Below are 119,545 nucleotides of genomic sequence, written 5' to 3' on the forward strand. Positions count from 1 at the left end.
CAAATGACTAAAAAAAACCCAGAGCAACTTTGAGTTTAACATTTTCGTTGGTTTGCGTCTTTTTTTTTTTTTTTTTGAAGGTCTTCAAAGAAACGTGCTCGTTTTTAAAATGTAAGGAGTAGAAAGTAGAGATATTTGTTGGAAAAAGTAAGGAGTAAAGGTAAAAAGTTGCCAAAACTTGTAATTTTTTTTGAGTATAATTCTAAACCAGTCATTTTACTTGCACTGTACTTAAGTACGTTTGAGAGGAAGTAAAGTAATAAGTTATATTTCTACACCCTGCAATCGTTACTGAGTAAATTAATATATATATTTTTTAAATTATCAACGGACATTGTGAAACTACAAAAAATGGAATGACCAGACAACAATCAAATGCATCACATCATAACCGACCAACCAGATTAAATGTAACGCACCATGTCAAAACAACATTGAATGGAGGTTATTTTCTTAGTTTTAGAGTTAATAAATATTTTGAATTGAATTAATTGGTGTTATTTTATCTAACAAATAATTGTACATTTTGTCTAACTTTTTATTTCATACAGATGCCTTTGTGGAAAATACATTTTACTTGTACTTATGTAATTTATGTATGACTTACTAGTACTTGTATTTAAGTACAATTTCAATCAAGTAACAGTATTTCTACTTGAGTAGGATATGTCAGTACTCTTTACACCTCTGCTGTTAAATTATATAATTATAAGATATCAACAGAGGTGTAATAAGTAATATTAATAATAATGATTTAAAAAAAAAAGAAGTATAGCTAAGTTTCCAGAACAGGTGGAGGAGGTGTGTGTGGATCGGGAGGTCTGGGCGTCTCTGCTGAGACTGCTGCCTCCGCGACCCGGCCCTGGATAAAAGCGGAAGAAGATGGATGGATGGATAGATAAGTTTATGAACTCTAAAACAGTGCCATGCCAAATGTGCCATGTGGGTAACAACATAATAGGTTGAAACCACAACCTGAACCAAAGAAAGTGACTGGGCGTTGATGAGATATGGCACAACTAAGAAAATATGGATTATGTTCAATGTGCCTTCATAAAAGTTTATTAAGAGCCCATGAAACGGAAATAAAAATAAAAAAAAAAATCATGTAAAATAATCATTTACTAATGGTTGGGTGTAGAAATAATACTGATTTAGAACTCAAAAAGGTACAAGGACCCATAAAAGCTACTCAATTACAGTACTACTTGAAATCCATTACTTTCATTCATTCATCTCTGGACATCCATTCTTCATCCATTTATTTATCTAATATTTATGGATGTTATTTTAAATTTTCTCATGGTTTTACTTTTTTAATTGTTTGTTAGACAATTCCATAATTTGACCTGTGAGACTGACAGGCACATCCTTTTTAATGTAGTTAATGATGTATCTCTTAGTTTATGTTCACCTTTCCTTTCTGAGGATAGTTTATTTTATGTTGTCACTTTTATACATGTTTCCCCATACCTCACAGTAGGTCCAATAAGGTTAAATCAGTGCACGATATATATAGTATACAGTGCTTTCTTCTCTTTCTCTCGATCTTCTTTTTTAAATATTGTTTTTCTACCTTGGAGTAAGTGTTAGATATTTACACTGCTGCAGATAGCAAAAAATCATTAATATAATATAATTAAGTGTTATCCCCAAATCACTTAAATTATTTTATGCATTTGGAAAACAAACCAGAAACATAGGCAATTGATTACACTTCCTGACAAAAAAAAAAAAAAAATGGTCTTTTCTTAATACATTAGTACATGAACTACATGATTTACCAAAAAAACAAACAAATGGTTAAAACCAATTAAAGATAGAAAGTATTCTAACTGGGAAATTTCTTTAAAAATAGTGTTCAGCTAAAATAGGTCAATCGAATTTATTGAGATCGTCTGTGTGTTTAGATAAATCAATTTAAATTATAAATACAGTTTGGGGAAAAATAACAACAATCAATATTGATGATGACGATTGGGTTTTGCTATTTAGATTTTCCAGTACCAGGGGTCATCCTTGCAGTTGAAGTTTTACCCTACGTTTTACCACCTTCTAATTCTGTATTTATATTCACTATTTGTGCTTTGGTCCTTCATATTTTCATAATTGTTTGCACTATGTACAATATTCTCAACTGTTTTTACTTTTACCATTTTAGACCTGTTGATTTCGTCACTATTTCTTTACTTATTTCTGCATGATTATAGCCACTGTTATTATTCTAAGCCACTGTTTTTGTAACTGCTGAATCACCTATTCTTGGCTTCTGTATTGCCCCAAATTGAAGTAACAGATAAAGACAGTTTAACAAAACTACTTAGTGGTTTATAGTTGAATATGAGTGTATTTTGCTCTTTTAAAAAAATTTTTTATAGATATTTATAGATAGCAGGGCAAATGTAAAAAGTAAAAACACTATATAATGAGTTCATTATTGTTTATAATTATAATAATTGTGTGTTTAAAGAAAAGTGTTATGAGTGGGCTTGTCTGCAGACTTACTAAGTTATTTACGACATGACACGCTATAGAAACCTTGTTATTTAGGCTACTTTTTGAATAAACGCTGTATTTAAAGATGAAACTTCCTTGCAGTTGTTAACACGATGGCGCCTACACAATAGGAGCTACTCTCTGAGTAATGTTACTCCCACAGGTTTGGGAATCAATGTGAGTCATTTGCATGATTATGTTTCTCTAACTAAGATGTTAATGACACTTTGGGATGAAATCAAGTTAAACAAGAGTTGGTTTAAAGTTGACGTTTTTGTTTAGGGATTAAATTGGACACTACTCTGAATAATTTGTTAATCCTTGTTTCTTTGTTGCCTTTATTGATGGTTAGCGCATGAAATTTTGCCTGTAAAGTCATTAGTGCTTTGTTATTTTTGTGCATTTTAAGAAGAAGAGGACAATACAGTACTTCATTTGCTGCTTTTATGAGTAACTATAGTCACAGGTGTTTTGCAAATTTTGAATGCGTAATTCAGTGGTTTAAACTTTTTTTTTGTTTTTTAATTCAGTAGCAACTCCTAAAACAATTCTTATAAAAGTGTTTGATTCAGCTCTAGCTATAACTGCTGTTGTCTCATGTTATTTTGTCTAAGTTTGCGTTTTATGCATTCATAAATTATGAACTGCTGTTCTGAGTAAAGTCTTTTTTTTGTTTCAGTCAGTGTTGTGTAAATGTTATCCAACAATAAAAAAATAAAATATAATAAAATAAAAGGACAGAATAGGAAATATTGACCATTATTTAGGTTTCAAATCTTTAATCTGCCAATGTAAGCGTTTAATTCTAGTGCAATTCTGTTTTAGTTCTTATAAAATTGTGTTATACTGAGATAAGAACTGGATGCTGTCCTTGTTATAAAATGTTATAAAGAATAACATAATAGCATAAAGAATAATGTTGAATCTGTTCTGGGACCTACAGAGATCCTTGGAGCCAAATGTAACAGACGACGTTGTTCTAAAGACATCTGATGATCTCACGACAACAGTAGCTTCTGGTTCCTATAGAAAGCACATTTTGACCAATTGCTTCCCCATTGTTACAGCGGGCCCCAGGACCAATTTCTGTTCCACCACAACAGAGTGTTGCATTTTTGCCTGAAGTAAAACTGAAAATGATCTAACAGTTTTGTCAGTGAATGTCAGTGAAACAAGAGCCGCTCTTTTAGTCGTGAGAGAGTCATTTTTTGTTTTCATTTTTCAAGTCGACTTTTTTGCTCTCAGTTCTTTGACCTCACCAGAGGACAGTCCAATAAGCATATTCAGGCAGTTTCTATTTAAATGGTATATTGATTTCACCTATAGGCCTATATGCATATGGGGCGCCAATTGTGAAGTTGCACATACAAAAATAAACAGCAACGTTTCGCAACATTCTGCAAAAAACGACATTTAAAAAGCCTATTTGATTTTTTTTTAATATTACTTTTATCCAGATTTACATATTTCAATGTTAAATCAAAATCTAAATGTTAAATCTAACTCTCATGAGTTAAACTAAATATTTAGCTAATATGCAAATTCACTGGAAGTAGCAACATAAAATAGACCCGAAGAGAATTATCAGCAGTCAATTCAGACAGAGCGATTGCACTCCACATTTAGATATAACATTTAATATTTAGATTTAACATTTAGCATTTAGATTTAAACGTAACATTTAGATAAAACATTTTGATTTGATATTTAACATCTAGCATTTAGATTTAAATGTCACATTTAGATATAACATTTAAATTTCAATTTCATATTTAACATTGAATTTCGAATTACATTTCAATTTAAGATTGACGTATTTTTACGAGAAAGATACATTTCACAAATTTCTCAAATATTGCTGTAAATCTGGTCAAAAGTCACATTTGAAAAAAATCACATACTTTTTTAAAAATGTGATTTGTTGCTAAATGTTGCATAAAAGTTGCTGTTTATTTCAACATGCGTAACTTTAAAATTGGCACCCCATATATGCATGTATTAGTCGCCAAGCACTTTACACTTTTGGTCAAATTCACATTCAAACATCAATGGTGACAGAGTTGCCATCGATGCAGAAGTGTGTAAATGTAAGCTCTGTGCTTTAATTTGCTCTTTTCTTCCACAACCCAGAATACAATCTTTGAATTGCAGAGACTAATATTTCTCAGTGCTACTTTAATACCGGAACAGAAAAGATTAATTCTCAGATTCAAGTAGAATATTTTATGAACTCGAAAAGGTAGTGGAGGGTGAACTGATGCAACATAAAGTCCTTGATAGAGGAGAGCTCACAGAGTGAAACTACTTACTTTGAAACAGCTATAGATGCAATCTGGCTCCATGCTTGACTAAGCATGACACAGACTAACAATAGGTCACATGACACCAAGCCTAAATACACAGCGGGCTAATCATGTAGAGACACCAGAGGTGTGGAGGGAGTAAACACAGCAAAGGTCCAAGAAGAACTAATCAGGCAGAAGAATAAGAATAAGGACAACAAATATTTATTAGAACAAGTATCACACGCTAAAAAGCTGACCTCAGGGCTGCTCTCTTTGCATTTCAAGATTTTAAGGAATATGATGTTCTTTAACACAATCTATGATGAGTTGTTGATTTATTGAACCGGTTTGTTCTGAATCTGAAAGTGAATCATTGAAGAGATGCACTGTAGTGGCAATGCGTTGTTCTTCTGTGGCACCACTGGAGGGCGCACTTTCAGACTCTGCAATAAATTCTTTTTTCCCTTCTAATCCTTGTTATTTTTTATTAAACTCATTTTAAAATTGTTCAAGTCTCATTGTAACTGTTAAGTAAAAATAGGGAACACTGTCTCTCAAATGAAACACCTTGTGACCCAGTCCTCTGTTCCTCTGAGCTAGTGGAGGTTGCAGGTTCTGATCTTGAATTACTGACATATCTAGCTTTTCTCTCTTAAAGGAGCATAGGGCAGGATCAAGAAATGAGAGTCCTTAGTGACACGACGGACGTTAGGGTGATCAGCCAATCCGGCTCGGGAGCATAAACTCTTCATAGCAGTACAGCTGATGCTGTGACGCAGTTATTTATTTCGTTCGTTTCACCTTTCACGTGAATGTTTACTGCCTCTGTATGCCTCTGCAGAACCAAACAGTAGTTTGGTCCACCACGCTTGTCTCTCCAAGCTGTCGAGAACGCACATTCAGCTTCATTTGACGTCAGGTCTGTAGGACAAGGTGGGAAATTCAGACCCCAAATTGTAGTACATTTAATGCATCACAGAGTCTGTTTAAGGCAATAGAGAGATATGTGCATGGGCTCATTTGTTTTGGTTTTTCAACTGTTTCATCACCATTAGCATTAAAAAAAGACTTAACGTTAATGTTTTTTTTTTTTTGTCTTTCATAAAACCTGCCCCATATTTCTTTAAAGAAATAAATACTTTTTGTTATTCTGGGTGAAATTGTCCTTCCATCCTGAGAGTAGTCAATACATTATGGATTAAGAAAGAAGACATAAAGAAATCCTGCAAAAACTGCCATCCGGTCCGAATGGAAAGACCCAATCAGATGCTTTTTTGCCCCGCCCCCCTGTCCCCTTGTGTCCCTCTCCTGTATGTACACTCATCATGTGACATAGATGTTGGAAATATCAAACACAAACATCTGAAGCGCCTGAACAGTGATGCAGAGGTTGGCTGTCTTTCTGTTGGATGAGTGATTATTTTTGAGGCGATTCATTATTTTTATATGAAGATGGACGTTCAAGCCTGTGGGGGCGTGGCTTTGGACGGAGCCCTGACAGGAGGAGGAGGAGGAGGGGTGGAGCTTAGAGGAGCTAAATTCATGCTAGCTTTCTGATTGCACACTGCGCGCACCTGTAGCAGGAGGATTATCTTTTTAAATGTACAGTGCACAGACGTTCTCCCTGTTGGTCCGATACTCTATACTTTTAACTTTTACACTTTTATTGTTAGTTTTTAAAAGCTCAGAGAAAATGCCTGCTCAAATACTCTTGTTTGCAAACTTTGCTGCCACTCGTCGTATTCGGTGAGTAGAACAGTACAATAGTTTTAAACCTGGTTAGAGTCATTAGTTTGGTGCTTTGTGGCTAAATTGCTGGTCAAATAATTTTACTGAAAAAGTTTGCAGAACTAAGCACTACTAGATTATATATTGTTAAATCAAGCATTCTTGTTTTTAATCCTATCCTAATTTTTGTCTAAAAATTTCCTCAAAAGATGTTAAACCAGCCTTAGCGTGTTAGGGTTTAGCTGTGGGTTCAACTTCCGAAATTAATTTGCAGTATCTTTAAAAAAAAAAAAACTGTAAACAAAAGCTGAGCTTTGTTGTTTTTTTTAAAAAAAAAATATGTTGGTCATTTGTAGCTGTCAGACAAACGTATTAATGTGTAGAAGGGGTAAAAGTAGGATATCATTTATATTATTATTTTTTTTTTACTTGAAATTGTTAGTTCATATTTCAGACCACATGGGGGCAGCAGTTTGTCTAATTCCAGAGACATTATCAAGGAACTGCATTACTACAGGGTCTGCTACTGTAAAAATATTTATAAAAAAATCATTTTGATTTTCTGTTCTTTGAAACATTTTTTTTTAGGTACTCGAGTCCCTCTTTGGTGCATCCTGACATTTGATCACCACATGTTTTCACAACTCTTCTTAATGTTTTTAAAAGGAGCAAAAAAGGGAATATATGTGGAAAACATAATTTGTCGATAATCAAATGAGCTTTGTATTGATAGTATTTTGGTAATTTTTTATATGTGGAATTTTCCTGTGTTGTCCTTGCTCCAGTTCATTTTGTGAGAAATGCTACAGGCAGTATTGCCCATTAGCTACGGACAGAAATGCTTATTGCATTTAATCAACTATAAGCTAATTATTACTGTTCCCAAAGAATCAAAGATCCTTTATGTTTTTTTGCTGCCTGTTTATCCCCATGTTACCCTGCAGACTTCACCTGCTTGTGCATTGCTTTCAGCATCTGCACTGCATTGATTTTCCCTCTCAATGTGCCACTGGCCAACATTCTGCTGTGATCATTTGAACCCAGACTACTCGAATGTGCACTCACACTTCTTCCACGTTCCCACTCCTCACTCGTGTTGTGATTTTTGTTCGTAAGCATTGAAAATGACACCACTTGACCTCGAAATGTGATAGGTCTTTTTCAGGAACGGTTTTCCTCGAAACGCGTCTGGTGGTATCAATGAAGCCCACACGCATATACCACATGCAGCCTGCTTCGCCTTTAAAAAACATATTGATTTCTCTCTTTTGCAGGGAGCTTAATGCGATCGATCGCCCAGGCCCTTTCAAGATCAGCAGCAGTATAAGCATCTCTTTCCCTAACACACATGCTGCCTCTTTCCCCTCAGGTAATGATTGTCCTTGGGCTCGGGAATAGTTTATCTGTATCACAAGAAGCAGTCCCTCTACCTTTTTATAAGATGGGCGAGTCTAGAGGGTATATTTTCCTTCTTTTTTTTTTAGCAGAGGATATTGAATGCTGCACACACCTCCAATGACCTTCGTCAGCTCCCCACATCCTCCACCACCATGCTTCTCTTTCTCTTCCACCTGTCAGTGGGTCAATAACGCCTTAGATTTGTAATGCATTACACTATAGTGCACTCTGTCTAAATGAAAAAGTTGGCCTTTATAGGCTGTGCACTTTTGCGAGCAAATCATACCAACAAGTTGGAGACTTCCTCCATGTGAAGAAAATACTTCTGTCTGTTTGAAACAGACTTCAAAGGATCTGATGCATTCTTCCATGCTATCAGAAGGGGAGTGGATGTTTATTGTGGGTGTGCAAAAATATTATTAGATAGTGTGGAGTTTGATTTCACACGAATGTGGGGGAAAAAACAACTAAGCAGCTTCAAAATATAATAGTCAGGAAGAAGAAGAATAGTCACAATATTTAGCACTTTTGACCTTGACAGTTGTATTTACAGTTAATTTTAAAGACAACATTAACATCATATAATGTTGTTTCAAATGATACACATTGCACTGTTATAACACTATTGAGTGTTGTTATCCAACATTTGCATGTTCACTTATAGTCCTTATTACTGTCGGGAAAGTATGTACTGTAGATAGGGTAACAAGTCCCAGGGTAGGTGAAGATAGGGTGTGTTGTGTAGTGTGTTATCAGGGTTGGATGTAGGATTAAAAAAATAATTATAATAATAATCATTTAAACACTTAATTTTGCACAGTTTGTGACTGACATGATAAGGCAAACCAAACAATTTCTCATAGATGTTATTTTGAATTGAATTTGAATTATTTTTTGGCAGTCTAAGCAAAAACTAAAAAAAAGTACAGAAAAAAACACCAACACTCAATAGTCCAATTCTTCAGCCGAAATGGTGTAGGTTGAAGCAAAGCTTATACACACCTACCCCATCACAACAAAACAAAACAAAACAAGGTTCTCTACATAATATCAGGAAAAATATTATATTATATTACTATTTTCACATATACTGTATATTCTGCACATGTTTTATATATACAGTTTATACATTCACATATATACATACATACACGCATATGCATAAATAAACATGAATATATATGACATGTACATAATATTAATATTATACTATTTCATATTTACATTACAAATTTCATCAATTAAATTTAGAGTGGCAATATATAAACTAACAAAAACCTTTTGTAATGTGTACATGTGTTTGACGATGACATGGCAAGCTAGAGGTCAGCATGAGTATCCCAAATCAGTCACACAATATGGTTTAATCCGGGTAGCAACAATGACATGTACCGTATATTTACAGTAAGTTAAATGCATTTTGTTGATTTAAATGAAACTATCCAGAAATGTCCATCACCAATGTAAAACATTAATATCACAAAACATGCCTGATATTATAGTATAGGGCACATTTGTCAAACTCATGGCCCGTGGGCCAAATCTGGCCCTTTGGAGCATCCAATATGGCCCGCAGGAGAAAGTAATAATGAGACAGAGAGAATGAATCGTGTAAATGAAATTCAACACTTCCGGTGCTTATATTCCGTGATTACAGTCATTTTGAGTGTTAAACTGTTGAAAAAAATCAATCCTTCAATTTTCCTCAAGTTATTACATAACATTTTCCTCAATTAGATAGAAATTGGTCACAAAATTTAGAAAATTTAAAGTGAAGACCCTGTTGGGACTGATATCTATCACTTATTGCTTGGATATTGTCTATTTCTTACATATTTTATATTTTATGTAAAAGTAGAAGTGTAAACTGGGGCACAATCATGTTGAAATTACAAATTTTCCAGCATAAAATGTGTGGCCCTCTTTAGATTAAACTGCTCTGTATTTGGCTTAGTGGCTTAGTGGTTTGCACGTCCGCGTCACTACAAGAAGGTCCTGGGTTCAAGCTGGAACACGTGCTTGCGTGGGTTTCCTCCGGGTACTCCGTCTTCCACCCACAATCCAAAAACATGACTTAGGTTGATCGGAGTCTCTAAATTGCCTATAGGAGTGAATGTGAGTGGTTGTTTGTCTGTGTGTTGCCCTGAGATGGACTGTTGCCCTGTCCAGGGTGTACCCCTGCCTTACGCCTGGAGATAGGCACTAGCAGACCCCCGTGACCCTGAAAAAAGGAACAAGCGGGTCAGAAAATAGATGGATGGATATTATGGTATATTTAATTAAACAACTGACTAAAAATGCTTAGCTTAAATACTATTGTTGTTCAATAAAGGAGAAAATGGTGCATGCAGTAACTACAATTATAGCTTTACAGCACACTAAGTTAGTTCAATAGCGCTGATTCAAATCTACTTGAAAAAAAACTCTGAATCAGGAAGCTCAAACACCTCATAAAACCTTCAACTGCCCAGACTTAAGTTATGGTGGTCTACAAATGACATAATTTGTATGTCATCATAAAGGTGATCTGTTTTGATTTATATTTCCTTTAGGACTCTTTTTCAATAAGAAGAAAGAAAACTTCCTATTGTTTTTCTTTTACAATGTCAAATAGTTTTGTCTTTATGAGAACTCTTGAAGGAGATTTCTAAGATTGGTCATTTTAATTTATAGATGAATGCTGTTGAAGAATAACACGACTTCTTTTATGTGCATATATTTAGAAACCATCCCTCAAGTTGCGGTTTTGTTGGAAGTAGAAGTGTCCCAGCCTCTCTTTTGTTTTTGCAGTCTGACCTTTCCTGTAGGAGTTCAAGTGCTGTTAAAGACATGTTGATATTGTCCATCTTGATGCTTTCTCTGAAGATCACACAGGCTTTCTATCGTTTTGATCTAAGCATTAGATGGAGATCAATCAACAGGAAAGTCATTTCTTACTGGGTGTAATTTAGCTTGTGACTCTTTGATGACCTATATTTCATTCAGTGTCCTCAGTTCACAAGGCTGCAGTCTAAACACTGCATGCATTTTTGGCTCCAACTATCTTTTAAGTGCATTATGAATAAACAATACAATGCAGAACAGGGTAAAGAAGAGTTTAAATGAGAAATAAATCAGTATTTGTTCAAAGGTTTTTTTTAATTTATTTATTGCAAAATACAATTCTGATGCCTAAGATTTAAATGGTAGGCCTATTCCCATTTTTTAACACTCTTTGCACCGTTTTTGATAGATACTGACTGCAGCATCAGAAACTCGCAGCAGTTTCACAGACACTGTGACGCAGGCCTCTAGCAACCACAAATTGGTCTTCATGGAACGGCCGCAAACCAAGCTGTGAGGCCACAACACAAAGGAGACACACACACACGTATTGCCAATTAATACAGGTTTGTTATTTGTATAACCAACAACCTTTCCTTCAGTCAGTAGAAGAGGAGCCGCTAAGCAACAGGGCTTTTCATGGCGCCGATACCTTCAGCTCAGGTGCTCTAAATTCTTGGTGAGCGTCTCCACCCAACACCAATGCCTGCAAAGAGAGAGTCAAGCACAACTGACAGCTTTTGGTTTGTCACATTCTCCCTGGAATTGTTGTGCTTGCAAATTGCTTGTATCATTGCTTAATTTGGATTTAGATTTAACCCCAATAATAGTAGTACAGAATAAAGACACACAATTGGATGATATAGAGTACATTATTATTTCTAATGCACAAACATTTCTGTGGTACAAACCTTTGGGCAATCCAATGATTAATTATTGACTGATTATAAAAGTCTGATGATTGTTAAAGTGAGGCGCACGGTGGCTTAGTGGTTATTGCACTTCCGCCTCACAACAAGAAGGTCCTGGGTTCAAGCCTTGGGTTGGACACTTGGGTCCTTTCTACGGTGGCTGGGAAGTGTCAGGTGAATGCATTTACAGAAACGAACACAAATGCAAACAGGTCACAACACGAATGCAAACCGGCCACAACAGAAGTGTTTCCGACGGACCGGTATTACAGTCGGACGGGTATTATGATATGATAGCCTGATATGAAAAATATGAGTATCCTAATCAACTTTCACTTACTTTCATACGCGTTTCGATGTCTTCTTGTTCTTAACTTTTCTGGTGGGTTAAAAACATCTGCCAGAAACGTGTCCGTCTGTAATACCGGTCCGTTGGAAACCCGGTGGCCGGGAAGTGTCAGGTGAATGCATTAAAAGAAATGAACACAAATGCAAAAAGGTCACAACACGAATGCAAAATGGCCACAACGGAAGTGTTTCCGACGGACCGGTATTACAGACGAACACATTTCTGGCGGATGTTTTTAACCCACCAGAACAGAGAAGAACAAGAAGAAGACATCGATAGCATATGAAAGTAAGTGAAAGTTGATTAGGATACTTTTATATTTTCCATATCAGGCTATCATATCATAATACCCATCCGACTGTAATACCGGTCTGTCGGAAACACTTCCGTTGTGGCCGGTTTGCATTCGTGTTGTGACCTGTTTGCATTTGTGTTCGTTTCTGTAAATGCATTCACCTGACACTTCCCAGCCACCGTACCTTTCTGTGTGGAGTTTGTACGTTCTCCGTATCAAATTAGTGGTAGTCCTTTTTCGAGTGGTAGGTGGATGGTTTTGGGGGTATTCTTGTAGGTGCAAAAAAAATTTCAGTAATATGTGTAAGTTCAAAGTTTTTATTTTTTTATTTTTATTTCAGGCTTTTTAAATCATTCTTTCTAATGATTTATTAAAAAACTTTAAAAAGTGTGGAATACAGTGAAAGAGACTTAAACAGCTGGACAAATAACGAACAAAAAAGACATCTCAAAATACCTTAAGCTATAGTTACTACTGCACATTTATTGGCAATAAATGTGTCTTGCATATGAGCCAGCTCAGCCAGCTTCAAACTTCTCTAGGAGTGAAAAAAAAAAGAGTTAATTTGAAAAAAATCAGCATAACATGTAGCATTTAGGGTAGGTTTTCTACACAAGGTGGTGCAATGGTTAGCAGTAGGCTCAAGGGTTTAAGCCAGTGATGGTCAACTCTATCACAGCAGTGACCATAAACATGATTGTGTCTGATCCGAGGGGCACATAATCAATATTCATGTCTGCATTTAGAATGACCAATCGGAGCATTAATACAGAGAGAAAAAAAATAGGTTTTTATGATCCGTTAGTTTGGAGTCATTGTGCCTTTTTGTGGTCATTTTCTGTATTTTCCTGTCATTTTCTGTATATTTGGATTTTTTTGGTATTTTTGTGTACTTTGTGCATTTGTTTACAAATTTTTGAATTACAATTTTTGAGGAATTGCTTGGGGGATGCATAAAATATTAGACTTAGGGCCTTATGTGGTCCCTGGTCCACTAGTTGTCCATGTCTGGTTTAGGCCATCACTGTGGGATGTTGAGCAAGTCCCTTAACTCTGACTGTTTCCAGGTTGTCATTGCAAATGAGAATGTGTTCTCAATGACTCATCTGGTTAAATAAAGGTAAAATAAGAGAGATTAGTATGAGTGCAGTTCTTATATTTAACTAAATGTGGAACATTTAAACATGAGCAGGTTATTATTGTGAGTTATTTGGTCTTCACAGGACAAGCTTAAGCAAATGTTTCCAGAATAGCTATTGTCACCTGTTGTCCCAACAATTTATGCTGTTAATGTGCGCGGACTTCCCACTCTATCATATATCTATACATACACCAAGATAGGAGTGAAGAGATAGTGAGGCACCAAATGGTATAATAGTCTATTTTGTGACTGCACAAACGAGTTGTCTTGTTATGAAACATTTCACCTGTGTCAGTAGTTGCCATGGAGATTTTGTGCAGATATGCAAGGCTCTGCTTAATGGTCTGACCTCAACCTTGCACTTTTTCAATTGTGCGCATTCACGATGTTACAGTAGAAGGTATGCCGATGCATTTGTAAGTCCACTTTTTTCAAAGCTGTTCATTTCCATACATATTCTCTCAACAATAAAACCACTCCCCTCACACACAGTATTCCTCTGTAATAGAGACAAGCTGAGATTTCATGTATTTCTGGAACACGTTTTAAAGTTTTCTACGGGGTTTGAAGCATCATTTGTAAGCCCTTACCCTCCCCCATCTGTATTTCTTTTTCTTTTTTTCCCCCTCTTTTCTTTGCCCTTCTTTTCCCTCTGTCGTGCTCTCTTTCTCTCTCCTACAAGCTGTGTCTCTTCCCTCCCTTCCTGTGAGCTGGGGGGCCAGCAGAGGGGATGTACACGGAGAAAGAAAAGCACTCTCTCTCTCTGAGTTCAAGTGCTCAGGCTTAAAGACACAGCTGTCTTGAACAAAGGAGTGTATTACAAGAGGGAAACTGTGGCACAAAGGCTGATTAATAACCTAGTCACAATGCAACCATGCACACCGGAACACAATCAGTATCAAGATTAGTTCACCAAAAAAAAAAGGAAAAATTTGGGGGGAAATGCAAACTCAGAAAAAAAAAAAATCATGTCTCCTCCCCTTCTCCTCTCCCCACATCTACTCCTCCTCTTCCCTCCCACCGACCTTCCTATTTTTCAATCTCTGTCCCTCCCTCTCTCTTCTCCTTCATTCCTATCCTGCATGCAGACAACTAACGCTTCTACAAACTAATGCTACTCGTGGTTGTTTCTTGCCCAGGTACAGCAGTGGAACCATTGCAGCACTTGCTGTCCTGACCATGAACTGAACAACAGCAGCAGTAACAGCAGTGGATCAGCCAGCCTCTCACTTCACTGCCTGTCACTTTTATCGGCTGCCTCTTTTTCTCCTTCTCTCCATTCAAAATCTTGAGCATAGAGCGATGGTTAGAAGAGATGTCTGGGGAAACAGGAGATGAGAGAACAGTGGATGAAATGTGGCGAGGTTGAAGTGACGAGGGGATGCAAAAGCTGTGAGTCGAGATGACAAGCCTGAACTCTAGAGTGGAGATGAGGGCAGAGAGAAGAGAATGAAGTTGGAATCAGAAAGGCAATGCAGGAAACGGTGAGAAAAAAAATGCCTTGTGGATTCAATTGCATTGAAATAGTATTTTTAAATGAATGTATTGACCAGTTCACAATGTTTTTGACTGTCTTTCTAAAGTGATTTCTGGTTTTGTGCTTGCTTGTAGACCTAAAGTCCATTTCTTTCCTCCAACTCCCATTGAAACGTTTTACTTGTTCCGAGAACTGCCTTTCGTCTCTTACATTTGACCGATTCATTATTGTGTGTGTTCTTTCAAGATGATCCTGCCTGAAATCTGTGTTATTGGTATTAGATTGCTTTGGGTGAAGATCATTGCCTTTACGTTTGTTTAACTACTATCTTTGGCTTTCATTCTCCTTTGATTTAGCTGTCGCGAAACTTTAGCATTACTAAAATCTATTTGCATATCTTCTAAGATCAACTGACACCAAACTTAAGTGGATATCGTTGTGCACTGCGCTCATTCCAGCTCAGCACATCCTCACTATCCTGTCTACGCACGGCCTGGCCTTCACAGATTATTACTGACCATTATCCTCTGCATGTTCAAACTGTTTGATCTACATTATCGTCTTCACCCGTTTTATCAACCCACCCACCAATTACAGTGTAGACCTGAGAGTCCCTGGTTTCAAACTGCCTCTTTGCCAGTATTCATCATTTTAAGACAGAAATGCGGTGACGGAGATGAGGATTATGGGAATTTGTTTGCGGTATTTCTGTTCCCAGAGTTGCGTGATGGTTAGCACTGGTGTTCTAAGGGCTTGAGTCGAACGGACTAAAGCGCGAGGAAAAGCAAGAGTGAAATTCATTTTCTTAATAAAAACTGAAAATCAACCATGCGCAGACAACATTATAGAATAAAAGAAGACAAGTCTAGTTTCTTCAGTGAAAAATCTTCTTCAAAGTTACAATTAATTTCTCATTTTTTATAATTAAGTCAAGTCAGCTTTGAAAATTAGATAAAATGTAATAAGACATGAACCCTTTTATTGTATCTTGAGCTCAATAACCAAATACATCTCTTGGTGTTTTTATAAGCCTTGGAAGCTTAATGTGTTGCTTTTGAATGATAAAATATGCCGCGCCACTGATATGTTGGTTCGTCAGTGCTGTTGTTCAATAGACGCTAGTCTGTTTTGCTTTTTAAAAATTATCAAATCACATATATTTACCTTTTCTCTCAAATTTCAGCATTATAATAATATTTAATCACATTTTGACTTGTTTTTATTTTTATGTTAATACCTTTCTTTTGTATTAATCAATTGTACTCTATTTTATGGAATGCTTATTTTGAATTATAGTTGCATTATACGTCTCAATGTTAACTTAAGGTGTTACTTTTTTAATGTAAATAACTGTTTAGATTTTCAAAATGTATTATGGTATTTTTAGCTTACATAAAAAAACTTGCATAAAAAATGGATAATAAACACAGTTGTCATAAATATCAATAATGTCAGTACACTGTGAACTTCAGAGCTTTACTGTAACAGTTTTACAACAATACTGAGGACTTCTGCAGAAAACAATGGATTGCCATGCCTTTTTGAACAGAGTATATTAGTTATCTATATCCTTTTCTTTTCAAAGCTGCCACTTTTGCACTCAAACACATCAAACACAACTTTTTAACAGAGAGGAAGCCATTTATATGTTTCACTTTACAAAAATAACTTGGCCTTCACTATCAATTATGTAACCCTGGTGAGAAAGAGATGGATAAATGGCCACACACAACAGGCAGTGGCGTCCATTGCAGAGAGAGAGAGAGTGCTGTACCATGTGGCCACAGTAGATGTACTAACACGCTCTCACGGTCTGAGTGAGAGCTATTCCCTCTGGACTCAGTGCTCCAGTTGCATCAGTGTTTGTCTGAGGACATGGGGCTGAAATGGGGCTTTAGTTGAGTGAGCTCCATTTGGATGTCTACAGGACTCTGCTGCTCTATTAGCCCAGTGCTGATTACGTTTCTGTCTGTTGCACAGGAAACTATACACCCATTTGATTCTCTACCTACCCTCATATTGAGCTATGGAGAAGGTTCTATAGGCTATGGTCCTTTCTAATAAATCCATGGGGATATTTCAATGTAAATTCTTAGACAAGACTTGGCGACATTCTGTATTTCTGTCCAGATTGACTAGCTTTTTCCAGAAAACACTACATTTTGGCCTTTATTATTCTTTAGTTATTAACTTGTGTTACCAACATTCATTCATTCGTCTTCTACCAGCTTTATCCTGTATAGCACTGCAGGGGTCTTCTTTTATCTATCCCAGCTCAAATCAAGCACAACCTGGACCTTACGGTACACATTCACTTATCTAAATACTCCTACTGGAATGTTTACGATATCAACTACTCTTACAATAACTCAGATTGGTTACCAGTTAGCATTAGCATGACAGATTATTCCCAGAAGGGCAATTGTTTGTATGAGTGTGCAATGCAAACATGGGTTATGTATATGATCAGTCCAATTCTTTTCTCTAATCCTTGTCAATCAAATACAATATGTAAAGGATTATTTTTGTTTCTGTGTGCAGTAACGTCAAAAATTGTATTTATTTTCTTTCATTTTGGCACGCAACAACATACAAACCAATGTTTCAATTAGATTGCATCCACTTAGCCTTTGTTTTGTGATGGAGGCATTGTGAAATGTATTGTTCAAATAAAAGAGATCAGGCTGTGAACAAGAGGCTAAAGATACAGAGTAGATTAGCCGTCATGGCCCAAATACGGATAATTCTCATTTCTCTTCCCCTCCGTCTTTATTTTAGGCCTCCCTTGCCAGCAATTACTGGATAATATGTTAAAAATGCTCCACACCTTTGGGTGTTACCATGTTCTCACTGGGTGATTTAAAGTTATACTCAACCAAAATGACAAAGATTGCTAAACTGAAAGACAATTTCATTTAAACTTTTCCAGTAGGAATGAAGCTGCATATTCAAAAAATAGCACTTTAAATTTGTGCTTGTGGAATTCGGCACGTTTGACAAACTGTGACCAAGTGATTACTCAAGGAAGTGCACCATTTACGTACTCCAGCTAGTTTTATGAGGTTAAAGGGACCCGATGGTTTCGATGGTAGCGTAGACTTGTCCGCTTTAAGGTGTCATCCCTGTTCAGCTGGAAGGAATGCGTGAATCTGTAGTAAGATGGCTGATAGTGGCATCCAAATACTGTGCCCAATGCTAGTTTCAATGATTTCCCTGCCAGGTAAGTGCAAGATCAGAATTTGTCAACCGTAATGGTCTTCTTAAGAACAAATTCATGTTGTCCAAGGAACTGAATCACATGTAACTAAGCACTAAAACACCAGATTGAAATCTTTTTAATAGGGGCTGGATGATACACTGAATTCACGATGCAATACATGAAAACAGACTTGTGATAACAATAAAATATTTTTGGTAAGGAAAAAAAAATACCTCCAAAAAATTGCAGTCGGAAAAATAACTGTGCATTTATTTGACTTTACATCTGGGACATATGTATGACCTTTTCAACTCTATAAAAATATTTTTTAAAAAAATACAACAAACCATAGCAATCTGATGTGTAGTAGATCATATCTGACCTCCACCCCAAACACATTACATTAATTTGAAGGCTAAAAGGTAATGTAAATTATTTAAAAGACATTTCTGACATGAATTACTAACAAAGTTTCAATCAGTTTTAGACCTATCATTCAAAGTGCATTCATGTGATGAGTTGCACATTTTTACATTTGCTTGCAGATTTCTCTGTTTATTTTCTTCTCTCATTGTTTAAATGAAAGAAAATTAAAGCTGGTGTAGTTTTGTCATCAGTGATGAAGTGTGTGATATTACATGAATTCTGCACAACAGAGTTCAAATGACCACCTGTCACTAGATGCGATGCGGTGTACATTAGTCACATTCTTTGTTCCCCTTCAACTGTAGCGTATAGATGTGCTCCCTTAATCAAGTTAATATCGATGAATGGTTTCCTCATGTACTGGACAGCTGGCTGCCTTGTGTGTTCAGAAGCAGGCCGAGGTGGCGAGGTGGGGGTTAATATTTGCAGGCTGTAGGAATGTGTTTGGAGTCAGCAGCAAGAATTCCTCAGTTCTGTATTAGTAGGTCACAGCATTGGCCCTCTTACCTCCCCTAACAATCTAAATCCCTCCTCTTCCCCTTTGTCTGCCTCCCGTTTCTTCTTCCTCCGTCTCGTCGTCTTTGCCGTGTTTGTGCTGCTGTCTGATGCTTGATTCACGTCTTTTTCTCCTTTGACCTGTCTCAAATTCTAATCCCCACTTTTCCTTCTTCTCTCGGACTCTTTAGATGTCACAAAAGATAATCTTTAGAGCCTCAGGAGTTGGGGGTTAGGTAATAAGGAGGACATAGTGAAACTGGGTGACTATGATAATGTCAGCACAGGACTCTCTCCTGCTTGGCCTTGCTGTCCTCTTTAGTACATCAGTCATGTATGATTTATGGAGTAGGTTTCAGGCTTTGTTGATGTCACTATCCGTTGTCTAGTCACACTTTCTCATGTGTGTATTTCAACACAAGAACAGAAAATTACAACGGTCAGGGTGGTACTAAGGTAAAATATGAACACAGAACCATATTTACTAAATCTAAATGTTTACTATTCCATTGTTTTTGTTATTTTTTGAATATTCTATGCAGAGCAAAGAGGATCCATAATAGTTGAGGGTAACCGAGTCTTGAGTACTCATTTTAAGTCTATTGGTAAAATGGCGATCATAAAGCTCAACAGTTTCCTTCCACTATACAAATATGTTGTTCAGGTTAATCTGAGTTTGTAGAATAGCTATAGGAGTGAATGGTTGTGTGACTCATATTTTAACCCAGTCACACACAGGCCCCCTGCATTGTGTCCCCTGTAGGCTGCGAGATCCTGCCCGCCATGTGACCTTAATCTGGATAAAGTGGGTATAGAACATCAATAGGTGCATAGGGATCCAGGTTTAAGTCCTTATTGTGGTGGGAAATGCATATGGGGTAGAAAAAAGAAGGAAAAAAACCTAGCCTAGTCTATGGCTTAAATTGCAATGACTAGCTGTGGCGCCCCCTGAAAAGGGGATAAGCTGAAAAGATGCTTTAGAAAAGTGTTTCTTAAAGTGGGGCCCAGGGACCCCTGGGGGTCCACAGTTAATAGGGTTGGGGTAAAAATCATCTTAAACGTAAAATTTGAGGTATATCATTAAAATGTTCCCAACTATGTAAACCTAAATGCCTAAAAATCCTAATTAGACATTGCATTACTTGGTAGATCTTGATGGTAATGCTGTTTAAATAGAAGATGTATAAACTACAGCAAATATCTTTTCATCCACTAACCTATTTATGCTAATCCATTACTGTCATCAAGTGATTTAATTGAAGCCTTATTTGTGATTTATGAAGAAATATGTTTTGAATTCAGGAAGTTCATTAGGAAATCCTTTGCATTGTAGCCATATAGTATAAAAAGACGAAAGAAATAAAGATACAGATGCTAATTGATGTTGGAATTGATGTGAAGATTCTGAGGGGATTTATCACTGCTATCAATCAACAACTCTCACACTACCACTTGAAACTAACAAAATGTGTTGATTAGAGAGTGATACAGGCTGGCATGACATGAAGTTTTATTCAACTTAATCTTTGAACCTTTTGTAAAGATGGGTTATCTGCTACACTAGTTAAACATTAATTCTCAATATTTAATAATTCATTAGAATCATCCATAAGTACACTTGAGACGGAAGCGGTTTACTGACACTGGCTTAAAGTGTCACTACATCCCCTCTGGCATCATGTTGATGGTATTCACGAGGCTCCTCATTATACAGTTTACAGTCACAGACATGCTCTGTGCTGGTGTCGAAGGTGTCATCGGTGTCTGCGTCACACACCCATCAGTGTGCCAGCATTCTGGTGCCAGACAGGGAGGAGGAGGAGGAGTGCTGTGTCAAAAGAAGAGAGAGATGAAGGTGTAAAGCAACACGCTGTCTGAGAGGTGAAGACAACTGGGTGAAAAAATAAAAAACGAGACAGAAAGCGTCTGCTGGAGCAAGAGAGGGTTTAGAGGAAAGGACGGGAGGAGGTGAAGAAGTTGAGGGGGAGGAAGGAAAGGGTGTTGTGTGAGTGTTACTAAATAAATGTCAGTTTAGAACCTTCTGGGTATATTTTGTTATTAACTATAAACAGAGTTTTGACAAATTTGCAGAAAAGTGTGTGATGGAGTGAAGTGCTATTGATGTTCATTTCATCAGGAGGATCTCAGTGCTTAAGCATAAAAGGGAACAAGCTTTACACGTCGGTGATTAAAGAGTTCATATTGGAAGTAAAACCTGCTGTTGCCGCCCGTTCTTTGGTCAGTGCAGGGTTGACGAGGTCACATCTGTAAGATGAAAGGGGAGGCTGCGGTCGGTTGCTTCCACAGAGGGATGAAAAGGTCAGGAAGTGGCCCCAGCACAAACACCAGACTCATTGTTCAAGTTCAAGGTAACTCTGAATGGGCTTTTTATCCACGCAGCTCAGCCCTCCGTCCTTCAAGTCGCCGTTTCTGAAAGAGTCTTAACTGGAGGAAAATGTTGCCTTTGACATCACTGGTGACAGCGTCATGTTGCCATCATTGTAAACTACTTTATTTATTAATTTAGTCATTAAATGAGGAAATAGAAAAAACACTGTTTGGTGATGTTTGTGAAATGGTTCATCTGGGAGAAGTCTTTTGAAAGACTGTGTATGTGTTCACTGGTGGCCAGTGCTCAGGTGTGCTCAGTCTGTGCCCCCTCAGACAATGAACAAGGTCACAGCCGGAGGGTCAGATGTCAGGGCACCCCCCCACACCCCGCCTCCTCCTCCACCTTGGGGCAGCTTACCTCCCTCCCTCTCTGTTGTGTCTGTTCGCTCGTCAGCTTCTCATTAACTCCTCACAGGGGATTTCCTGTTTGCCTCCTTCACTTCCCTGTTCCTGTTCAAGACCGACCCGTGTATATGAGCTCTTTCTTTTTTTACAAAACATAAATAATTAAGAACTTCACAAGTATTGTGCCGAATTTGGGAGCAAGCATTCTTAAAGTTATAGCTATAGTTACATGTTGGACTGAGTAGGTTGGTCAGAACACAACTAAACCATCTACCACCAACTTAAACCTGTAGAAAGTCCAGGCCTGTAATCGATAACTTTGTGTGCTTAATGAATACAGTACAACACACGCACATGCACATAATTCAGAGGCTGACTCACTCCCTTTAACAGAAAGTCAATAACAATACAGGAATGATTAATCAGTCCCTCCCTCCCTGCTCACCTCTGTCCGCTCTCTCCTCTGAACCCCATTCACCCTCTAAGCTTCGTATTGATCTGACTGCATTTGCCTCCCATTTATCCGTTAGCATCCCTCCCCCATCACGTATATGCACCAGCAGCACTGCACTGAGCGGTCACAAAGAACCTTTTACTCCAGGAGTGTCTCACCGTGCAACACACACCATCGACATCTAAACCTTGGAAAGGTGCGACCCTTAGATGTGTTGCACAGAGGACTGGAAATGGTTATTGAGAGGCGTGGAGTTTGAATTAGGAGCCTCTATATCATGTGGCAGGTGCATTACGTGTGCATTTGTGTTTGGATGATGCACGGACGTTAAGCAGCGTCCCTTAAGGTTTAACTGACAGCTCGCTTGACCCCCTCCTGCTTTCACTCTCCTCCCCTGCCATTCTGGTTGGTGGCACACAGGTTTCCATGACACCAGACTGTTTTGTCTGCCCTTTGACCTCTTTAAGGGGTTCTGTGGTCAATCAGGCATTACATGTGAGGGGCAAATAGAAGGGAGTAAAGGGAGGGGGTGCTGCATTTCCTCTGTAAAAAAAAAAAAAAAAAAAAAAATTAGGCCCAAAAGGTTCCTCTATACATCCGCTTTGTACAGAGCTGAAAGTGGGGAGCCTCCAAGAGGATTGCAATGAAACAAAGACACATGAGCACACACAGGCATGGCAGTGCTCTGCAAAGGGTAAATGAACTAGGCCGGAGCTCCCAGGAGGTGGGGAGTTATTATGCTCATTGTGCACTCGGCCAGTTAAAGCTGTTTGGCTGCTTCTTTTGAAGTTATATTTATCAAACCGGTGCAGGAGGCTTAGCAATCCAAGCTGGTGCACTGCTTTGTCCACTGTGTGTCTGCGTGCGCGCGTGACCAGACAGATTTCAAACACTAGGTGTTTACACCAGCATACGCCGTCGCAAAACAAATATCTGACAAAACTAGGCATAAAAGCTCATTTCTGCCATTCACTCACAAAACAGAGCAGTGTGAGTCTGAAATACAAGTGTTTAATAGAATTATTCTTTTGTAGCGAACAGCATGGGGTCACAGTTAGGAGACTGATTATGTTGCAATAATATTGACATTTTTGAAAAGCCACACTTAATTTCATACTGTTTATATTCATAGTAACTATTACCCCATGTGTTTTTTTGTAAATGCAGTAAAAATTACACTATTTGGTTCTTCCAGGTAAGCAGTTGGATTTGAAATGACATAGCTTTACACATTTAGACTGAATGGAAATGAAAAATGTTTCCTGCTGTTGCTAAACTTGAACCCATGGCCTCCTGGTTAAACAGTCTTTCTATACACAAGGCAATCTTTACTCCCTCTAACCATGGTGTGCGTGTGTGTGTTTTTTCATTCAGCATCCAGTGTGAGCATGGACATCTGACACACAATCGACAACGACAAGCTCTCAAGGTAACATCCTTACACAATGAACCTACACATCTACCATTGGGGAAAGAGTAGTTTGGAAAATGCTCTTTTACACACATACACACATACCGTAAATCTCATTGTTCATAGTATTAAAATATATATATATATATATATATTTTACCAGTGTTACATTTACCTCTGCAGCTGAATTGAAAATATCTGCAGATAAATTCAGCAAACATTCTCGACGTCAAACAATATATCTCTCAGAATATCAAGGGGGGGAAGGAAATATCTTCAGGTCTATTATAAGTAGAAGGTATACACATGGAAAATACGCTTGAATCCAGTGTAAACATTTAGGCTTTCTGTATTTCTGTTTGTGAGGAAGGAGTGCGTCTGCTTCTGTTCCCCAGCCTTAGGGTGGAGTGTTTTTCACCCACCCTTTTACTCTCACCTCATCACTCCAAGAATTTTTTTTTTTTTTTTAAAAAGGTCTACACTTGCTGCTACATCGCTAAAACATCACGCTCAATTGTTAATCTTTCTTTTAATCAGAATGTGTTGATTAATTTTCACCTCAGAAATCCTACATTGACAAATGTGCCTTTGTTCTATTGTGTTAATGTAGTTCAATATAATAACTCACTTCTCAGTGTTTGCAGATCAACTGGGAGTAATTACTAATTAATTTTGCTTTCACCCAATGATTAATGTAAAGAAAAGACACATTTGTTTCAATTTGTCTTGCACATCTTTAATCATCACACATTTGAGTAATTTTCTTTCTTTATCTTCATAGATTCAAAGTGGTCTCACAAACAAATAATTATCACAAGTGTTTTTAAATTAAAGTGTAGTCCATCCATAAAGGAATGTCCTTGTATTTAAAGTATATCAATGTAAACAGCCAGGGAATAAACACGCTCGGTAAAGCAGATCTCACTAAAGACTTTAATGTTTTTCAAATGTGCATTTTCACTAGGATCTATTCTATGTTGTTGTTCCTCTGTAGCTGTATCCAGAAAACTGATTGGTTAGAATATCATTAAAAAGCTCACACCATCACCGCTAACCAAAGTCTTCAGTGTCAACTCGGATACCGTCTTTCGACAGGAATTTGATTGGAAACTTTTGGTTGGGAGGAGTTGCACAAGACCAGTCACAAACCAATACCAAGGCTTCGTAAATTTACAGCTGTGCCATAGCAACAGTTTGGCTAGTTGCCAGGCTATTGGAGTTGCCAGGCAAAAATGTTACTATGGCAACATTCATTTTGCCATCTTCGTCTAGGAGGTTGGTGTCCACCAAAGCAGATGAAGGGTGGATTTCTTTGAGAAGATCATGTGCTCACAATGTAACGTAAAAAGAAAAAAGACTAAACTAAAACACTACTATGATGTTACCATCGGAGCCGTAACAAGCAGAACGTCGTACGTATTTTACCTTAGAATCTGTAAATTGGCAGCAAAAAATCAGGAGAAAACTTCTTACGATTCTTACAATTTTACATCACTTGCCCAATAAAATAAGTGTATGAGACTGACGAGTGGTATAATAAATCTCTCTTCGTCTTGTATGATGACGAACATTAGGAATTTTGAACGTGACACCACCCTGTTTTAGAAATTCTTCAGACATTTTTCAAAGTGAAATACTTTTTCATAGCTGCGATGCTTGGCGGGTCTGCTTCAAGGGTGAAGGGAGGAAGGCAGAGAGAGAAGGAGAGAGAGAGTGAAGGAAGGCTGAGTCTGGCACTATTGCTCTGCAATTCTGCGTGATGTGACTGTGAAAATATCCCAGACATGGGGTAAAGAAGGAAAAGGCTAGGGGCATGAAAGCAGGCGTGTGAATATGGAGAGAGCAGGAGGGAGGGTATAGGAAGACTGAGGGTGGGTAAAAGGGTAAGAGGCGGGAAACAGAGAAGATCCGCAAGGGGAGAAACTGAGAAAAGGTTGAGTGAGTGCAGGGGGGGGCAGGGATGGTGGGAGGGTGCACTTTGGGACAGCAGAATGAAGGGGGAGCAGCGGGGAATGTCAAATAAGGCCAAATTTAAAAGAAGAGACCAGATTACCTGATAAAAATGTGCCTGGTAGCATTCTAACGTGTTGGCTTTCAGGTTTTAGGATGGTGTTTGTTCCTCCGTGTACATCTGCAGAGTGTCTTTGTTTGAAAGTAGAATCCTCAAATCCTTCATGCATGGCTGAGAATGCACATAGCAAACACTATAGTCCCTTAGCATTGCAGATTTGATTAGATATTTGTTTTTAATGTTTAAACAAGCCCTTTCCTGAAACCATCATGCTTTTTATCTTTTAACTTTTCCTACAGGTATTTTTAGGTTACATCTTTAAAATCTCTTATGAAGCGTATCATCAGACCCTGCTTGTGTGAGTCTGTGCTCAGTGTAAGGCAACACCGCAGCTCGTAGCTGTTGGAATGTAGCATCGTGCCAGCAATGCAGCACTGTAGCCTAAAACCACAATGGTTTCCACTGAGAATATACACGGATCCTAATAATGTTGCCTTAGAAATCTTGTTTTACGCCCCGTGTGTGACGTTCAGGAAATTCACCTAGATTTAGATGTCACCACTGACAGTAGACTTTAGGGGCCTGACTGAATTTTGGCAGATGGCATTTCATTCCCTTGAAAGCCTTCCAGCTATTATAAATGGAATCAGACAGCTGATTTGGGTGAAATGTTGCAGTGTGCAGCTGTATTAAATTATTAGGCTTAATAAATTCTAACAGTAACCAGTTCAACACTGTAATTATTGAAGACTTGTGAATGGGAATAAATGCCCCTCCAGTCAGTTGGTGTAATAAAGTCACAGTTTACCCATCACTACTATACAAAATAAAATATGTTACAGATTTATGTAGCATATTACATTATCACAAGGCTTGATTAAAGCATGGAAAAAGCCTGTTGTTGTTGGCAAAGGTTGTCCTGGTGCAGAGTCTTTTGTTGCACCTTCAGAGCAGAGTGCAGGAAAACAAGGTGATTACAAGACAAGTATTGACCACAAGAGGGCGATAATTTCCCAGAAATAGGAGCAAATATCATGAATGGAAGTAAGAATTTCCTTAAAAAAATAAATAAATTAAACTCATTGTCTTAAAAAAAAGATGTTATGTTTACTTAGATCAGTTAGATTTGATTAACTTTAATTTAATCAAATCTAATTGATCTAAGTCAATTTAAATGATAAGTTAATGAAATCTAATTGATTTAGGTCAACATTTATGCATATATTTTTATTTTATTTTATTTTTTTAAGGCAATGACTGCTTTTAAGGTAAAGTCAACTTATTATCCCCAGCCACAAAGTGCAGAAGGGGATATAGGTTTGAGCTCCGTTCGTCCGTCCAAGTTAAACGGGACAGCTTCTCTCAGAAACTGTTTAAGATAGGATTACCAAATTTGTTGTGTGGCTTCAGGGTATCAATACATTGTTGGAGTTTGAAAATGAGAAGCGCGCAATTATTGTTTACGGAGTTATTGCCCTTGTTCCATTTTTTGGACTTAATTCGAGGTATCTTCAAAGGGGACAGCTTTTCTCAGAAACCGTTTAAGATAGGATTACCAAATTTGGTGTGTGGCTTCAGGGTATCAATACCTTGATGGAGTTTGAAAATGAGAAGTGCGCAAATATTTTTCCCGGAGTTATAGCCCTTGTGCCGTTCTTTTTTTTACTCTGAGGTATCTTCAAAAGGGACAGCTTTTCTCAGAACCTGTTTAAGATAGTTAGTAATTTTATATTCTGATTTGATTTAGGACATTTAGGAAAAGGTTGTGAGTTATAATGACAACCAATATGGCGGGGGATGTTGATGACTGTCTTCTTGTTTTTCTTTGCACTGCAGTACACATATCTGCTGGGCCTAGCTATCAGCATACAGGGTTCAGGTACAACTCTCTCAGATTTAAGTGCATCTTTTTTAAAACCTCTATGGCATTCCTCTGTGCTCCCTACAGTGGAAGCTGTCTAACCTTATATCATCATCCATCTGCAAATATACAGTGCATACTAGTCTCAAGGTTCTCAGTGCTAGTACTTTTTGTAATGCTGTAGTGTGTCACCATTCTGTCAGCCTAAATTAACCATTTTATTATTGCATCACTAAAATGTAACTCTTCTCAGTCTGCTCTATGACAGAACACTGTGCATTAGCCTTATTAAAAGATTTTATATTTCAGTGTTCAGTGTCCAGCTCTGGGGTAAAATATAGACGAAAAGATGCAGAATATTGTAGTTTTTTTCCTCAGAGTACAATGTTTATTTTTAATATACATACTTATGTACGACGGCATATTAGGGCCACATTAAAATAAATAAAAAAAAAGGTTGAGCTCTACAAGATCGAAGTCATAATATTTCAAGAATAAAGTTGTAATTTGAAGAGAATAAAGCCGGAATTTTAAAAACTTGTAATTTCTTGTTGAAGTGAAATAGACCACTTTCAGCCAGTTCCTCCTTCACAAAAGAGGCTATTTGCTCCAAATCAGTCTGGTTCTTTTTGTCAGAACAATTGCAAACGTTTGCAAAGTGGCTTTAAAGTCCTTAAACTAATAACAGTGAGGTGATGATGGGCCAAAAGGCTCAGTTTTTTGCCATGTGTGAAACTTAAAGAGTAGTATAATCTCACTAAATGCAGACAAGATCCTGTTTGTATTTCAGTTTTATTCTTGAAATATTACGACTTTAATCTCAAAATATTACAGCTTCAATCTTGAAATCTTATGACTTAAAACTCTTAAAATTACTTTGTTATAGGATATGATTTTGTTGTCAAAAATTACAGCTTTATTCTCGAAATTTAACAACTTAAATCTTGTAGTGTCCAGATGTGTTTTTTTATTTTTTTTTTTATTTTAATGTGGCCCTAATACGCCGTCATACTGCTAAGAGTTATTGAATGTATAAAGATTGTAATAAATTCAAAGGATACATTTTTTTTTTTAGCAAAACCTTCCAAATGTTTTTCCACAGCTGCCTCGGTGATAAACTCCACCAAAAAATTGCATAACGTTTTTCAAAGCATGGAAGCCCAATGCTTGGAAAACAGTAGAAGAAAACCCATGCAGGTACATATGAAATGCTAACACAAAATCAAAGTTATAATTCTTGTGTTTTGAAATATGTAATAGTATTGCATACACATTAAAGTGATGATGACAGACAGACAGTTTTTGAGTTCCTGCCGTTGAAGACCTGGCCTGGAGAGCATCTCTACATACCGCCTGTGCTCTGCAGCGTGAGGTAGTTGGTTGTATGGTTTCGCATAATAAACAGCACGGAGATAACTGTACAACCTTCTAGCTTTCCCTGCGGAGTCACTCCCCACCCTGTGTCCCGTACCACCAGCGGTGAGGTAAGAGTGTTTTTCTGCCTTTGCCTGAGGAGTTCCTCGTGTTTAATGACACCAATCATTCTTTTCAACCACAGCCGCCGACAGTTATATCAAGGCCTCATCAAGATGCTGTCTTTCCTCTGGGCGCAGTACTCAGAAAATGACTTGCTTAGGGGTCAAGATGTCATTTTATGGCCACCATTTGTTATGGAGGATGCTGCTTGACAGGTTCTTTAGTGATCAGTGAAGTTAGAAGGCATCACTAATAGTCATTTCATTTATTAATTAATTTATTTTGATTACAACATTACATATTAATCAATGTGTCAGCAAACAGCGTCAACATAAATATGCTGGAGTTAGCACAATAGCTAAATTTCATCTGTTGTCCTAAGGCAGGTAAACATGATGTAACATACAGTTGAATAATAACATTGAACATGCAGTTAAAGCTGATATCCAGAGTTTCTGAGAGGACGTCTCAATGTCCTGCCTTAAACAGCTCCACACATCTACCAGAAGCCAGGCCTCTACTTTTCTGTACGCACATCGCAGAACATAACAGGTCGCATCAGGTCTCATCGATATTGGTCTATGGATCAGGTTTGAGCCAAAATCATATTTACCTGTTTGCTGTTGTGATGTGCGGCCTTGTTTCCGTGCACAGTTCCACATTCACTTTGATTGACAGTCTCAAAAACAGGAAGTCAAAGCCTATTGGCTGGGTGCACTCAGCGATCGTTTCCATTTGTATAGGGGTCTATATAGAAGGAGGGACTTATATACATTAATGTATATGAATGACCACCGGCAGTAGATCATAGTAAAAGACTAGTTAACCATTTTTATGCAATTCAAAAGAATCATTCATAAACATAGATTTCTCAGAAACTCCAGGTATCAGTTTTAAGCAGCATCACACAATGAGACAAACATTAAACTGACTGATGACAGAAAACATGATACCATATATACCATTTACAATATAAAAAAACCAGTCAGGAGTTAAATTAGCCCAAGAAAAAAGTACAATATTATCTAAGGGTACATGACTGCTTTGTTTTTAACCAGTTTTTGAGAACTGTTTTGACGGTTGGGTAATTGCCACAGTTTCTGATGTTTTCTGAAAGTGTATTCCATAATTTTGTGCCTGTGATAGACACCTCCATTTGTCTAAATTTAGTCCGGCGCCTTTGTACTACACTGTCTCCTCTAGTTAAGGCTCTGGTCCCCTTTCCAGTTTGTTTTTTTTACAGATAAAATCCATTAAAGGTGGAGGGGGACACCAACTGAGAACTTGAGAACCATTTAGAATTGTGAGATGCTCAAACCTTAGTTTCGAGTATCGGCTTTGAAACTCAATGATGATAGGACAGTGGTTTTAAGAAGCCGTAACAACGTCAGTGACACATTGAATGGTTACTGCTGATAATCTCATCACCATGGCTCCTGAATGTTAGAGGTTTATTAGATACTAAGAGAACATTTTGTTCCAAAGTTGATGCATTGGAAGAATAAGTTTAGGGATGGGTACAATGAGTTTAGGGTCAGGGTTCGTTTGCAAGGTTCATCTGCATTATGGACCATCAGGAGAATAAAATGGCCTGTGTGGTCTAATCGTAAAGACAAACAAACTCACTTAGCCTTAAAATCAAAGTTGAGAGTCTCTTATTTTACACTTCTGTACATTGTATCTTTCATTGTGAATTCCGTACTTTCCATACTTGCGTCAGAACTTCCGACGCAAGTATGAAAAGTACGTAAGAGTTTTGAATTTGATTTATTACATTTCCATGTCTTTCTTTGAGTTTTTTTAAAGCGCTTGCTATCGCAGCTAATGTGTATGTGTGAGAGCACACAGTATTGGGCAGATTGACAAATCAAATGTACAATTCTCTGCTCTCATCTTCCACCAACGGCCCAGGTTTCGTCACATTTCACTGCTGTTTAGACAGACAAGCGATGTCCACACACTGATTATGAGCGAGCAATTCAAAATGACAGAACTCATAATGGGTAAATGTGAATTCTATGACGACTGGCTCATAAATCTCAAATATAAAGATTGGTTGGCAAAGATCCTAAATGGATTTGAAAAACAAGCTTAATGTAGACTTTGTGTGAAGTAATTTGACATCTCTGACCTGATGGAGGCAGCGGTTGTGAGTCATAAGCAGGTAAAAGCATTTTAGTTGTATGAGCTTACATTACCTCGATTTAATCATCTTTAAATTATTTGCTAACATAATAGCATACATATTCAGAATAATGAAAATGAATGATTACTTGTATTTACTCAAATGTCACATATATTTTATAAAATGTTTTTTTCTAGTGACGTCTGGTAATGAGGGAAGTATGTAATTTTGAAATTTCAAACAGGAACTCTGGAATCAGCTGGTGCAGTCACCTTGAGCAGTTTGATCAAGTAGATTATGAACAACATTATTCTGGAGACCATTGACCGTCTGGTAGCACTTTTACTGTTCTGTAGTGAAGTTTCCTTCAAAGGTCAAGGCAGCCTTTTCTTGCACCTGTGCTACTTTAAAGTGACACCAATACCGAAACATCACACTATGCCAGGGGTCAGCAACATGATGCTCGCGGGCCCCAGCTAGCCCGCATGGACCATGTGACCTCTAGTCACCTGTTGACTGTCTAAAATCTGTTTATCAGGCTTCAATCTCACAAATATAAATTCAGATGAAAGATGTAGTCAGAGCCTTAGAGTTGAGGCGATTTAAGAGTTAAATACTATTGCACATGATCTGTTTTTTGTTTGAAAGTAACCATCATTCAATGTTTATTTTCTCTGAAATAATGAGACAAATGTGTTCAAGTATTGCAGATAGGATTTCATGAAAGATGATGCAGATTTGGAATTTAGATTGTGATGTTTTTTCTGAAAAAATAAAAATAAAAAAACATAAAGCGGAATTTTATAAAAACTTACATAATTGTTCATTTCTAACAACATGTTTGGGTTAGTAAAAGAGTAGCTCGTGGCTAATAAGATAGGAATGTGATGATTCCCCATGAAATGTTTCAGAAGTTGTCATTTGAAAATGAAACAATGACATAAATGAAGAAAAATAGAGCGTTGCATCTTGAAACTTTGTATTTCCTACCTTTTTAAGTAGAGGCAAGGTCTTCTTTCATTATCTGTCTGCTTAATTAAAGTGAAATTGGGAATTTGTAGCAGTATTTCTGTGTTTATCAAATTGGTAGCCCTATGGATTATTCAGTAACTTTAAAGTAGCTCACGGATTCAGAAAAGCACTACGCTAACTCATTCCTGTTTGGTTACTTCCCAACCTTCTTCCCTGCTTCACCTCCACTCAGTAATTCTGGCCGCTGGTTCACACAGCAGCCATCTGCAGTGCGTATACACAAGCTGCCTTTTCTCCCCTCCTGTACAGGGGAATAAAGGGCGTATACATCAGGATTTGTGCTGATTCTGCAGTGTCAGTTGCTGTTGCTCTCCCGCCTTGAGAGGCAGCTGCAAGGTGTGTAAGGGCAGGGGTAAATTACAAGAAGCATTACCAGCCCTTCCTGTTTCCCCGTCTGTGTTGTATAGCAAAGATTGTTCACGCCAATCACTCTGGATACTCGCCTCGTCCTTTCGTCTAGCGGGCTTGCTGCTTTTTCTGTATATACAATTGTGTCTGAGCAGATTGGAGCACAAGCACGTTGTCAACCATCCGCCAAAAACATATGCTTCTTAACAAATGACTTTTAGTTTTAATCTTAAACAGCCTGAAGCCGCGTGGCGTTCTTCTCTTGGAGAATTTACAGATAGTGAAATATAACATCAGTCGTTTCAAAGTGCAGTCCGTGTGTACTTTATAGAAACAGGTGTGATGAGCAGGATTGCTGCTGTAAACCAGTGCGTGTTCCATCTCCTGGGATGGAACATGCACTGGAGCATCCTGCGACAGACAAGGCAGACACCATCCCAGACTGATGATGTCATCCTGGTGGAGCAGTCCCAGTTCTTTGTCTTTCAGTGGCACTGCAGAGTGCAGCCGCAGTCCTACACACACACACACACACACACATAACACACACACACACACAATCACATCACATCTGTATGAGCCGTACTGAATTTGTCACTGAGGTTATCGCTGACTGCTCGTGTCCTGGTCCTTGAGCCAAAATGGCGCCCGACTCGACTCTGTGGAGGAAATAGGTGCTGTGATGTAGAGGGCACTCAGAGGAGGGAAGGGACAACCACTCTTGCACTCCTTAATCTGCTCACAATCCCGTCCTGTGTGCAGTAAATGTGGAGCAGTGCTTGTTGTTGTAGAATCACAGAAGATGTGAACATGCAGCAGCTCCCAGTCAGTGTAGATGTGTAGACACATCCTGCATGTTGTCTCTATATTCTAAATCCTCTGTCAAAGCATTACAGTGGGATTGTAACTATAAAGATGACATGTAGACTGAAGAGGATCCAAGCAGGGGAAAAGTCTAGTGTGTGTGTGCGTGCGCCTGCGTGTATGCACGCTTGCGTGTGTTAAAATAGATTTCAAAGCTGTTTGTTGTCAATCAACGCTTTTTTCCCATCTTACATTATTCCGGGCCTCAGTCATCATCACACACTCATATATCTCTGCTGTTTCTTTGTCTGTTTGACCTCATTTGCACTAAATGTGAGACATCTTTGCGGTGCACGTTGTTGTGCAACACGATCAGAACATTTAAAAAATGATGCTTACACATTAAGTGTATTGTTAGTGCTTAATCTGAATGACCAGACAGCCAATCAGTGGGTCTGAATTAGATTTACTCTCATTTCTGGATTTCCCTCGGGGGGCTGGAGGATTGTGTTATCCAACAAACAGGATGGCAGCTCTCTGTCCTCACAGAAAGGAGACATCCACTGCCTTCAGACTTAAAAACGTCACTGATTTAGCAACAAACATGAATATTACACATTTTTTTAAAAATTAAAAAGAGCAGTTGTTTTGTTTGTACATGAGGGTTACTTTTCTCAGAGTTTCACTCTATGTAAGCATCTTCTATTCCTGCATCATTTAGGAATTCCACGGCTGATTCGCCCCTAAAGCTGTATAATCAGGAGACATTTGATATTTGCCTAAGAGTTCTCTGCATGTGGCTTTGTTTAGCATGTTCCAATGTCACTCCAGTTGCAATTCACAGCAATGTTGGCGCAACACTATAAATCCCGTTATCAATTTGATGATGGCGTGATTGCTGTACGCACAGGAGGAGGCGGTAATGTTGGGCTCTCAGGTTCATGAGACTCCTGGGCTTCATATTTTCTCTCCATTCTCCTCCTATTAGAGCGTCTGACCCTCCCCCTCATCCCCACTTTCTGCTAGCCTTTCTGCTAACACACACCCCCCTCCCAATCGACACAACAGACACGCGCGCACGCCCATCACGCACACGTACACATCTCCTCTCTTTCGCTGCACACTCACAAACACACATCCGTGCATGCACCCAGTGCACCCTCATCCACTCTTTCTTTCCATCTTGCACTTTTGCACACATGCTGCTCACAGGCAGGAGCATGTGTGTATATGAGTGTTGAGTGGGGGGGGGGGGGTTACTGGGCGAGTTAGGGACGTGGGGCTTGAAAAAAAAATGTGTGAGGGAAAAGAGGGAGAGAGGATGAGTAGAGAGTGTAAAAGAGGAACAAGAGAGGAGACTTTGAGGCACATTGGAAGCAGAAAGACAGAGACTACTAATGCCTAATGCAGCACGGAGGGTAAACGTGTGTGTGCATGCGTGTGTGTGAGACATATGCACTAGCAGGCAGTTTGGTGTGTACATACTGGTGTGTGCACAACTAAGCTTTTCCTCTTTTTTTCTCTCGTTTTGCAGCCTGATGCTGGTGTGTGTGTGTGTGTGACGGCAGTGCTGCAGAGACAAAAGGTGAAGCCATGTGTGGATGTTGGCGTTGCTCAGGCAGGTAGGTAGAGCGAAGAATAATGAAATCAATACTATTGTCTGTAACCTACCTGCCGCTGGGCTGCCTGTCTGGCAGCGGCAAAAACCATCAATGGTTGAGGGAGCTGAGAGAGGAGGTGCAGCAGCACTCCGGCTGCAAAAACAGAAAAGAAGAGGCTCATCTGAGGTGACTGCTTCATCATTCCTTTCATTCTCACACTAGGATGATTAAATAATGAGTGAATGTCTGTTTTTTTAATGCATGAGGGATTTGAATTTCTAATGTAAAACTTTTTTCTCTGTGAATTTTCACGACTGGTTTTATTTGCATACCATTCAGGTATGTTTTCTACTAACAGGTGCAGCATGAGTTTTTATGATTGCACCTGTTTTTTTTTTTTTTTTTTGTGCAGATTCTCACTCATTTGATTGCTGTTTATCTCTTCTTAAATTCTACTTTTGTCTTTGTCAGCTTTAGTGATAGCCCTCAACATGTAATACATGCGTAATAAAACATTTCATTTGCTTTCTAGGAATTTAACTGTTGCATGCACTATGAGAACAGATGAGTACATTTCCATTTATTTTGTGCGTAATCAGTTTGATTTATTTGTAATTCTCGATAATATCGGCGTTTTAAGCCTTTATCGCAACATTACGCTGCATAATCACTTTACACTTACAATCCATAATCAATTTTGCTAATGAATTAAATCTCTGCTATTTTCTTCTGATCAGCTCAACTTACAAAAGCTATGCAAAAATTAAAAAAAAACTCATCTTTATTGAGAAATATTCAGGTTTGTTAAAAACCTTGTCTAAATTCAACATCTAAAAAAAAAGGCTAAATATTGAATGTTGCCTTTTTATTTAACGCAGCATGGGAAGCAAACATATTAATTTAATTGTGTTTTCATCAGTTGATATGTTGTGATAATGACAAATAAATGTACCCACTTTCTTTCTATGCCTAGATGCAGCCATCCCAAGTCAAACTGTTGTTCCCACTGTCTGCCAGCAGGGGGAGTTGCATTCTTTTTCTTCGAGGTGAATTTCCTTTAATCCCCTAAAATGCAGTCAGATGTGATTGCAGTGTAATGGAGCTTGTAATGTTATTGTTTTGCTTCAATCACAGGTGAAGCCACGTCCTGACTGCCCCTTCTTGTCTCGTTTGTTTTATTGAGCATTAAACGTCTTAAACGGAACGTTAATTACTGCAACACATTTAGGATTGACATATTATATTGTTCCGTAATATAAAGGATTTAATGATGTTATTAGCTCACACATAAGACAAACTACAAGATCTGACCACATGGGAAATAAAGATGTCTTAATAAAATTGTAATTATGGTGAAGGTTTTTATAGTCATTGTTGTAGTAATCACATTGTGTGAAGTACATTTGTTTTGTTATTGTAATGTTCATAACTTGTAAAACCCTGCTCAGCTCACTGAGTTTAGAAAAAAGCTCCTCAACTCTATGGATGACCTGCGACAGCTCAGTGAATTCTGTTAAAAGGCCCATAATGTCCATTTAAAATGGACTGAACCTGTGATTTATTAGTGCAGTAAGAAATCACACGTGAAATCTGTCTGCGGCACTGCAGAACAAAAGACCATTAGATTAAATGTGGACAAAAATGTTCTAATAATGCTGTCATTAGGAGGTAATTAAAGAGCTTTTCTTCTGATCTGCAGTGAACTGGGACTCTGGCTGCAGCAATATAAACGGCAGTTTAGGTTCTTGCGTCGATGCAGCGACTCTGCAGCTATCTGAGAATTTTTTTGTTTTTTTTTTACTTCCTCACTAATGTTTTTTTATTTTATTTTTTTATTTAATATCTCTGTTTTTAAGTCTACACTATCGTATGCCCCTCTGTCCCTGAGACCCTTAACCTGTGAGGTCAAAGCAGGTCACAGGTGAGGTCCTCGGGAACAGGGCTGCATTCAGTTTCACCTCCCCTATCAGATGGACAGCAGTTTGGTGACTTCTCAGATATATCTAACACATGTTTATTCTATATATCATGACCAAATCCTAATTTTCCAACCTAGACGGGAACATACGACTCCTCTCTCTCCTGCTGTAACAGACTCTCAGGGAGCCAACCCTCATTGGCTGGCTTTGTGTTGTTGCCCCTGTTTTGGGGTCGGTGAGAAGTCAGCCGAGGGTTGTGACCCCGTCATAAATGTCACATGGACAGAGCCAAGGCATTATACCCGCAGACGGCGTCAAATTTCTGTACCTAATAGTGCAAGAACTGATGTTTTCATCTTTGTGAGTGAATAAAACTTTAAAAAATGTGTGTTGTACTTCTCAACAAACAAGAATCAACAGCTTTGTCCCGAGTTTTTCAAGCTTTTGTCAAATCATCTCCAACAGGATTCGCTTTTAAAGAAAGGCCTTGTCATGTTCACACTATTTAGAGCATTTTCACTGAGGTGTAAGCAATAGTTTAATGTATCTGATCTGCCCTAAGCAAGCTTTAAAGTCAAACAGTAACTGACTGTTGGGAAAGAACAAATACAGGTCCATGACTGGAAAGGAGGAAACCATTCAGAAAGAGATCCTCATTTCATCTTAAACAGTAATTTACACACAAAGGTTTTGCAAACGTCAACAAATCTAACATGTGTCTAGAATAGAATTTGTTTATTGTTGTTGCACAATTTACAATGAAAATGCACATGCCCCTGACAACAACATTCAGCTACACTTCAAAGATTCAAGCCAAAAAAGACACATATGATATGATTATCTATTTAAATTTACTGTATTTGCAGATATGTAGGATACATCATTTTGAACCAAAAGAGCTTTTAAAGAATACCAAATGAAAAAATATACCACACATATATGTTAAAAATAAAATGATTCAAAAATTGTATGTTCAGTTTCTACCATATGTGGGGAAAAACTACTGGTAATTTGCATTGATTAAATACAAATTTAATTTAATTTTGCAAAACGTTTTTTTTTTAAACTTGGTTAAAAACTGTCTGAACTGTTTTTATTTGAATGAGAAATAAAAGAGGAAAAAAAAACTAGTGCATGAACAGATTTAAAGGTCTTATTGTGGACATGTTTTCATCAAACCCAGTGACTGCTTGTGGCGGCTGGCACTCGTGAAGCACAGTCTTAGCCTAATATTGATTGGCCTGTCTGTGTGGAGACAGATGAATGCATTAGTACCCAGCTCACCCTGCCACTGGAAATATATTAAGTTCATGTATTAGGCACCCTGTCTGGTTGCCATGGAGATACACCAGGAGTGAGGGACCAAGGAGAGAGAGAGAGAGGGAGGAGTGTGTGTATGTGAGGGATGAGAGGGGGAAACAGGATGTGATGAGGCGGGCGACTTGATTTGTAGTCCTGGTCTCTGCCTGTGTTTGTCCTCCTCACACTCTCACTTTTTTTTCTCCTCATTTTGCATTTTTTTTCTCTCTCTTTTTGTCCTTCACCTCTACTTTTAAAACTCTCAGTGCTTCATCAGCAAAATAAGAACAAGAAAAAAGTCTTTCTCTGTCTCGCCACTCAGCAATCTATTGAATTGATCCCTTTTGTTCCACTTTCATTTGGCTTTCACCGAATTCCCTATTTGCAAGGTAGACTGCAGGGTTGGGGTCAATTATATTTTTCAGTTACAAATATGTTTTCAATTACCCATGTTCAATTACAATTACAGTGACCAGCATTTTTTCCCCATTACAATTACATTACAATTATTTTTTTTATTTTCAGAAAGTCAGTTACAATTAAGTTCTCAATTACTACATTTTAATAAATAACCTAATAAAAGTTAACCTTCCTCTTTACTTGTGTTAGCTTTCTGTTAGCATCATTTATGATAACGGCTCATAAATCATCTGTAAAATACACTAAAAACAAATCATATATCATAATCATATAACATCTTATTTCTTTCCAATCTTGTTAGGATTCCTAATCAATAAAATATGTTTTAATATTTTTGGTGGGGGCGTCTGAGCCTTTTTTGTATCAGTAATAGTATATCCCTAGATTTCATTTATTTTTAAACGGTAAAATATGGGGAAGTTTAAAATGAAACATATTTTAATAATTGTTAACTACACGTGTATAACTGTACATAGAACTGTGACACGGTTCCCCAGTTTTACGGTTTTTTAAAATAGAATTTTCAGAGTAACTACAATTACAAAGTCAAATATCTAAACTCAATTACAATTTAATTATGATAACAGATTTTTAAAATTACAATTATAATTAGGTCATAATTGTAATTCGTTATCATATTACTATTATAATCGACCCCAACCCTGGTAGACTGTCATTCATCATGACTCTATTATCCACAATAGCTTTCTTTCTTTCTTTCTTTCTTTCTTTCTACTTTCTTATTTTCACCCTCTAATCTCCAATCCACTTGCACAAACATTGAACTCCCTCCTCATCGCCCCTTGCTGCTGCTGCTGCTGCCACCTCCCTCCTTGGCTCTGCAGTAAAACTGGTGCATTGAAGCAGCAGGAAGTGGAAACACACACAATGGAACTGAGGGCGTCTGAATCTCCACTCAAACATAATCTCACACCCTCTACTTTTAATTTCTTGTGGGGTTTGCAAATAATATTTAAGAAGCAGCTTTCAGTTAGTTTGTTAGTGTTAAGCTCCAACTGCTCACTGAATAACTGCTATTTCCCCATTGGTGGTTGCTAAGCGACCAGATTCAGATATTAACTGTTGATGCAGAAGAGGAGTTAAGCTGCATTTAGGAGGTAATGCTGGAAAATGTTTATGCCTGTTTTGTGGATTCTGGGCCTTAGTTTTCAGCTCAGACCCACTTTAAGCTGCTACCAGTGCTTTGTGGATGTGAAAGACAGCCTTCGCCTGTGCTGGGGTCATGTTTTGACCCAAGAAGGCATTCGGAATGTGGACAGCTGCTTCACAAAGCTGGACAGAATCTTCAACAATAACAACGCTGTGATTGAGGCTGGTAGAGTTGGTATGCACTTTTATGTGATCTTTTACCTGCATGTGTTGCTGATGAATGTATAGGAAACAAATGAAGTGCTTCATGTAGTGCACTCACCAGGGTTGGGGTCAATTGCATTTTTCAGTTACAATTACGTTTTCAATTACATGTGTGACCTGAGGTACTTTAACTTAAAATAATCACTAACCAAAAAAATAACTAAAGCACTAATAAAACCAAAGGACACGGAGATACATTTGTAAATAAAAAGCAGAGACAGTGCTTTTAATATATATACAATTCAAGGTTTATTTAAAGGACCAGGAGTAAGCTTAAAATATTAAAGTATTTATTTCTAAGAAGTAACAGTGTAGGTTAAAATGGCCATATTAAAAATACAATTTAAAAGGTAAAACCTTGCGGCCCCTGTGCCAGAACCAAACAAAATCTGAAAAAAAGGCAGATAAATATTAGAAAAGAACCAAACCAGAATGGCTGGAGAGGAGGAAGCCCCACCCCAAACAAAACAGACAATGCTAATCACAAACACACTAAATAACAAAAATCCCAAGTGCAAAACAGAAAACGGGCCAATTCCTCCTCCCAAGCACACCCAAGGGAAAAAAAGACTAAAAGACCCAGGGACTGCTAAACATAACTGGTGCAGAGTTAAGGATTTCTAAAAAAAAAGATACCAAATGATACAAAAATAAACTCCAATTCAACCAAAAAGAAACCCTAAAAATGAACCCTAAACAAAACAGTAGCAGGCTAAAATCTGCAATTAAAATGGAAACAAACGTTAAAACCCAAATACAACAAATACAAAGTATTAAAACGCTTGTCCCACCTTAAAGTTGCAATAAAAACGGGGGAAATTAGCTGCCACCGGAGTTCTACAGAAGCTCTAAAACCAGAAAGGCAAGTTAAGAACAGAATAAAAATGCTCAAATGAGGGAGAAGTTAAAAGCACACCTGTCACCAGCCAGCAGCAGTCAAGACTGATCGCCAGGTGCAGGGGAGACTTAATTAGGCCACTTCCACCATGAGGCAGGAAGTGGCACTATTGGTGAAGGGGGCTCCCTGCTGTCTGCTACAATCTGTCCCCAGTTTGTCATCACCGTCCCGGTGATGCCATGGCTAGTCCCAGGGCCTAAAATAAGCACTCACCATACTACTGGCACCACTGACCCGGGAGGCAGCAGCCCCACCTGACCTATGAGATGCCGTGACAGGGAGATGGTGCCTGTTCGGGTGCTGACCCGCTGTGGCCCGGGTTGTCCTCCTAGGGCCTTCTGGGAGCTGATGCGGAGGCTGACTTGAAGAACCTCCTGAGGGCTCAGAGACAGGCGGGTTATTAGAATGAAGGGGGGTGCCTGCTTGTAAGGGCTCAGTGGAAGTGGTTGCCTCTCCAAGGGGTGGCCTGGTGACCACATAGAAACTCTCTTCCTCATTCTCCTCCGTCTCGCGCTGGACCTCGGGAGGCTGCGTGTTTGGGCTCTGAGGGCAGAGGTGGTCGGGCACAGGTTTCAACATGGAGCGATGAACAGTTCTTACCCTCTGGGGGTTTCCAATGGGTGCCACAGAGTAGACTGGTCCACCAGAACTTGGGGCTTGCACCACCACATGGATTTCTGGGCTCCACACATCCTGGATCTTCGAGCGGCCCCGTCTGCTGTGGTCGTGGAGGTATACAAACTGCTTCTCTTGTAGATCAGAGGATTTTACCCCAGCGTCATGCCGCTCCTTCCGGCGGGCCGCTGCCGCTTTCAGCCGTTGTTGTGCCCCCTCAAACGCCACCTGTAGTCTCTTCCGGTGCTCCTGAACCCAGTCCTCCACTCTACCCTCACTGGCCTCGGGAACCCGGCCAAGGAGGAAGTCGATGGGAAGATACGGTTCCTGCCCAAACATAAGGAGATGTGGAGACTCACCGGTGGACTGATGGATGGTAGTATTGTAGGCGAATGTGACTTGTGGGAGGTATTTGGACCAGTTCCGTTTCTTCTCGAGGGGCAGAGTTCTTAGCAGGTCGTGGAGCGTCCTGTTAAAGCGTTCACACTGACCATTTCCTTCAGGGTGATAGGGGGTGGTACGTGTCTTTTGGGTGCCATAGAGGTTGCAGAGCTGGCTGATGAGAGCGCTTTCAAAGTTCCTGCCCTGATCTGAATGCAGCCGTGTCGGGACACCGAACTTATAAAACCACTCCTGCACCAAGATGTGAGCCACAGTCGACGCTCGCTGGTCCCTCGTAGCAACAGCCTGTGTAAACTTGGAAAAGACGTCCGTCATTACGAGTACATTTTCTGTACCGTCTTGTGAAGGTTCAAGTAAGGTAAAGTCAATGGCTAACACTTCATTGGGTCTGGACGCCAGCAGATGACCCATGGCCACTTTAGTGCGAGGAACTGAGGCCTTTGCGAGAGTACAGCGCTCACAACTTTGGCCCCAATCCTTAATGTCCCTGTGCATAAGGGGCCAGTAGCATCTCTGCCTTACCAAATCTGTAGTTCTTTCCAGGCCTTGATGGCCATGTCCATGGTGCAGCTGCTGAAGTACCTCCTCTTTTAGACAGGCTGGTAGAAGCAGCTGGTACCGGTCCTCGCCTCCATCAGACCTCTGTGTGTGGCGATACAGTACCCCGTTCCCGGTTCCCCTCCAGCACCTGAGGGGAGAGATTAGCTCTGTCAGCCCGATCCGGGCGTCTCTGGTTACGCCAGAATGTTAAAAACGTCCCTAGTACTGTGTCAGCTTGTTGTAAGGCCATCAACTCCTCTGCTGAATGGGATGGAAAGGCAGAGATGGCGGCTTGGGTTGCCTGGAGGACAGAGTTAAAAGGTACAGGTCTCGGAAGCGTTGGTGGAATGGCTGTACCAGGCAGGTATTGCTCCAGTGTCTCTGACGCTGGCCACCTCGACAGAGCATCAGCATTACCATTTGTTCTGCCTGACCTGTAACGTATGGTGAATTCAAACGACGCTAGTTGGGCTGCCCACCGCTGTTCTGTTGCCCCCAGTTTTGCCGTTTCCAAGTGACTAAGAGGGTTATTGTCTGTCCATACTGTGCATTTTTGGCCAAGGAGGTAGTCACGAAATTTCTCAGTCATTGCCCATTTTAATGCCAGAAACTCTAATTTCATGGAGCTATAATTTGACATGTTTCTCTCCGTTGGTCTGAGGCCTCGACTGGCGTACGCTATTGGCCGCACTTTACCCTCATGCTCTTGTGAGAGCACGGCTCCGAGCCCATCGAAGCTAGCATCAATTTCCAAAATGAATGGCAGGGAAAAGTTTGCATAAGCAAGAACAGGCGCACTCACCAAGGTAGCTTTGAGGTCATTGAAGCTCTTTTCGCATTCACCTGTCCAGCTGGCTGCCAGAAGTTGCTGCTTGGATCGCCCTTGTACTCTCTGCATTTCCGCAATCAGCTGATGGAGAGGGCCTGCCATCTTTGCAAAGCCATTGACGAACCGCCGATAGTAGCTGGCAAAGCCTAAAAAGGATCTCAATTCCGTTGTAGTGGTAGGACGAGGCCAGCCAGCTACTGCGGTAATTTTGTCGGGGTCTGTGGACACTCCATCGGCAGAAATCACATGGCCAAGGTATTTCACTTCCTTTTTGAAGAAGTCACATTTTGACAGCTTTACCTTGAGGCCTTCTCGTTGCAGCCGGCTCAAAACAGCACCCAGACGCTGGAGGTGGTCATCTATAGAGGTGGAATAAACAACAACATCGTCAAGGTATAAAAGCAAAGATTGGCAGTGCTGGGATCCAAACATTCTCTCCATTAGCCTTTGGAAAGTGCTAGGTGCATTGCATAAGCCGAATGGCATCCTGTTGAACTCGAATAAACCAAACGGTGTGCAAAACGCAGTTTTCATTTTGTCGTGCTCGGCCACCGGGACTTGATTATAGCCGCTAGCAAGGTCTATGGTTGAAAACCATTTTGCACCGGACAATGCATCCAGCGACTCCTCAATCCTGGGTAACGGAAAGGCATCTCTGCGTGTTTTGCTGTTGAGCTGTCTGTAGTCAACACAGAGGCGTATGGTGCCATCCTTCTTCTTGACAATCACAATAGGAGAGGCGTAGGGGCTACTACTCTCCCGGATCACCTGACTATCTAGTAGTTGTCGTATGTGGGCCTTAACTGCCTCATACTCTGAGGGGGGTATTCTCCTAAACCTCTGTCTGACGGGTGCATTATCGAGCAATGGGATCTCATGAGTAATGAGGTTTGTACAACCCAAATCACCTTCGCTAGTGGAAAACACGGAGCTGTACTGCCTGAGTAGACTCCTCACCTTGTCCTGCTCATTTGGAGGTAAAACGGACAGATCTAGACCATCTAAAGGGCTAGGCTGGGTACTCTCTGTACCTATCTGAGAGGAAATTGTGGCTCTCACCTGCTCGTTAGGGGACCCCACTATCTCAGTGACACCCTCTGGTAGACTCACAATGTCAGCTGGACTCAACATGCCTATGGGGATGCGTGGGTGGAGCGCAGCATCTGTGGTGCCTACATTTAACACTGGGATGTACGCCGTGCCTTGATGTACCGCGACCATAGCAGAGGCTATGACCACACCTGCTGGAATAGAACGCATACTGGTCAATGGTTCAAAAAGGCCAGACTCTAAGGGACCAAACCTGCCTTGAGGACATATAGTCGGGACAATCTTAACTGTACCTGCAGGAATGCACACCGGTCTCCGACCTCGTACCCTCACCATGCCTATTTTAGGGCTCTCTCCCTCTACCTGGGCTCTCTGACAGTGCTGAAACGCATTAAACCAGGGGGAAGCGGCTCCTGTCACCACAGGGAGTTCGAACAGTGAGGGGCCATGCTGCTGGAAAAGCTCATTGTAACATTCTCTGATTACATTCATGCCCAAAATGCCTGGGACCTTAGGTTGGGGCAAATTGTTGGGAGGATCTCGCACCACTAAAACACAACGACCTGGTACAACCTTGTCGAGTACCTCAACATCTGCCTCCAAATAGCCAATATAAGGTATGTGAAACCCATTAGCTGCGTGGAGCTCAAGCCAATGGCAGGAGTTTAACTTTTCCTTGAAGTTGCAGGCAAAAAAGCTTTCAGTGATGGTTGTTACCATAGATCCTGTGTCAAGGAGACATTCCAATTCCACCCCACCCAGACTCACTGTTACAGTGGGACAAGTTCCTATGAGTTTTGAGACTGTAATGTTGCTTCTAAAGCTAGGGCCAGAGGAGCCAGTGTCATTCCCTTCTGCCATGTGGCTCTGCAACACAGAAGGAATTAGTTTTCCGTCTGCTGACTAGCTGATGTGGCCTGCCCCTGTTGAGGACAGGGGGGCCCCGTGCTCTGGCTATGCTGTGGCTGGCGACAGTTTCGGGCAATGTGACCGGGCCGTTGACATTGTCTACAAATAAGTGGGCCACCTCGATTAAAACTAGGGGGTCTGTTACTTTGTAACTGCAACATATTTTGGGTTAGCAGGTTTATCTGCTCCTGTTGTTTAAACAACAATTCTTTAAGCTCAGCTAGGTCACCCTGAGATGTAACTGGGACACTCCCAGTCCCCCTCGCCTGAGAGCACTGAACGGCACAAAATGATGGTACGGACAGACTGCGCCCCCTTGGGTCTGAAGGTTGGCCCTCTTGCTCCCACCTAATTGCTTCACGTCTCACATCTAAAAGAGTGTAACCAGGGTGTAACCGAACAAGCCTCTTTAATTCCCTACGTAAAGATGGGTCAAGTACATGCTCAACAAATTGGTCTCTTAACAGAACAGCTGAATCCTGAAACACACCTGGAGCACTTTTGGTAACCTTTTCCATTAAACAAAATAGAGCATGTGAATACTCTTGAAGTGTTTCGACTTCCAGCTGTTTTCTAGAAAAGAAATTCTCTTGAAGCGCAACGTATGATTTTGAACACCCATACAGTTCCTGCAAAATTCTCAGAATAGTTTCAGGATTTTCCCGCTCGGCTTCAGGCCTGTACCTAATTTCTTCCTTTGCTTCTCCCTCAATATGATCATAAATAAAATAAGCCTGGTCAAGTGGCGAAAGGTACCTAGCCCGCATACTAGCCCGTACCTCCTCGACCCAGTCATTAATTCCAATGCCCGTACTCCCTCTAAAAGTGGGGCATTTACGCTCCCGAGGAATGTAAAGAATACGTTCACCGGTAGTAGAGTGTCCATGGCCAGAGGTGCGTCGAGTAGGGTTACCAGCAGAGTTCCGAGAGGAAGAACCCTCACCAGGGTCCTCCTGAGCAGCTGCTCGCTCCTGTCGTAAAAGTTCATTGTCCGTTTGTAGTCGTTTCACCAGATCCCTCAATTCCTGAGCTTCAGCGGCATCCATGTCTACTTCAGATGGAGATGAGAGCAGAAGCAGAATCAACCAAGTAGTCACAGGGTAGGTTCAGGTAGATGCCAGGCCACGGTCCAACGCCGGGCCTGCTACTGTTTTGTATTTAGCTACTAAGCCCACGGCCTATGCACTACTGCACCAATAAATTACACAATTAAAAACACATGTCTCTGTTACAAAGTCCTGTCGACAACGCCACGATTGTGACCTGAGGTACTTTAACTTAAAATAATCACTAACCAAAAAAATAACTAAAGCACTAATAAAACCAAAGGACACGGAGATACATTTGTAAATAAAAAGCAGAGACAGTGCTTTTAATATATATACAATTCAAGGTTTATTTAAAGGACCAGGAGTAAGCTTAAAATATTAAAGTATTTATTTCTAAGAAGTAACAGTGTAGGTTAAAATGGCCATATTAAAAATACAATTTAAAAGGTAAAACCTTGCGGCCCCTGTGCCAGAACCAAACAAAATCTGAAAAAAAGGCAGATAAATATTAGAAAAGAACCAAACCAGAATGGCTGGAGAGGAGGAAGCCCCACCCCAAACAAAACAGACAATGCTAATCACAAACACACTAAATAACAAAAATCCCAAGTGCAAAACAGAAAACGGGCCAATTCCTCCTCCCAAGCACACCCAAGGGAAAAAAAGACTAAAAGACCCAGGGACTGCTAAACATAACTGGTGCAGAGTTAAGGATTTCTAAAAAAAAAGATACCAAATGATACAAAAATAAACTCCAATTCAACCAAAAAGAAACCCTAAAAATGAACCCTAAACAAAACAGTAGCAGGCTAAAATCTGCAATTAAAATGGAAACAAACGTTAAAACCCAAATACAACAAATACAAAGTATTAAAACGCTTGTCCCACCTTAAAGTTGCAATAAAAACGGGGGAAATTAGCTGCCACCGGAGTTCTACAGAAGCTCTAAAACCAGAAAGGCAAGTTAAGAACAGAATAAAAATGCTCAAATGAGGGAGAAGTTAAAAGCACACCTGTCACCAGCCAGCAGCAGTCAAGACTGATCGCCAGGTGCAGGGGAGACTTAATTAGGCCACTTCCACCATGAGGCAGGAAGTGGCACTATTGGTGAAGGGGGCTCCCTGCTGTCTGCTACACATGTGACCAGCATTTTTCCTAATTCAAAATAAATAACAATAATTTTGTTATCCTCAGAAAGTTAATTACAATTACCTTCTCAATTACTAAGGTTCAATTACACTTGATCACAATTACTGAGCCTGAAACAAATAACCTAATAAAAGTTAACCGTCCTCTTGTGTTAGCTTTCTGTTAGCATCTCTTATGATAACGGGTCCTAAATCAGCTGTAAAATACACTAAAAACTAATATCTATCATCTATTTTCTTTTCTATCTATTGCTTTCCTTGTTAGACTTCCTAATCAATGCAAATATAGGTTTTTATATTTTTGGTGTGGGTGTCTGAGCCTTTATTGTGTCAGTATACCCTTCAATTTCATTTTTTTAAAAATGATAAAATGTGGAAAAGCTTGATTTGAACTAATTGTTAACTACTTATGTGTAGAACTGTTCATAGAACTGTAACGTGTTTCCCCAAATTTTTTGCATTATATTATAATTGACATTTTTTATAGAATTCTCATGGCAATTACAACTACAAAGAAAATTATCTACACTCAATTACAATTTAATTACGATGACGGCTATAATCATGCCATAATTGTAATTTATTATCAATTACATAATATGCAGGAAAACAAGTCATTTAAAAAAATCTCAAAAAATTCTGAGATTTTGGGACTAATTTCTATTGTGACTAATATCTATTTAATTAAGGGAAACATTATGTAATAATTTGAGGAAAATTGAAGCATTTTTATTTCCCTTTCATGGTCTTTTGGGCACATTGAGCATTATATGTTCTTAGTCGTGCCATTTCTGATCACCGCCCTTTGTTCACGTTGGGTTTTCTACCTATGACGTTGTCACCCATGACACATTTAGCTATACTTAGAGCCTGATAATTATTTTAAACATTTAAACATTATGGTGCCTAAGTTTGCACTTCTACATAATCATAAAATACAAAAAACAGTATGTAAGAAACCAATAATAACCAAGCAATCCCATTCGAATAAGAGAAATATTATGAAATAATTTGATCAAAATTGAAGGATTTTGTGAAAATTTTGAGTTTTTTCAACATTAAACATGACTGCAATCACATGATATAAGCACTGTGAAAACTGTGAAGCCCTGCAAATATTGTTGAGTTCTTTGTCATTTATGCTCCCTCCTGCGGGCTGAACTGGATGCTCCAAAGGGCCGGAATTGGCCCCCGGCCCATGAGTTTGACACGTGATCTATCTGAAAGAAATGTGTGCTATACGTTTGTCTTCCAGGCCGTGGCTACGACAAACAGTTGAAGGAAATTATGGATGCAGAAATCTTGCCTTTGGTGAAGGAGTTTGACAATAAACTGAATAACGGTATCAAAACAGCTGCTAGAAATGAAACGACACCAAACAAACAGTCCAGCAGGATGTGTTGAGAATGGTGTTTGTGTTCCTTCTCCTCCGTCTCTCAGACCACGTGTACGAGCAAAGGTTGCAGACGGCAGCAGACAATTTCATCGCAGCTGCGTCCAAACTGCCTCGAGGTGAGACATGATGCTTCATCTTTTTCATCTCCAGTGAGGCCTCTATCAGGTCATTACGTCTCCCTCTGATCTCTGTGCTCTTCCTGTAATAAGCCGGTTGGGTTTGCTACAGCGTTTCAAACTGTGGATCTGTAAAATAAGCTGTCAGCTTGAGCTGAAACCAGAAGCTGTCACCGACTAAATCAAGACATCTGGCTCGAGTCAAATTTATCTTGAATTTTCTTGTGTTTTTCGCAGTTTCCGGATGCCTCCCTCCATGCGGTTAGTGCATCATTTCTGTCAGCAGGGATTTCTTCTTTCCTTCAGTCGTTGTTCCTGTATAAGTGTCCGTGTTCTGCACCCATCAGGCTTTCAGAGCTCGGGTGCTGAATACAACTGTATAACCTGCCAGTATGACTCCTGTGAGTTCCCTCTTGACTGTCCAGGTAAGAAACACCACACTGGTTAAGCACACTGGATTACAGTCATTCCAATAAGTTCATTTTGTCTTCTTTTTTGAAATGTTCGTTAAGGTTTACATTTTTTTTCTGGAAATTTTATCTCCTGAAATGTTTTGACTGTCAACTGCCAGTCTTCTTCGGAGGTGATATACCTTGATGTGTCCCTACGAGTTCTCTCATAAGCAAGGGTGGACTGGGATAAAAATTCAACATTATCAGTGGACACCACAAATAAGCTGTTATTAGTCAATGATGCTCCACATGTGGCATGTGACATTTATATCTTGATTTTTATCATAATTGCCCCTTGCAAGCCTTACAAGAGGAAACTTTTTGACAATTTTGACACATTTTTCAGACTTTAGCTACATTTTGCCAAAATGTCTCTTTTTTCGTATTTTTTCCCCTTTTTTTGCATATTCTTTTTGACACTTTTATTCAGATTTTTGTCCTTTCCTAATACGTTTTTTCACCGCTTTTCATCCAATGAGCTAACTTTTGCCCAAAAAATACCACTTGTTTCATTTTTCCCTACATTTGGCCTCTTTTTGATCCACATTTTACCATTTTTCACTATTGTTTGCCAGATGTTTCCCTTTTTCACTATTGTTTGCCCATTAAAGCTACCTTTTTCCATTACATACCACCCGGTTTCTCTTTATTTGACCAATTTTTGGCCACTCGATTGTTTTTGAACCATTTTTATCACTATTCACTCTTTTCTTGCCACGTTTTTGCCACGTTTGGACCATTTTTGGCTACCTGTTACCATGTCTGCCTCCACTTGCTCGATTAAAAAAAAACGTAGCAGACCGGACCGGCCCACTTTGGGTCGGCGGCCCACCTGGACAATGCCCGGTATTCCAGATGGCCAGTCCACCCCTGCTCATACGGAAAGCATCAAAGCATTTTCCTGAACAAACATATTTGAATAAACAAAATCTTAACATATACTGGATTACAGTTTCTGTTACATCACCATTTCAGAACAGAGAAGGGAAGAAAAAAAAAAAATACTAATCCAGACTTGACACATCCTTATATAACTATATTTCCTCTCATAAGCATCCACACTTGATCCCTGAAATGCTCTTAGCAGGAAGTCAGAGGAAAGGTTTTATTTCCACACATATCGTCTGCACAGGTAGGCTTTAAGTCCTTGGCTTTTTTTTATGGAAGGTGACAGACGACTCCCACACGATGGTATTCACATCAACCTCTGTACAGCAACGCCACTGTTCAGCATATCATCTCTTATTACTCCACTCCATAAGGACTGGGCTTAAGTATTATCATTAAGGAAGGCTCAGACTGCAAGAGCTGCCCCCCTGTGAACGTTATCTGTGTGTGTTTCAGTGGAAACCATCAATGTAACGGAGGGCAGCAGGAGCCAAATAAGATGCAATGAAACATTCAACATTTCAGAGGATGTTGAGGTGATCTGGAGGTTTGCTGAGGAGGTTGGTTCTCACACACATCTCTGCCTTTGCCTTGGCTCTACATGTTCCGAAAATCGTCCTAGCTTTTTTTCATGTTGAGTTTGTCAGTTTTTATTGAACTGACTGTAGAAACATGTTTCCATATCTGCATTAGTTCTGCAAGTGAAGAACCAGTAATAGAAATCTATTTCTTTATTTAGATTCAGACTCATAGTAATGACTTTTTTTTCTGCCCAAAAGCATCTTTTTAGGCCAGAGGTGAGCAACCTTTACAGCGGGGCTCCAAAAATGTGATTTTATGATCTGAGAGCCACATTATCATATCAACATGATTTAGAATAATGACTGTTCTGAGCATTAATACAGGGAAGAACGATGAGTTGGTGTTGTCATTTCATGTGTTTTTGGCCTATTTGTGTGTTTTGTTGCTGTTTTGTGTATTTCTCTCACATTTTGAGCTTTCTGTTGTTGTGTTGTGTGTTTTTACTTTTGTTTTGTGTGTTTTTGAAGTAATTTAGCGTATTTTTCCTCTCATTTAGTTTTTTTCTTTTTTTTTGTGTGTTATAAGTCCATTTGTCAGGTTGTGTTTAGTTTTGTTATTTAGCTCTTGTGGTTCTCTTTCAGTTATTCTGTGTCTTTGTTTATTGTGTTTGAGTTTGACCTCCTGTGATGTCTGTATGTTTGTGACTGATTAGCTCCCTCATGTTTCCACCCAGGTGTGGCCCGTTCCCAATCAGGCCTCCTCCACTATTTAGCTGAGTGCTTGGACACTGAATGCTTGCTGGATCTTTGTCCTGTGTGTATTGTTGACCCTCCAGGTGTGCTGCTGCTGCGCGTCATCTCCTGCTCCCTGTACCGCCTTGTGTCTTTTTGGATTTTGGTTAGTTTTGGATTAAACATGGCCTGGTTCCAAGAATGATGCGCCTGCATTCTGCCTTTATCTCTCTCAGCTTTTGGGTCCACACCATCAGCTAACCCTGATGCAGTTTGTGTATCTTTATTGTTTTCGAATTTAGTGTTGCTGTTTTTTGGTGTTGTTGCTGTTTTGTGTCTTTTTGGAGTCGTGTTGTGTATAAATGTTGTCTTGTGTATATTTCTGTAAATTTGTATGTTTTTTTTTTTTTTTTTTTTTTTTTTTATGTAATTTTGTGCATTTAATTTAAGAGCCTTCAAACTTAAAACGAGGGCCGCATGTGGCCCCCGGGCTGCCAGTTGCTATGTCTGTTTTAGGCCATGTTTATCCTCTAAACCCAACCATTTCTCTAAATAAATGTTTCTTGTCAACAATAACCAAAGATTTCCACCCAATAGATAAAAACCCAGCAAGTGGATCAGTTTAAAGAAGTGACCGTAGGAGATGACAGGCTCTACTCTATCCCTTCAACCCGCCTCCATCATCAGGGCACATACCAGTGTGAGCTTTATTCAGCGGAGCGCTCCATAGTCAGACTCTACTTCTATTTGTCAGGTAACAAGAAACTTCAGTGTCAGAAAAGAAATGACTGTATTTACAGATTTTATGGTTCTTTGACATCAATGGTTGAAAACTTTCCAAAAGTTGAGGTAAACATATTTAAAACATGTTCCCTGCACGCTGTCAGTACTGTAAATAAATACTACAGACATAAATGCCAGTGTATCTGTGATAACCTGTTGGTTGGGTTTTCTGAAAATGACTGACTTTATCAATAGATCTTTTATTTATTTGCATATTTGACAGACCCTTCTGATTTCAACCTTCAAATACTTGAGGAACAATTCATGCATTAAAACTTATTGGCTTTTCTAATCTTAAATCCGAAACTACCAGATTGTTTATTCTTACCTACAACAATACACAACAAAAACCTGAATTAACACTGGAGTTTATTTGTTTGTCTAATAGGATTACATCAAAAGTACTAGATAGAGTTTGACAAAAATATAACCAAAGATACACTTTATGCCACGAAAGATTCTGTTCTGTTCAATTTGAGGGGATTTGGATCATTCCACTGATTCTGGTTCAGTTTTAAGAAAAAGAAATCCCTTATATAACATTATTAGCAAAAATTCAACTCTGTTATAAAAATATGACTCCGTTATGTCGGGTTGGCTCTTTGCTTTCCCCCAACAGTTTCATGCCGATCGAATCCGGATGGCGCATTTCAACGCCATTTTTCAAAACGTGGGTACCCATACATCTTGACCTACTGTATTATTATTTATACTTGTACTTTATGGCACATGCATTTCTTACAAGCTTTTAAAGTGTGAATTATTGTGGTGCCATGATCAGGATCACTGATCCAGATAACTGCCGATATATCCTCTTTGCCAGAGGATGTTTGGCGCTTAGGGGCGGTTTGTGCTCTCTGAGTATTCTTATCATATTCTTTTTTTTCCCATTTCTTGGGGATTTACTTGTACTTTCCATCATGTTGATAATAAAGTTGTCTCATTGTGAAAGTGGTCATTATTTCACTCGTATGCCAGAATAGGAAATGATAGATAGCCGTTTGCTTGTGTTTTGTTGGCAGACAGTTATCAGTTATAGCCTACTTGTTGTGAATATATTCTTTCCTTTCTTAGATATATTATTTCCCGGACAAAATTGAAAGCTCAATATATCCCATTGTGGTAGAAACATCAGTAGTAATTTGCCAGTATTTTTGTACTCGATGGAAATCCTGACTAAACTGTAGAATAGAGGAGTATGGAGTAGCCTGTCAACATAAACAGGCTTGTTACTACACACTGTTTCTTAGGTGTGTGCAGAGATGAAATTAATGGATTACAAGTATTCACGTTACTGTAATTGAATTTACGGGTACTTGTACTTTTTTGAGTATATTTCTAAATAAGTAAATTTACTTGTATGTATGGTTTTTTTTTTTTTTTTTTTCAAATAAAGTAATTTGTTACGTTTCCACACCCAACCATTACTGAATAAATTGTTATTCTTTTGTGCTAAAATGATCAACGGACGTTGTGAAACTACAAAAAAATGAAATGACCAGACAACAGTCAAATGCATCACATCATAGCCGACCAATCAGATTACACATAATGCACGGCGCCAAAACAGCATTGAATGGGGTTTGTTTTCTTAGTTTTAGAGTTCATAAATGTAGCTATACTTAGAGCCTGATCAATTTTTTATATTTTGAATTTAATTCATTGGTAATATTTTTAAAAAATTGTACATTTTGAAAAATATATTTTTTTTATACAGATGCCTTTGTGGAAAATAAATGAAGTTACAATTGTGCAAGATTTCATCTTCAAAGTTTATACATGAACTGTTTACTGTATGCAAGACAATCGTGGCAAGATTTATTTCCGTCGCTGGATGTAGCCGGTGTAGCAATCCGATAGCAATTTGATCTAAGATTGCCTGGCGGTCGTATACTATTTAGAGTAACTATGCTGCAGGTTCACTGTGAAATTATTAGAACTGAGTTATCTGCCGATATATATTCGTTGCTAACGCGAGCCTCTACAGCCGCAGCCGACCTCCAAACTTCTATAAGATTTAAGGGCTTGGTGAAATCCAGGTAGTTGACGATATCAGGATACATAATAGACGGAAGACTCTGGGTCGTTATTGATCCAAGACGAGGCAGCCGACTAGTATGAATCTGCACCACCAATAAACCATATTTTTTCTAAATACTGCATCGTGCTCTTTCCTGCAGACCAAGTCCTTCCCCATATGCCTTTGCATCTATAATGCATTTTGAGGAGCTTTTCTGTAATTTATCCATCACAGAGTACACCTTTGTGAGCCTCCAACATGTAGTGTCAACATCCGCTTATCTCCAACATGGCCGCACATCCGGGTTACCGCCCAGAAAATGACGGCGGTGAAAACCCTCTACATCAGTACTCTTAACACCTCTCTGTGTGTGTGTGTTTTGTATCTCAGTGACCCCCCGGGTAAAGGTGGGTCGCTCCCAGTTACAGGAGCTCTTTGACCGCTCTCTGTTGCCTAGAGGACGGTTCGTCCCTGAACCTGCTTCTGCTCCCAGCTCCGCCCTCACTTTACTTCTCCTCATCTGTTTGACTGCCTCCCTGCTGCTGTTCCTACTCTCTCTGGGGTAAAACATCATCCCTATCTTTTTTGTTGTCTTTAAGAACGTCATAGCAGCAGAAAAAAGAAAGAAAAAAAACAAAAACAAATGGACACCTGCACTCAGGGTTGGGGTCAATTACATTTTTCAGTTACAATTACATTTTCAATTACTCAATTACGCTTCAACAAAGATTACAGTGACCAGCATTTTTTCTTATTACATTTAGATTACATTTATTTTTCTATCCTCAGAAAGTCAATTATAATTGTGTTCTCAATTACTAAATTTCAATTACAATTCATCACAATTACTGAGCTTGAAATAAATAACCTAATGAAAGTCTGTTAGCATCTCATATGATTACGGTTGCTAAATCAGCTGTAAAATATCTTGAAAAAAAATATCGATCTAATTTCTTTCCTATCTATTGGTGACCTTGTTAGGCTTCCTAATCAATGAAAATATAGGTTTTAATATTTTAGGTGTGGGAATCTTTTCATGGCAATTACAATTACAAAGTCAATTATCTTAACTCAATTAAAATGTAATTACATTCATGACATCAACAGATTTTCAAACTACAATTACAATTCTATTTACGCCATAGTTGTAATTAATTATTAATTACGCAATTACAATTATAATTGACCCCAACTCTGCCTACACTACATCATGTTGATGAGCTCTTATTGTGCCTCCTTTGTGTGTTTTTAGGGCTGTTTACGTGTCAACCCGGACCTGAACTAAGCCATGTGGAGGAAACAGTTCATAATAAAGTTCAGCTGGTGTTAAATGAAGTTAAATAAATATTTCTTAAAGATATGTCTCAAAAGCGTTACGTCATTACACACGGACTTGCAAGTCCTAGTCTGACCGCTAGAGGGCAGTAAGATCACCTTTACAGACACAAAGGACTGTACAGCATTTCTTTCAGAAACGTCTACTTCATTTATCCAGATCTGGCAACCTAAGCTGCCAGGAATCCATTGCTATCCTGCATGTTCTGTTTCTCCTTAACAGGAAATCATGTGTTCCATGTGTGAACTATCACCATATTTGGCACAAAAGTCCAGTTCCATGCCAGATTTGCTCAGCTGTTAAAAACAGGCCAATAACCCAAAAGGTGGCGCTACAGAAAGACTCCAAACCAGAGATGGGCAACTTCTATTGCAACGGGGGCCACGAAAATGTGTTTGTTTGATAAAAGGGCCACATTATCAAAATTTATGTCAGTATTTAGAATAATGACTCATCTGAGAGTTAACACAGGCAATAAAGTGTTTTAATGGTAATTCTGTGTGTTTTTCTGTCATTCTGTGTATGTTTACTGTTGTCTTGCCCATTATGATGCGTCTTGTGCATTTTGGTTGTCCTTTTGTGTTTTTTCCTGTAAAATGTATTTGTTTTTTTGTCATTTTGCCTTTTTTTTTTGAGTATTTTTGTGTGTTTCTGTTGTCATTTTTGCTTGTTTGTTAGTACTGTGGGTTTGCAGAGTAATTTTTTCTGTTTTTCTTACCTTTTTGTGTACGTTTGTCATTTTTGGTAATTTTGTATGCTTCATTGAGTGACTTTGTGCATTTTTGTTGTCGTTTTGTGTTTTCTGGAGTAATTTTGTGTGTTACTGTTGTTTTTTGGTTCATTTTTGTAGTGTTTTTGTGTTTTTTGAGTGTCTTCTGTGTTTTTTTTGTCCTTCATTGTATTTTCCTGCAATTATGTAATTTTCTGTATTTTTTAATGGATTCTTGCTTCGCTTTGTGTATTTTTCTGTCATTTTGTACATTTACTTTGAAGGCCATGAAATTAGACAGAATGCCGCCAGTTACCCATGACTGCTCTAAAGTTTAAAATTGGAAAATTCACAACAAATCATGTCACATTTCCATGTGCTAATTAACAAGTAGATATCGTGTCTTGTGCCAGAAATTGTAAGATTAGAATGCCACCATTTTTTTCATCTTAACTTTCTACTTGTTGCTCAGAATTCCTTAATTTTACTTAAATTTCTCGGCATTGATGCACAGCAGCTATAATGGAATTTTTTAAATGGGCCACTTTTTCATCTATTTATTTATTTATCATGTAGTCTATCATCAGTATCATCCTCAATAAGTTTATTAATAACAGTGGTAGAAAAATTCCTTCATATGGGTCACCCGATTATAAAGTTGCGTACAGCAACTTTTCGCAACATTTAGCAACAAACCATGTTTAAAAAAATGAATGTGATTTTTTGATTTTTTTTTCTGTGTTACTTTTGATCAGATTTACAGCAACATTTGTAAAATTTGTGATATTTACTTTTCTCATAAAAATATAAGGTCAAATGGTGAATCTAAATCTAAAAGTTGGAAATTAAGCATACTCTTTCAGTGCCATTGACGTAATATTATGTAATTTCAAAGTAATACGCTCAGTGCCATTGACGTAATGTTACGTCATTTACGTTTTTTCACAAAGATTAATAGAATACACCCCCCCCCAAAAAAAAGAAACTAGAATACACCCTGGCGGAGGTCCCACATCAATATCTAAGCTGTAGTGTGATGAAGTAACCAACTGGTGCCCTGAAGGTGGCAGCAGCGCACCTTTAGATGAGAGATTAGCCACTGACGCTACCATTTGCTAAGGAGGAAGAAGCAGGGACGAGGGATATTGGACTAGAGTGTGGCAATGGTGAGAGAAAATGATTAAAAAAAGGGGGCAAGCATGACACTAGGCATGTTCGGGATGAGGAGGAAGTTGTGTGTGTGGGGAATGACGGGGGAGAGACTTGGAGGAATGCCAAAATACAGTAAGCAAACCATTCAACCCAGATAGCATAATAATAATTTTGCCATCAAAGCCCGGTCTCAGTGTTGTTTTTGTAGTTTTATAGAAGAAAACCAATGTTGAGGTGTCCCTAAAGCAAAAAACAATTGATTTAAAGTCACTGATAGATTTTTTCAGAAAAAGCCGTTTTTCTCAGCTTTTTGTGACTAACTGGCGATTTGTGTGAAACTTGCCTCTGTTCAACTTTTGGTTGAAATTAGAGACTTTCATTTTTCAGAATCAGGTATCAGAATTGAGATTGTCATAGACGAAAATATCTTTAAAAATCAGTCAAAATGCTCAAAATCGGCTGGCACTGAGGGGGGTAGAAATTCTGAAAATGGCTGGCAGTGAATCAGTCAATATTTACATTTAACATTTAGATTTAAATGTAACATTTATATTTGATATTTAGCTTTTAGATTTAAATGTAACATTTAGATTTAAATGTAACATTTAGATTTAAATGTAACATTTAGATTTAATATTTAATATTTAACATATTTTTACGAGAAAAGTAAATATCACAAATTTTACAAATGTTGCTGTAAATCTGGTCAAAAGTAAACATTTTTAAACTTGGTTTGTTGCTAAATGTTGTGAAAAGTTGCTGTTTATATTAGAATGCAAGACTTTACAATAGAGAAATGCCCTGAGGTTGATTTACTTAAAAAATACTAAAAAGTGAATTGATAAACTTACAAAAAATGGGGGAATTTTTTGTTGTGGAAGTTTTAATCTTTTTGAAACCCCTCTTAAAAGAAGGTTGGGAAATTAAATATGCGTTCATTAGTCATTGATCTATATTTCTTAACATGAGTCAATCTATTGGTATTCACAAATATTTTTCCTGATCTCCGACTTTCGTTTGGTTCCTGGTGAATTTCTATGGATAAATCAGTTCAATCCACCTGCTGTCCCAGAAAGCAAAAGATAAGGCAGATCTAATCAAGTGATGCAATCTTAAAGATAACGAAGAGGTCTTATCGGCGACAGATAAGGCAGAATGTATTCAGAATAATCAGGACACCATCACACAAACAAAGTGAAAGCTGTGGAACATTTTGGCGGGAGAGAGTGGACGTACAGTCATGGAAGAACTAATGACCACCAGTGTGTGAGGGAGACAAATCTGGGTGGGGGGCTCTCACTAGGGGCTGTTTAAGGTTTGTAGTAAATCAATGTTTTGGGAAAGACTCTGAACAAGGTACAAAGAGCACTGGAAAATAGCTTAATTCAAATATTACACTCATTGCGGTGTCAAAATATGTTATGAAATCAATATTATCTCACGCTAGTGTCTTTGAAGTTGAGCGATATAGCGATATGTATTCATGTCATAATCATCAAAGTTCATGAAACACTGAGTTCAGGTCAGACGCTGAATGCCTCGCCCAAAACCTTCTCATGTCTAAAGTCTACCTTTCGATACTGATCGAGACAGAGCAACATGGCGCCGTTAAGCCTTATGTAAGAGATTATCCTCATGTGGCTGTTGTTGACAAGTGGAAAACTTCAGGGATCACCTTCGTTGTTTGACCATTTTTTGTACAGACAAAAAAAAAGCGTTTTTCTGGACGTCAGAAAGGCAGGGCTCGCTGCAGCCTCACACTTCAACTCATCGAGTCACATACTTCAAAATAAAAATGTCATTCAACACACACACACACACACGTACTGAATACACGTGAACACAGGTATTGTAATGACACGGGTAGATTTTAATGCAAATGAAATTGTGACTTATACACGCCAATGAGTGAAAGCAACAAATCATCGGATTATGAAATAGGTAAGAGAAGAGGTGGCTATTTCACTATTCTGTGATTATTTTTTACTTTAAGACTTGAAAATCATATGATTGGAAACATTTATCAAAAGTCATTTGGGTCCTTTCCAGATGTTTTTAAGGATCATTAAAGCCATCACCTGAAAAACCTTTAAATAACAACAACTAGGGCTGTAGTCAACCAAGCAAATGGTTGGTCAACCAAGACTTCTATAGCACACATAGCGATTAGTCGACCAAAAAACAAAAAAAAACTACGGAGAATGAATGAGCAGGTGCAGAGGAGAAAGTAAAAAGAGACAAATATTTTGTTTTGTGCCGATTTGGTTTTAAACACAGACCATTTATGATATGAACCTAATTCAAGCTTTGACCAGAACCCGACAAAGCAAAATGAAACCTACAGGTCTAACGGACATTAGGTATTTATATCAGAGCCCGACCTGAAACCTACAATTAAATGGATGCTTGTGTTTCAAGCCTGTCTTACTGTATTCCCTCTTTGATCTGATCTGCTCTGAGGACAGCACACTGTTGCAGCGCAGCACGCACTCACATAGAGCTGTTAGACATAGAATCATGTTTAGGCATTAAATACATTATATTTGATATTTAATCCTTATCACCTATACAAGTGCATGGCATTTATTTATTTATTTATTTTAACGGTACTGAATCTGATACCATTGCTGGTCGACCACGACGGCATCGACCAATTAGTTGACTAAACGACCAAAGATGGCAGCCCTAAACAACACACAAATATGACGCACCAATATGAATATGATTTAGTCGTATTGCTATCAAATACAGGAACACAATCAAATAGATTTTTTTATTCTGTTAGAATATTTTTAGTACCAAATAAATTAATAAATACATTATTTCAGTATGGTCTTATGCGGTAGTGGCGTAATGCTTGCAGTTGGAGGGTCACTGGTTCAAATCCAACCTGGGCCATCACTGTGGGATGTTGAGCAAGAAAGAAATGGTTAAGCAAAAGGTTTAAGTTAAATGGTTAATTATGGTTATTAATGCAAGTTAAGAAATCAGGACTTTATTATTAAAACAGGAACACAAAAAGCAAAAGAGTTCCAATTTAGAAACACTTGCAAATGGAAGCTGATAAAAATCTCAATTTGTCCATTTTACTCTTCTAATTCAGTGTTTCTCAAATGGGGGTACGTGTACTCCTAGGGGTATGGGATGGCACTACAGGGGGTACACAGAGAGAGAGAGATAGTGTAAAATTAACAAATAAAGTGTTAGTCTTGGTCCCACCCCAGGCGTGAGATGATAAAAACTACAGAAACAAATCTATTCAGGAGCCCCTAAATCAGTGTTTTTCAACCTTTCTGAAATAATAAATTAGATTTTTGAAATGTTTTAATCATCTATTATTCTTTTTTGTTTTTTTTTATCAAAGCAACACACAATCTTAAACAACTGTATTTCTGTACTTTAACTTTGTGAAATATGAATCTAGTTCAACTAAAATACAGTAAAAATAAATCTGAGCACGAACATACAAAAACTAATTCTAGAAAAAAAAAAAGATATGAAAATGAAATTCTTGATATCAAAATGGGGTCACGATCCAAAAAAGGTTCGGAACCACTGCACTAAATACTGTTTCTGTCCACTTATTTATAAAATGAGAGTCTTTAAAAAGTGTGTTATCACTCATTATTCTTTATAGTTGTTTTAAATTTTCTAAGCAAAATGTTATAGTCGGACAAAGGGGGTACTTGGATTCAGAAATAGGAGAAAACTTGGTCTAAAAAACTTTGAGAACCACTGCTATAAAGGTTGCTAGTTTTTTTTTAATTTTGTCAACTCAGCACCTGAAATGCAATCCTGCTATTTAAACCGCACAGATTTTCATTGCTCATGTAAAATTTATCTTCAAAATTTTACGACCAATGACGAGAAGTTGTTCTGATTTGTTAAGCACGTGGACAGCTGTCAGTTTCTCAAAGGTGGAACAGCACGTTAGAAAATGTTACATGTTCACATCCTATGAGTCAGACACACTGCAGCAACACTAATTATTACATACTTGTGAAGGACCTTTTGTTCATTACTGCAGGGTGAAGATGTTAGTTGGTGGTGCCAGGTACATGAGGGAGGCTGGGCACAGCCCGTCCCGTCATAGGCCTCATATGAAAGTCGTTTACCGGATTTCTCCACAGCTCCCGTCATTAGAGAGGAAGAGGCTCATAGGATTCACAAAACATTCACAACGTGTCTTGTATGTCTGTTGGTAATTGTTCAGTTTTTTTGGGATAAATAGTGGACTATTGTTAGTACAGTAGTTATCATCAGAGACAGGCAACTTCAATCAATCACAGTAAGGGCCACAGGGCCACAATATCAACATACACGTCAGCATTATGAATAATGACCAATTTAAGCATTAATACTGGAAAGGACAAAGGGTTTGTGTTTGTGTTGTTTTTATAGGGCTTTACCTTTATGTTATGGTTGAATTCGTGTTGTGTGTTTTTTAGAGTAATTTTCTTGTCTAGATGTCTGTTATTTTTGTATATGTTTTTAGTCACCCTGTGTAATTTTTGGTTAATTTGGTGTATTTATGTTGTGGTTTTTGTATATTTTGTCTGTTATTTTTGTGTATTTTTGATGTCTTTGTGTGTTTTTCTGTATTTTAATAGGTTTTATTGTCATTTGGTGTGTTTTTGTTCGTCGATTTGTCGATTTTGTGTTTTTTGGTTAATTTTGTCGTCATTTATCATATGTTCAATTTTACATGCACTTTGTTTTGTTTTGTTTTGTTTTTTTGTTTTTTTTTAATCCTTTTGTGTGTTTACTTTGGGGGCCACGTCTGAGTTACATGATATCATGTCCAGTTGTGAGGCGTTTTTGGTAATCTGTTGAGAATTTCCACATCATAAAACATAGTTTTTATAGTCAAATAAACGGTGCTCCAGAATTTATTTAACTGTTCCAATATTATTACTTGACTCCTTGAGTTTACAGGGGTTAGGGTTGGAGAACAGACGTACCAGTAGTTTGTACATATTAGATTAAAACAATATGATATCATAGCCATTATTTACAAAACAAAACAATGCTGTTCTCTTCTTGTTAACGTGGATTTTCCCAGTGGTTGACCAGTGCCTTGCATGGCAGCTCAGTCTAATGGGTGTGTGAATTTGAGTGTGAATGGGTGAATGAGCTGATGTTGTAAAGCGCTTTGAGACTACATCAGTGTAGGCATAAAGCGCTATATAAATCAAGTCCATTTTCCATTTACCATTCTAAAAGAAATACTGCTTAACTACCTGATTTTATTTTCAATTCTTTAAAAAAAAAAATCCATACTGCATACTCACCTGCCAGACATGTTAGTTTTATGATTAAATTTTTAAATTTTGCCCTATTGTGATATTCTGTATTATGCCAAATATTATATTACCATAAATTACTGTGCATATATATACACACACACACATACATATATTTATATTTATATATACTGTATATACACACACACAGTATATATGCAGGATAATGCGGCACACAAAAAAAGAAGAAAGTGTCTATTTGTATGGTTGCCGTACGGACAACCCCCGGTGCTATTGGTACGTTTACCGAAGTACACGTACGTAGCGGCTTAGTGTTAGGGTTAGGTTGTAACTACGGTGGCTGGGAAGTGTCAGGTGAATGCATTGACAGAAACGAACACAAATGCAAACAGGTCACAACACGAATGCAAACCGGCCACAACGGAAGTGTTTCCGACGGACCGGTATTACAGACGGACAGTCGGACGGGTATTATGATATGATAGCCTGATGTGAAAAATATAAGAGTATCCTAATCAACTTTCACTTACTTTCATATGCGTTTCGATGTCTTCTTCTTGTTCTTCTCTGTTCTGGTGGGTTAAAAACATCCGCCAGAAACGTGTCCGTCTGTAATACCGGTCCGTCGGAAACACTTCCGTTGTGGCCATTTTGCATTCGTGTTGTGACCTTTTTGCATTTGTGTTCATTTCTTTAAATGCATTCACCTGACACTTCCCGGCCACCGGGTTTCCGCAACAGAAGTGTTTCCGATGGACCGGTATTACAGACGGACACGTTTCTGGCAGATGTTTTTAACCCACCAGAAAAGTTAAGAACAAAAAGAAGACATCTAAACGCATATGAAAGTAAGAGAAAGTTGATTAGGATACTCTTATATTTTTCATATCAGGCTATCATATCATAATACCCGTCCGACTGTAATACTGGTCCGTCGGAAACACTTCCGTTGTAGCCGGTTTGCATTCGTGTTGTGACCTGTTTGCATTTGTTTTTCATTTCTGTAAATGCATTCACCTGACACTTCCCAGCCACCGTATGTAATCCTATATCGCAACCATTTTTAGGGTTAGGGTTAGGAATGTGCGATATTTTATCGTTTATGATTTATCGTCAAAAACATTCTCACCGGTAAGAATATGTCATCCCTCGATATAAATGATAAATTCCCATGTCGGAAATTGGCGAGGGCCACGGGCCATTTGTCCCTCAATTTAGCCAAGAATGCCCCCAAAAAACACGTTCCACAGGCCAAAACTGCCCCGTTTGTTGTCAACAACTCATTATTCTCTGTTTACGGAAGCTCTGTACGGTGTGCACGCACACCTCACACACACACACACACACACAGACGGCGGTGTGTGCGTGAGGTGTTTGTCACGGCTACCAGAAGCTACTATGCTGCGATACAACACGGACCGCAACCTGGTTAGAACCAGATAACCATCCAACAAAGGGAACCAATTCAAGTTCCTCCGTCATGTCCACCCAAAGTTCCACAAACACGGGGACGGAGATGAACCTGTAGCAACGATTATGAACTGGAAACTCAACTAAAGCTAACTATGCTAAACAAACACACCGACACACAGACTGAGCTAAGTGCTAATGCTAACCACTCCATATAAGGAATAATAGACCAAGTAAAAAGAACACGTCTTACTGTCATAAAACCACAGAGAGCCACTGATTTGTTTATGGTCAGATTTAACACTTGTATGGAAGGATAAAAGCTAAACATGTCACACGTTGTGTAAAATAAATATTAGCATAACTAATGTCACTATTCATTCATCCCAGTTTGTGAAACACAATATTTTTAATTATATTTCATCAGCAGTAAAAACACTATTGAACTTATTTGTGCTTTTAATGTGCTTTTTTAATTTATTTTTTAAAATAATTTTATTTCAAGTGAGGAAATAAATGAATTACATACAATAACACTAATAGTGATCCACATGCACAAATATAGTCCATAAAACATCAGCTCACGAGGTTTTTGAGTCAGCAGTTATTTTTAAATGTGTTGATGTATTCAGATTTATTTGTGTTTGTACGGAACCTGTTTACACTAAGTTGTGAATTTTTTATTTATAATTTTCATTTATCGTGATTTTTATCGTTGTCGTGATAAATACTAGAAATTATTGGGATAATTTTTTTTTGTCAATATCGCCCATCCCTAGCTAGGTTTAGGGTTAGGTTTATTCTTAGTCACGTGACCTAAACTGGCAAGTGAGGGACACTGCGTACGGATAGAATGTCGATATATTGATACGGCAACCGTACGGATAGACACTGCCAAAGAAGAATATATTTATCCTGGCTATCTTACTGGTTAATTATGCTGCAGCTCACACACACACAGTTTCTTCCATAATGCGATATAGCAACAAAACCTATTGCAAATGTTTCAAGCATGTACACTGTGGAAAAAAAATGGCTTCCTTGCTGTAAGAAAGGGGGAAAAACAACTAATAAGCCTGTGTAGTACATTTGGATATAAACGTGTCCTCTTTACTTTCCGACTGGAACACACTGAATGTCATGTGGATGATTGCAGACAAAGAAAGCTCCAGCTCTAAAGCAACATAACCTTAGCTCGTTCTTCTCCGTGCATGAATGGTGCCTCAGTGACAGCAAAAACACAATAAGGGAAGCGACTGAGATCCCTCAGCTTTATAAAGCACTTGTGAGGTTTCTAATTATAGTCAGACATGACTCAACTCTCAACTTGTGGATAAACCCACCAGATTGCTTTTGTATTTTCCTCTAGGTTGACTAGTTGTTATGGAAACCATTGACACATTGTGACAAGCCACGAGGCAGGAAACGTAAACTTGGTGTTTAAAAAAGAAAAAAAAAAACTATTTCACGCTTTCTTCCTTCCTTTATTTCAGTTTTTTTGTGGATTTTCTTGGCCTCTTGTTGAGTATTGTACTCCCAGTTCACTCTCCCTGACTAGGGCTACAGAAAGGAGCGGTGTGAAGTTTTTCATCAAGAGCTCCTTCAGGGGATGCTATTGACAGAGCCATCAATCTCTCTTTTGTTCTTGCTGTTTGTGTAGATAAAAAAGTGTAAATTGGTCAGAACTGTTTGATTTGTATGCGGTTATGTACATACTTATGATACTTAGAAGCAAAAATGGCCTTTGTGTGTGCAGTTTGAAATGAAATTCAATGTATACGCAAGCTGTTCCACTGCAAAAGGTTACTTTGGTCCTCTCTGTAACACTTTACTTGAAGTTTTATACATAAGGCTGACATTAAGCTGTCATTATTATGAAATTACACCTGTCAGCATGAATGAGGTGTCATGGAGGCTGTTATTAAGTGTCATTTGTTACCCTAACACCAACCCTTCTTTACCCTAACCCTTAAACCCTATTCAACCGAACCCAAAAATGCCAACATAGTTCCAAAGGTGTCATAATTTAACGAATAACACTTAATGACAGCTTGATGACATCCTTCATGACACCTTATCCATGCTAATGAAAGATAATGACAGCATAATGTCAGCTTTATGTATAAAACTTCAAGTAGTGTTACCGAATAATAAGCTTTTTCCTTTTCCGTCCAGTAAGCTCTATTCTATTAAATTCTATAGGTATTTTATTATTATCATTTTCCTTAATGTACAAGGTTTATGATAACTCTCAAAGATGAGTAAAGACACATCATGATCACCATCATTTGTCATTTTCCTTTATTTCATAATAGTATCCATGAGGCAATGGCAGATTGCACAAAATATAGGAACTGAATTTCATTGGAAAATCGTGACCTCAGTATGACCTTCTCTCAAAAGCCTCAACTGTTGCTTTTCTACCATTGATTTATCCTTTTTCTATCATTATTTCATCCTACAATGAGTAAAAAACTTGGGGAAATGTTGTGGGTCTCTGGTCAGCTGGTTTCATCACTTCAACGTATATGGTCATGTAGCTTCCAGTAAATGATGAAGCTGTGTCTGTATGAGTGAGCAGGCTCAGCCGACCTGCCGCTTGTTGGATGAAAGTCATCTGTAGACATGGGGAACACCCTCAGTTTATGTGTGCATACACTGTGAGCCAGAAATAACCCAGAGATCTAACACTAGTCCTTTGTTACGGAGTTCATTTCTCTTTGTGGATTGTATCATTGTGTTTTTGCAAAGGGAGAAATGCACTGTTATTGCTTATTCTGTGAATCTCAATGAAGCCCATGCTGGGTTAACCAAAAATATTGATGTGACAGTGAATGTAACACAACTTCTTCCCTTTTGTAACACTCTGCTGCTGATGTCAGAGGGGGGCCCAGACAGGGTGGGGGAGGACAGGCTAATTGAAAACAGACATAGGGGGAAGTGATGTTTAGCTTCGTCATACTGTTACTGTGCTCTTAAAATTTTTTCCCTCATACTCCTTTCCCTGACTCATGACAGCTCCAACCATTCAAACATTGACCTACCACATTAACCCACCTGGTAAAAGCCAACATTTTAATCCATATCTAATGAGTAACACTGAAGGAAGGAACCACACACATTTTTACATGTGAGAATCTACATTTTTCTGCCAAACATTGGTGTCTATCGCCATCAGTGTCCCTGACTCACAGTGAGATGTTGGTTTTTTTACCCAATGTCAAAGTTTTTTAAGGCGTCACAGACACTATACAATCTCTGCGTCAGTGGAAAGAAGGAAAACAGATTATGGACTACTGATCTACTGATATGGATTGTTTTCTAACTGATCCCCTAACTTGGAATCCTTTGGTCAATAACCAATGAACAAAACTATAGTTTTTTAACCTATATTTCAACTTTATAATAATAATTATAATATTAAATCATTGTTTAAACCAATGTAATCCAAATTTTTAGATACAAATATAAAAAATATCAATGAATGTATGAAAAAATTAAGAATGAACTAATTAAAGTTATTGGATGGATAATTATCCTACATCCCTAGTATGGATAAAGAGCACATTATTCTGTCTAATCAAACGTTTGACTCCCGTCAACATCGCATCTCAGAGTTCTTGAAATCACTTCAACAAACATAACATTGTGAAAGACAGAAGGTGGGAATATATTATCAGGTATGAAATGAAGTCGGAACACGTGTCCATGTACTTCAAGCATTTTCAGCCAAATAATTTCAAGTTAAAAAGAAACCTTGAGGTGTAATTAAACATATATGTTGGTGTAATATGAGGTCAGATATAGTATTTGTTTTTATCAAATATATACGCCCCTTTGGGAACCCATACTTCTTTTTTTCTTTTTTTTGACCGCCCCCCTTTTACTTTTTGGAAAAAGTCATGTACTGTACACCATTTAATCAAAAAAAAAAGTCTTTAGACAAGTTGTGTGCCGTAAAAGTTTGAAAATCATCATTTAAAGCCATCCTTTGCTATTTCTATTTTTTAGATCCAGTTCCAGATATTCATGTGCAAAGTGCTGTATGGCGACTTTGTGGCGTACACAACCAAGCAGGTGTACATTGTACGCATTCTACCTGACTAAGAGTTGTGGAGAGACATTGTGGTGAAGTCAAGTCAATTGTTCATTCAAAAGGCACAGCTGAAGGACACAAGTTAGTCAGGCACAGCAAACTCTAACAATCATGTCAAGTGGTGTGTCTTTTTGTCCCTCCTTACACCTGACACTCTCTATAGGCAAAGACTGTAAAATTGGGTACTTCCGTCAATTTCTAATGCAGAGAGTTGACTTTCACCGCGTGTAAAGGCAGGTATTGCAAAGATTTGCACAGTAGAAACCAACACTGTCTGCAATGTCAAATCCTCGATCTGCTCGCACCAAATCTCCAGGAAGCAAATTTGTTAATATTGAACAGTTTTACGTAATATGCTTGTCACTCACAGGGCCGCCCCATGCTTTTGAGATGAAGGAAATAACTCCTTGTGGCGTGACCCCGATGAGAAATTCAGCAGTGTTATGGTGTTTGTATTTTGACCATGTCATGACTCTAGCTGACAATGTAGATGGATTGTCGATAAACACTGCAATGCGGTCTATGACAACAGCAACCTTATTCCCAAATGACTGTCTGAATGAAAGCGGCATGGTTTTCTGCAACACTTCCCGAACATTCTGGCCAAACAATAAAGGATGACAATCTGACATCCATAACTGGGAACTAACAAAAATATAACTAGCATGCATAGGGGGGGGGGCAGCAAAAAAAAATTAAATTAAATAATTAAATACGTTTGCTTCACAGATAGGGAATGAAAACAAATGTACAAATCTAACCATTTTTATTATTATTATTATTTTTAATTTCTGTAACATAAGTTTCTAAAGCTGTCTTATGGACCTGCCAAAATAGATCCAAAATACAGCTTGAAATGTTCAGCCCCCACTGTGAATGAGAGTATGAGAGAGTAAAGTTGCTCAAATTAAGCAGTGTTATTATTTATTATGTTCTACATCTACATGATATATCATACAACACTGGATACATGTGCTTTAATATGGGAGATACACTTTAACATGGAGGGAGAGACTTTCTGGCAGTTGTAAATCACTAAGTTAAACAACAGGTAGGAGAGAATAAAAGGATCCATATGGATTAAAAGCATTTAAAAGTCCAACGACGCAGATTATGGCATTTAAAGTCTCTAACAATGTAACTCCACCTTTGCTGATTGTCTATGTGGTCCCGTGACCGATGGATGCTGATTTTTGTCACGGGGAGGCGGGCGAGTAGACACAACAACCGCTCAATCCACCGCTTCATATGCAGTGCACAACCGAGCTCGTGGTTCGCTCGTTCTCTGTTCCAGCCACTTGTTTTCTCGGTGCATCACTACAAACAACAGACTTATGGGTCTACAGATCACCTGCTGTGGCCGCCATGTTGTAAACAAACAAAGCTCTGAGCTGCTACGGGAAGCAGGAGGGTTAAATGTCATCGGCTGCCGGTCCTCTAAAGGTCCTATATCATGCAAATCCATTTTTTTTGAGCTCTTAACCTTGTTACAATGATAATTCCTTATCAAAAACACCCCCAAAGTATTATTGGGATTCCTTCCTGCTCTCTGAGCTACTTCTCTGTCCTTTTCTGAAAAACGAACGGTTCAGAATTCTAGTGACGTCACTAGAATTCTGAACCGTTCCCTCCAGGAAGTGCCTGCAGCTGGTGCCGCCCCTCCACAGTGAACATACACACCCATTCTCTCTGGTGCTAGAGGCATGCGAGCGGCCGAAGAACATCTGTTTGGATAGTCATTGTCCTTTCTTATCCAGTCGGCACAGGGAAAAAAAACAGCTTTTGTTTTTGTACCAAACGTTAATGTCTGGTAACCAAAAACGTGTGTTTGACTGTGAAAGTCCTCAGAATTTGTTCAAACTTCCTAAAGAAGAGTCTACTCGCCAGAAGTGTTCGAAATTTATCTCTGGGAGCATGTGACACACCACAACAGAAGCCTGCTTGGTGAACCTTGGCCAGTTCCAAAGTGGATTGTCCAGTAAATTACATCTTCAAACCGGAGCGATTCCCACAATAAAACCCACTGATGGAGGGACCACAGTTGTAAGTAAAATAAACCTCTTGCGAAATGTTCGCCATACCCACTTCTTTGTCTTTATATTTGAAATACATTCTCTGGAACTGTTTCCAAAGTTTGGTGGGCGTGCCTGTTGCCCATGCTGCCAGGGCTCTAGGACTACGTCAAGAAATGGGAGGCACTCACAAAGGGACAGGCGGCGCTCTGAGAAACCGTGCATCTCAACTTCCGGGTTGAAAGAAAATTAGTAAAAAATTTTAATAAATTAGTATTTTATTTTGCAAAATGTAAAATATTACCCATATGTTGCTGTAGTTGATTTTGGAAGGTCTTAATATAGCATGATATAGGACTTTAAAAACTTTTTAACTTTGTTTCATTTTGTAAACCTTTGAATTTTATATCACCATTTTTTATCATTTCCTAGTGTTTCCGGCACTTAACATAAGTGTATGCTATGTACATTATATTAAGAATTTTATTTTTTTGATTGAAATTGAGAAAACCTAAATGAAAACTTTTGCCTAAAATTTTTCCCAAATGCATTTCTTTTAAGCACTATTGATGTAATTCAAAAAAACAAACAAACATAGAAACAGATGGACAAATGAATAAACAATATACAGTTGAAAATGTTACCTCCTTGGTCATGTTGTTGATGTAATGTTTGTTGATGATTTTAATTTATTTTACTGATTGTTTTAAATGATGTTCTTATAGATTTTAAGCTACTGAATGTTTTCTGTTGCACTTTTTGATAATGTAAAGCACATCGATTTACCTTGTGTATGAAATGCGCTGTACAAAAAAAATTTGCCTTGCCTCGTTTTGCCTTGCCTCCTTAGCGGAAGTAATAAATAATTCCCCTTTCATGTTATTACATACCCGTCAGTAGTAATTGAAATTATCAACTACATATACCGTAGTACACAAATATCAATCTCAACCCTGCTCCACGAATCCAAATCTTATCATGAGTCACCTCAAAGCTTTTATCCTAGTAGAGAACATCATTTGTGGCATATTATGAAAGGTTTAGGTGCTGCAGGTCTTAGGACGAGTGTTTCCACAAAATGTAAACAGCTTTTGTGTATTGTTTATTATTGTTTATTAAAAGGATTAAAAATGAAATATGTATGTAAAATGCTTGCTGCTCTTAAATATTCTTTGGTTAATTCTACCTTTGAAAAATATTTCTACTTGGATGGTTTTTTTTTATCACATAATTTAGGTTTTTAGTTTTGTTTTTTTAAAGATCTAAACTACAATGCTGTTCCTGAATGTAGTGTAATTGGAAAAATTTGACTGTTGGTTATTTCTATCCCTGCTGTGGGTGGGTTCTTGAATGTGAATCTCATTAAAACTTTCGCAGACTCTGGCCTTGCCGTCTTTGTTACTCGCCCTTCTTTCTGTTCTTCCTAGAAGCATTGATGCTGCACTTTAATATGACTCTATTGTCTGAGTTATCAAGGCTGAGTGCATTGACAGCCAGGGGATTCTGTATTGTTTACCCTCATAACCATTAAAGATGATTGGGTTTTCAAGGTTGTTCTTTTTCTTCTTTTCTTTATATTTTTTCATAATTAAAGTATATGTAAAACTAAGTTTATAAACATTTGCTATAATGATATATAGATATATATATTTTTTTTATTTTTATTTTTTTTCATTTTAAACACCTTTAAAAGATTTTTTCTTAAACTTTAATTGAAAGCTTTATCAAAACATTGTGTATAATAGCAGAGGTTTAGTCAAGTAATGTTTGTCATAACTTTTGGACATCTTGGACATCTCTGCTGAATTTCTACTCTGAATCACTAGAATATCCTCTCAGTGTCTTTCGTCCAGATATCTGTTCATTTTTAACATTTGGCAGATTTTTTGAAAATATTCTGAAGAAAATATAAACAAAAACCGTGAATGGAAGGATTGGCTTTGTGGATGCGCTTCAATGAGGCTGTTCTGAGTTGTTGTTGTTGTTGTTGTTGTCATTTTCTCTGTGTTTCCAACACAAACAACGGATGTGGTACAGTGTCATGAGACATATCTTGTTTGGAGAGTATGGAGGCTATATTAAATAATTGCTTATGTTCCTTTAATGGTGTTTTACGATGTTGATTTTGCCAGCCGAAACATATGAAATTGTCATTGGTGTCGACATTGATGGCCTCGATTTGCAACAGATATAGCATAGGTTCCCACCAATTATACACGCAGTTCAACCCAGCTACACAACATTACGCTGGTCAGTGTGTGATTGACTTAATCGTCGTGGCCACTTAATTCTTAGCTTATCAATTTAAATTCGTTTCATGGCTGCGTGTGAAACACAAATGTTTGCCTGATCTGAGTGTTAGTGAGGTTATTAAGAGCCAGGTGCATAGTTTTACAATAAGTTGGATTTAGATATTAAATTGCTCATATTTCATGTTGGCATTGATTAACTGTTTGCGGTTGCTATGCCATGATTAAAGCTATCTGTGTTTGACTATTTGGTTGTCTGATTGCGCTGTTTTTAATGTTACATCTTTCTTTTTTAGTATTTACATTTTACTATCCCAAATCGTAGTTGTTTTTCTTTATTTATTTAATGTACTCAGTTTTAATAGGTGTTTTTTTATTTTTTACATTTGGGATCTGTTGTTATTGAGCTGAGTGTTATTTTGCGTAGTGTTTGGGTTGGAAATTGTTAGTTGGATCTGGCAACCCTGATTCCCACCTGTGTGCCATGGAGGATGCTCTTTTATGGAGCAATGATACAGGTGACTCCAAACAGCAATTATGTCACAGCCTCATTATCTACAGTACAATGTCATAAATGGCTGCCTCTTCCTCATGGGTTGTATTTCAAGGTATGAAATTCATCGGGAAATCATTTTTAAGGGATTTTTTTTAAGCAAGGTTAAAGTTGTAAGCATGACTAGTACAGATTTTAGGTACTAGGTCTAAGATAATGCTATAATCAGGTTATCTTTTAGCGTTGACATATTGGTGTAGTGATTTACCAAAACTAGAACATGTAAAATTTACAACGATGTTCTTTTACATAACAAGGGTGGAGATCCTCTATTTAAGGTCTTTAAAGTACTAAAATGAAAAAGGGTGTGACGTCCCTGGCTTTATCTTTACTGTGTTCTTGACCTTCACATTGAACAAAATGTAATGTGCTTGACACAAAAAGATGGAAAACTATAGTTGTTGAAAAAAAAATTAAAAATTAGGTAAATTACCTTTACGATTTTTCACATTGGTAAAGATGAGCAGTGACACATTGAGTTCATATTCAAAGTTTCATTCCTATTACTTTTTAAGATTGGTTTTGAACTTTGGCTGTGAAAACAACAGCAAGAAATGTAATTTGAGACAGACAAGCATCACTACCGCCGACAGTGAACTGAACCCTCAAATGAAAGAAGTTTCGGTTATAAATGCACATTTCTTTTGAAGCAGAAACACCGCTGTTTACTCTTTGTTTGACTGACACACGCAGACAGTTGACTGGAAACACAGCTGTCATTGAGAATGGATAAGTCTGTGAAAATATCTTTTAAATCTATCACCCTAGATGCACTTTGCACTCAACCGGTGACATTTTTTCCTCCTTTAAATCGCCCCGTGACCCTCGAGATAGCCTTTTCACGACTTTATTATCAGATTGTCTTATCTGCATTTTGTTGCTAAGATTGTCACTGAGGCTGTGGATAAAAGATGTGTTATTGGTTTATCACTAAGGCTTATATAAACAGAATATTTTTATCAACACTGTTTTATAGTACTTTGTGTATGTGTGTGTGCACAAAGCATCATCGAATACAGTGATTCTCAACTGGTGGGTCGGGAAACCAAAAGTGGGTCGCGGACAGCTGGTCAAAAATAAATTAATACTTAATATCTCTCATGTTGGACTTTTCATTTGAAAGAATTTTTTCTTTTGACAGTCATGCTGTGAAATGCATGTTACACAGGAAAATATATAGCTTTATGTTTAAAAAAAGATTACATATGTGTGTTTACAACAGCTATTTAAAAAAAACAAACAAATTTGGTTGGTTGAATAAAAAAAACTGGGTCACGATTTAATGACCGTGGTAAAATGTGGGTCCCAGGGTGAGACCAGTTGAGAACTTTTGATCTAATACATTTATATTGGCTGATTTTTACTGTCATGATTTAGCCCAAGTGTTGCTTTTTATGTAGATCATGTAATCTAAGGACAACTAGTCAAACTAGAAAAATATTTAATTCTTTATTTCCACAAGATTTCTCGGGACATCTTTTCACATTTACAGAAAACTTCCAGCAATAACACAATATTTGTTTTGTTTTTTTCTGAAAAAGGTTTGTTGTCAAAAACCTACCTGGAATACAAAGCATAATAAAGTGCATTTCACAAAGTACACCCACACGTCAAATAGAAATAACAATAACCACAATATTTTATCAAAGAGCCCTTAATGTTTCATGTTCCAAGACCATGTTTTAGTCCTGATTTCTCAATGTCTTCTTTGTTTTATATTTCAAATATAGCAGTCACATAACAAGTGGATACATTTTCAAGTAAGTCTGCAATGCAAAAAAGTGCAAAGGAGGATCCAGTGCGATAACAGTGATGACATCGTGCTGACAAGTACTGCATTAAATGCACAAGGCTCCTTGAGTTTGTAAAAACAAAACAAACATATAATAAATTACGTGAAGTGTTTAAATACAAATTCCCCTGATGTATTTAAAACACATTTTTTTTAAATAACAACTTAAATAGAAACGTCTGTATAAATTATTGTTGTTCTTAGTATTGTGAGATGAAATAAATACTATATTTCACTTACAATAACAATGAATAGTTTTTATTTTTACCTCAATCTACGCTTTCAGGTTATAACTCTGTCTACGTTTCCTACATGCACCACGAAACCACACCCAATACAGGAAAATCATCAGCACCCAATAACACACATATGCCACGGAACCAAAGATAAGAAATCTGATTTCCATTTTCTTATCTGGCGTTGACCAGTCTTTTTGACTTTCCTTGTAGATTCTAAAACCAAGTCCACCTAATAAAACCGCCGCCCACACAGACAGAGGAAGGAGGGGAATGTAGTTACCCACGATTTTACGCCTGCCCGATGTTCCCCAGCTGCTTTTGTTCATTGTGAGAATGGCAAAGTACTTTGCAGGCAGCAGGCTGGTCATGTACAGAGCAGAGTACAGCGACATGAAAACCATCACCATGTTTCTCCGCAGAATGCAGGCGTAGGCTGCTTTCACCAGCCCAATGATTTGAATGCAGCACAAGATCCAGAGGATGTCCCACAGAGTGCCTGTCCAAAAGAGCTGAATGATGGTGGCAGTTACAAAGAAAGGGAAGATTCCAGAGACAATGGACTCATAGGTCATCCACAGATGGTGCTTGTGCCACCACATGGCATTGTACAGCCACTCACGAAAGTAAGATTTAGTCCAGCGGGTCTGCTGGTTGAGCCATCGGAGAAACTGAGCGGGTGTTTCTGTGTAGCATTTGGAGCGAGCCGTATATCTGAAATAAAGGTTTAAAAGCAAAAATAACATTAGACTGAGATGACACTGAAAACACCATATCAGAGTTTGGTAACCCTTTACTTGAAGTCTTATACATAAAGGATAAACCTAACCCCAACCCCTAACCCCTAACCGTAACCTACCTAACCCTAGCCCTACCTAACCCCACTAGATCCCTCTACCTAACCCAAAAAATGTCAACATAGCTCCAATGGTGTCATAATTTAGTGAGCAACACTTAATGACAGCCTTCATGACACCTTATTCATGCTAATGACAGTGTAATGTCAGCCTTATGTATAAAACTTCAAGTAAAGTGTTACCCAAAGTTTTTTTTTTTTTTTTTACAAGATGTTACATACTTTGTAGCAAAGCCCATGCTTAGCATACGGTTAGTGAGGTGCCGGTCATCCCCAAATGTGCAGTGACTTCCCAAAAACATTTGATTGTACCAAGACTCCAAAAACTGCTGAAGGATATCATTCCTGTAAAGACCTTCAACAGACGTTCAAAAAAACCACAAATCAGATGATGTTACAGTGCCTAATCAATGACTCACATCCTCAAAAACATTCCTCACTTACCCAGAGGGCCGCTGATACAGGAAACACAGTTAAAAAAGGACTGGCAGGACCTTTCGATGTTAAAAGCCATCCAGTAACGAAGACTGCTCATGAAGCTGATGTAGGAGTCTTTGAGGTTGAGGATCATCACGTCTCCACCCACAGCACCATACTTTGGGTTACTTTCTAACACCTTGCACAGCTCCACCGTCGCCAACGGGTCCAGCTTAGTATCAGAATCACACACCTAGAGAAGTCGTAAAAAGATTAAGAATAGGTGACACTCCATTTATCTTTTAAAAAAAAAAAAACTTTCAGAGTGAAAGAAAAACATGTAAATACCTGTATATAGTCAACAGATGATCCAAGCGCTTTAAAAGCTGTGTACATCACTTCCCGTTTGCCTCCCCACTTCTGCATGATGCACACACAGTTTTTACTCTGAATCAGGTGCTCTACGTTTTTTCTCTGAGGATCCTCATAGAACACATCATCTGCTTCCCCTTCTGAGGCCATTTCTGCCCCCATCTCTACATCCACCTGAGTCTGTTTGGGGTCCCACGTATGGTAGTTGTTTTTCCACACATAACAGCCAGGGTCCTTGTCTGCAAACACCTCTTTGAACATGTCCATCATGTAAAGGTCATCTTCAGAGTTCCCATCTATCACCATGATGATGCGCAGCAGCTCAGGTGGATATTTGAGTGCCCTGATGGAGTTGAGGCACTCTCTGAGATAGATGGGATCCTCCTGGTATGCAGATATAGTGAAGCCGATGGTTTTTGTGAAGGTGCACGAGTCCGTGCGAGCTTTCATTTGCCGGTGCTCAATGAAAGCAAAGAAACTTTGGATCAATACGTGGAAAGAGAGAAGGAGTCCATAGAAGCCAAATGAGATGATTCCGTACGCTGATGTCACAAGCTGAAATCCTTCAACGTAGGCCCACACCATCACACCCAGAACCAGCAGTGCAAAGAGAAAAGTGAGGACGGCACGGACGATTGAGCCCAGTTTTTTCAACAATGGCTTCAGCTCCATAGTTATCTGACAAACACAGAAAAGTGCTCATTAGTACACTGTATACAAAGAGGCAAGAAAGGTTTCCTACTTTGTTCAACACAAAAATCACTGCTCCAATTTGAATCCTGTACAAACAATAGCCGGTGTCTTATAGAAAAGCGGACATCTCTTTTGTACAAAGTAGATTACCAAAAACACAAAAAAAGGGTGTTGAACTGTATGCAGATACTCAAGTTTAAAGTTAATGGAGTGCCTGTAAAAAAACATAACCCTGAGAATATTTTTTTAAAATGACTGCATGTTAGCGCTTCATTGTGTTTTATTCATGTGTGTCTTATAACATATACTGTATAAACAAGAGCCCAACCAATATGAGGTTGTTAGGGCCAATGCTGATACCAGTATTGGGGGTTTTAAAAAAACTTATATCTAATCTATTTGCCAATAACTGATATAACATTGAAATACACAGGATATATCCTGTACATGAACACAAATTCTTATAATACCCAAAATATGGTTTTTAATAAATTAAAAAAGGAACTTTAATTAGTAACACTGTCAAGGACATCAGGACTGTATAGCTGCTGATAAATAAGAAATTGATTTTCTAGGAATACAATGTAAAAAAGAATATTTAAAATAAAGTTGCTCAAATCGCAAATAATAAACAGAAAAATCAAAAAAGGGAAAATTTAACTGTAAACAATGCATTAGTGCATTTCTCCCAGTTTTGTCATCATTACTACTGATTCGTGTCATTCTAAAATACAGAAAGCACAGTTACAAAAATTGCATGCAGTACATATTACCAGTTACATATTACATATCATAGTATATACTGTATATATATATATATATATATATATATATATATATATATATATATACTCCATCTGATCAACTGCATTTTCCATTGTAAAAGGTATGTAATTTCTGTATGTTTTCAACTTGTTTTAACAATGCTTGTATGGTGACCTTGGGTACCCCGAAAGAGGGTTCTAATAATGAATTATTATTATTATTATTATTATCATATCCCAACTGATTAATCGGCTGGACTATCGATCTCAATTATTCAGGGATAACTAATATCAGCCCCACTAATTTATCAGTAGTAGCTTTTGCCAGCTCTTATTAACAAATCTCTGCTGTTAATTTACTATATCCCTTTTACTGTAATGTCATTATTAAAATCATTTGATTTAATAATAGCCCAATGGTTAATGTTTTCAATACAAAGAACCTATTCTGTTTAATTGATCTAATTTTTCCTCTTTAATTAAACCATTACCAGCTGCTATATGAACACAATGATGGTAAATGGGTGTGAGTGTGATGTCCTACCTGATGTCCAGCTGCTCTTCCTTTCAATCCTCTCTCGGTAACACCTTGTAGAGCCTCAGCTTGGACTCATGGGGGCTGTGTGCAAAAAAGACCATGTGCGCGCCTTTTATACTCCCGAATTCATCAAGTGTGCGCGCCCCCGCTGTCTTTGAGCCGTGCGTCAGGAGTATAGGCGGTGGTCCTATACGTGCGTGTACGTCAGCGCGCACGGCTGCTTGTTTTTAAGCTTTACCATGGAAACCCACAGACCCTCCTCCTCCTATTGCAATGCAGAACATACCAAAGCTTTCATAGTGGAAGGATGATGGATGGAGCAATGGAAGGTGGACACATACAGTAGTCTCCCATCAATATACAATTCAACTGTCCATCATTTCATTTACTGAAAACTATACATGGTTTTTAATCACTTTGTCTGGGGCAGAACACACACACACACACACACACACACACACACACATATATATATATATATATATATATATATATATATATATATATATATATAATTTGTAGATTTATGCATAATCTAAAACATTTTTATTTATTTATTAAAGAAAATTTTAAATAAGTGTCCATCTTTATTATAGCAAATAGAGGTGAGGCTTACGATGTTCTTTTAACACCCCTGTCACAACTGTACCCTCAGTGCTTAATAAATAATCCACATTGATCCCTGCTTCTAACAGTGGATGGTACAATTTGTCACAGTATTTTAAGCTCCTGTAACCATGACAAGTGCCTTCTAATAAGCACTACCACTATTAGAGCTTTTTAAGACATACTGTATATCATTAGTAACTATAAGAAAAAGAACAACAATTTGACCTAGGACAGCAATGATGTATATTATGTCTATGGTCTAAAATAAATTCATACTTGATAAACATTGTAAAAAAAAATTATTAATTTATATATTGCCACACAAAATGTAATTGATGAAATTTGCGTCGTAGATATGAAATGGTGTAATTGTATGTCATGTATATTCATGTGTATGTGTGTACATATGTATATATGTTTGATGTGCATGAATAAACTGTATATATAAAACTTGTGCTGAATATATATTGAATGTATATTTAAAAAAAATAGTGATATAAGTAGTAAAAAAAAATGTGTGTGATATTATCTTGAGAACCTTGTTTTGTTTTGTTGTGATGGTGTAGGTATATGTAAAAGCTTAAATTTGCTTCAACCTACATCCTTTCGGCTGAAGAATTAGACAATTGTTGTTGAGTGTTGTTTGTTCTGTTTTGATTTTCTGCCGACAGCCGATTAAATTTAAAAATTCAAATTCAAACAATAGTAAAATACTTTATTTGAAATATAAGCACCTTTCTTGACATCTATAAGGACACTTTACAAAACAATACGTATCAAAGATAAGTACATTATATAAGACAATTCGATACACTATGTCCCTGAGGTAAAAAAATAATAAATAATGATATTTAAAAAAAAATCTCTATGAATTTTGCTCCTGTTTACATTATATAATTACAAAGTCATTTAGAAAATATTGTAATTTGACATTGTTTTTATTAGTGTCCTTTTTTATATTATTTCATTACTACCATACTGCCAACTGTCAATATTACCCATTCAAAGAAAAGATTATTAATGATATGGAATCCACAAACTGTATTAGTCAGGCTACACACAAGCTGGATGCTGCCCTCTGCTGGTTGAAGTGAACTGGTGCAGTTCCACAACCCAAAAGGGTAAAAAAAATTAAAAATGATCTGCAGTGGCTTGTAGTGAGAAACATAAACTAATCCTGATCCCACGCAGTAAATTAAACTTTAAGACGTTTGTTTGACTGCCAAATATGTGGCTTTAAAGGCTGTGGTTCAATTGACTTGTTCTTTCACCATCCCCAATCTAACCAATGATTACATGCCAGCAGAGGTTCTTTGAAGAAAAATGTTTTGACCACTCATGAGTGTCCACACCCTTAGCCACTGGATCTGGTCTGAGCCATTGACACGCTCCATGTGAGACCCAAATAGAAGTGTCCAGTACAATGATGTCAAGCAAGTAAGGCTTTGTGTTTTAAACGTGGATTAGCTTTCATTACAAAGGTTTTATTGGTAGGGTTTTATTTTAATCAACCGTTTTCAATAAAAACAGCATATAAGACATATTATTTCCCTTATTGATCAGTAACCCAGTTTTCTTTCAATTAGGTTTTTAAATGCAGCAATCAAAATGATCAGTGACTTTCTGTCCATCATAAAAAAATCTAACTGTTTACACTAAAAACATTCTATATAGTGTAATATGACTTTATTGGCATTGCTTAAACATTTACAATAATAATAATTAAAAAAAATGTTTAACCAAACAGTCAAATCTTTACTTCCTGTCTGTTTTCAAATTAAACTGTAGAGGTGATCCACTTGGTGGTGCTGTGCATGGATTCACTGCCTGACATTGTAACTTCCATCCCTGCTGGCCCTGGTATATCTAAGTGAAAACAAGTCCTTTAGGCTCATTAATATGTCTACAATAATCTTTTAAGTCAGTATTACTGTTGCTGTCTGTCTTTTTTGTGTCACTGAGAAATATACCATCACAGCAATTACTCAACACTTCCTGTATCTCTGCTTTTTCTTTGCAAGGCTTAAAAAGTTGTTTGTTTGTTTTTCAGGCATTTTTAAATAAAGAAGTTTAGAAGATGGATGTCAAAGGAGCATAGGGCCGGATTTGTGAAAAAATAAACATTAATTTGAAGTATTTCAATGCTAATGGGTGATGAAGCATTCAAAACCAAAAAGAATGAGCCCACACACATATCCATATTGCCTTTTCACACTCTGGAAGTGCGCATGCGCGACTGCTGGGGGGTTATAGGTCAAGAGGGATATCAATGTAAACATGACGCTGTTTGTGCTATGCGCTCAGATTTTCAGCTGACTTTTTGTACGATAAAGGTAGACCTAATCTATCTGATACTCTAATATACTGCAAGTGCAACACTCAGACTGCAGTCACTCACTTAACCCACTTTCAACGAACAAGTTTGAATGAGTATTTGCGCTTTTATTTGTAATCGAAGAGGGGGGTCGCAAAAAAATGAATAAATGTGTCTGGCATAATCTATGGTTAGCTAAATGTGTGAATACAATTGATAAATATAAATTATATTTTATATTGTTTAATATGATAAATTATAACTAAACATATAATACAGTATGAGTTCTCACTTTGAAAATGAGATACACCATTCATTAAACAGGTCCATATGATTATTTTTTATTAAGCTATTATGTTATTCAAATTTACAAATTTGAAGGAAGTGCACAAGATGGATAGGTCATTTCATTTGCACATTTTCTTTGTGTAGTCTTGCTCCTTTATTCTGCGTGTGTATAATTATCATTATTCGTGTTGTTTTTTAAACACACCGTTCTTTGCTGTTTATACTATACTTGTACTTTATTAAACCTCTTGTTGTTTATTAAAGTATTTTCTGATTCTGATTAAGAGAAACAGCACTCATCAGCCGATTCATGTTTACAAAATGTGACTATAACCTGGCTCACTGTTGAAACGTCAGGCAAAACCAGAATTTTCAGCTCATGTGCAGCATAAGCTCTAGCAGCTAACTCGGTCTTTCTGCCTTGGAGACTGATGCCACGTTCAAGCAAAAAAATAAACCAAATCTCTGTCAGACTCGCTTCCTACACCATCAGCCATGGCGAGTATATCCCTCTTGATCTTTGACCTAATGCAGAAGAACTGAGCCAGAGTGAGAGTTTGAAAAGGCTCATTGCCTTGAACAGACTGTGTGATGCATTTTAGGCCAAATTACCTGCGTAGTGCTGCGGACGTGATGAATAGACGCTGATGCACGTTCTCAATGGCTTGCAGAGGGATCCACTCTGCTGGAAATAATGAAGAAGAAGAAGAAGAAGAAGAAGAAGAAGAAGAAGAAGAAGAAGAAGAAGAAGAAGAAGAAGAAGAAGAAGAAGAAGAAGAAGAAGAAGAAGAAGAAGAAGAAGAAGAAGAAGAAGAAGAAGAAGAAGAAGAAGAAGAAGAAGATGGCTTGGAGTCTGAAAGAAGACAAATGCGATGGATGAAAAAATGCATGCCTCTACAAAACAGTAGTTTGGTCTGAGTCCGACCCGTACCCGAAAGAGCAAAACCAAACCCGACCTGAATCACACAGCCCCACTGCCTGTAAACATCTCATTGTTTTCTATTGGAGTGAAGCATTCAGCCTGCTTTTTAGATCATTTAGCAGCTTTTCAGTCAAAATGACAATGTATAATGCTTTTGGTTGCTATAAAAAAAACCAGGAGAATTTAAAGATGTCGATGTAATCTTCTTTTGTTTACCAAAAGAGGATAAAAACAGTTGTGACCCAAAAAATAATCTGTGACCACAGGGGGCATTCAGATATTTATATCTGAGCCCGAATCATTAAAACCTCATTTTTTTTCTCATACAAATTACATATTTACGTTTGTTTTAGTGGTAAGCCCGCTTTTATTAACAAACAACTGTTAATGTCAAGAAACTCAGTGGATCTATTTATACAATTCATGTATCAAAGCTAATGATAATGTACTTGTACAGAAAAAGGATTGCGGCTTCAAGGCTGTCATCCTCTGCTCCTCAAGCAGGACTCTGCAACGCTGAAGCTGCGCTCACTGCTACTGCTACTGCTATTGCTACTGCTACTGCTACTGCTACTGCTACTGCTACTGCTGCAGCAATCGGAAGAACACTGAGCGCCAAGACACTGTGCGACCAAACCGACCACCTGTTCTAAATAACTGCCCAAACTCGACCCAACCCGTCGGTACCCCCGCTCCGGCGAGGCTGATGACTGAAGTTATCTTAACTTGTCAAGGGTCTTGTTTTTGATCCTGCCCCATATGCTCTTATAATGTGATGCTAGAGGTCTTTGTTATTCTAATGCATAAAAAGATATTCACAATTACTCAAATTCTATAAAAACTAATTTTTGACCTATACCAACCCACCTTAACATTTGAGAATCATGTAGTAAAAGTTAATATTTTTCAATTGTCGCTGGCTCGATTAAAATGAGCGAGCCATGGTTTTTTTATACAGACAGCACATGTCCTCATAACTTTCATTTTGCCTTCATGCAGTGGTCAACCAAGTGCCTGGTGAGTCATTCATCCTGCTCTGCACCACACCCAAAGAACCCAATCCCCAGTAAATTATTTCTAGAACTTTCTCATTGAGTATGCTCATATGTGCACCTGGTGAGGTTGGAGTTGTGGGAACAGAACCAATGTTCTTTTGTCCAAGAGATACATTAACCTCCAGGCTGAATGTAAAAAGGTTTTTTTTTAAAAAAAAAAAAAAAAAAGTAATTCCCTGTCTTGTAGTTATTCTCTATAATCAGTGATTATGGAGGATTGCATGATTGAGCTCCAAGCGTTGCACTTTCAACCCATGCAGTAAATGAGGCAGCATGCTTAGCCCTTTATAATTTACTTTTGGCTGACTGTAAATATCGGGCTTGGTTCTCATCTACAGAAAGATCTCTGAAGCAAACTGTCTGCACATTCATCAGTAAGTCATTCTGAGTCAGAGGCTGGAAATGCAGTGACAGTGTTGGCGGGAGCTTCATGTGACATACTATTAAATCCTCTCACATACATTTTTATAGACATTGATGCTTACCGAAGTTTGGAATTACACTAAAATATATTTCCAAGCCCACCCATGATGCACTTGTGATAAACACTTTTTCAGCTGAATTGTTGTGTTCCAGAGTACAGCTCTTAAAAAAAGAAATGGCTTCTTCTCTTTATTAGCTAGTAAAACACTTTGTTCTGTGTGTTGGAGGATGCAGGGTATTAAAAAAGAAACATGCATGTTGAACCAATAGATTGTCTGTAAGAACATGTACACACAGGACATCATGTTGTTGATTTTATTGACAACATGTCCTTATCTGAAGTTTTAAATGTATTTGTTGCTCAGCCTGATGCCATCGTGTTCTTGATCCAGGAAATGTAGTTACAAACTTTAGTGTAAACCCCAGGCTTCTTCCTCAAAGCACAGCCATGACCCCAAGAAACCACACCTTGGAGCGCTCCGTCACACACCAATGGACCCCCAGAATCTCCCTAAGTGGTAAAGAGTTGTTTCATCATTTAGCTGTTATAGCTATGATAGAAAAATAGTTTTGTGATAAAGTGTTATACCTGACAGGAGTCCTTTCCTCCCTCCAGGTATCCAGCACAGATCATGTTTTCAGTGATTTGGAAAGGATACGCGTTGAAACAGGTGTCCTCGCTCAGAAGAGGGACCTCAAGGCATTGCAGCTTATGTGGATACCTGGCTATAAATGGTATTACAAGGCAACAAAGGGGCAGATACTATAAGAGTTATCTTCTCTTTTGCTCCTTTTCATTCAAAATGTGTTGATTTGTTGTTGATGTGTTGACTGTTTATTCTTTTTTTATTTTATTCCTTTACTTTTGAATGAAATAAATACAGAAATTACAAGAATTACAAATAACCAGAGGTGAAAGTAATGGATTACTTACTTACGTTACTGTAATTTAGTTGTTTTTATGGGCACTTTTTGAGTATCTTTGTAAATCAGTAATTTTATGTGTACTTAAGTACTTTTTAAAATAAGTAAATAAATCATGACATTTCTACACCCAACCGTTACTGATTAAATTATAAATTTTTGTTTTAAAATGATGAACAGACATTGTGAGACAACAATCAAATGCATCACATCATGGTTGACCAATCAGATTAAACGTAATGCACCGCGCCAAAACACTATTGAATGGAGGTTATTTTCTCAGTTACAGAGTTCATACATTTAGCCATTCTTAGAGCAGTGTTTTTCAATCTTGGGGTGGGGTCCTGACCCAGGGCCACATAATAATAATAATACAGTATAACAAACTTCATCAAAAACTAATTCCAGATAAAAAAATACAAAAAAACAAAAAAAAGTCTTGATATTAAAATGGGGCCTCGATCCAAAAAAGATTGGGAACCACTTTTTTTATATTTTCAATTAAATTCACTGGTGTTATTTTTATTGAAAAAAGAGTTGTACATTTTGACAAATAAATTATTTAATCAATTAAGTTCCAATTCCAATCTCTTCCTTTTTAAGTTTATATATGAACTGTTTACTGTAGGCAAGGGAACCATGGCAAGATTTATTACCAAAAAAAAACGTGAAAGTAACTAGTAACTTTTAGTTTGAGTACGATTGAATTGAGCTATTTTTTACTTGTACTTGAGTATTTTATATATGACGTACTTGTACTTGAGTACAATTTCAATCAAGTAACAAAAATTCTACTTGAGTAAGATACACTACCGGTTAAAAGTTTTAGAACAACCTCAAATTTTCAGTTATTTATTGCAATTCAAATGTTGCAAGTCCAATGAATAGCTTGAAATGGTACAAAGGTAAGTACTGAACAGCCAGAGGTTAAAAAAAAGGTTTGGTTACCCAAAACTGAAAATTAATGTACATCAGACTTGAAAGCTGGTACTACTAATTCCTACAGGTGTTCCAACTTTTCTTGGTTACTTACAACCCCTTCTGTCTGCATAAAAGCAATGTTGGAACCAGTGGCGTGCCGTGCATTTCACACCTAAGCCTTCAGTGATGTCCTACACTGAATGAATCCACCTCTTAATACCATCGATATGACGTCATGTCTCTCGAAACCAGACATTTATACAGAAACAAACGAATACATCTACTTTATTTCCGGAACATTTAAAATCAATACATCCGTATTAACAATTAATAGTAGTAAAGTAAAAGTTATATGATCGCTTGGATACTGTCACAACTTAAAAATAAAAGGCAGTTAGTCTACAAAAGTCCACTAAACAGCACATTGTCGCACCCGTAAAGCAGTTTCATTCATTCATTTCCGACAGTGGTGAAATGGTGTAGCCTACTCCTTGAACGTTTGATATAGATTAAAGCGAAACAATTCAGTCCCTTCACTGAAGTCACAGATGCGCCAGGTACCGGCACATTATGGGCTCTGTCGCGACGGAAAAGCGCAGGCTGCGCCCGGCGCGGCACGGCGCGGCACGGCGCAGACCGTCAAGAAAAAAAGAAGAAAAAAAAGCTTTGTACTCACCAAAACGACGATCCCCGCTTATTTGAACACAAAATCCATCCTCCTTTCTTTCCTCAAGAAGACTTCAATGACTGTTGTACAGTTTATCTCTCCATCTCAGTTCCACCAATAAGTCCTTTTCTATTGACATGGAGGCTAGTGCTGAAAGCCGAGTCTCTCTGAACCTGTGAGCCAGGGATACCGCTCGTAGCTGCTGCTTTGAAAGTGGCGCACAAACCCTTTTCCCGGCTGGGACAGGTTTGCTAGCGTGGGGGTTGGACGACCTATCCCCACAATATCAAGTTTTTCTTGAAAGGTCCGTGTTGAAAATGGCGTTGCATGTATATCAGCGACCAGGTCAATCTCTTCTCCTCCTTCAGCCATTGTGGGTTGAAAAAAACACTATTAACGTTTTAGCTCGTTCGAGTCGCTAACGGGACACCAGCTTCCATTTGGTTAACATCACTCTACTTTGCATAGCGCTGCCTCTCACCAGTGCGTATCCAATCAGAGGACGTGAATGTCAGAATGTGTCACGTTCAACGTGAGACCTGCTAGCTGGCCCTGATGTCGCCAACTCGAAATCTGATTGGTTATCACAATCTGTCTGTTTCAGGTCATTTAAGTGTACAGGCACCCCCACTGTTAATTCTGAAGGCCTCGGGAAGATTTCGTGGAGCCTGGCAACACGTGACAGCTCAAATATGATTGGATGAAAGCTATAAGACAAATATACAATCCTGGAAGCAGCGCTACCAAGAGGAAAGCTATGAAATGAAGAGAAAAGACTATGAGGAATAATTTAATACATATTTATGGAAGAAATATATTAAAATTAAATTTATTTTTTGATTATGTTTAGGCCAGCAGAGAAGACCTTGCTGGCCCTGACGGCCCACCACTGGTTGGAACACACTGTGGTACCAGATCCTCATGAGCATCAGGTGAACAGTATTCTTCATGGATTCCATCATTTCTTTTTCAACTCAAATTGCTTATTTGTTCTATGCTTTCATTTCAGAATGAAAGAAGTGTGGTGTTTTAAAACTTTTGACTGGTAGTGTATATCAGTACTCTTTACACCTCTGTTCATAACCAAGAATAGGTATCAATACACATAGTTCAAATTGTTTGTTCTTTGTATTTTTTTGTATGTTCTTCTTAGACTGATTAAAAACTCACAGCCTTCATCGCTGGCACGGAGACTTCCCCATCCAGAAACCTGGCACATGGTCCCGTCACTGGCGCACTTTGATGGAAGTGTCACAGGTCGCACATAGCTGTTCAGATTGGCACGTTGGCTCAGCTTGATCAACATGATGTCGTTGTCCTGTGAGCGAGGATTGTAGCTAGGGTGTCGGATAAACTTGGCTGACATAATGTGCTGTTCAGTCCCCTCAGGCTCCCAAATATCATGCTCCCCCAGTCGAACTTCAAGGTTTGACCTGCAAGTATATAGACTCAGTGTCAAAGAGGGGTCAGTTTCCTTATCGATCCATCATGAAATGTTTATTTCCATGAATGTGAACATGTTTGAGCTATAAAGCCAAATGCATCATAATTCTTTGTCTTTCTTCAGCAGCCCATTTATAGCTGTGATCATGTTTCTTACTTTGGCTTGCAGTGAGCAGCAGAGAGCACCCACTCATCTGACAGAAGGATCCCACCACAGTAGTTATACCCCGTAAACAGTGACACCTGGTAGGGTACCGAGTTTTTCCTGCACTCGTAACCTCCAACGATCTTGTCATCTTGCTCCAGAGCAACTGTAAGATAGAAAGCCGTAGTCATTCATATTTTTAAATTGTAATATGTTGTCTCCATTGTATATTACTACTGTGTGCTATACCTGCTGCTCCAAACAGAGCCAGGAGAAGAAACCCCTTCATGTCTGCAGCCTTGTCTCACCAGCAAGTGAGTGTGCACATTTTCTATTCAGTTTTAGTCCCCTTATCACCCTTTTTTTCAAGGTCTTCTTTCAACACCAAACACATGGTACATTTCCCAAGTGATGTAAGTCTTCAGGTCTTTATGTTTCTGCTATATGGGCTTATCAGGTATAAGCAATATGTTGAAAGGTTATTATTATGGATTTTTGACCAAATGATGCCAAAAAAAACAATGCTGGATAGACAGCAGAACTTGAAACTGAACCAGTGTCACATTTCCTCACCAGACACCTTAAAAAACACAACTCAAGCAAACAAAACCACAAAGAAAAATACTAAATCTATGACAATACAAGGCCCACAGAGCACAACTTAACCCCAGCAAAACCAGTATGATGATGAAAAACCTAATCTTCAATATACTGTAACTCACAGGAACCGGATAATTGGCTTTACTTGCACTCTCATTTGAAAGTAGCAGATTTATTAGCCATTTAATCTCTAACTAAATCATTACTGAGTCATTCTTTTTGAATGACGTGTGGAGCGGCACAAGCCTATTACTGAGTATAGGTGTTTATTTGCACCAGCAGGGAACACTAAAACCTACAATTATACACTTAAGGGTAAAGTATAACACATTCCCTTCCAGCACAGACAAGATTCTCATTTCTCATTAATGTGAGACTCTCACCTTCCCTGCCTCATTTCAATTTGATAGTAATTTGTTGTTCCATCTGATGACAAGCACAGGTGTGTTTGCTCCTCAATATTCTTTGTTACAATTTTCAATATCGTTTCTAAATGAAGAGATGTTGTGTGACATTACCGCAACCTTCATTGACTTTAATTATATATTGCCAAGTTGCTGTTGTCATTGAATAAGTTCAACAATCCTGCAGAGCAACTAAACTATTTGGGAGAAGGTGCAAGTGTTGTCACCAGTTTTACACGTGATTGCCAGCCTTGTGTTGAAATGCACATCTGTACAACAGTAATAAAGATGTGGTCGGAAGAAACAAATTAAAAAAAAAATCTGTTTGAGTCCTTTCTCACGAACATAAAACAACTTACTTTTAAACATTTCTACCAACAGGTTATCTTTCTAATAATTGTTAGCCTTGCCATTGTTTCCAATGGAATGGGAATCATCCAATTATCTACCACTGTTCCACTCGTATCAATCCCATTTGTCAAAACACTTTGGGTCAGACAGAGAGAGTACTGTGTCAAGGTCGTACCCAATGCCATGCTTGTTTTCTGTCAGGAAGATTATTCATATCCCTATAGGTCTGCAGAGGGGGACCAGGCACTGTGGTTCAAAGTAGGGACCAGTATAAGGATGTGGTTGAGGTTATTGAGGTTTTGCTTTTTTTCCCTGGAGTGCGGTGTGCTCACGGAAAAAAACATCAGTCTGGGCCATATGAGCGAGAGCTGTTGGCACAGGTTTTAACTTGAAAAACAAGATTTCTAACCTCTACCAGAGAAAGAGTCCAGGGTTTGATTTCTAGTCATCACCGCAACAAAATCAACAAATATTTGAGGTTTCAGGAGGCAACAGATTACCACTGTTTGGATCTCTATAACACAGATACAGGCAGGATACACTGTCAACACAACCCACATACTACGTAAAAAGAAATTGTGCAAATTTGACAGTTTTCTACTCAACGGGGATAAAAACTAGACGTATCAGAGCAACACTGGTGTCAAAACTTTACTTTCTCACACAAAAGTATAATGCCCACGCATTGCAATAAAACCACTGATAAACATACTTCGTATTTGTGCATTGAAGTCCACAACAAGCTGCTGCGTCAAATAGAAAACCAAAAAACTGCGTGTAGCCCGTAACGCAGTCTGCTAAAACTGAGTTTCCTTTAAACCTCCACTGGTTGTTTTACACACCCAAATTGGTATTTGTGTGGCACACACATAATTGCACGTTTGGTTGGTAAATCAAGAACTCAGCCTGGCTTGAGGCTCTGTAGGCTTCCCTCAAACTATAGCCTTGAGATTTCTATTAATATCCCCCACAGACTTTAGCAAAATGCTCCATTTAGTCACAGAACGGTACAGCAAAACATCCAAAAGCACACATTTGAGCAGATGGATGAAACTGGGGTATCACTTGTCCTAAAAAAAATCATGATCAGATAAAACAAAGTAGACTTGTTGTCTAGACATAAGCAAAAATGAACGTTTAGTTCAGTGTTACAAATGAGGCTGAACTAAGTCTCTGAGTTTTTAGGAAATGAAAAAGCGATCCAAACTCAAAATGAACATTAATTAAGCTTTAGTGATAATGGATTTTTTTTAAGGTGGGGTCAAGAAAAAAAGACTTGTCCACCCACGAACACAAACATGGGCGTTACTTTGAGCACATGCAGAGACTAAAGGCATGAGAAATAGACCCATACAGAGACATACAGTGTTTCTCTCCCTTTCTCCATCTCCTCTTACCCCATTTTTTCTCTTTTCCTCCCCCTCACATCTGGATGCTTGGCGGGACCCAGTTCCTGTGGGTTGTGTGTGTATAATACACAGGGGACACAGTTTTGGGGTTGGGCAGGTTTTAGGTATTCACACTTTTCAGATCTGATCAGACAAGTTTAGGCAATTTAGTGCTGTACTGTGTGACCACCCCATCATCAGGATGCCTTGAAAGTTGCATGGTTTAAAAATAACAAAAAGGTTTTTTGATGGTCCAAATACTTAAAATCTAAAACATTTCATTTTTGTTTGTTTTTTGGTTTTTTTTTTGGTTGCATTTTTTACCTGACATTGCACAATCTTTGCATACAGCAGTACAGCAGTGTGGGTGGAGGGAGCAAAATCACACGGAAAGAAAAACTATGTGGGAGGAATTTTGAGCATGAAATCGAACTGGAACAATGTTATCCCCCACAAAAAGGTAGGGCTGAAGACCGAGGGACCTATAACAGGCTTTCTGTATTTCCGGGCATTACACAGCCTCAGTGATTAATGTTTTTAATATCAATTTTATGTCTGTTCTCTTCCAATTGTAAACTTGTGTGGTAGTAGTTAAAAAAAAAAATCTGTCAGAAGTTTTCTGACTTGAGAACATGCAATTGCAAAGAAAAGTTGTGTTTTTTTTAATGAAAAAACTTTTTTTCAGTAAATTTTTTTTTATGTAAACATGAAAGACAGAACAACTCCATGCATGACTTCATGAGGTTTGGTTGTAGGAATTTTGATGAACATGCAACCTACTCAGGATTTTTTTTTTTTTTAAAAACTCAATGTCAGCAGGAAACTAACAGCAGGCTGAGTTTAACAGAATGAAAAAGCTATTAGGAAAATGGTTTAGATCAACTTTTTGCAACATAATTGACAGATGTTTTAACATTTTGTAGTTTGCTTTATCTGAAAAGACAGTTCCAAGATGTTGTCACTTGCACATCACAAAATACCATAATTGCATTCACTGCCTCCATGAATCCCGTAATCCAAAAAGCAGTTGATTATAGTTGACACGCAGTTTGATTATAAAGGGACTTTCTAAAGCAGAGATGGGAAATTTCTATCAGAGTGGGGCCCACAAAAATGTGATTGTCTGTTTTGAGGGCCAATATTCATGTTAGCATTTAGAACAATGAGCAATCTGAGCATTATTACAGGAAATAACAAAGGGTTTTGTCTTTGTAGTCCTTCTATCTAAGTTTTCTTGGTGTTCTTTGAGTTTTTAGACATTTCCTGTGTTTTTTAATTCATTTTGTTTATTTTCTTGTCAATATGGCAGATTTTTGTGGCCTTTCTGTGTGTTCGAGTCATTGTGCGTGTTTTTGTCATATTTTTTTGTGTTATTGTTGTCTTTCTGTGTATTTTCCTTTTACTTTTTGCATTTTCTGCAATTTTGCTGTCATTTTGTGTCTTTGAAGTTTTTTGTATATGTTGTTTTTGTTGTCATTTTGTGTAAAATTGCTTGTTTGGTGTGTCTTTGTTATCATTTTGTGTATTTTAGTTGACATTTTGTGCATTTTGCTGTTGTTTTCTGTGTTTCTGGAGTTTCGTGTGATATGTTGGGCTTAATATAACATCCAACTTCATTAATAATAATTTTATTTTGGGGGCCGTACAAAATTATACCGATGGGGCCATGTGGCCCCTGGGCCGCCACCTACCTGTGTCTCTTCTGCAGTATTAAAAATCAAACCTAAAAGTGGGAACACATTGGTATGGTCGTTAACATCATAAAGTGGGACAGTCTAACAGAGAGAAAGCCTGGGTTCAATTTGTGGGCAGGGAACCTATGGAGTCAGAGAAAGTGAAGGATGAGGTGTTGAGGAGGATACAATTGCTGGGAAAAAAAGAAGCAAGAGAAGGTCAAAACTCAAATTCCATTTAATAAATCAAAATCAAAACCAACAAAATGCAAAATAAAGAAAATCACAAGGTACCAACCAACAGACTGATTTTAACCAAAGCTAGACCTCACGCCATAGACGATTCCATTAAATGGTTGAGACGATCTGGATTAATACACTGATTCTGGATCAGTTTCAAAAATCGAATAATCCCTATATCACCATAGAAATTTCAATAATATTTAACATTTTTTTTTGTAAAATGCCAATCTTTTTTAGATTTGACTCAGTTATATTGGGTTAGTTCATGAATTACCCCACCAAGTTTCATCTGGATTGGATCCGGATTGTACATTTCACTGTACGTTTTATACAAAATGGAGATGCCCATTTGAACCTACGATATGAGTTTTAATGATGATAAAAATGTCTTTCAAGCCTTTAAAGTGTGAATGATCATGAAACCATGATCAGGATCACTGATCCAGATACCTGCCAATATCTGGCAAAGAGGAGATTGTGTGCTTGGCGGATGTTTGCGCTTTCTAAATGGTAAGTGTACACAATGGCAGTGCAAGCTAATATTGCCAATATCTTTACAAATTGAATCGATGGATTACAGTTTGTTTTTTTAAATCAACCGATCAAACTTACCAATTATAATTACTTAGAATACTTGACAGTTTGATGAGGCTAACTGATACTCAGAAGAACACAGGAATGTACCAGGCAAAGCTTTGAAAGATTAAATTGCCCACATCTAAACCTTTGGTTAGCTTCGGGGTATATGCATACTACTTCTTTGCTTTAGTCCTGCAACCAGGTTCACAGGTACAGTATTTGTTGGTTCCTTGGGCATTACATATCATTTTCACCAGCTGGGATTTACGTTGAACACCAGAGGTATCGAGTATTTATGACCATTTGCAAATTCAAAACATACACTATCTTCCAATTTCCAAGTTTGAGCAGACTCGTAGATTTCTCTAACCACATAATCACGACTGTGTCAGCAGCGGTTTGGCTACGTAAAACCTTTAGCTCTGGCATTTTCCCAAGAAGTGCCTCATCCGTAATGCAAGAATGATAACACTGCAATTAATCTGCAAATGTGTTTTTTGAAGAAATATGTTCAAATGTATTCATTTGCACATTTTAATCTTCACACACTTGAAGTGCATATATCGGTGACCGTAATTCTGACTGAACTTTAGCAGCATGTAGAGGTAAAGTACCTGCATGCAAGGATGTCACTCAGTCCACATGGAGTAATTAGACTTAACCTCAAACATGAGCTCAACCCACATTGAAAAAAAGCACATATTCCAGCAGGAGCATTGATGAGCCTGAGAGACGTCAGAGGGCAACTTTTTCTTCCAGAGTCATCTCAGCAACCCATAATTTATGTATTAAGTTGTTTGGTTGGAGTTGTTTTCACTCATGGAGTTTCCCAAGAAGTTGTCATGTAGTATTTGAGAGAGACGTGTCATGGCGGGAACATTTTTTTTAACCAACATTGGGTTTTTTTTGCTTTTTGATTTGTTGAAGAAAACTAGATGAACTGAACTCTTCATGTTTGATTGCACTGCACCAATCATCGCTTTGGCATGGTTAGAAGGGACTTTTTGTGGAAAAGTCATTTGTCACTCTTATTCTTCTTCTGTGTGTGTGTGTGTGTGTGTGTGTGTGTGTGTGTCCCGCCCCCTCCTTGCCTACTGGTGACGTCACTGATTTAAGGAGTGCAGACTCAGGCTCTCTGCACCTTTCAGGGATTCATCATTTGGATGCAGACAAGTCTTCCACGTTGCAGAGAAAGGTAATGCTTCATTTGTTTCTCTGTCATTGAGACACAGCAGGAAAACTCAAAGCATGCAAATGACTTGTAATTTTTGTCTTAATGTACTATGTTTCTGAGAAGTTGGCATATCCTCACAAAGGTTTTTTCTTTTTTTTCTTTTTGTTGCTTGAAGTAAAACAGACGACTCCAACTCTTAATGAAGTCTGCTCGCCCACCCTGTGTGTTATCGCTCCCTTTAGGTGACAGACTGGTTTCATTGTGGGGAGATCAAAAACTTTCTCTCTTCAGATTTTGTTCTTCTTTGAAGTTTTATTTCGATCTGGATTGCTCACTTGGAGCCAGATTTATGTGTGGTTTGCATGTGCTGTGCATGTTGTAAAGGAAGATGTCTGTAAGCACTAAGGAATTACATAAAAACAAGTATTTTAAAGAGATAGAGAGAATACTTGGACTGTGCAACTGTTTGGGGCAAATTTCAAGGTTTTATTTTTGATTTTGTCCTTTATTAATAACTGAGGAGTAAAACCAGTGTGTTTTTGTGTTTCTGTCTCTGTGGCAACCCAATGACATCTTATCCCGGATGTAAAGTTATGCCAAATGAATAGTCACCATCGTCAAAATACAGTGGTACATTTATGCAAGAATAACATGAATCTTCTGAAGATAAAACGTTTAAACTTTTTCATTAACTATATTCATTGTCAGTAATTTATGAATCATCAATGTTAATATTTAAATCTATTATCCTCATTAAGTAATGCCAAGACCAAACCATAAATCACTAAGTCATGTGTTTATTAAAAATAATTCCTTCCTGTTATCCTTTTCTCAACTTGAATAAAAAATTACCCAAAAGATGAAATTATGATTTCTCAGTTTTCTATTTTTGTCCTTTGTAAAAATTTTGTTAGATCTTTGTTTCCTTCATTTTTGTTTTAATTTTTTCTTGTTTTTATTGCAGTTTTGAAGACCATGATGGATTTAATGACTGCTACACCTTTCTATTACTTCAACACAACGGATGAACTTTCAAGAAATGGTTCTTTTTACGACGAAGATGAGGAATACGACTACAGAGATGAGAATCCCTACAAGGATGAACATGCAGAACTGAGGCAGTCACTTAACATCATGTCTCTCATTGTCTACTGCTTGGCCTTTGTCCTCGGTGTGCTAGGGAATGGAGTGGTTATCTGGGTGACCGGTTTTAAGATGAAGAAAACCGTTAACACTGTTTGGTTCCTGAACCTGGCTGTGGCCGACTTTCTCTTCACAGCTTTTCTGCCCCTGAGTGTCACATACACAGCAATGGATTTTCACTGGCCATTTGGAAAGTTCATGTGCAAATTGAACACTACCATAAGCTTTCTGAATATGTTTGCCAGTGTCTACATCCTGGTGGTAATCAGCATTGATAGATGTGTGTCTGTGGTGTGGCCTGTATGGGCTCAGAATCACCGTAACGTGCGTAAAGCCTCCTGTGTTAGTCTGTTGGTTTGGGTGCTGGCTTTGATTCTGAGCTCTCCATACTTCATCTTCAGAGACACTGGGCCATCATACCACAATGAAGACATCATTAACTGCTTCAATAACTTTGCACTCTCCGATGATTATGAGACACCGGCAGTGAACCAGCTGAGACAGTTTCGCCATCAAGCAATGACAATCACCCGCTTTCTTCTAGGATTTGTCATTCCTTTCACTGTTATTGTGTCTTGTTATGCAGTAATAATCCATCGTCTGAGAAGAAATCGCACCCTGGCCAGCCAGTCAAGTCGCCCATTCAAGATCATCGCAGCTATTATTGTTACCTTTTTTCTGTGCTGGGCTCCCTTTCACATCATGGGACTGATTGAGTTGGTAAATCACATGGCCAATTACACCAGCGTAACCCTAGACCATGTCATTACTATTGGTGTCCCAATAGCCACAAGCCTGGCCTTTCTCAACAGCTGTCTGAATCCACTGCTTTATGTTTTCATGGGTCAAGATTTCAAAGACAAAGTCCGCAAGTCCATCCTGAACGTGTTGGAGAATGCCTTCCAGGAAGAGGTTTCACGCTCCTTCACCTACACAAACTCCATGATCACCAGTCGCAGCAAAGACAAATCCGTTTCCGATGCTGAGGTGTAAGGCTCTCAATGCATGTATGAACATATAACCAAAGCTGTACATAAATGACGTTGCTATGTTTTGTATAAAAATAAATAAATACTTTTTGTTAAGTTTCTTTTGGCAACATCTTTCAATTACAGACTTGATGGACTTGACTTAGGATTTGCTGTATGATCTATGACATCTCCCATGTGCCTTGTAAAGTGTTGTGTTACTTATAAACAATAGATCGTGCAAATCAATATTCAGATTTTTTAAGTTATAATTTTATAGCAGAATCAGTATTTATGTTAATTGTTTTGAGCTTTTCTTAATTCTTACTTATTCATGAACTAACTTGCATACATATTATTGGATACATACAACATGTTGGTTATACAGCTGAATTTCAATTTGTGAGTTTTTTTTTTTTTTTTTTTTTTTACATTTTTTTAACAAATGAAACATAATATCCATACTCTGTTTAGTTTATTAATGTATGCTTTTTCATTAGTGTTAACTTAACTGAATTTTAATTTAATTCATCGTTTATTGTGCTAATCAAAATGGGATTAAGCATTTTGTACAATGTATATGTGTAGGCTGTAGTGTTAAACTTACGTATCTCCCTTCACAAATACGTTTTCTTTCGTTTCTACGTTAGATTAATTTGCAAATAAATTATTTTGCATACCATTACCTTCATGAAGTCCAATCATTGTTTAAACATCCTCAGGGAAAACATGTACATTTAGGGCAGTAGAAGTTCCCCAACTTAGTCAGCAGAGGTCCCCAACGTCCATTCATTGCTAACACTCACAAATCAAGTCAGCGTTACAATGTTTACATTCTTAATTCTAAAAGCAAGTCAAGCAGTGATGTTATACTTTTCATATAAATGGTCATAAACGGTATTTTTTCTAAAACAGGGGATTTTAACTTATAGGATTATTGTGACAACCTGCAGTAAAGGTCAACACCCAATAACACATAGGCCTACACTGAGAAAAAAAAAATACTGTATATACTATTACATATATATATTGACAATTTCTTTGGCTTCAAAAATAACTGTGTGTGCGTGTGTGTGCACGCTTAACAGATGTTATATAGGCAAGATTTTTCTGACACCTCCGAGCACTTATTTGACCATTTTAGCAACAGTTTGAACCACACGGGTGAGCCTTTGCTTCGAAATCCTGTGCTGTGTCTGGTCATATTGGTTTTTCTACAATACCAAAGATTACACATAGTTTTTAGGGTGTTATATAATAGTTACACCAAAAACGTTCCAACACTGTCATTTCCTCCTTATTTAAGGTTTTGCATTGTTGATTAAACTCAGATCACACACAGTAGGGTGCAGGGGTTGGACCTGGGGCCTTTCTGTGATTATATGTTTTCATTTCACAGACAAATGTCTAACCATAACCATCAACCTAATCTAACTGTGAATTAAAAAAAAAAAATCTATAAAAAACATGTTATCATTTTGTATTTATTGAGTTAAATACTTGATTGCATTGTTTATGTCTAAATATACATTGTAATTTTGCTTCTCATACGTCTGTATGAATTTTGTTAACATATTTAAATGAAGAAACAAGACACACACAAAAAACTGTCTTTATAACAGCAACATTTGAATGGAAGAAAAAAAAAACAAAAAAAAAAACACAAAAACATGATGGTCTGCTATTTACGTCATTCAAAAGTATTTTACGAGCTGTCCTTGAACACATCACCGGCCCCACCGCAGTGCCGATAAAGCTGAGGCCTTGCTAACCTTCTTTTTACAGTACGCACATTAATAATAATAAAAATCTGTAATTAGCTAGGCATAATGCTATTTCAGTGTCAGGCCTTGATTAAAAAAATACCTGATGCGTTGATCGATATGCTCCTGCTCCTCTGACATTGTTACACTGAATATTTCCTGCACTACACAAATGTATAAATTATTCCGTTATCTCGAGAAAACTAATTACATTAATTCGTTATCACGGGAAAACAATGCCTCGTTATTTAGAGAAAATTAAGTCGTTATCACGGGAAAACGGAGGAAATAAAATGTATGAAAGCATTCCGTACATGAGACTGAAAGATTTTTTTTTTAAAATAAGGGGTTTGAGATTTTTTTCAGCTTGGATTATTATTATTATTATTATTATTATTATTATTATTATTATTATTATACTCCAGTGCAGTAGGTGGCGGTAAAGCTGTTTGCTAAATGCTAATTCAAACAGGGAGGGGTTAGGCTCCGGGGCCTGCTACAGTCACCCGCCTGTGAGAACATCTTCCTCATTAAAGTCTCACCTTGTGTGCCATACAGGATAATGTGGTAAGTTCAGTTCAAACTTCCAGTTAACCGATTGAAATTCAGGCCAAAATGTACACTGGACAGCTTTTTGACGGGTGTTGCTGTGGTCTGTTAGCCTGAAGTGGCTAACGTTAGCTGGATGACACAATAGCCACACACCGTGTCGCGTCATTAATCGTGCAGGCTACAGATATCTGTTGGTTGATTTGTGTGTTTTTTTTTTTTAGCCTTTCAGATAGTTTAATATCAACCATAACGAAATAATGGTGTCAAATGTCGTATTTGAAATGTCGTTTTTTCTTACGTGTTTGTTCTTCTTCCCAATCTTTTCTATAATGGAAACCTATACTAAGAACTACCCAGATAGTCCTTGATCACTGTGTATGCGTAATTTGCCTAAATATAACATTAGTGTCAAAGCAAATGTACAATTAATGACTTGTCATCGCACAGAGATTTCCTTTTCAAATTTAGTTGATCATGAAATAAGATAAATACTAAGATGGTGTACACACAGTACTAATGATAATTAAATTTGAACTGATGTTGAAAGTCTCTCATAGTGTAATTTAGGAAACATAGGTAGAGAGTACATTACACAACAAAATAACAGCAGCAGCCTTTTAGAAAACTCAGGCATATTTATAATGTGATGCACTAACTTGTAGCAGCTAGTGAAGAGTACTTTCAAACCCCTAAATCATGAAAATGTTCACTTAAGGAAATTAACTTCCTGAAAAGGAAATAGCCATATGAGGAGGAATATACTTTTACCTGTGTATTTTTTTTTTTTGAGAGAGTATCACACATTTAGCCATATTTTCATTAAACAAGTGGTTTGTGTTTGGACTCAGCAATAGAAATTAGCCTTAGAGGAGCGCAGAGTGGGGAGAAATGAGCATTTTACAATTATTACATAAAATAATGATTATACCTATTAAATATCAAACACAATGAGACCACTCCCTTGCTCCCTTTTATTGACTGACGCACAAACTGTCAAAGGTAAAGTGTTAGTCCGACGTTTTTTACATGAATTGTCTAGTAATTGATTAACAAAAATAGAAATTACTGGATTTTTTTCTTTCTTATGTAAACATAATTGTTTTTCAAATGAAACACGACACACGATCCAAAAAAAAGTATTTTATACTTTCTCAAATATAAATTTAGTAAAACATATGAAGATAAAGCAGCTTCAAAATATCTGAGCTGGCGCATTTTGTCACTTTTTACACCTGGCTACTCTGTATTTGAAACACATTATAACAAACACAATTAAATCGCCAGATATTTGTGGTATCAAAATGGGGTCATGATACAAAAACATTGTGTTTAAGTATACTCTTACTATCGTAAGTTATTCAGCTCTCAGTTTGGACAATCCTTTTTTTCTTTCTTTTTTTTGTAGCCCTCATTAGGATTAAAGTTGCTAATATTTGCTTTAGATCATCATGTGATCTAAAGAAGATTTTAACTATTTAAAAAGAAAAAAAAAATCAGTTTAAATATCTACATGCTCAGTAAAATAGGATATGGAAAAAATCAGGATCAGCAAAAACTTTGCTGATCTAAATATTGGGATTCGGAGCCAATAGCATTTTTGTGGCCAGTAGTCACATTTTAAAAAGCATCAAATAAGAACATTGATAAACACATTACATATACTGTACCTGAATACAAATTCTTATAATATCCAAAATATGATTGAAGACAAAGAAGCAGAACACCACTGCATCTACATTTAGGAACTATAATTAGTAACATAGTCAAGTTGTCAAGATAAGTACTGTAAACACACTGATAATTAAGAACACACAAGAGTGACATTAGCTACAATGCTAGACCCTCAGCCACCCGTTCAACAGAAAAAAATACCATTAAAATGCATGATATATTCCCAAAACATTATTTTAAAACCTTTAATTACCAGATATCATCCTCACATTTTGCACGAAACAGCTGTGTGATTCTAGATGCTTCAACGATTATTTCACTAGTTAAAATAACCACAAATTCAGCTAATACATAATCAGCTCATCCTGGTTTTGTACCAGTGCCATTTCAGATATTAATGCAGTCATTAGGGGTGGGAACCTCTTGGTACCTCCCGATATGATACACGATACAAAACTCACGCTAACGATTATCTCACGATATGACGATACTGCGATTATCGATATATTGGTCAGAAATCAATCTACGATAATTTATGACATAACAAGATAAAAAAAATTATAAGTGAAAAAATACAATTATTTTGTATCTCTGAAAGACAATAAATTGAAAAAGTGACCTATGAACAGTGACACTATTTTAGTGCAACATTTCTGTAAAAAATTGTCAACATACCAATGTAAATGCATAAATATCTCCAATAGTGCTTTCTGTAAACAAAAAATAGGGTCTTTCTTACCGGTGACACCATTATAGTGCAATATTCCAGTAAACAATATATTGGTTCCTTCAACAAACAGTGACAAAATTTCTGTGAAGACATACCTGCACATTTTAGTGAAAAAGCAGAAAAGGTTTTGAAAAAAAAAAAGAAAGAAATTGATACTTAGCATATCGATAATCGATCATGCGGAAAAATATCGCGATATATAGTCGTATCGAGATATCGTCACACTCCTGGCAGTCATAATAATCTGAACTGCTTGTTCATCATAACATATTAATAATAACACACGTCAGATGAAGCTCTGCATTCATTTTCAGTCAGAGGATAAAACAATCACTCGATGAGCCAATACACAGTGTGAGATTTTGACAGGTATTAAATGTGGAATTGCACCTATTGGTGAGTCACACTTTCTAGACATTCAGTCCTAAATTTTTTAGTGAAAAATAGCATGTAAATGCGCAATGTTACCCCAAAACATGCATGCAAGGCATTTCCGTGTCATGTTGGAGCCCGATTTTAAATAAAGAAAATAGGTCTGATTGATTTTTTTCCATCTCAGAACGTAAATTCTGTTATTATCCATTTGTTTTCTGTGATCACCAAAAATCAGAGGCCCAATAAATCTGTATCAAGTGTTTAAAAGACACACAACCCTGAACCTTTTGCCTCTCTCTCTCTCTCTCTCTCCTTCTCACTCGGCCAATCTCTCTGTAAACGGCGTATAGCAAGTGTTTGTTTGTGTGCATATATTACTTTGGGCCTGTACTACAAAGCTGGATTTCCTCTTATCACGCTAACTTCCAGAATTTATTTAGCGTGTCCTGTACTACGATGCTGGTCAACTTCTTACCGGGCTAAATCACCGTGGTAACTTGCTAACAGCTAACCTGGTCAGGAGTAGGTTTTGTTCCTGGCTAGGATCTGAGCGTGTACAAAAGTTCAGCCCCCCTGACCAATCCGTTCTCTTGGAAAGTGACCTGCCCATTCTTAGATCCTGGTTGGTGCAGATCTGGCAGCTGCATTTAGAAAAGAAAGATGATAAATAGATAAATGCAATGCATCCATTTACTGATGACATCCTTTAAGAAAGATATAGGTTTACATCTGATGGACTGATCTACAGTCAGCTGATGAACCCTGTGTCGGGCACTCTCCGTATGCACCCATTCATGCTTTCATACATTCTGAGGCTGATGCTGCGAAGCAATGCCCTCTCGTCCTAGTGTGTGTGTGATAAATTGAGGACTACCTGATTAGAAATGTGCGCTGTCCATTTATCATCCCATAGATTCATATTGTATAATCTCACGCTTTTACGCATTAACAGTGTCAGCAGCTTCCTGACTCCATTCTTTTCTTCCTGCTTTTTCTGCCCCAACAGTGTTGTTTTTTGTCAGAATTATGGATTTTAATTCTTCATATCTCTAAAGAAGTATTCCTCATTTGTGACGTTAAGTTGCTCTTCACAGTTTCTCCGTGATTGTGGTTGGTGTGAAGCTGCAATCTACGCCCATTTCAGATGAACACGCACCTCGCCATCCTTAAATCACCTGAGCATGTTGATAACTTACTTCGTAGGACATGATCTCACTGATAGAATGTTTGGTTAAGTGAAACCCACCAACAAAGAGATATCTCCGATATACTTATCCATCCAGCTTTGTAGTACAGGCCCGAGCCATCACAGTTGTGTTGTGATTAGGGACGTCTCGATACAACTTCTTCATTTCTGATATGATACCGATATTGTAGCCTTGCGTATCGGCCGATACCGATATTGGTTCGATGTCAGCATGGATCATACATATTTTTTTTTTTTTTTTTTTTTTTTCTCTCTCTCTCTTTTCTTTAATACAAAAATAATATTTACTTATTTTTTAGTGTGGAATGTTAGAAATGACTTGATCAAGTGAGATCAGCAACAGGAGGTATTAGGGATGTAACGATTCACTCAACTCCCGATATGATTCGATCCACGATACTGGGTTCACGATACGATTCTCTCACGATTTATTTTACAAAATGGGAAAATAGAGAAATGATGACTGAAAAATATTCCTTTGTTCTTTTGGGGGGGGGGAAATTAGAAAATACTGTACTATTTTCCGTTTATTTTTCATTGTCAAAAGAATCCCTTGATAAACTTCAAAACAATGCAATTTAACTAAAAAAAAATCTTGAATGAAATAAACAAAGGAATAATACGAATGAAGAAGAAGCCTATTAATTTAAATTCTGGTTCTATAGTAAACAGTGCATAACTGCATAATAGTTCTTTTTCTTTTTAAAAGTGTAACTGAAAATGTATTTTGTGTCATTGCAGTGTATTTACGTCAGATATTTGTTTGGACCAGCAGAGGGCGCTGGTAGCCCAGTGGTCGGTTGGCATGCAGATATTCTTGCAGTGAAGAAGAGAGGCTATGCGCTAGCAGACAGAGCTATTAGAAAAATGTGACTTTTGGTGCTAAAGGGGTAAGGAATCATTTATGAACATGTTTAAGAGTAGAAGGCGGCCAGAAAGAAAGTAGTTGCAGATCCCGCCAGCCGCCTACACTTCTGGACAAGAGAAGGATAAATATATAGCCCCCTCTGCTGTTTAAAAAAGTACTGCGATTCAATTTTCAGAGTATTGATGTGAACCGTGATACCTATGAATCGATTTTTAACTGCCTTACGATTAATTGTTACATCCCTAGGAGGTATGAGAAAAACTGACCCATTTATTATTAACCAATTGGTTACATAATGTTTAACCTTCAATATAATATCTACAGCATTTTACAATTGAATAAAATAAATTACAAATGAAGTGGGGAAAAGAAAAGAAAATTGAAAAATCCGGGAATTTGAATTCGATATTCGTTTTCAGGCTAATATCGGACCTATATCCGATATCGAATCGGGACACCCCTAGTTGTGATTGGACACAGTGTGTGCTGGTGCTTGAGTGCTCACTTGTGTTGTTGTTAGTTCAATTGACGAATGTGCAGTTTTTATTGTATATGAGGCAGTGTGTACTGACCTGTGTGTGTTATTGTGGATGTTTTGTGGGTTTGTACCCATGCGTTGTGAATACGCTTGTGCTGAGTGGTGCTTTACTGCATGCACCTTGTCTACAATCAGTTGTTTAAATAAATTCATGGGTGACACCATGAAGCGTTAGTCTGTCACTTTTTTTTTATAATGTCTGCATACATCGTCATAGGTTAACACTACAGGTCTACTACAAAGCTGGATAAGTATATCTGGGATATCTCTCCATTTGCGGTGCTTCACTTAAAGGTGCAGTCCGCGACTCTCAGATCCATCTCTCCCCCTCCCTCCCTGCTGCTCTCTTGCCCTGCCTCCAAACTTTCCAAAGTCCCTCCCTCAGAGGAACTAACAAGCTAACGTTAGCCCAACAGCAACATAATATAACATACACTGTTAAAAGCATATTACTGCAGCGCTTCTCTCTTTCAATGTGCACATACCTCAGCAACAGCAGCAGCAAAACAGTGTTACTTACAGCAGCCCACACAAAGGCTGCTGTGCACGCACAAACAACACATGCACCACAGAGTTCTAGTGTAACAATTACAAATCAAACATAATGCAAATCAAGCAGCAGTAATTACCTTTCAAGCAGAAACGTCGCTAATTCCATGTTCTACTCCTCCAGACCATACACTGTAAAAAAGACGCAGCTACAGCCCCGGGAAAGGGGCAGGGACTGTGAGCAACAGCTGTCATATAGTCCATAAAACACATTCCTGGCTCTGATTGATTCTTTTTGCTTGGTCGCAGTCGCATTCTGACAATCTGCCAAAGGCTGCAGGAGCAGCAGGAGGGATTCACTGAGCCTGTTTTTTTTTTTACACAACCTACTAGTTTCATGTAAAGCTGTCCTTGCATCGTGACAGCTTTAGCAAATATGACAAAAAGTCACTTTTATAAGAGTTGCAGACTGCACCTTTAACCAAACATTCACCGTCACAGAGCATCTGTACCCTAAATCTGGTTATCAACACGTTAACCCAGGTTTTTTCCAATGATCAGTACGCATTTGCATAAAACAGGTAGCGATAGCAGTATCTGACCAATCACAAACACGGAGAAACTGTGCATGTTAAGTACCATTAAGGAACAGACAATTATTCTTAAAATAATGAAAATTCATAATCCATTCCTAAAGCAACACTTTTGATGCAGCAAGGAAGGAGAATGCTGGCAGGAAGCTGTCAACACTGTTGATGCATAAAAGTGTGAGATTATAATTGGATAATTAACAACAGCAGCACTCTGATCAGTCACTTTTACTCTATCACAGCACAGACTTGTTTTTATTCACATAGTCTGCCTCAATTTCCCCCACACGGATGGAGATATGAGAAATTGGCATCTGGGTCTGAGAATTATATGGAAGCCGATGACAGGGACAGGCCGCAGTCATACTGTCTGCATCATAAGGTGGACCAACCAGGATCTTCTAAAAGTGCGTTCACACCGAACGCGACTGAAGCGACTAGATTACATTAAAACTCAATGTAAATGAAGCAATCTCAAACAACCCGACTTGCAAGATTCCGGAGACTCGGTCCTGCGCGACCGTGTCGTCAAAGTTGAAAAATTTGAACTTTTTAAATTGATTTAAAGCGACAACTTCCCCAGCTGTCACTGTCTGTAGAGCTGGGGCAGCAGCCCCTCCATCCTGCTACAGTGAGACTGCTGCAGCAGGAGCATTCTAGGTGAACTCATTCTTTAGTAGCCCCGTAAGTTGACCATTTAAACTGCAAAAGCGACGCTGTCTATGATAAGTCCTGTAAACGTACGGCCAGAGAAGAAGTGATCAGCCCTCTCTTTCTCTCTCTGTCACCGACTGCGCAGATACACACACACACACACACACACACACAGTTACCTGGTCATCACGTCACTGGAGTGAAGTGATGGAGTGATCAAAAAGCGCCACTATGTTCAAGAGACTCATTTGCATTGAAGGCAATTGAAGTGACTGCAGTTGCTACAGTTGCGTTCGGTGTGAATGCACCCATATTATGCTATTTTTCACCCATCTCCATTTGTTCTAAGAACCCCAAAAACATAGTATCGCCTGTTTTTCAGAGTTTTAGCCTCTGAAAAGTCACTTTCTGAGCAACTCTACACAAACAGGCTGATTTGCGGCCTCCTTATGCATATTCATGAGTGAGTCTATAGACGAGACACTGACTTCCTCCTCCCCGCACGGTGAAGTAGGGCCAGAGCACCGCCCGCCCACCTCCCACCCACTCCGTAGCCGAGCTCATGCTGCTTTATAAACATGAGACAGAGCGTGGGGGCTGGGTGTTCACCAGTACATACATAGACTGTAGAAAACACAGCGCCACGCAAAGGATGTTGAAATGCTCACCTTTGTGGGCGTGTCTGTTTACATGTCAATCACGCCAGAGAGTTTCCTGGAGAGGCGGCTTCTCCAGCTCAGTGCCATGTCAAATTCGTCATCAAAGCGGGAATGCATCATCAAAGTGGGGCCTCGCCCGCGCTGGGGCCTCCCCTGGGTCGTGCTGGGTGGGTGTGTGTGGGGGCTGGCCTCTCTCCTGCTTTGGCGGGGCAGGCCGCTCTGGGCCGGCTGGTGGCGAGGGTCCCCTCCTTGGGGTAGTGGCACGCGGGCGGCACTCCCACCTCTGGCTGCTCTACTAATCCCTCCCTGGGGGTTTCTAGGGCTCATCGCTCGGGCGGCATCAAGGAAAGGCGATCTGGCGCGCTCTGCGGTGCCTGGTCGGTGTGCCTGGGAGCCAGCGGGGCAACTTGCAGCATCCCCTTGGTGCCCTCAGCGACTATGGCGGGGGGCCTTGGGGTTGGGGGTTGGGGTCGGTGGCGGGATGCGCTGGGTGCTCGGCTGCTTGGGGCTTCCTCGGATGTGTGTGTGGGGGGCGGTGGCTGCCTCTCAGCCTGGGATCTTGGGGGCGTCTGGGGGGTTGCTCGGCCGTGGAGGGGTGGCCTGGGGCTCCCTGGCCCCCACTATTTCTGCTGGCCTGGCTGCATCTGCGGGCCCGGGGCAGTTCCTGGGTTTGCGGTAGCGGTTTTTTGCACATATACTGGTATACGATGCACTGGCACGCCTTGGGATGTGGGATAAAACTCATACTGGGCTTAAGTTTAGACACGTTTATTCCAAATACCTGCTTTAGGTACTACCACTCACTCATTCCCACTCTTAACAGCCACCACCATTATAGCTAAGCTTCACACCTGTCACTATACTGGATTGATTACACAACATAATAAGCACAATATATTATACAACTTCATATCTCACCCTCACTGTAAAACAATCTATTCTCCCCACCCTTTCTATTTCCTACCTTGAGTCTCTCCTCCCTGCTCCCTTTTCCCTCCCCCTCCCTCTCCACTTAGGTGTAACACTGCTCTCCCTTTTTATATCCTCCCTCTAATAAAAGATTTCTTACCCTTCCTTAGGGAGGGCTGGTGATGGTCACAATTAAGCAATAAAATAAATCAATTTATTTAAAAAAAAAAAAAAAAGGGGGAATGCATCATCAAATTGGAGCGAGGTGTTTGGGCTCGCCCTGCAGTAAGAAAGGAGCAAATCACCCTCTAACTAACGATTGAAAAAAACCTCTTTACAAACACTCAATTGTCAGCAGTCATTTGCTTTTATACTCACTCAGATCTTATCCTAGCACTGCCGTGCAGCTTAAGTGATCAAGGTTATTTATCCCAATAAGAAGTTAACCAGCGTCGTAGCACAGCACATACGGAACAAATCCAAGAAGTTAGTGCGATAACAGGAAATCCAGCTTTGTAGTACAGACCCTATGTGTAGTGCAGGCTTTTCTGTTTTATTTTTGAAAAAAAAAAATAATACATTTATTATATTTCATAACTGTGACTGTCACCAGCTTTCCTTGAGGAGGAGTAAGTGACTTTGTACCAGGGCAAAATATGTAAAAAGAGAGGGCAGTGTTACACCGGAGTAAAAGAGGAAACACAAGGGTAACAATGCTGGCTGATGATGTCCCCAGCTGTAGAAAATGTATGCTCTGAGGGTGTGGATGAAGCTTGCACACACAGATACCTGTTTCCAGGTTTTATAGCATTGGCAGAGTGTCCCTCATATTCTTGGGGGTTCGATCCCAGTGCTTTAGCTGTCTGTGTCAAAGTGTCCTAGGGCAAGACACTGAACCTTAAGTAGTCGACGAGCACCTTGCATGGCAGCTCTGTCCCATTAGTGTGCAAGTGTATGTGAATGGGTGAATGAGCCGATATTTGGAAGTGCTTTGGGACAACGAGGTAGTTGTAATAAAGCGCTATATAAATCAAGTCCATTTAAAATTTGAAGATGAGCCAAGTGAGTATGGAGACTGCTTTTAAATGCTGAGAGGATGATGTATGCAACTCACTCCTTGAGCAGATAACTTTCTTTTCTCTACTTTCTAAACTGATCCCATGCACATTGGGATGATTCATTAAATGGTTGTGTTGTCGGCCTTAGTAAGGGTGTGTGGCTTAGCAATGATGTCTTTTCTGCAAAAATCTCTTTGTGTACTAATGGCAATCAATCTTGCTATTTTCCGTCATGCCTAAACCATGTGTAACATTACAGCAAATCACAGGCAGCATCTTGATTATTTGATAAAAGAACCAAATTTTGGTACACAGCCCTAGCTGTTGAAATAATGGGATGCTACTATTGTGTACAGGATAGAAATCTGTAACCCCAGTGTAGTGACATGTAGCAAGAATGTTAGGGGGAAAACGTGCCTATGCAAAGACAGTAGTATGAATAAAGAGAGGGAGAGAATGTGTGCTAACAAGTGTGACATAGCTATTGGTTGGAAGCAAACATTTCTAAAGTGTGTCACAATTTCAGCTATCCTGAAGCCCAAGAAATGCTTGTGCGTCCACAACAGATGTGCGTGTAAGAGATCCTTTTGGACGTCATCGTGCCACTCCAGACCCACAAAATTGGCCTGGTGGGCAGCCACCGAGGGGACCCAAGGAATCCTGAACCAATTCACCAGAGACCGCCATCCTACACACCCTGGGCCACACAGGAGCCGACTCAACCCCCACAGCACATCAGAGCGAACCCATGGGACCAAGGGCCCAATGCATCCGGCCACTAAATGCCTAATTTTGGGCTACTTTCACACCAGGTTAGTCCGGGGGACTTGGCTTGAACGAACGGGGCGGGAATAGAATGGTGTTTCTCAAAATGATAATGGCTTACTGGTATATGATGGTATTTTATTTGACGCACTAGTGGTTGTTACCACATTTGTGTTGGTCGCTCAGCCCACCCAACCAGGACCCAGGAATACCTGTCGGGTACCTCAAGAGAGCTCCTACTTGGTACCAGATTGTACCAAGTACAATAATTACATAAATTGGTATACATGGACTGCCTTTAAGTAAAAACTGGCATGAAAATATAGCCTGACCCTTTAAAGCTGTAGTATGTAGAATCGTGAGTCTTATATGGAATCAACCATGCTCCCCCTCCTCTCTCTGTTTTGAATTTGCCAGCATTCGGTGAAAGTGCACAACTGTGGAGCTCTTTGCAACTTTTTTCTCAGTAGACACTAGTGACAAATGTAGGGACTTTATCTTGTGTTATTAGAGAGTTTTCTGATGTGTTATAGACTGAAATGAAAGCACGTACCACTCTCTACTTATTGTCTTCACGGCAGCAAGTGCTGCTGTGAGTGACCCAACCCATCTCCCCAAAGCTCACAGTCGGAAGAGACGACCCACACCACTCTGCATCCAGACTGCAAAGTAATTGTGGATGTTCTCTCCACCTTGTACATTCTTCTCTTAGGTTTACACGCAATGTATTCTGTCTGTTATCATTCTCCCTCTAAAACCAGCATGTGGGGCAGACAGCGCGTGGTCATTTACATCCACTTTGAGACTGCGCGGACCTCCGTGGAGTTTGTTCTACTCAAATATATTTGGGACTTTAAACTGTTGCTTCACCACGTCGGCTTTTCTTTTTCCACTGGCTTTGCTGTGTAGCCATTGTGCCTAACACCGCGATGGTGACTTTTCCTGCTGGAAGTTCCACGATTGTGCTTTACTAGAAGATAGGACATGGCTTTAGTCAGACAGCCAATAGTAATGCCCCAAAATACCTCATAGACCACTCTGTCTGATTGGCTGAAAAGTAGCGTCACGCTCCTGGATTTCTAAAGCTCAAATCCAGAGCCGAGAGAGAGAGCAGAGTTCCAGCGTCCTCTCAGAACACGTTGAATTACAATATGCTCAAAGGCTATTGTAGATTTTTGACCAAATGAAGCCAAAAATTTACTGCAGTATTAACTGTGTGGAGTATATGTCTTTATGCACCACCTGATTTGGTCAAGATTTCTGTGCTGAAAACTGTTGTTTTCTAACAACCATCTTGCAAGAGAGACATTTTTTCTGACAATTGTTGGACAACATCATTATGAATGTGGTTTGCTAAATGCACACTTACTCACTGCCAAAAGAAAGAAGAAAAGTGTGAAAAATTTGAGATTAGGGATTGCACCCGTCACCCTTAAATATGCTTTGATGATTTTCATTTTCTTCAATCAATTTCCCTTAAATACATAACAAGTTGCTTGTAAAGAGTGTGTTTGAACTTGTGGAAGCAATGCTTGTGTGCATGGCCAGGCTGGTACCACTTTTGCCTCAATTTACCCCATGTATAAGAATTTTGTTAAATTGATTATAGCATTCTTAATTACGGCCTTTATTTTTTTCCCCTCCAGGTGCTGCGAGGAATGTTGACTGAACAGATGGCGTGTACAGAGGGTTAAGGAAAGACACTGGCCACCACATGGAATTCCAGCTTTTTCAAATATCCTGATGAACACTTTGATAGTGATGCCTTTGGCGAACGGACAGAATAGTCTCATTATGGAAAAGCAGAAGCTCATGAACAATGTTGCCTCAACAAATTCAAGTGGAGAACCAAGTCTTTTCATCTGTACTGAATGTGGTGATGGATTCAGTCGATACTGCAGCTTGTTGGTTCACATGACAATTCATGGACCTTTAGAGTCATTTTCTTTCGATGGCTCATCCAATGGATTCGATGTCCCTCGGGAGTATGTACTACAAGAAAATGGAACATTGGCAGTTGTAAATGGTTTGGAACAGGTACCCTCTTCTTTCAAACCACCGTCTCCCGGAATACTGCCATCACATCTTCCATCCCCTATCAAACTTTTGTCTCCAGCTACAAGGCCACCATCTTCTCCCTGCAAAGACTTGGTTCAGCCAAGATTTTTAGAAACAAATCTTAGAAAGGCTCGCCAGTGCAGTTACAGTTGTGAAATATGTAACAAATCATTTAGCAACCTGCAGAGTTTGCAGCACCACCAGCAATATCGCAACACAGAGCGAGGTTACAAGTGTACTTTGTGCTGCAAGGTCTTTGACGAAAGACAGGACCACAAGAAACACATTCAAAGCCACATTAATGAAAGCTTTCACTCCTGTGGTGATTGCGGTAAGCGGTTCTTAAAAGTAGCTTCCTTGACTGCCCATCAAATAGAAAATCATCCACCCCTTAACAGTGATTTAGGGAAATCATTGAAAAGGATTGAAAAAACTTATCCATGCAAGAGGTGCAAGCTAATTTTTTTCTGGATGTCAGATCTCCAAACTCATTCGATATACAATTGTAAAGGAAAAAAGCCCAAGCTCTGTTTAACAAGTACATTGGATGTCGAAGTGAATACTAACAACCCAGAAGCACCACTCGCAGTCTCCCAAACTAGTGGAAAATCTGCACATGATCAAAATGGGAAAAGTAAGCCCCTTGAAGATAAAAGTTGTAGAGTTGAAAATGAACTTGCTTCTAAATCTTACAGATGTGGTTTGTGTGGTAATAACTTTCAAAACCTAGCTACTCTTAAAGAACACCATTTGACTCATCAAACTCAGGAAGAAATTGATCAATTAAATCAGGAATCCCAAAGAATCTTGAAGCACAAAATGACAACTAAACGTAGACACAGAAGAGGAAATATACAAAATGGAAAGTTGTATCCTTGTAAACAGTGCAATCGCGTCTTCCACCACTCTAGTAGTTTATCAAGGCACATGAGATATCACAAGGGCACAATGCACTCATGTCAGTTTTGTGGTAGACTCTTTCCTCAGCGTTGTGATTTGCGAAGACATGTTGTTATGTACCACCCAGCTGCTTTGGAACATAAACCCACATCACAAAATGAACCTCTCGCACGAGCAATTAAAAGAGAGAGAATGACAGGTCATTTGAAGAGTGCCAAAAGCTCCTCTAATAGGGAACAGATAATGTCATCAGATCAAAGTCCAAATGAGAACCGATCAGGGAAGGTTGGCCGAATTAACTACAAATGTCAAGATTGTGGTAAGAAATTTGGATTGTTGTGCGTGTATCAAAGACATTTGCGTTACCACAAAAAAGAACCTAAAAAGAATCTGCAGGGTGTTTCTGATACTACTAGTGCTTCATCTCCTAAACTCAATCTTGAAAATCACCAAAGCACCGGTTTGAATCAAGTCCCAGAAGAAACAAAGGAAGACCCTGTGATCAAAAAAGACACCACTGAAGAAAAAGAAGTTGGATCAATGGACTGTTCTAAAAGTAATAAAGACAATGCTGTGGGTCTTTATGAATGCATTGAGTGCACCAAGACATTCTCGTGCTCTGAGACATTTCTTCAGCACCAGGCTACTCATGGTTCTGGGTAAACAATGGCTCAAGATTTTATCAAATATACAGTATGCCATTATGATAATCAATTTAGCTCAATTTTACTGGTTACAAAATGATTGAAATTGTCACCCTTTAACAGTAATTTGCCATTAGTACACACGTTAGAACACAAATGTTTGTTTTGTTTTTTTTAATATTTTTTATTAACTAGGTCAATTGAACATGTCTTCAAATAAACCATTTATATACATTGTGTTGGTTGACACAATAACAAGTGACCTTTAAAACAAACTTGTACTCAAAAAAGAATGCTTGAAGAATGACTGCTTGGTATTGGTATAATACATGTTCAAGTACTAAGACCACACAAAAAAGATCAAGGTTTAGTATGTTGCCACCTTATGTGTGTATAGGTTTTACCCCTGCTGTTCATATTGCTGCATATTTTTATTGTTAACTTTTTTGTGAGTACTTAAAATAATCTGCATAAGTTTGTGTTTTGTAAGACAAACATTTTATGTTTATTTTGTATTTGTATCATTAAAACTGTCTTAAGAATAGCCAGCGTGGCAAGCAATTTTTCTTTGACTTTTGTCTTCCTCATATGGGTTTAAGCATGTACAGCTTACATGGTTTTCCTGAGAAGAGATATGCAACAAAAAGTTATTTGGTTGCAGTAGTAGAACATTACATTTTATGACTAAAAGTGACATCAATTAAATCTGCAACAAAATCTTTCTGGACACTCATGCCATGTGCCTACCTATGAGTTGACCAGAAAAAAAGGAATGCTTGGTTTGCCAACTGCAACTGCCAGGGTCACAAGAAAAAAGTAATGAAGCACCCATCACTGCAGGGGTATGGCTTCAGTGCTGTCTCTTGCAATAGTTATATTTCTTACAGGATTTCTCTGATTTGGCCCTAAAAGGGCCAAACATACTCAAGCGGAGCGGACTCCGCGTGTAATGTCCCTACTCATCAGAGCTTTCAAAGTCGAGCACACTGGCGCGTAGTAGTTGACAGTGAAATTTCCCACAATCCTTAGCGGTTCTCTGTGTTGTCCTTCTGGGACGTGTTTTAAAGGTGTTGGTACTTTTGTGGATCTCCTCAAAGCTCATCTCCATTCCTCCTGCTTTGTTTCATCAAGCAGGTAAAATGCAGCATGGTGTTGCAGTTAATGTGAACATCACATGAAAAGCAGTGTTTTGTGTGACACCAGGTACACGGAGCAGAGTCCGCAAGGTCATAAAATTTGAGCTTTGCATTAATTGGCCTGTCGGACGTCCGTGTACGTTCCACCAGAGTATGTTTGTGCTTTTAAGGTGTGTTCACACCGAACACGACTTCAGTGACTCTCGCGACTAGATTACATTCAAAATCAATGTAAATGGCGCAACATCAAGTAACCTCCCTTCAAGCGACGCAATTCCAGCAACTGAATCTGAATCGCTGGAAGCTGCTTAAAGTTGAATTTTTAACTTTTCAAATGATTTTGAGTGACTCTGTGTCGTCCAATCGGCAATGAGTTTCTCCAGTGTCACTCCCCCAGTTGTCACTGGTTAGAAGAAGTGTTACTATGTTTAAGCAACTCATCATGGGCAATTTAAAGCAGAGCTTTTTCACCTTAACAAATCCTCGTAGTTCCTGGGAGGGTAATACGAGTGTTTATGGGGTGATTGGGGGGTCTTTCATCTCTCCCTGCTGTCTCTGGCCAGAAAATTGCACTTGCAATTTTCCTGCCTCCGACCCGGTGGCAAGTCGTACTGTTTTACAGCTACCCAATACAAACTAATGCTAGATTATGACCAGCCCGTGGCTGCACACGATTGTCTACAAATTCACTTATATCGTGGCGGAGCCAGCAAAAAAAGGCAAAGAAGACCTTTGTCTGAGGAATAGAGCACCTCCATGCAGTGACAGCTCAGCAGCAATCACACACACTGTCGTCGTGGCAACAGGCACCCACACACACTCGCAACCCAACGCTCCATCAGGCAGCACACACACAAATATCCATCCATCTTCAGAGCCACTTTGTCAGCACACACATTTCCACACTCCCTTCCGTATTATTGCCACGTCATTCATGTAGTTTACTTGTCTCTCTTCCTTCAGGGCGAGAATTCAACTCAACAGTGTCACAGCTACACATGCGTTACAAAGTTAAAGCTGGTGGAGAAAAGCACCCCTAACACTAAAAATATTCCCAATAACCGTGAAACACAGAGTTTGGGGTCTTTGTGTTGGGGCATTGCAGTCTAGAGCAATCCAGAAAAAAAAACTTTTATGCTTTAAAGGAAGCCGGCTGCTCAGAAGTCAATTCTTTTGATGCCAATTTAAATTTTATTGGTCAATGGTGTAATTGTTCTTTTAGGGCTACATTTGTCTCATTTTGATTTTAAGTAAGCAGAACCAGAATACATGCTTTGTTGTAAAATAAGTGTAAATGTAATATTTTCTCTCTGCTCACAATCAAAGCATTCTGTTAGAAACTACGAGAAATAAAATGTGTTTTTTCCGAAAATCCTGTGCAGAACCATGCCACCAGCTGGGTTAGGTGCAACGACAGCTCATGCTCCCCAGGCATCGCATAATGGCTGCCCACTGCTCCTCAGGGATGGGTTGAATGCAGAGGACAAATTTCATATATGTAACAACATATGACCAATAAAGGCGAAAGCCCCGATTTAATCTTTAATCTTGTCCGTGCTCCTCAGATTGACAGTCATAGAGGCATGCAAGAAGCTTGGAAAATTAAAACAGGTCGTGCTACTTGGAAGGCAATTATATTATTTTCTTGGCAGCTTTTTGAAAACACCTATTCCAATGTCTACCCATAATTGTTTTGATTTAAAAGATTACCTGTTGCTTATTACCTGCTGTGAAAAATTACATTAAACTATAGATAAATGAATATTTAAACTGTCAAAATAAAAAAAGGCCGTCATAAAATTAAATCCTTAAACTACCAATTTAGGAAGACGTGCAGAGGTCATTTTTTAATTATATATCAATAATGGGAATTGTCAATGTTTTTTAATATCTTACCATGTGTTTTGGAATTAACTACAGCTTGACAGTGTTTAAAACAGTTAGCCTAGGAATGGCATTCCACTTGTAGGTTGTTGAGCGCCTGGGAATAGAGTTATGACCTCAAATGACAACTTTGTTAATCCCATTGCCTTTTGAGAACACACTAGCCACTCCATTTGAGGTACTTGTATTACGACAATTTATAAGGTGTAGGGGAGTTTTGGATTTGTTGAATACATTTATCAAGATCGAGTCATCGCCACCAGGAGAGGCTCACCTTTTCACAACAGGACCTGTTGCATGCCGATCTGCATTGACTACTCCAGCAACAATTTTGGCAGCCATGTTTTCTGCTCAATGGGAATTGACTTTTATTGGAGAGCACCACTGCAGCCCACTGCTTTTCTGTCTAGCTCAAAAGCTCCCTGGCGAATATGAGACTAGAAAAAAGTTTACGTATTAGTGCAAGTTGTCTAGCAGGGCCAACACCTCGATGTAAGCAGCTTCAATGGTCTGATATGATTATTTGTAGGGTTGGGCATCATTTGGACCTGGGACTCACTTCCTGATGCTACCAGAATCGCTCAAATCTTTCAATTTTGATTCCTACTTTTGATGCCCAGTCCACCGAATGGAAGAAGAAGCAGAACACCAACTTCCACCTGAAGTATTTGCGTTACCGCCTAATTCTGCGGTTCCCCCATCCGCTTACCGAGGGGTCAAGGGCCACCCCGCTTCATCCAGGTGGGTCCGGGTCTCACCCCCCCCCACGCTCTGCGCCCCTCGGGAAGTCGGCCTTCCATGCGAAGCTACGCATCTTGCAGCCCACTCCGATTTCCACAACAAACTCGTTGCAGGCGCGCTCGTGGGGGATGCGCCAGAATACGCAGTCACCACCTCCTACCAGGCCCAGTTAGTCGTCCTTCGCTCTGAACCAAAACCCCACTCTGTGCCGGTGGGTGCGGCAGTCTTGCACTGACCCTCGCCCCGGGTACCCAGCTGGGCTCCCTCTCTTCTTCACCCCAAATTGCTTCCCGGAGCGCCTGCAATGTTGTGGCAGCCCACTGCTAACCCCTGAGGGGTAAATGGGTGAATTTCAGAGGAAACAGTTTCACTGTGATGTGATTAACAAAGTATATCATTATTATTAACCATGAACAGTGAGTAGCAGAACTGTTTCTGATTTTATCCTGTTCCTGCTGCTAATCTGGTCAGGGTTGTACAAGTGGTTCCTTATTGTATGTTTGATATACACCGTTAGCACATCAGTGGGAGCACAGTAACTGCAGAATCAGACACTCAGTATCTGTAAATTTGTTTTCATGAGGTTTTCAAAAAAAAAAGCTCTTGTGTGAAAAGAAAAATTATGAAATGTGTCTTCAAGTTTATAAACTTTATATTTATATACTAGTTGAAAACAGCCCTGAGAGAAATTCCAAGTAATGTTAATAAAAAATTAAAAAAGATCATAGGATGATGGTGAGGTTCATTCTATTTCATCCAGAAAGACTTCTGGTTAGCTACCTCATTTAAAACCTGTAAACCTATTTTTTTCACCATTCCTGCTATAAGATTCGGAATCGGGAATTGTTAAAGGGATAGTTCGCCTATTTAAGACATGAATAGGATTGCGCACCGATGACGTTGACGGCAGCGCGGATTGATGGAAACGGAAGAGAAAATAGTGCCGATTAAAACTGGAGGTATGAATTTTTTTTGTGGGCGGTTTTGTGATGTAAATGAATCAAGCTTTCAAACGCATATCTTTTTTTCTATTAAAAACGCGCAGTTTTGTGGCCCCGGAAACTAACCGGGGCTACTTTCTTGACCAACTTCAAACGGCCAGAACTCGGACCAGGGAGGTGACCACTGAGTGAAACAATGTGTATGCACTATAGTGCTGGTGAGGATTGCATACAACGTCATGTCTTAAATAGGCGAACTATCCCTTTAAGAATCGCAATCGAAACCAGAATCGCTCAAATTTAAAAGATGCTCAACCCTTGTTTTTGCACATCGCTCATAAATGTGACCAACATCCTAAGCTTATTAGTAACTTTCCCTTGGTAAAAAACAAAACAAAAAAAAACCATACCTAAATGCAGAGAACGTACGGACATGTATATTCCACTTTACGAATGCGTACATATGAATGAATTCAAGCACATTGCCTTTAAACATCTGAATCAGCATGTAATTTAGCACACATGTTGAATTACCCAGCCATGCCTGTACTTAGATAGGCAAATCACATTTAAATAAGACTGGCACCTGAAACTTCATGATCGGATAATTATAACACCGAACCTGAGAAAAACAAAAAAAGATGAGTTTTACTGAATGAGAGTGATTTAGAGACATTCCTCAATCAACTATAGGTGCACAAATATATACTGTTTGGTATGCTGTCCTCTGGTATCACCACTAAACATAAAATAGGAGCACCCAATATGCCAACCTTTAAGCACACCCCACTACCCCATTGTAAAAAGGTTTGTACTGCAGCCTTGCACCGTGGGGAAAATGGATGTCTCAGTCTTAATGGAACATACCATTCCTTCGGTTTTCATTATTTGTTCTGTTTTCCATGGGCTGCACCAAGTCTCCATTGCCCCTGTTCTGGGCTGCAGCCTAGTGGTTTGAGACTGACAGGGTTTAATCCGAGCTCAGTGGTGTCGACTCTTCCTGGTCTGTCCAGGAACTGCCAGGTAAGGCCAGTTCTTCTTTACCTTAAGCAGTTGTGAGAGCAGTCGGGACACTGGGAACGCTTACCAAAAAACTCAGCTCGTACCTTAAACAGTCTCATGTTCGTTTGTTATTATGACATTAAAGAGCTGTTCGTACCTGAACTAGATGGCTCGTCTACTACATGCAGTCCTACTCTGACTGCAACAGCTTCGAATCTCACAAATTCATATCATTCAACTGTGCACATCTGATTTTATGAAGCAGCCATGAGCTAACACAGCAGAGAGAAAGGCTCCTATTGTTTACTGCACATTTTTGGCTCTTAAAGGTGCAGTTCGTGATGTTGAAAAGCTAGAAAATTTTGAGCCAACAAAACCTCCTCTAAGCTCCACCCCCTCCTCCGTCTCCCATAAAGGCTCGACCCCCACAAGCTTAAACGCGCAAAGAACTTGGCAGGGGAGACAAAAGCTAACTCAGCCATTTTA

At 38.6% G+C, this 119,545-nt stretch overlaps 5 protein-coding genes and 1 long non-coding RNA gene across 8 annotated transcripts; 4 read left to right on the forward strand and 2 right to left on the reverse strand.

Moving 5' to 3' along the window:
- The first annotated feature begins 14,528 nt into the window (after positions 1–14,528).
- LOC114477710 (uncharacterized) lies at positions 14,529–35,464 on the forward strand. Its single transcript, XR_003675751.1, has 3 exons — positions 14,529–14,910; positions 23,588–23,642; positions 34,816–35,464. It is a non-coding gene; the product is annotated as an uncharacterized LOC114477710 (long non-coding RNA).
- Positions 35,465–39,453: 3,989 nt separating this feature from the next.
- spaca6 (sperm acrosome associated 6) lies at positions 39,454–55,522 on the forward strand. Its single transcript, XM_028470494.1, has 9 exons — positions 39,454–39,865; positions 48,590–48,676; positions 48,775–48,846; positions 49,084–49,107; positions 49,194–49,271; positions 50,643–50,746; positions 52,037–52,193; positions 54,633–54,804; positions 55,495–55,522. Exons 1-9 carry the CDS (start codon positions 39,652–39,654, stop codon positions 55,520–55,522), a joined length of 936 nt encoding a protein of 311 aa, XP_028326295.1. The 5' UTR covers positions 39,454–39,651.
- A 19,109-nt stretch (positions 55,523–74,631) lies between these two features.
- On the reverse strand, positions 74,632–86,927 carry has1 (hyaluronan synthase 1). The gene is made up of 6 exons (XM_028470155.1): positions 86,824–86,927; positions 78,698–78,772; positions 76,673–77,374; positions 76,352–76,577; positions 76,130–76,262; positions 74,632–75,765 (listed from the first exon to the last, which is right to left on the reverse strand). The coding sequence occupies exons 3-6, from the start codon at positions 77,366–77,368 to the stop codon at positions 75,090–75,092; spliced, it is 1,731 nt and encodes a 576-aa protein (XP_028325956.1). The 5' UTR covers positions 77,369–77,374; positions 78,698–78,772; positions 86,824–86,927; the 3' UTR covers positions 74,632–75,089.
- Positions 84,604–88,750, reverse strand: LOC114477700 (trypsin-3-like). The gene is made up of 5 exons (XM_028470194.1): positions 88,652–88,750; positions 88,415–88,568; positions 87,985–88,247; positions 84,892–85,028; positions 84,604–84,813 (listed from the first exon to the last, which is right to left on the reverse strand). The coding sequence occupies exons 1-5, from the start codon at positions 88,689–88,691 to the stop codon at positions 84,664–84,666; spliced, it is 744 nt and encodes a 247-aa protein (XP_028325995.1). The 5' UTR covers positions 88,692–88,750; the 3' UTR covers positions 84,604–84,663.
- Positions 88,751–94,711: 5,961 nt separating this feature from the next.
- fpr1 (formyl peptide receptor 1) lies at positions 94,712–97,047 on the forward strand. The gene is made up of 2 exons (XM_028470187.1): positions 94,712–94,835; positions 95,779–97,047. The coding sequence occupies exon 2, from the start codon at positions 95,790–95,792 to the stop codon at positions 96,948–96,950; it is 1,161 nt and encodes a 386-aa protein (XP_028325988.1). The 5' UTR covers positions 94,712–94,835; positions 95,779–95,789; the 3' UTR covers positions 96,951–97,047.
- A 2,093-nt stretch (positions 97,048–99,140) lies between these two features.
- LOC114477676 (zinc finger protein 91) lies at positions 99,141–113,899 on the forward strand. Of its 3 annotated transcripts, none has more exons than XM_028470150.1 (3): positions 99,141–99,255; positions 109,555–109,800; positions 111,400–113,899. In XM_028470150.1, the coding sequence occupies exon 3, from the start codon at positions 111,497–111,499 to the stop codon at positions 113,372–113,374; it is 1,878 nt and encodes a 625-aa protein (XP_028325951.1). In that variant the 5' UTR covers positions 99,141–99,255; positions 109,555–109,800; positions 111,400–111,496; the 3' UTR covers positions 113,375–113,899. The 3 variants fall into 3 exon arrangements, with proteins under 3 accessions (XP_028325951.1, XP_028325952.1, XP_028325953.1); XM_028470151.1 differs by having other exon boundaries at positions 99,143–99,255; positions 109,515–109,800; XM_028470152.1 differs by lacking the exon at positions 109,555–109,800 and having other exon boundaries at positions 99,156–99,255.
- Positions 113,900–119,545: the final 5,646 nt, after the last annotated feature.

The sequence above is a fragment of the Gouania willdenowi genome, chromosome 16 (genome assembly GCF_900634775.1).
Source record: "Gouania willdenowi chromosome 16, fGouWil2.1, whole genome shotgun sequence".
In the NCBI taxonomy this organism is placed as follows: Eukaryota; Metazoa; Chordata; class Actinopteri; order Blenniiformes; family Gobiesocidae; genus Gouania; species Gouania willdenowi.

What these genes read in the sequence shown, in the direction of transcription:
- LOC114477700 (XM_028470194.1), bottom strand. Translation starts at nt 88,691, where the DNA reads ATGAAGGGGTTTCTTCTCCTGGCTCTGTTTGGAGCAGCAG. An exon ending in GGCTCTGTTTGGAGCAGCAG is followed by an intron (nt 88,569 to 88,651) that starts GTATAGCACACA and finishes TCTATCTTACAG; the next exon opens with TTGCTCTGGAGCAAGATGAC. An exon ending in CCGTGCCAGCGATGAAGGCT is followed by an intron (nt 85,029 to 87,984) that starts GTGAGTTTTTAA and finishes TACCATTTATAG; the next exon opens with CCAGGTATCCACATAAGCTG.
- LOC114477676 (XM_028470150.1), top strand. Translation starts at nt 111,497, where the DNA reads ATGAACACTTTGATAGTGATGCCTTTGGCGAACGGACAGAATAGTCTC.
- has1 (XM_028470155.1), bottom strand. Translation starts at nt 77,368, where the DNA reads ATGGAGCTGAAGCCATTGTTGAAAAAACTGGGCTCAATCGTCCGTGCC. An exon ending in CTGTATCAGCGGCCCTCTGG is followed by an intron (nt 76,263 to 76,351) that starts GTAAGTGAGGAA and finishes CGTCTGTTGAAG; the next exon opens with GTCTTTACAGGAATGATATC. An exon ending in AGCATGGGCTTTGCTACAAA is followed by an intron (nt 75,766 to 76,129) that starts GTATGTAACATC and finishes CCTTTATTTCAG; the next exon opens with ATATACGGCTCGCTCCAAAT.
- fpr1 (XM_028470187.1), top strand. Translation starts at nt 95,790, where the DNA reads ATGATGGATTTAATGACTGCTACACCTTTCTATTACTTCAACACAACG.
- spaca6 (XM_028470494.1), top strand. Translation starts at nt 39,652, where the DNA reads ATGTTTATGCCTGTTTTGTGGATTCTGGGCCTTAGTTTTCAGCTCAGA. An exon ending in GATTGAGGCTGGTAGAGTTG is followed by an intron (nt 39,866 to 48,589) that starts GTATGCACTTTT and finishes TTTGTCTTCCAG; the next exon opens with GCCGTGGCTACGACAAACAG. An exon ending in CGGATGCCTCCCTCCATGCG is followed by an intron (nt 49,108 to 49,193) that starts GTTAGTGCATCA and finishes TGCACCCATCAG; the next exon opens with GCTTTCAGAGCTCGGGTGCT.